The sequence below is a fragment of the Ictidomys tridecemlineatus genome, chromosome 10 (assembly GCF_052094955.1).
Source record: "Ictidomys tridecemlineatus isolate mIctTri1 chromosome 10, mIctTri1.hap1, whole genome shotgun sequence".
In the NCBI taxonomy this organism is placed as follows: domain Eukaryota; kingdom Metazoa; phylum Chordata; class Mammalia; order Rodentia; family Sciuridae; genus Ictidomys; species Ictidomys tridecemlineatus.
Genome location: NC_135486.1, coordinates 103,428,968 through 103,573,146, shown reverse-complemented (window position 1 = coordinate 103,573,146; position 144,179 = coordinate 103,428,968). Strand labels below are relative to the sequence as shown.

The 144,179-nt window shown below is 42.2% G+C and overlaps 2 long non-coding RNA genes and 1 pseudogene across 2 annotated transcripts; all 3 read left to right on the top strand.

The window, feature by feature from the left end:
- The first annotated feature begins 14,479 nt into the window (after positions 1-14,479).
- On the top strand, positions 14,480-18,106 carry LOC120887587 (uncharacterized). Its single transcript, XR_005730898.2, has 2 exons — positions 14,480-15,472; positions 17,896-18,106. It is a non-coding gene; the product is annotated as an uncharacterized LOC120887587 (long non-coding RNA).
- Positions 18,107-51,813: 33,707 nt separating this feature from the next.
- Positions 51,814-124,903, top strand: LOC144367051 (uncharacterized). Its single transcript, XR_013426259.1, has 2 exons — positions 51,814-52,069; positions 124,728-124,903. It is a non-coding gene; the product is annotated as an uncharacterized LOC144367051 (long non-coding RNA).
- On the top strand, positions 113,546-114,526 carry LOC101969074 (Y-box-binding protein 3 pseudogene; annotated as a pseudogene).
- Positions 124,904-144,179: the final 19,276 nt, after the last annotated feature.

Genomic DNA, 144,179 nt, shown 5'->3' with positions numbered 1-144,179 from the left:
CTATTAAAAGCAAGCTGGAACCCACACAGTGAGGAAATGGCACCCCTGGCAGGAGGCACCCAACCTACTTAATGCACTGGCCCCCACCCTGGGCTCTCACCCTGGGCATCCCTCTGGGAGGTGTGGGACAGACACTCTCTCTCTGTCCAGTCGGACATGGGCAGAACTGATGTTTTGGGGTTGGTTGGTTGGTTGTTTTTTGTGGTACTGGGGACTGAATCCAGGGGTACTTACCAATAAGCCACATCCCCAGCCTTTTTAAATTTTTTTTTTTTTTAAATTTTGAGACAGGGCCTTGCTAAGTTGCTTAGGGTCTCATTAAATTGCTGAGGCTGGCTTTGAATTCATGATCCTCCTGCCTCAACCTCCCCAATTGCAGAAATTATAGGTGTGCCACTGTGCCCAGACTGACTTGAGATTTTTATCCCCAAGAGCCCCCCTTAGATCTTTCTCCCAGGGCTTCTCTGAGGCAGGGGTGGCTCAAGCCCATCTCCCTTTGGAATAAGTTTTATATACTGTTTCATTTGCTTTTTGAATTCTGAGAACCTGAAAATAAAATTGAGCAAACATGAAAACAAAGCTTCTGGGGAGTTGCCAAGGGTGTGGGCTGAGCTGCCCTAACTGAGTCAGACCTTGGATGCCAGGACATCCCTGTAGCTCTGTGGGATCCTGAACCCCTTAGGGTCCCTGCACTTGGGAAATCCCAGCCGTGACTATGGATGGGCTTGGCCCAACCCTGAGACGCATGTGAGCTTCCTCCAAGTAGACACTGGTTGGAAGGGCAGCTTGATGCCCAGCACCTTCTCCCAATATGAAAAGCCCTGTGCTGCTAGAGATTGGACCTGCTTCTGGACAGTCCAAGGCCACAGCCAGCCTGGCATCCCCTGGCTCTACCCTCTGCAGCAGCTGCCCCGTGGTCAGGGCTTGGTTGGTACTGCTGGCTGAGCCCCTCCACTCATCACTGCCAATTCAGGACCAACCAGAGGAAGTGACACTCTCCCAGAGCCTGGCACACAGGGTGACTGCCTGGCTCAGTGCCTCCTTGTTTCCTTTGCTAGCCACAGCCAGCTCTGCCCTCCCACTGCAGAGCTCCCCAGTGCCCTAGGGGGTGCTGACCCTGAGCTATAGCAGCCTCCAAACAAAAAGCCTCCATCTAGGTTCACTTGGGCCTTCGTTCACTGCCCAGGGCCCCAAATACCTGGCCGAAAAGGATGAAGGGTGCCTGTTTAGATTTGACAAAGCACTCAGAAGTGCACTCAACCAGGACAAAGCCAATCCTCTTCTGTTTGCCTTTTTTCACGGGATGTCCTGAGACTGCAGTCTAGGCGAAGCTCATAGTACGAGGTGTGAGGGCTAGAGTGCCCACTGTCCTTGTGAACAAATGAAATTTGGCTACAGAGTGTGCTGAAGGTGCAAACCTGGTAGGAAGATTGTCAGAACCATAGGAAGCTCATTTTAAAACTGTAAGTTATTATGAGTGACCAAACAAAAACAGAACCATTCTCACACGGTACTTATCGGAACACGGATGTAATTTTGGCCAAGCCTCAGCACCTCCCACTGAGTTCACCCAAACACTGCACCCTGCAGACAGTCCTTGGCCTCCTTCAGCTGTGTGTGTATGTGTGTGTGTGTGTATGTGTGTGTCTGTGTCTGTGTGTGTGTGTGTGTGTGTGTGTGTGTGTGTGTGTAGGGGATGTGTCCTCCACAGCTCACTTCTGATGATGGCAACTCCTCATAGGCCTGGGGAAAGAGGCTGCTAAAACTGTACCTTTCTCCGGGTCTTTCTCTGCCACGAAGGGGCAGCGAGGGCACAACTCTCCGTAGAGCTTCAGGGGTACTTCAGGGCTGGGAGAGAGCAATAGCACACTAATGTTGACCTGAGACCACTTCTGGGTCCCCACTTGTGGCTGCCTGTGCACTTGGATGCTCCAGCTGAGGGGGGAGTCCCAGTCCAGCAGGAGCTGCAAGACAGATCCTCAGGAGCAGGGGCTGTGAACAGAGGGGGCCCCTCCCCAGAGGCTCCAGCTAAACCCATGCTGCTCAGAGACCCAGCCTCTGCTCCAGTGCAGCAGCAGCCCCAAGGAAGGGGCTGTGAGCCCTGCCCCCACTACCTTATTAGTGACTGGGTAAGGTGGGCCTTTTAGGCTGCCCAACGTGAGACGTGGAAAAGATGGGGTCAGTTTTTTAGTCACAGGGTTTGGAATGAGCAAATCCCCATCACTAGGGGACTGAGGCAAAGTCCTCATGCAGAGCACAAGTTTTCACAGAGCTGGGACAGCCACATGTGGGGAACCCTTTTGTCACCCTACTGTGAGACTGGTTGGCAGAGGTGGGCTGGCATGATGTGGTCGTCCTGTCTCTGTCCCTGTAGCTCCTCAAGGACCCACCAGGATCCCATACATCCATGTACCCACCTAGGGCAGGTCCCATGGACCCCCAGGTGATGCCAGGTGTTCTCAGTACCAGACTATAGGTGTCCCATGGGGATGCTGAGGCATTTACCAGATGTCAGGTGGTGACAGCTCCTGGTCTCTAGTGAGCCCGGTGCTTGGATGTGGACAGGGAAGGGTGAAGCTGCTCCAGAGCAGACCTCCTTGCCCGGCTGAGTGCCTGGCCCTTCTCCAACTCCCATCTCCCTCTGGCCCCTTTGGTACTCTCTTCCTCATTGTTTCCTTGGGAAGCACGTGGCACTTGCTCCTTCCCTATCTCCATTATTGAAATGGTCCCACCCCCAGTGTGCAGATGCCATGCTCCAGAACAAACCTGCTACAGCTGCTTGGCATCCCAGCCTCCTGTCTCCCAGAGCCAGCCTGAGGGGGCCCTGTGGGCTCCTGGGGAAACCAGCAGTGGGACAAACCCTGTGGGTGATAGGCACATAATGGAGCAGCCCATAGGGGGCAGCCCATAGGTGGCCCCCCATTTGAACCTGCCCTCTGTGAGTGAGGCAGAGATGGGTCAGAGGCATGGCACACTTGCTTATGGCCAGAAGCAATATTTGGTCCTCTCTGCAGCTCCTCAGAGGAGTGGATCCTGTCTGGGGTATGAGGGAGAGTCTGACTATGGACTAAAGCTTCAGATGACCCTAGTCTGCTAGAGTCTTGAAGTTGAGAATTCCCCACAAACGAACCTCAGTCGGAGAAACCTGCCGTCACCATGTACCTGAAAAGGAAGCAATTTCCTCTAGAAGATCCACTTTTTAAGACCATGTGTTATGCTCGAAAAAAACTGATAATATGTTATGCTCGAATTCGGGACTCCCCAAAGACCACCAGAGACCAAGATCGATGTAAGCAGCAAAGAGGTGTTTATTGCGAGCTAGCTCGGTCCTCCGAGCGCACAGCAACTGGTGATGCTGAGAGGCCCCGAGCCCAGGGTTTGCAGCAGTCTTATACACTCTTTGGAGAAGGCAGGGACTTCACATACATCATAGCATCTCTTAGTGAATCATCACACACCGCGAGAAAATCATAAAACAACTCTAAAACATGATTAGCACAGTCACTGGTGGGAACAAGTTGGGTAGGGCTGATGGGTTAGTACAAGAGGGGGATTTGTTTGAACTGATTGGTTTAGGCCACGAGGGGAATATGTGCTGAACTACATGGTTTCCCAACATGTTATCAACCACCATAAACTACTGGGAGGGTCATCTGGCATCCCAGGTATTTCCCTGTCTCATGCTGATTGGTGGCTGCTAGGGGGTTGCTATGGGTCCCCACCTAGTCTGACTGAGTCAGAGGCACCTGGGCACCTGGGCAGCAGATCTCTCCTGTTATTTGTAGATAAACAACTCATTAGGGTGGGTATGTGCCTGGGAGTGCTCTGTGGGTCTTTCCAAGGACAAGGGTCATGCCCCCTTCCTTGGACAGGCTTTGCTCTGAGGTAGAGGCTGTTTTTTCACATGGATTTATCAGAGGCTAATGAAGAACTAACTTCTCAATTTATGGATCAAACTCTTCACTGATCGCAGTTTCACTCTGGGGACCCAGGTCTTCCGGAAAGGGCTGTCCAGAGTCAGAAAGACATTGTCAACCTCAAGGTTAGGGACACATGTTTGCCAGGAAAGCCCCGCATTGGTATTGCAGCAGCATCTGCTCAGAGGATGCAGGGGACCTGCACACTTGAATTTTTGCAGATGGATCCACCTTCCAGAAGGACCAGACTAGAAACAGGGGCAGATGTGTCATTCTGTAGATGCACCCCTGGTGTGATGTGCACCCCTGCACCCCAAGAAGCTTGCTTTTCTATCACATGGGCTGGATGGGAATAAAACAAGAAGCCCAGGGAGTACAGCCCCCACTCCCAATGCTAACAGGAGGGGTTCTGCTCCCGCAGCAGGGGCCAGCTCCCATCATGGGCGGGTCTAGGGCCACTGCTGCTGCTGCAGAGCAGAGGTCTCCACCAGTGTTTCTCCTTCAGCATTGACGTGGAAATTCCCTCTGACCTTTCTCCAGGGTATAAGCTGAGCTTCCGCACAGGAGGCCAACGAAAAGGCAACTGAGAGAGATGTCCCTGTGCCAGTGCCCATTAGGAGTACCCACACGATTCCAAAGTGCGCTCTGCTCTGTGTTTAAGCTCTTTGTTGCCTTGCTCACTACAATTTCTTCTTCATCAATCTGTAAGTGGGGACCAGAAGCTTCTTATTTTTTACTTTGCAGATAAAATGTTGTTCAGTGGTCCTTGCCTGGCAGTGGCCCAGTTCCATCTGCCCTGCATGTCCTTGGTGGGAGGTGCTGGTCTCACCTCTGGAATGCTCATTCCCAAGTCCCCCGCAAGGAGTCGTTCAAGCCCAACGTGGATGTGAACACATGAAGGACCACATGTTCAGGCCCCTGCGTCTTCAAAGCAGCTGGGGCCACAGGGACCTGAGTGTGACACCAGGGCTTGCCCACCAAGGTCCAGCAGGTCCTGGAACAGCCCTTGATCTGAGAAAGCAGGCTGAGGCCCTCCCATGCACAAATTCATCTGTTATCCTGGGTAGAGGGCAGCTGCTGCTCTGGGGGGGATGGGATGTACCCTTTTCTTACTCCGCAGGCTTCAGGCACCTGAGAAGGTCCAATCAGCTCCCGGCCCCAGGGGGTCACTGGCTCTGGGAGGACTGAGCCTCGAACAATGGTGCAGCCTGGTTGCTACTCTCAGAGCCAGCAGGAGGGGAACTCTGAGCGGGCAGGAGGGGAGGGAGGCCCTGCTAACTGCTTGGCTCTGCACATCCACCTGTCTTTGTAAGCCAATCTTTATTATGCCTTAACTTTTGTCTGGCTTAGTTTCGCTTTGGTTTTTATTGCTTTGGAACCAAAAGAATCTCTGGAATCTGGAGCTTTGATGGGCAAGGTGACTTACCCAAGGTCACCAGAGAGGGGCAGGCACCCCGCCCCCACCCCCACCCCCCAGGAACTCCAGCAGTCCTGATCACTCATCTAATGCTTTTTGCTCTCCAATGGGTTCACAGAGGGGCTTGTTATGCAGATTGCAGGGCCTGCCAGCAGGGATTCCAAGCAGTAGGTTTGGGCAGGAAGGACTCCTGTCCTCTGCTCACCGCACCTCCATTTCTTGTGTGCCTTTTTGTATTGGGCACTGGGAAGCTTATGGGCATTTAAGTGGTCCACGCTGGCAGCTGAATAAGAACCCAGGAGAAAGGTTCATTCTGCAGGAATTTCCTCAGGCTGCATTAGCTTTCTTTCTCTCTTTTCCCCTCCCTTAGACCCCTCCACTCTGTTCCTTGTTTAGTAACTTGGGCATCTCTGTAGGGGCTTTCAAGGGGCCAGTTTGGGGTGAGGAGGGCACCAGCACTGACTAGCACGATTCTGTGTATACCTGGAAGTGGGCAGTTCTGATGATGGAGACTTTGCCATTTGAACTCTTTCTGTAGAAAAGTGAAACAAATAGCCATTAATAATAAATCATTAAAAGATAATTGTCATTGGCTGGCGTGGTGGCGCATGCCTCTAATCCCAGTGGCTCAGGAGGCTGAGATAGGAGGATTGCGAGTTCAAAGCCAGCCTCAGCAAAACCAAGGCGCTAAGCAACTCAGTGACACCCCTGTCTCTAAATAAAAAGTACAAAATAGGGTTGGGGATGGGGCTCAGTGGGGTTGAGTGAGCCCGAGTTCAATCGTAAGTACTCCCCCTAAAATAAATAAATAAACAAACAAACAAACAATAAATAAATAAATAAAAGTTAATTGTCTCCAAATCTGCTGGATAACACAGAATGACCACAGTGCTTCACGAATGACATAGCTTCATACAGAACTTCAGAACTCTCAGTTTGTGGGGATTTTAAAGACACAGACCGGTTTGGTGGGTGGCCTCAGAAGGAAGAGGTCAGCCACTGACCTCATGGAGTACCCACCTCCCGGACATGCCCAGCTCTGCTCTGCCCAGCAACCTTTGATGAGCTGACTTCTCCCCCTCATCCCTCCAACTGCCGCCACAGCAGCCCTGTCCCCCAGCCTGTACCTTCCAGAAATGTTCAGCTGCCCTTCAAGTCAGCCTTCCCTGCTCGGTTGGTTTGATCTGGCCTGTCTGGCCTTTTTTTTCCTTCAGAACCTCTCAGCATGGGGTTCCCACAGTACTCAGCCTTTGGACCCCTCCTCCTCCCACGGCCTCTTCCGCTCTGCAGCCGCGACAGGGCGCAACTTCTTCATTTAGCACCAGAGAAGCCTCTCATGATCCCTGGCTCGGCCCACTGCCTGTGCTGTCTCCTCTGGGTTATGCAATGCCCCGTGGTCCTCTGAAATCCGTCCCCAGGTCCCCAGCCTGTTCTGCAGCTTCCCCTCTGCAGGGAAGAGTGACTTCACTTTTTCCAGACCCCTCTTTCTGATGACTCACATCACTCTGTCTGAGGCACACCAACCCGCTCTCTGCCTCCAAGTTTCTTATCTGGGCAGAGCCCCTGTCTTCCTTGCTTTCTACCTCCTCTGCCCTTGCCCTGGTCTGTCTCCATCCCAGCAGGCCACTTCTCTCAGGGAAAAAGCCAAAGGAAAGAAGTTTGTGAAATGGCAAAATCTTGTGACAAAGATTCAGATGCCAGGTGCATCTTCCACTCCTCCTTTCTCTTTAGTGATGGATCTCCTGGCTTTCCGGTGGGCATACACAGTCACCTGAATTACAGACATGTTTCTCGGCCCTGACAGTTGCCAAGGTGGGCAACTAAGTTATGGATGATGACCCACAATAAGCAGGAATGTTGTACAAGAGTTTCTGAAACCTCCTTTCAAGCTGGGGAGTGGCCAGATGTGAGAGCTGGAGTTCCAGCAGCCACTTTGCAAGGAAGAGTTGGGGCCATGATTGGGAAGGGAGGAATGGAGGGATAGAGCTGTGTGTTTCCCACTGTGGTGCCAGCCTCAGCTTCCTGTACCAGAAGGCAATGCTCTGTGTTGTTTTAACCACTGCTATTTTGGGTTTCTGTTTGTGCGGATGAACTAATCATAAGGAATACTGAACCACACTGGCCAGCTTGCTGGATTACAAGGCAGTTTCTCCTCAGCATAATGACCTACTGCCTGCAGCAGCATCTGTTTATGTCCATCCCGTGGTGGCATCTCCATTCCCAGGCTGCTCCATCAGGACTGCGATGACTCCCACCCACACTGGCACACTCAGGAGCAGCTCTGGCATGCCCTGTAAACACATGGCGTCTGTCTCTGGTTCTTAGAATCATCCCAATCCCACTGACCTGAGAGAGGGCATAATTATTCTCACCTTATGAGTAATGCAATTCAACACCTGGCTATCACCTGGGGGTGTCTGGGAAGCTGCAGTCTGCACTCACCTACTTCCAGCTCTTCCAGGTCACCTATCATGCAGGGAGGGATGCAGAGGCTTCAGGGATGCCTGGAAGAGGGAGAGGTGGCTGCCTCCTGGCTGGGTCTGTGGGAGGCCCCCTCAATGCAGCAGCATGTGGTGCTTGTTTCCCAGCAGCCTCCTGAGGAGGGTTTGTGGGCCAGTGGGGGGTGGCTGCATGTAGTCACCCATGGGGGTCACTATTGTGCATCTAGCACTATATGACCTGGCTTTGGCTGTGGCCACCGGAGCCCAAGTCTGTGTGATGTTAGTACCCACCTAGGGACACATTTGACATTAATGAGGCCCTGAGCTGCATGAGGGAGAGCTCCACCCAGGCCAGATGGGAGCTGGTGGGCGTCAAATGCCACAGCATTGGCCCAGTCTGGCCACCAGCCTTGTTCTGCAAATGCAGCAGGGCTCCCAATGATAGAAAGCCCTGCATGAAAGGCAGGTCCAGTAGGTCCCAAAGTACTGGCCCCAGGATGCCAGGGAGAAAGCAAAGTGGCTAAGAGAACCTGGGCTCTGAGGCCAACTTACAGCCCAGGGCTTGGCTCTCTGGTTGACTTTATGGCACAGGGTTGGGCTCTCAGGCTGACCTAATGCACAGGGGCACCTCTCAAGCTGACCTAACAGACAATTGTCCAGTTCTGTGTCCAAGTAGCTAAGTAGCTGACCGTGACCCATGATCAACTGCTCACTGAGAGTTAGGCTTTGTTGGAGTTCACAGGCTGGTCTATCGTCATCTGTCACAGTGATAGCTTCAGATAGATAGGTTGCAAGTATCTGGTCCTGGAAACACCACCCCCCCCCCAGTAATGTTTATTTTTTTCTTTAAAAATCAGGAAAAAAGAAAAAAGAAAAAAAGCAATGCTGAGAGCAGCATCACCATGTGGGTCCTGGAGAGCTGGAAGGAAATATGCTTGGTCACACTGACAGGACTTGAAGGGTGGCCCACTTCAAAGAAAGAACAAGACTGAAATTATTACAAAATTAAAAGTAACAAATATATATTTTGAAAAAAAAATACAACAACAACAACAATCAGAAAGCTGTCCCCTCCTTTCTTGTAGTGACTGCAGCTGGCAGTGGGGCCTTCTGGGTCAATCAGAGAGGAGGCTGCCCTCATCCTGTTTCTGGCTTCCCCACAGACCCTCATCTGCAGTCACCCATCTGGTGTCCCTAGGCAGGGCCTGCCAAGTACAAACACAGGCCTCCATCCAGAAGCAAATCACTCTTGCACCTTAAGGTTCAAGTTCTCACCTCTGCGAAGGGGGCCTCTGAGGGAGGGGACTGCCTGGACCTGGTATGTGCAGGGGAGGCCACTGTGCCTGTGTCCTGGGTAGGGTCAGGCTTCTGCCACTCTCAGGAGTGCCTGGAGCCAGGCTCCCAGCTCCAACAGGCCTGCAGTTCCAGCAATTCGTCAATCCATTGCAGTGTTGAGTGGCTTTCGGCTCTGAGAGTGCTCTGTGGGCCAGGAGAGGGGCAGGTACAGGCAGGGAGGGCAGCAGTCACAGAGGTGAGGCCTGGAGAATCAGCAGGATGAAGACAGGTCTGGAGCAGTACCAGAGACTGCTGGAAAGGAGACACGGTGTGATTGTCTCCTTGCGACCTCAGTCGTTCAACTTTCTGAGGTGTCAAAAGCAGGGAGTGAGGCTGATTTCTTCCAATATCAATGAGCCTTCCTGAAAGAAGAGCCCAGAACAGGCCCAGAGCAGTAATGAGGATACTAGTGACAGACCCTTCTCATCACTCCTCATCAGCACTGAAGCTGGGTCCAAAAAGCCAAGTAGATGGCAGTAGATGGCAGTCACCTCTCCCTGTTTCCAGGGGCTTCTGGAGTATGGAGCAACCCGGAAGGAGGGAGCTGTTGGAGCCCTTCATGAACCAAAGCCAATGCCCTGTACCTGCCAGGAGAGCAGGTCCTCTCTTCCCAGGCAAGGAGGGTTTAGTCTGTGGGGTTTTAGTTTGAGAAGGTTCAAATACACTTAAGCCTCAGTTTTTACTTGAAAAGAGCACAGCTGCAAGCCTCTAGCTGTAGGTGCAGGGACTTTTCCCAATTCAAAGACCTCTTTTTTTTTTTTAATGTTTATTTTTTAGGTGTAGATGGACACAACACAATGCCTTTATTTTTATGTGGTGCTGAGGATCGAATCCAGTCCAGCCCATGCTAGGGGAGTGCTCTACCGCTGAGCCACAATCCCAGCCCCTCAAAGACTTCTTAGTGTGTTAAGTTCCCAGTTTAACCCAGGAACCAGGCAGGTGGCTGAAAAGCCCAGGACTCCACCCCTGCCCCCTATAATGTCTCTTCAAGATGGACCAGAGAGTTCAAACTCACTTTAACACAATCCTGGGAAAGATAAGGCACTCAGTTACGAGAAAATCAGTCTCTCAGTTACAAAAAAATCAGTCTCTTAGTGACACCTGCACATCTCAAGGGCAGGCATTTGGAGACTTGACCACCCAGAAAAACTATTGACTCTGATGTCCAGAAAATGCCACTTGGTGCATCAGCAAAAGACCTCCCCTGAGGCAAAAGGATGCCAAGTGACCTGGGTGGTGATTTGATAGGGAAGGTGGATCTCACTTGGTGTGCACCTGGCCAGGGTGGTTAGTTGACTGCTGAGGACAGAATCTTCTGTCCAAGTGCCAGTTTTGGCCCAAAGCTTCAGAAACAAAGTCACTCAATGTGCAGTTTTCGGGTTAATTGTACTTTTAAAATAAGAGGCTTGGTTTTATCAATGGCTTCCTGGTTGCCTCTGTGTATGTAAATGATGCCTGGCTGTCTCCAGGGTATGTTGTGTGACCTGCAAGACCGTCAGTGCCTCAGCCCTCTGGGTCTTTGCAGGTGCTGACCTGCCTGCAGGGCTTCTGGGAGGGTCCAATCTTCTAGGTGACATCTAAGCTCAATAATTTGTCACAATTATGAAGAGTTAAACACAACCACTGAAAATCCCCCCAACTTTGTAAATCAGGGTGTATCATGAATTCAAGAAATCTCCTTAGAAACCAATTGGATGAATAATTAATAGCTGAATTTTGCATAACTGCAGATACAAAAACTGCCAGTTTTGGGCATAATATGGAATAAAGATTTACCCATGGGGTAAAAATAGTCCATGGATATACTGTGCTGGTAAACATTTAGCAGCAGAATCTCAGGGACAAAATGTATGTATGCAAGTCCCTTTTTTATAAGTTCCATATAACCAGCTGATTCTTCTTATGTTTCCTGCAGACTCCTGAATCTGTTGGGAGCCCTGGCTGTTTGCAGGATGGGTGGTTCCCCCAAACACTGGGAGTTGTACTCACTTACCAGTTTCATAAATGGGTAACACAGAGACAAAACAGAAAGGGAAATTGGCCAGGTGTCTTCTTTGGTGAATTGTGGTCCCATAGACTTGGAATCTGCCAGAGATTTGCTCTGGCACTTCTGACCCCAGAATTGTAAGAAGTAGACTTCTGTTGTTTATAAGTCCAAGGCATTTTGTTACAGCAGCCCAAACAGACTGATACACTTTTATCAGAAAGATTAAAACAAGAGCAATTATAAACCGCCAGAAATAAAAATGTCTTAGTATAAATATAAAAAAAAATCCTAAATGTGCCATGACTTCTGAGAAATAACAGAGTATTTACAAAAACAAAAACCTCTTGCTGGGTATGTCTCTTCAGATGGCTGTGGGGAGACGCTTGCTGTCCTGGCAGAGGGCGTGGCCTGTTGCACATTCTTCTTACAAATGTGGACTGATGGAGATGGCTACAGGGCCACAGTCATAGCTTATCAGCTATACAAAATGAAAATAATCATCTGATGGGATTTGGAAGGAGGGAGGGGAGTGAGCTCCCATTATAGAGCAGGGACCATCAGAAAAACTCAGAAATGGATACAACAAGAAACAGAGATAGGCATGTTGATTTTAAGTTACAAAGGACAGCAATAGACAAATTGCTGTACCCCTAGCACTGAAGCCACTGGACATGTGAGGGGAAGACAGCCGAGTCCCCATCTCTTGGGCTGCATCAGTGCAGATGACTGCACATTTCTGTCTGCTCACCCCTCTGTGGTTCTCTCTTCCCTGGTGGTATACTTCTCATTTATTGGTCTCCTATTTCCCAAGACCCTCTTATGATGAGGCACGGTAAAATAGCATTTCTTTATTAAAATCCATTTATCCCAAAGCTTTTAGGCAGTGTTATAAATATTGGTTTAAAACATTAGCTAGGGATTATTGATAAAATATAAAGTAGAAAATGTTTCCCAAGGAGGTTTCATCTAAAAATACACTGGTTTCCACTCTCACCTTGTCTTAGTGGAGCTCAGAGGAGGGGACTCTGGAACCTGTGTCAAGACGAAGGTCATTTTCTTGTGTCCCTTCTACAGTATTCCCAGGAATTATTCAATAGGTTTTTAAAAAATCTGTAAGACAGTGTGCAGTTGTCTAAAAATAAATAAGCCTATAAGCAGCCTTCCCAGCTGGGAAAAACTATGCATAAATAATTCAGATAAGTTGGTTCTGAAGGTGTGCTGCCCACTGGGCACCTGGGGCCCTGGCCATTGGGTGGATATTGAAAAGCTGTGCTGAAGGATTCTGTGGATGTCCTGTCTGTGTGTTGCCCCCTTACCCTTTGAGAGGCTGCCGACTCCCCAGAACAGTGAGTGGTTGAGGAAGCAGGAGTCCTTCTGCCCAGGGCCATTGAGTTACAGATGACAGATAGGCTATGTCACTGTCACATGACCTTGATTTCATTCTCTATTTTCGACAGTGGAAATTCCATAACAACATTGTCAAATACTCCAGTATTGTAATTGATTCTAATTGGCCAATAAAATCTTAGTGTACTATAAATCTTGATTAGCCAAAACCGCTGTGGCTATAATTGCCAATTATTAAGAGAGATGGGCCAAGTAGAAATATAATAAAAACCCAAATTATAATACACATTCCAGTAGCATTCTGGGTTTGGTACATATCTAGATTGGTCAAACATTGCCCACCCTATAGTGCAGGATGAGTTTAAATGTCCCCAACCTCTTCTCCTGGGCCCAGCCTGTTCATTCTCATTTTAAACACTGGGCTATTGGCTTGGCCATGATTCCTTGACCTGTATTTGCTGTCATTCATGAATATCTCACTCCTGCCCCATGAAAGGTTGCAGACTCCCTGTTTGGGTAACAAGTGGGTCAGGACTCTTCTGTGTCTTCCCAACCAGTTCTTGACCTTGGCCGGTTCAGTCCAGGTTCAGCAGGAATCCTGCTGGGCCAGTCTCCTGAACATCTTGCACCCCTAACATCTGATCCAATGCCTCACCCACCTGCATTAAACCCTGTTTACCAGAACCCCCATATTTCCTGTCAGTGACCCCCACTACAGCTATAACCTCTTACTGCAGGAGCCACTGCGGCTCTGCTTGAGGAATATCAGCGTCACCATCTTCAACAGCATCTGAGTATTTTTATTTTCTTAACAGAGATTTCCTTAATAGGATCCCCCTCCCACTGCCCATGCACCCTAAATCTCAAGAAATACAATGAGTGAGGACTAGGCTGTTGGGGGAGGGGTTTGGGAGATTTGGACAGTTCCAGGTAATCTCCTAAACTCACCTGCTACCAAAGCCCTGTGGCCTTCTCTAGTCTCTCCATGAGGAAGTCTCTGCCTGTCCTTCTCTGGCTCTGCCTCCCACCCAGCCTAGCCTCTAGACGGTGACAAATGTGTCAAGATACTGACCCCTTGGCCTGGGAGCAGGGCCACAGGGGTAAATTCCCATGTACCCCAGCTTACTTTGTGCACTTTCCTCTGCCACCAGCCCAACAGCTGGGTTGAAGCCCCCAGGACCTGTGTCCCTATCTGCAAGTGCACAGGACCCCTTAGGGCCCTTCTGTTGTGACCCTGCCAGTGAGCTGTCCTCTGGTAACTGCTGCATCCTTCAGGAAACTCTTCCCCTCCTCCCTGCCTCTCCCCAATTTTTCCCCTTACCATATCATGTTCCCTCACCCTTGACCTTCTGCATCCCTTCTCCCAGATCCCCAGAGCCCTGCACAGTTCAGTCTGGGAGGCATTCAACCTGGACTTGTAGGACATCCCTTGTCACCCTGGACCCCAGTCATCCTGAACAGCTCTGGCTCAGGCTGGCACCCTGACAACCCAAACAGCGCAGGCGGGCAGGGTTTGCTGTTCATGGCTTTTGCACTGCACGAACAATGGGTGCTGCCAGGTCCAGAAAGGGAGGGGAGTGAAAAGGTTAAAGTGCTTGAGGACATAGGGGGACTCGGAGCATTTATTTATTTGTGGCATTGGGGATTTAACCCAGGGACATCTTACCACTTAACCACACAGTTCCACCCATTTTTATTATTATTGGTTTTTATTTGGAGACAGGGTCTCGCTGAGTTGCTTAGGGCTTCAATAAGTTGCTGAGGCTGGCCTTGACCTTGTGACCTCCTGTTTCAGCCTCTGAGTTCCTGGGATTACAGATGAGTGCCTGGCTCCGGGTATTTATTTTAAAACGTAATTTAATGGCTTCCGTGTGAAAGGCGAGAACCGTGCAGAACACAAAGGACCCAACCCCACTGCACCATATCCTTGGGTGTAACACGCTGCGGTCCCCACACACGAAGAGAAGTGAGCCCAGGGCAGTGTAGAGAGCGGTGGTGCGGCCCCTGCGCACGCGCAGAGCAATGTGGTCCGAGAGGCGGGCGCGGAGGCTCCAGCGCAAGCGCAGAGGAGTGGGTGGGCGCTCCAGCGCAGTTAACTGTCGGCTCCGGCAAGGCGGGCGAGCTGTGAGTCCTGCACCCTCCTCTGGTGCACAGCGCACCTCTCTCGGCTGCCGGTTCCTGTTTTGTTTTGGTGCTGCCGCCCAGGCGCGCGCTGCAGCCCTCCTGGCCAAGTCTTGGATGATGAACGTCGAGCCTCCCCCCCCCCCCAGGCTTCTGCTTTCATCCCACCGGTATCTTAGAGGGTGGTGGTCAGTCTGGAGTTCCTGTACCTTTTAGGGACGTGAAGAGGTTGTTGTGGGACTGCAGAAAACCCAGCTACTCCGAGCTCAGACTTCCAGATAACTGGTGCACATGACCCTTGATCTCTCAAACTGGGGAAAGTCACCATGTCTCAAGGACTGTCTCATAGACATAGTATTTTTACATTTCTCTGGGGCCCATGGGTGAGAATTTGGGAAAAGGAAGCTTGGTGTAGGAAAGAGAGGAGGGGGCTGGCGCGATACCTGCTCCTGCAGCTGGCCTGGGACGGGATAGGACTACAGGTCCTGTGAGCACTGACCACAGGTCAGCATCCACATGACTGAGCTATGGTCACTGGGCCCCTTTGGCTCATACTGAACTTTTGTGCAAAATAAAGCCCTGGCCTGGATGAATGGGCAGAACCCAAGTGTCACAGCAGGCAGGGCGGGGTAAGCAGGGAAGAGCCTCCTCTGGCCTCAAGGGTAGACTCTTGTAGGGTGCTTATGACAGAACAGGCTGACTTTTCCCTTTGGCAGCTTGTATTTTAGGGGCGACTCAGTAAGTGAATTAAACAGATTCACGTTGTCATCTCAGATCCTGCTAGACACACTAGGAAGAAAGCAAGAAATTGAAGAGTGAGCCACTTACACACACAGGTCAGGGAGAGGCTTGAAGACAGGCTGAGGCTGTAGCTACAAGCAAAGCTGCAAACCAGCTTCACACAGTGGTAGGTGTTAACATTTTAATCTCATTTTGATTTGAGTTTATCCTGTTTTTTTTTTCCTTTCATTTTCTGACGTTTGTAGGGCTTTGAGCATGTTTCTGGGGTGGGTTGGGGAGATCAGAATCTGCTGCACCATATATATCTTTGGTGCAGCAGAACTATATATATATATACATATCTCTCTGTGTGTGTATAGAAATATATATATTTCTTGGCTGGCTTCTTCTCACTTCTACCCTACAGTCTCCCACCTACGAGGCGGCCTTGCCCAACAGCTTCTCACCTCTCAAGCCAACAGGCTACCAGGTGGGAATGTAGCAGCTGAGGAGCTCCATGTTCCTTCAAGAACTTGATGAAATTCTCAAACCAAACTCTCAAAGAGTCAGTTCAAATAGGGTGGGCAGAGAAGTAGGTGGTATGGGAACACAGGGAGAAATGTTCTGGAGTGTACTGTTTGGAAAAGATGCCAGGTGACCCTTCCCAGGTGAAGGAGGAGGTGACAGTGGCTTTCAGATAATGGGCCCCAGGCTTCTGTTCCCTGCTGCCCTCTGCCCTCTGATCTTGGGATTTCTCTAGGGAAGGCTGGGACCACCTGCAGATGGTGGAGGCCTGCATGTCTGGAAAAGGAAACGAGACTGGCCCTGGTCACTAGGTGTAGGCTGCAAGATGCTGTAGTTGAGAGCCCTGTATTGGACATTGACTGGAAGAGTCTACTCTTCCAGTAGCACATCCCTGGAGGTCCTGTGGAAATTCTGGGGATGTTGACACCTATGGGTCCAGGAAGCCCCTCCTCTGGAAGCAGCAGCTGGAGGAGCAGAGAAATCGTTGCTTTCTCTGCCTCAGGGTTCTGAAGGTTGGGCAATTTCTCTATTTTGGGCAATTCTCCAGGATATTTACACAGTCTGTACTTCAGCTACAATTCTAACCAGAGAAACCCTTACTCTAGAGCAAATTTTAAAGCAACTTAATTTGCTCTTACCTTGATGTCCCATATCTTTTATCTTGGCTTTCCCAAAACCATCTTGCCTTTACCTTGAGACTGACATGTGACTGGCTTGCACAAAGTTCCTGTCCACAGGAAAAATGACAGGTGGCATGGACAGGTCTGGGAGCAGACATACCTGCCTCTCATTTGATTACATCTTGACCAATGGAATCCACAGGAGAAGCATGTGGCTAGCCAGCCTGACTGGCTTGTGTTGAGCTCTTGGAGACCCAAACTTTGCAAGTTGGTGTATACATAAGAACACAACAGAGGTATCACTTCTAGCATTCTGCCACAGTTTCCAGTCTCTGAATAACACTTTCAGGTACATAAGGTTGGGTGGTTGCAAGGTTGGAAGGGATGATGGCTACAGAGTTGCCTCTCATCTGCCTCTGTTTGCAAGGTAGGGACGCACCTGTGTGGTACCTTTTGGTGTGGTACCTTTTGGTGTGGTAATGAGGTAGAAGGACTTGGTTAAAGACACAGGTTAAAGTCAACCAAGGGAAAGGCTCTTAGGGCAGAACATGACAGGGTTCCATCAGGGAACTTCTGGTTGTCCTCTCTGTGGATGGCACCACTTTACCAGCATCAGTGTACAACAGGAGTCTTGCTGTCTAGCACCTATGTTGGGGCACCAGCTTGCCCCAGCCCTTCTGGAGGTGGAGCTGAACCTTTGGCACTCACAGCCACACCCTGAGTCATGTGTTAGATTTCCTGGTGTGGTCCAGAGGCCCAGGCAGACACCGTGCTCCAGGATGGCATCCAAGGGCTGAGCCGTCACCACTTTGGGCAGGTTCTTTACTCACACAGGAATGCTTTCTTTTTTTCTTTCAAAAATGGAATCACACAGTGTACTTTGTCTTGTAATTTATATTAAAAAACAAAACAAATCTGGATATCTTGGTCTGTGGGAGGTATTTTCTTTCTTCATCATCTTTATGAATTCATAGCATGACAGTGTACAAGGCATGACATTATTTACTTTGGTCCATCCAGTTCCTACCCTCACTCTTGGATTCTTACTCTGGTCACTGGTGAGCAGCTTTCTGGGAGTGGAATCTGGAGACTGGAGTGTGGAAGTGGGTTGCACCTCATCTGGTGGAGATCCTGGTGTGAGGGTTGGTGCCAGGGTGACATGAAAGTTGGTGCAAGAATGACATGAGTATCTAGGGGTGGTGGCACATGCTTGCAATTCTAGTGGCTTGGGAGGCTGAGGTAGGAAAATCACAAGCCATGGTGTCCAGAGGTGCCATGTTTGGCACCTAGACCAAGCAGAGGTGTGGGGTCAGCTGACCCAGATCAGGCAGAAGTTGCAGCCTGAATGTCACTATCTGCTGTTGCACTCACTCAGTGTGACCCCCAGCATCTAGGCAAGGACCAGTTGGGGTGGTTTCTCCCTAGTCGTTGCCATATAGGCTCAGAGTCTGCTCTCATTCCTTAGATCTCAGCCCTCTTAAGGCACAGGCTGGTGGCTGGAGGGATCTTGGCCAACGGAAAGAGGCTGGCAGAAATTTGCCTGCCCTCCTATCATCTCCACGAAAGGCAGTGGCCTCCTGAAACCCTTCACGAGCCTCCATCTAGCTGTTTATTTATAGTCTGTGGCCAGCTCAGAAGAATAAAACAAAGCAAAATAAAAATAAGCCATCACTGTGTTTATTCTCCTTTCTTGCCTTTCCACTGCCCTTCCTCTTGCTCCCACTTCCCTGAAATTGCAGCCCCAGCCTCCCTACAGAGCATTTGTTTTGGGAACACTCACCAAGCCCTAGCAGTGGGATGTACATCCAGCATTACACGTGGAAAAGTTAACAAGCTTAGTGCGTGACATAGTGGAGGACTTGGGCAGCAGATGGAGCAGCCCCGTGGGCTCACGGGCATGTGTTGCCACCCACTGCAGGGGCACAGTACTGGGATGATCACCTGTTTGCTGGTTTGTGCAGAGAAGAGAGCATGTGCACTTGACTTCATAACATTTTTCCCATGTGTCTGAAAGTCCTTGGAGAAAAGGCACAGTGGGGGCTCCACCAAGACATTTACAATTCCGCATTCAGCTCCAGTCCTGTGGGCAGATCTAGGCCTTCAGGGGACAACCCCTGGCAATTGGATGTCTGACAGGAAGGAAAACCTTTAACCAAGGTGGTGGCCATGGGGTGGACCTGCCCAGAAATGGTTCCCTGGGGGGTGGGGTTCTGGGACTTTGCCACCTGGGCCAGGGAGCAGTGCCCTGCTAGGGTCTCGTGTGGCTTGTCTCTGTTTAGATGAAACCAAAGATGAATCTCTGGGCCTCCATCATCCTGAGATGAGCAAGAGCTGGCTGCTCAGAGCTCTCCCTTCTTTGAGCAGAGAACCCTCCCCACTGGCTGTGGAGCCAAGTTTGGTCACCTGAGTGGAGGAAACTTGTACCAGAGTTTCACCTGAGTGTCAGACCCTACAGAGACAGAGTTTGGGGCTCAGTTGTTCTTAAGGCTCCCTCTGCTATGGGGAGTTGGTTTTCTGTTGCCAAAAACACAGTATCAGAGGCTGAGTGAGTTTTCACAAAAAAGTGGTTTAATTTGGCTTATTATGATTCTGGAGGTCCAAGGTTGAGGGGTGTATGGTGACCGCATCCTTGTGAGCAGAGTCCAAAGTGGGCCAGGGCATCACATGACAAGAGGCAGGATGTGTGTGTGTGTGTTCTCATGTATGTGTGTACATGTGTGTCCACATATAGCTGCACACAGGTGTGCCTGGATGCACATGTGCATGCATACATATATATGCTATCATGTATGTGCACGTGTGCCCCCATGCATGTGTACTTGTGTGTCCTCACATATGTGTATGCATGTGTGTATTTGTCTGTGGGTGCACATGTGTGTCTTCTGGTCTCTCCCTCTTCATAGTCCACCAGGATTCAGTCATGGGGGTTCTACCTGATGACCTTCCTGAATTCTAACCACCTCCTAAAGGCCCACCTCCAAATAGTTAAACTGAGTTTCTACCTTGTCACACCTCATAGTGGGGATTAGATTTGATCACAGGGATTCTGGAGACACTCAGATGACATCTAAGCCACGGCAGAGTCACTGCCTCGTGGTGTTCCATGCTGTTCCCTCCCCTTCCTGTTCAAACACTTGAAATTTTAAAAATATATAAAGAACCAACAAAAAGGATACCAGCTAGCCCGCAGCACAGGAAGCAGGGACACTGGTGAGTAATCACTGAAGCCACAGGGTGTTTCCAGAGCCAGCACAGAGCAGAGGCCAGAGCGGGTCCAGAGCCAGGAGGGGAGGCTCTTGCCCACTCCACAGAGGCCTGGGGTCACCCGGGGATGCTGTCTGGGCGAGTTTTATGAGGCTGTCATGGTGGGTCCTTTTACAGCTTGCTGCACCCTGCAGGGACCAAGATCCCAGGACTTACACCATGGCTGGTCCTTGAGGGTGTGAACAAAGCTTCCTAGGGTACAAAGCCTGGGACAAGGAAGGAGGTGGCTGTGGTGTATGTGACTGGAAGGTCACAAGGCCACTCAACTAGGAGGCCAGGCAGGGAGGCAGGGGCTTGCCCTCAACCCAGAGAGCCTCCCTAACAAAAAGCCTGTTCAGCACTGGCACTGTGCTGGGATCCTGCACATCCGCCAACCTCCTAATGTGGAACTAGGGGTGCTGTATCAGCTGCCACCCCTTATTGTGACAAGGACAGCCATTGCTTTGCTGTTGGCCAACCCCAGGTGGGGCTTGTGTGATGCACATGCCTGACCCCACCTCTGGCCACCGCAGCATGACAAGAAAGGCAGTCCACTTGCTTTTATCCCTAATGCAGTGCTGTCCTTTGCTCTGACTGGAGGAGCTCCCGGCACATTCTACGTGATTAGCTAATTTTAAAACTGTGGCAGGCAAAGGGAAGAGCATAATTAACATGGCTACAATTGGATCCAGTTAAGGCCATATTCTGAAAATGGACCACCAGACTTGCTATTTCTCGCAGGGAGTCCACAGCTGCAGTCCCTGCCTAGCGGGGGTTCTCAGCGCTGTCCCTTTGTCTGTAGCGTGCTGAGGCTAGGAGTGACACTGACACATAGTAGAGTTGAGAAAATTGAGAAATTGTCTGGTGACTCACCCAAGGGCCTTGGAAACTCTCCAGCGAGTTCCACTTCCTCCCCTCCTCCCTAGTCTAGACGCAGCAGCAGCGTAGGTGGATCTCACTTTCCCTCCGCTTGGAGAGGCAGTGGGCAGGGGCTCCTGCCTGTTGGGGCTCCCGCCTGCAGTTTTGGGGAGAAGGTATCCACTATCCCTTTGAGCTGCTAGCTGGGCCTCATGGGACTTCCGAGAATATGGTTCTTAATTCCCTTCAGACACCATGGAATTTCTGCTCTGCTCTCCCCTTTCTGGCAGCTAAGGAGTCCTTGACCTCTGCTGACTTTGTCCTTTACTCACTGTGGCAATGATCCATAGACCTTAATGATTTATTAACAACTAGATGAAGCACAGGCATGTGTGATGTTCCTGCTTACCAGGCAGTGCTGGGTCCCAGCTCCACCATCTTCTGGGTCTCCGCCCTGGGCCAGGGTGGGGACCCATAGGACCTGTACTCTGCAGATGAACACCTGGAAGTTCCAGGGCTCAGGGAACAGAGGTGACGCCAGTGCTTCCACAACCTCCAACACCCAGCATCTGTACTTGCTCACTGATTCTTGTCTTTACCTTCTCCATTTTCCTTGCATCTATTTATCTACACAGCTTTCTGGAACTCCAGTTTATAGACCACACATTTCACCCTGTGGAGCTCACGTTTCAGTGGCTTTGTGTCCTGAGTTGTGTGACCACACGACTGTTTCAGGGCACTGGTCACCACCAAGAGAAGCCTCAGAGTTGGGCAGAGGGTGCCTAGGGAGACCAATCCTGTTGGCTCCCAAAGAGCTTTGCTGTCCGTTGGATTTGTGCCACATCCTTGGGTCCACCAAGCTCTTATCACGTACTTACCCACCTAAGTTGGAGGTTTCCACAAGTAGGCATTTGAGGACAAGAGTGTGGGATTGGGCCCTTTCTGAAGTGGCCTTGCTGCTTCCATGCAGCACGTGATGCCTCCATAATGCACTCTGATCCAGGGATGTTCAGAGTCAAATTGGTAGGAAAATAGTTTTCAAAGTCTGAAGGAAGGTGAAAGAAACTTAATTGTTTCAAAAATCCCATCTCTGAAATCCCTGCAAATTAGTACAACTTTAAAAGAGAGGAGGTGGTGAGGGTTGGGGGAGACAGCAGCCAGTTAGTGAGAGAAATGGTGGAAAATGTGAGGTCAGAGGGGGCAAACTCCCCCCAGCTTCCCTGGTGCCTGTCAGTGTTGGGGGTCACAGTCTCCCCAGCCTCTACTCTTAGCATGAGGAAGCTGTTCCCAATTTCAAATGGGAGGGAGGGCCCTAAACTCTGCTTCACTGCCTCTTGTGCCTTTGCTCAGGCTCAGAGGAAACACTGAGAAATCCAGGCCTGTGGTGGTCACTGATAATGCAGCGGTCCCTGGAGTGAAGAAGAAAAAGAACCTGCTGAAGCCCACTCTCCTGAGACCAGGAAGTCCACCAGACCCTGAACAGGTAGATAGATGCCACCTGCCTCGGTCACAATCAGCCTGATCCTTGGGTAGAGCAAAGCACAGCTGAGGCCCCAGGGACAGCCACGGGTTACTCATGCCATTGAGAGACTCACCCCAGATGGTGATGGTTTGAGGTTCTCTGGGGGAGGAGGATATTCATAAGTATGAGCAGGTAGAATAGAAAAGACCTCCCCGGTGACACGCCATCTCCTTCTGGACAGTGACTGGAAGTTGTTTCCCTCCTTGGCAGGGCCTCAGGGTGGAATGGACGCTCAGAGCATTCCTTTCTTGGGATTGGTCTTTATCCTGGCAAACGGCCCAGTTCTTGCGTGTCTGGTGGTGACCAGGTGTCCCCCTCCAGGGCCCCCATTCTTACTGGCAGCTGCCTCTATTGCTCTTATTCGATCTGTGTCCAGTAGATTCCTACAAGGTGGGCCTTTCTCTAAGAGATCCCAGACTGGTAAGGGCTCAGGTGTGTGACCAGGTGAGACACAGAGGTGGCAGCGTAGCAAAGCTTACGACATGACTGAGGCAGTTTGTTGCCCACACGGATCTAGAGTGAAGAGGGCGGCATGCCTCACAGGGGGAAGTCTCTGGACACAAGTCTCAGCCAGTAGAGGGGACCTGGGAGAGCAGCCTTTACTGGGGTCCGGAGCATCATCCACAAAGATTCCTGTAAGCAGTTGTATCTAATTGGTGAGTTCAGAGCGATCAGGCAGAGGTACTCTGGAATCTTGCTGCCACTGAGGTCCCTGGTATAGCCAGCCCAGCAGGTGATCCCAGCTAAGCCATTGGAGGGTCCACCAGGACTGACTGACCACGACTCCTGGAATGAGGAAGTTTGATTTGTGCTCAGACCCAGTGCGAGGCCACGGGAAATGTAAAACATTCACCAAGACGTGGCAACCCTGCTAATGGGGAGCCTCTGGGGGAGGTGGCAGACTGAGAACACATTAAAGTCTGGGGGTGTGAAATTGCTGCACACAAATAATCTGCCAACAGCTGCCTCGAATAACCTTTCTGTTGGAGATTGTGCTGGGTTGTCATTCAAGATTTCATGGCTGTTCTCTGGCTGGCTCCATGTGGCTTACAGCTTTGTAGAAAAGCAACAGTTGCCTTTTACAAAGGACAGATGGCTTTCATCACACCTCCGTGTGAACCTGGGCCTTGCCTGTGGGAACCCAGGTGGTCCTGGGCAGAGCTGCTCCTCTGACCTGAATGGAGAACCTGTCCTCACCCTAATTCTCCTGCTGATCCAGTGGCCATCACGGGAGCCATTGCTGAGCCCCAGGGTCCACAGCCCTGATGCAGGCTAGCCTCAGGGGGACTATGCTGGCCTTGTCCTGCCTGTGCTGGCTCCACAGGCTCCTACCGGCATGTTCAAACCTCGCTCTCCAGGTCAGGGTTTGCCTTTTATTTTCTAAGTCCCCAAATCAAGCCCTGAAAGTTAGGGATGAAAGCTCTAAATCTTGCTCTGGACATCTCCAGCTGCACAGGCTGGCAGGACTGGCCCCAGATGCCCTCCTACAGAAATGGCTGCTTGTCTGCTGTGGCTCACACCACTGGGGCTCAGGTCAGCCCCAGCCCTGAGCTGACCATCTTACAGGTTTACAAATAAAGGGTTTATCTTTTAATTTTGAATTTTGGCCAAAACAAAAGTTCCTTGTTTTTAGAATAGGCTCTGCTCTGCTCAGAAAATTTAAGAAAGATGGGTACAAGACAGCCTGGACTATTTGGGTGACATTGAAATAATTCAAGAAAAGGAGGCAGGGGAGGGTCTGACCAGGATGATCACCCAGGCCAGTCCCAGGGACAGGATGACCCACAGAAGAGAGGCTAGCAGAGCCTCCTCAGGCATCAGCTGTTGCATGGCAGTAGGGGCAGCCCAGGGTGACCCCAGGGTGGAGAGGATTGTGGGGTTCAGGGGTCAGGGAGATGGGAGAGGTCATAGAGGTGGGGTGTGTTTTGTGGAGGTTGGCTGTGGGTCATGGAGAGGGGAAGGGTCATAGAGATGGGGAGGGGTCAGGGAGGTAGGTGGGGGTTTGGGGAGACCTGTAGGACTGTGTCTGTGGAGGGAAGGTGTGAGTCACACCCTCAAGGGAACATAGTTCTGTGGGTGAGGCCCACAGACTGGCAGTGAGGTGAATTGTTGGGTACCTAGTGTACTCTGGTAGGTGCTGGGGAGGAGGGGCTCTAGTCTGGTGTTGTTCCCCAGTGCTTGTGAGTTATGTGTGCAGAGAGGGTCTCCTTAGTCACCCAGCCTGAGCCTCTGCAGGACTCTATTTGCATGACACCTCTCCCTGTTATAGTTTAGATATAAGGTATCCCCCCAAAACTCATATATGAGACAATACAAGAAAGTTCAAAGGTGAAATGACTGGGTTATGAGAGCTTTAATCAAATCAGTGCATTAATCCACTTGAATGGGTTAACTGGGTGGTAACTGTGGCCAGGTAGGGTATGATTGGAGGAGCTAGGTCATTGTGGGCATGCCTTTGAGGTATATAAATTTTTTTGTAGTGAGGAGTCTCTCTTTCTCTCTACTTCTTGATTGTCTTGCCCTGATTTTTGCTTTCCTCTTCCACGATGCCATGATGCTCTGCCTCATCTTGGGTCTAGATCAATGGAATCAGCTGTCTATGGACTGAGACCTCTAAAATTGTGAGCCCCGAATAAACTTTTCCTCTAAAATAGTTTTTGTCAGGTCTTTTGGTCACAGGAGCAAACAAGCTGACTAAAACATTGTCCCTTAGGGCACAGCCTGTGACAGGTCACTGCCCCCTTAGAGGACCTAACTTTGGTCCATACCGGCGCTAAGGTTCCTACAACACTATCTGGGGGCTTAATTTTCTCAGGAGATCTCCAATGGATCCCGGAGGGGATCCCTAGACAGGATGCAGGTGCTGGGTTCCCTTTATGAAGTCCTTTCACCAATCTCTTAGATGACTTGAGCAGTGCTTTGACACATCCCGGGAAAAGTGCAGCTGCTTTCTTTCCTGGCCTGTGTTCTCCTTCTGTCTCACATCTGGTTTCCACCTTCAGTGCAAATGTCTTGGTGGAATCTAGGAGGTCTGTCGACAGGTGCAAGCAGGAGCAAATGTTGGAAAGAGAGTCACTTCCAGGTAGAAGGAAGGGTGTGTTGGAGCATCTATGTGAGTTGCACAGGTGCACACACACGTGTTGTGTTCATGTATGCAAGAGTGTCTGTGTAAACTTGTGTGTGCATGTGTTAAGTGCACAGGTTTGTCTGTAAAAGTATATGAGTGCATTCATGTGAGTGTGTATATGTAAGTGTGTGCAATATGAGCACAGATGTGCATGTGTGTGCACATGTATGTGCATATGTGTGGGGATGGGTGATCTATAGATCTGGGTGCAGGGGAGTGCATGCATGTGCACGTGTGGGGTGGGATGGGGTCATCTTCAGGTTCTGGGGATCAGGAGAGTGTGTGCATATGTGTGGGTGATTTGTCTGCAGGGCCTGGAGGGCAGGGAAGTGCATGCGTGTGAATGTGTGTGCATTTGTGTGTGCATGGGTGGGGTGGGACATCTGCAGGTCTTGGGAGCAGGAGAGAATGCAGCTGGGGCAGAGGGTGTCCTCATCACATCCCACAGCAGGTGCTGGGACCTCGTGATTCTGCACCTGGCAGGATCCACCTGTGTTTTGAGCCCTATGAAGAGCTCACTCTATTCCAAGGCCTTAGAATAAATTTCCCCTTATTTCTGCAGAACCTAAGGTGCTGAGGGCAGCTTGTTCTTTTCGATGTAGTTCAGACAAGTGCTGTACCTTGCTCATGTGTGATTCTGGTTAGGTGTGGCTTCTACTCGATGGCTGTGTGGAGAGTGTAGGAGCCAGCTGCAGTGCAGGGTGGGTAGGGGGCTTCACACTGGTGCAGCACACACTTGTGTGTGTAGACAGAGCAAGGCCCAGGAGGGAGGTTTCAGCCACTGTTTTCATCCAACAATAGTCACTTCTTGTTCATCTATGAGATACTGGGCATTTGTTCAGGAGCCCAGGAGACACCGAGCCTGTGATCTCTGAGACTTTTGTTGTGCCAGGGAGATGGACAATAAGCAACATAAACCAGGCATTGGTGGTGGGAAACCACAGAGGGCATTGGTTGTGAGACAGCATCTCCAGAAGATGGGGTGGTTCACTAGTCTCTCTGAGGCTGATACTGGAGCTGAGAACTGAATGTCCAGAAAATTGGGGAGAAAAATGGTTCTCAGAACAGCATGGGCAGCATCCAACAGAGTAGAGCCACCTGGGGAGGAAAGAAAGCAGTGTAGCTTGGTATGCCATGTAGGTCTGGGCAGGCTGAGTTCTAAACAGGGAAGCAGGAGTGTGAAGCAAGGGGATTGATGTCCACAGGGCCCCCTCCCTGTCCGGAGCAGATTTTCAGGTGGAAGCTAGGGAGCTAGAGTGGGAGGCCCAGCTCAGAACAGGAGGAGGAGCCAAAAGGGCCCACTGATGCTCATGATGGTGGGGGTGTGCAGGAAAGAGCTCTGGGCTGAGCCCCTCAAGGATTCCTCAAGATCTGGGAGACAAGGATGGCATGCTCTGCAGGAACTGGCTGTTGCTCTAGGTCCTGTGGTGTGTATGTCCTCTGTTGTTCACAGAACTAGCTGTTGAGGGGGCATCCCATGAAGGCACCTACCTGTCACCTGCATGCCTTCCAGGTCTCAGTGACATGGCTGCTCAGAAGATTCCAGTAGAGAATACATCATCCTTCCTCCCTCTCTGCTTGCTCCATTCTTGTGTGTGCTCAACATCTAAGCACTATCTGTGTCCTGGCACTAACTAGGTGTTGCTAATGTGAGTGCAAATCCACCTGTGTGCAACAGTCCAGTGAGAGAGAGCAGCTGGGAAGGAACTTGGCTGTCATTTGGCTCTTACAGGGTAAAAGACTGGGGGTGTGAGATCATGTCCCAGGCACTGGTCTTCTTCCTGCACTGTTGGAGTGAGGCAAGGTGGGCTGGCAGGTCCCTGGGCTCTGGGCAGGGTGGGCACTGCCCTGTGGCTCTTTCTGGAAGTGACTGATTAAAAATGGAACCTGGCATGGTTGTAGTGGACCTTTTTAGCACTGAGCTTTGTTCTACAGGGGGACCTGCCAGTAGTCATTCAATGAATTAGGAATGAGTGATTGTAGATGCTCCTTTCTCAGTCTCAGAGATAGGAAACATCTAGAATGACTGTCAGACAAGGGCCAGACAGACTGGAAGGGCAGGAGCAGACTCCTCAACACTGTGTGCCCCAGCCAGGAAGCTGTGTCTTCAAGGAGAGGTTGGACTTTGATGTCACCTACCCAGCAGCCATGTGTGGGATGGGGGTGAGATGTGGAGTGGCTTCAGCCTGCTGTTCCATCGGTAAAAGGGACAGGGACATCTGCCCACAAGCTGATGTCCTGGCATCTACATCATGACGGCATCTGAACTGGCGGGGCTGGAAAGAGTTACCACTCAGCCCCACTCACCTCCCCCCTGCCCCCACAGTTAGGGTAGACCATTGGACAACTGCATGTGGTGTTGTGTGTAGGGTGGGGAACAACATTGTCAACTTTCCACAGACAGTGAGGATGCATTCAGGGCTTGCATTGGGATAGGAAGGGGGCAGCAGGGTCTACACCCAGCCTGTATGCCCCCTCCCTGGCCCAATTCCAGTGGCACTGATGGTCTATTTCTTTCCTGTCCTTCAGTGGCTCTGCTCCAGGGGCTCAGGCTGAACCCCAAGGGAAGGCCATGAATGGCTTGAGAAGGAGAACCCAGCCCCCAGGCCACTGACCCCAATCTGCTGATGGGTTCAGGAATGCATCCCTAAAATACTGGAAATGAAGAAATATATGAACTATAGGCAGAGATCTCTCCCCACCCTGGTGTCTGACCTCAGGTGACAGGAGTGCTCAGGAGGGCAGGAACACCAGTCAAGGAGAGGTTGGACTTTGAAGACAGGAACAAAGGCATCTGCATACATTGCCTACAGGGTCCCTGTTTACAGCTCTTGCCCCTTGCACCTCTCCAGTACTCCCCCGGCCTACAGCACCCTGCCCTCTGCTGCATCCAAGCCTGGCGTGCCAAAGCCCCAGCTGTGGAAGCTCAAGACAGGGCTCCTGGTGTCCTGGCATTTTAGGACCCTGCCTCCCCTTCCCTGTGACCACTGTTAGCATCTCATCCTCTCAGATGGGTCAGTCCAGGGGCCTAGGAAAGGGCAGCCCTGCAGTGTCTGGGAGCTCTCTCCCAAGCAGTAAGATCCCTGGGATGCTGGACAAGGAGAGTGGTGGCCACTGCTCAGCAGGAAACCCAAGTGGAGGAGGGTTGCAAGACTGACCCCAGAGGCCATAGGAGTTCAGCAGAGATGGCAGCTAGGAGATGAGCCTGGCATTGGGAAGGAGCTGAGGGCAGACAGGGCAAAGCAGGAGAGAAGAAGGCTTGCTTTGTTTTTTCCGGGGGACAATGAAAGAAGGAAGGGAGAGGGCCGATGGAGAAAAGTAGGTGGTGAGGGGAGAATAGGAAGCCTAAAGGGAGTGGCTGGCCACATGTCTTTCCCCCCTGCCCCATCTGTGTCTCCCCATCTCTCCTTCTGTCTCTGTCTCTGTCTGCCTGTCTCTCCCCTGTCCCTCGGTTTCTTAGTCTCTCTTTTCTCTCTGCCTCAATCTCTCCTTTTCTTTCTGTCTCCCTCCTATCCTCTCTCTCTGCCCCACTCTGCTCCCCACCCCTTTCATTCTCTTTCTGGTGGATAGTCCCCATCTCTCATCTGGTGACCGCATGGCTGTTCAGGGTTCTTCCCTGCTGCAGCCAAGCCCTCTTGAACACAACATCCTGTTTCTTTTGTTCTTCCCCATGAAGCCACCATGACCTTTGTTGGAGACGATGCACACATTTCTTCCAAGTTGACTCAAAGGGTGCAGGGTTCATGCTCAAGGCAGTTCTAAAACTGGATGGGTAATTGCTGGTTCTGTTTCCTGCAATGATTTTGAAAGATCATGCCACAAATCACTCCCCCGCAGAAAACAACTACACATCTGTACATAATGCAGAAAAGAGCCCCCTGAGAGCACTGGGAAGTGCATGTAGCAGCCCCAGGTCCTGTGGGCCCACCCCTGGGAGAAGGGAGTTGCTGAGGTACATTTGAGCTCCTGAGGCTCTTAGCTTAGGGCTTTGCAGCGGGGGGCATGCAGGAGGGATCTGGGCCTTCCAGGGAACCACAGCCTTTAAGGCTGGAGGGTAGGAAGCCGAAACTGGGGAAGGTGTGGTCACCACAGTGGGAGCTTCCAGAAGGAAGAAGGGAAGGAGAGTCTTCAAATTGCACACCCATCCTCTCACTGGTCCTGGACCACATCCGCCGGAACTGTGGGCAGCCTGACATGACAGGGGATTTGAGCCCGGCCTGGAGCTGGCCCAGAGCAGGTTTGTAGCTGGAGTGCAGCCAAGACTGTACTTCCACCCCAGGGGAAACATCAGCAGTGAGTACAAAGCCGGAATCCAGAAGCTCCACAATACCACAGTCGTCAGACCCAGTACTCAACTCACAGTTACTCAACATGCAAAAAGCTGACTAAGGGGAGCATGCTCTTAAGAGGATACCAACGGAGACAGATCCCATGACTGCCCAGATGTTGCAACCAGAAGTTAAGAATTTCACGTCTGTATTGAAACTGGGTTATTAGGTGCAGAGATATTTAGTGTCACTGTCTTGACTACCTGGCCCCTTACATGGAGCTGTCAAATGAGTTTCTTTATGCCTAGTCGTACTCAGTGCTCTGTGATCTACCATATGGAATCCTCCTGTAGCCACTCTAGATTTCCTTCACTAGTGCTAACATCTCTTTCAATCCATTTACTTGTAATTCATTCTCAAATTGATATTGAAAAGGAGGTATAGACAGCATTTATTTGGATCTTAATGCTTAGCCAACCTGACTGTTGGCTTTGAATTAGATCATGAATTAGGCCAGTGGTTTACGCATTTTCATCTAATACTATTACTGATAATGGTTGAGTTCAATTTACCATCTTGTTTTTTGGTGTTTATTTGTCCAACTACCTGGAGTGTCCCTGTTCCTGAGTCTGTCTTCATTTAGATTATTTGAGTTATTTTATCAAACAATTTAATTACATTGATTGGCACATATGGGTTTACATGTGCACGCATTCACACCTCAGAATCCATAGTATGCAGATTTAACTAATTACAGTCATTCTTTAAGTAATATCACATAATTTCATGACAGTTCATGAGCATATGATAGAACATTTCCATTCCCACCCCTGACTTTGTGTCACCTCTGGCAAGGAATTAACATATGTATGTGACAGGCATATATAGCATTGCTCTCCAAACTATTGCTTGAATAAGGTTTCAATATGGAATCATTTTTTTTTTGGCATGGATGAATTTAAATTCTCTTAATGCTGGTAGCTGGGATGATGAATTCATGTTATAACTTTAACTTATCTGTGTACTGTATATGGTATAGTTGTGCTAGGGCATTGGTTTCTAAAAGAATAAGGAAACACAAAAATGAATTATGAGAAAAGGGGCTGATGGAAAGATGTTTACAGGTGAGGGCAGTGGTAAAGGCTGCATTTGGCACATGTAGTACCTCTTCAGAAAGTCCTAGGACAATGGGTCAAATATCAACTGACCTAACCCTAAACCTAGGCTTTACCCTAAATCAATGCCTAGCCCAAATCCTAATCTTAAAGCTAAACTGGCACCTGAGCTATTGTTCATCTTCCACTTTTTCTCTCCCTGGAGGATCGTAACAGAGCAGGTAGTTAAGTTCTCCAATCTCGTTCTTTTTCAGATTTGTTTTGGCTGTTCAAACTATGTTGTTCACCCAAACAGATTTTAGAATCAGCACTTTAATCTGTACCAAAAATGTGTTGGAAGTCTAATTGTGATTGTGTTTGATCTAAAGATCAATTTGGAACTGTGAGTGGGAGGAGGGAATCTGCAGAGGACGGAACTTTCTGGGGGGCGTTGAAGATCCCATGTCTAGATGGGATGGATGGCCCCCCACTTGTGCCTTGAAGATATTGCCAGATCCTCATGCAGGAGCCCTGGACTTGAGGGGGCCACAATCCCTTCTCAAACTTCTGACGTGTCTCAGGACAAAATCTCATCATCTACTCACATGGATGGGATCGCTGGACATGACCTTGTGAGGGTGGCATGGTGTAGCCATGTGCCTGCGCACAGAGGAGCCTCATGAGTTCATTTGAGTCTGGGGCATGGCAGGGAATCACAAGTTGCAAGGAGGGAGGTGTTGCTGAAAACAGCCGGGCTGGGTTGGCTTCTCACTGCTGGGGCTGGTGTTTCTCACCTGGGAAGAGTAGAGGTCTGGCTCATAGGAATGCCTCGTGCCTTCCCTATCTCCACAGGAGCACCAATGATGTATGGTTCTTGGCCAAGGCACCTGCAGTGAGGCGCCTGGGGCAGGTGTTGTCACAGTGGTGGGTCATGCTGCGCCTGTCTCACTTGCCTGCTCTGGTGGTCCAAGCTGGATGGACGTGCCCCTGGTTCCCAGTTGTGGCCCCAATGTGCCATTTCTTCCACTGAAATTTGATTTTACTGAGAGCTGAGATCACAGGAGAGAGTAATTGTTTAGATACATGGCTGTGTCAGGTTAATTTAAAATCAGCTTTGAGTCAAAGTACTTCAAAAATTTCATAAACTATACTTTTTTTTTTTTTTTGGTACCAGGGATTGAACTCAGGGGCCCTCAACCACTGAGCCGCATCCCCCCCAGCACTATTTTGTATTTTATTTAGAGACAGGGTCTCACTGAGTTTCTTAGTGCCTTGCTTTTATGGAGACTGGCTTTGAACTAGCAGTCCTCCTGTCTCAGCCTCCTGAGCTGCTGGGATTATAGGTGTTCATCGATCGCTTTGCCTGGCTAAACTATTCTTAACTAGCAGTTTCAATACTTGTTCTGCACGATACTCAGCCATACAATCCCTTCTTGGATTCTGTGCATGGTGGTCACTTCCTGGGTGTCCTTGCCATGGTGAGCTGTGCTTGGGTCTCTTGTGCAAGTGTATGCATGCCACATATGTGCATGCCCATGTGTGTGTACCCATGTGTGTATGTGTGTGTGCATGTACAGGAGAAGGTGCTGTCCCCTGTGTGAGAAATAGAAAGTCTGGTGGTCCATATTCAGAAAACAGTAGTTGGCCTTAAATGCAAAATTACTTGGGGTGTAGAAAAAGCAGCAGGAGGGGAGAGCAGAGTGGAGAGTTACAAGGGGGTAATACTGAGGTGTGGAACAGGAGGTGAGAGGGAGGAGCCTGCCTGACCAACAAAGATTAACTGCAGTATATTCCATGATGCACTCAAGCCAAGAAGGCCTTCCCACCCCAAGAGAGCAAAGGAAAGTGGGGACAACTAAAGGTGCATGCCTTTAAATAACCCAACAGGAGAAGGTAAAACCTAGGTGATGTTCAGGAAGATTGTGCCCCCCCCCATAGTGCTCAGCCAATGACCCCTCCTGCCTCAAAGAAGGAATTTAAATAATTAAATAATTTCCATGTGGCACATTCATGAGTTGGAGGATTCACCCATTGCTGTTGGGGATGACCTACTGTTGGTATCAAGGGGTGGCACAGAAGGACTTACTCCCCAGGTTTCCTGAGTGCTAATGAGAAGACACATCTCAATGCAGTTTGTCCCTTTCCTCATCCACCGGTTCAGTCTATCTGAGGAATTTCCAGGGCCATTCTCTGTGTTGTTCGAGGGGGAACTTTCTGAGGGACAAACAGTGCTGGCTTATTTCATGAACCACCCCTCCAGATCCTGCAGCAGATCAGAGATCACCCACCCACAGACAAGAGGGCAACCAGGGAGGTGAGTGACTCCTCTCTCAGCCACTCCATGCCGTCTGTCTGTTGCCAGGGCATCTGTCCTGGCTGCAGCTGTCCACTGTGCATTGTGTCCCTGGTCCTCTGTGAGGCATGCCCAGGTGAAGCTCCCTGCCACTGGCTCTGCTCATGCTACCCTCTCCAAAAAGACCTCCCATTGTCCCTTGACCCCCTTCAATCTTGTCTTGGGGGGTTGGAGCCCGGAGACCGCTCTGAGTTGTGGTGTGTCCTGATCCATGGTGCATTCCTTTAAATAACCCAACAGGAGAAGGTAAAACCTAGGTGTTGAGTGGTGAACCTTGCCCACTCCCCATCAGCTTCTCCACTTGTGCTAAGTGACAAGAAGAGGAGTCTTGTGGGGCTGGTTGTCCTGGAGAGCAAGTAGGCAGGGTTCCACAAGGCAGAGGTGACTGATTTTCCAGGGCGTGGGTCAGTGAGTGGGGTGGGTCCAGCTTTTCCTTCCTGTGGGCAGCAGAGGTACCCACTTGCTTGGCTGAAGACTAGAGCAGTGCCCAGTGGCTAGCTGGTCTCTGCAGTGGGTGCTGCACCATGTCCTCAAGGGTGTGTGTGGAGAGGCTGGTGGGTTCTGAGCAGCAGAGGGCCCCTCCTGCTGGGACTTTCCCATGAGCTTACAGTCAGCCTGCGGGGTTTGCAGGGAGCCCTGCCAGCTTCTCCATCCCCACACAACTTTGGTTGGAGTTACCAGGTTCTACGAAGACAAACAGCGGACCCTTGGGGCTGCGAGGTTTGCAGTGACACTCAGGGGTGAGGGTGGCAGGCTCTGCCGAGTTCCTCTCTTCACCATCTCTTCTTCTCCCTAAGGTTCCAAAGGACACCAAATCCCAGGGATGTCTGAGTCCACGGTGGCCCTCTCTTCTCTAATGGAGCACCAGGGTCCAGGCATCTCCAGCATCTGAGATTCACAGGCTCAGTGCAGCAGGCAAGAGGGACCTGGAAAATGAGCGGACTGTGTATGACCACTTTGGCCACAGAAGCATGGAGAGGGCCGGACTCAGCAGTGCAAGCTTACTTTCCTACAAAAAGAAACCAAGGGCTTTCTCAGGGCCATCCCTGCCCCAAAATAGGGACCCAGAGGGCATCTGGTCTTGGCCTTCCAAGAGCCCGAGGAGAAGTAGCCTGTTCAAGCAATAGCATGGAGGCCCTGACCATAGGCCTCGTCCATTCAACTGGTGTCATTCAGAGATGCACGCAGGAGGATTTCATCTCAAATGCATTCAAGTATCTCTTTACCCCTTTCTCTGCCACCCATATTTTTTCTGGAGTACTGAGGGGGAGACCAGAGGGTAGTACAGTCAGTATGCACCACATGGACACAGGAATGCAGTGATACCTCAGTTGGCAAGAGCCTGGTACCCTCTCCCTTGGCCTGCATCCAGTAAACCCAGCAGGTGGCTGTGATCTCAACCTAGGTTCTGTGGCTCTATGTGGTCCTCACTCTCCTTCCCTTCACCACCCAGAGAGGATGGCTCCATGCGAAATTCAGTGTCTCTAAAGATCAAGCACACAGTACATATATAATACAAAGATGGGTTCCATGTTTTCAAACATGGTTATCATTTTGTGGTAGTTATGTTATTTGTTACATTTAAACTTTTTTTTTTAGATTTGCTAAAAATCACAAAATTTCATTAATTTTAAGCATCCCCTTCAGTGGAGATGAGTATGTTCACAAGGCCACATAATGAATCTCCAGCACTTTCTCTCATCTTGCAAAACTGAAGCTCTGCCCATCAAGGACTGATCCCCTCCCAGCCTTGTTACCCATGGCTTCACCTTTTGTCACTATGAACTTCCTGTGATAGATCAAGAAGGGTGGTGTTTGTATTTTTGTGACAAGCTTATCTCATTTAGCCTAGTGTCCTCAAGTTTCATCCATGTAATAGCATGTGTCAAAAATTTCACTTGTAAGGCTAAAGAATATTGTGTTGTGTGTGTGCATCCCATTTCTTAAAATCCATTCATCCATCCACAGACATTTAGATTACTTCTACTTCTTGGCTAATGTGTGAACACTTCTGTACAAAACATGGGTCTGCAAATAACTCTTCAAGATCCTGTCTTCAATTCTTTGGATATATACCCCAGAATGCTGCATTATACTGAAGTGAAATGAAATTTTCATTTCTGAAATGATATTTTTTCATTTCTGAAAAAAACATGACATTGTTTTTCATAGCAATAGAGTCTGCACCCTTTTATATTCTCACCAACAGTGCCAAGGGTTCCAATTTTTACACATTCTTAACACCATTCTCCCTCCCTTGTTTTTTCTCTCCCCCTCCTTTTTCCTTCTCTTTTATTTCCTTCCCTTCTTTCTTTACCTCACTCAGTCTTTCTTTTTATTGGTGGCCATCCTAATGGTTGTGAGTTGCTATCTTGTGGTTTTGATTGACATTTCTTTAATTATCAGTGATGTGAAACATCTTTTTAAGTGCTTGCTGCCCATTTCTACCTCCTTTGGAGAAATGTCTGTTCAAGTCTTTTGCCTACTTTTAATCAAGCTATTTATCTTTTTGTTGTAGAGTTGTAGTTCTTTATAAATTCCAGAGATTAATTCCTCACCAGATTATATATGCAAATATTTTCTTTGATTCTATAGGTCATCTCACTCTGGATCACTTACCCTGTTGAGCAGAAGTTTTTAAGTTTGATGTTGCCTACTTGTCTATTTTTAGTTTTGCTGCCCAGGCTTTTGGTGTCATATCAAAGTAATCATTGACAAGCCGAAGTTCTGAAGATTTTCTCGTAGGTGTTCTTCCATCAGTTTTATAGTTTTAGGTCCTATGCTCAGGTCTTCTGCTCCACTTGAGCTAATTGCTGCATTGGTGTAAGGTGAGGTGCACTTCCCTCCTTCAGTGGACATGCAGTTTCCTGACATCATTTGTGGAAGAGACTGTCCCTCTCTGCTATGAGGTCTTGGTGACCTTGAAGCAGGCTGATTGGCATGTGCACTAGGATTTTCTTCTGGGGTCTCTATTGCCCTCCCTTGCTTTCTCTCTGTCTTTATGTCAGTTTGGATCACTGCAGCTTTGTAATATTCTTCCTTTTTAAGGTGGCTTCTTCCTTGAAAGTTCATATGGATTTTAGGTTTGTGTTTCTATTTCTGCAAAGAAGGCTACTGGGAGTTTGATAAAGATTACATTGAGTCTGCAGATGGCTTTGTAGTGTGGACAGGTGAACAAAATTAAGCTTTCCAATCCATGAACAGAGGATGTCTTTCTATTTATTTATGCTTTCTTTAATTTCTTTCAGCAATCTTTTATTTTAAAGAGAGAGAGAGAGAATCTTTTTCTTTTTTCTTTTCTTTTTTTTTTTTTTGTAGATGGACACAACACAATGCCTTTATTTTTATGTGGTGCTGAGAATCGATCCCGGGTCCCACCCGTGCTAGGAGAGTGCTCTACCGCTGAGCCATAATCCCAACCCAGCAATCTTTTTTTTTTTTTTGGATTATTTATTTATTTATTTGGTACTGGATATTGAACCCAGGGGCACTTAACCACTGAGCCACATCCCCAGTCCATTTTTATATTTTTATTTAAAGACAAGGTCTTGCTGAGTTGCTTGGAGCCTCACTAAGTTGCTGAAGCTGGCTTTGAACTCGAGATCCTCCTACTTACAGCCTCCAGTGCTGCTGGAATTACAGGCATAGGCCAACACACCTGGCTATTTTTTAAATTTTAAATTTTGTTTTCATTGCGTGTAAGGCTCTTTTGTTTCCTTGGTTAGATTTATTCCAAAGAACTTTATTCTTTTTGATGCTACTGCACATGAATTGCTTTCTTAATTCCCCTTTTCAGATTATTAGTGTATAGAAATAGAATTGATTTTTATGTATTGATTTTTGTATCTTGCTGTTACTTTGCTGAGTTTGTGACTTCTAACATGTTTTGTTTTAATCCTGAGGGTTCTTTACTATAAGATCATATCATCTGAGAACCAAGGTAATTTTACCTTTTCCTTTCTAATTTATATGCCCCGCCCCCGTAATTGCTCTGGTACAGTTTCTGGTATCATATTGAATAGCGTTTGCAAGTGTGGACATTGGTTCCCTTTTCTGATTTTAGAGGAAAAGCTCTCCATCTTTCACTATTGAATATGATGCCCGCTGGGACCTTTTGATTTTTCACCTTGTTTGTATGGAGGTAATTTCTTTTCATTCCTACCTTGTTAAGTGGCTTTCCCCCTCCACTTTTATTTATTTATTTATTTATTTTTATATTATGAAAGGGTGTTGAATTTTGTCAAGTGTTTTTTTCTTTTTTCTTTTTTGCATAACCATGTGGTTTGGTGCTTCATCATGGTACTGTAATACATTACCTTGGTTGATTTTCAGATGTTGAACTTCCGTTCTACTAATAAACACGACTTAGCCATGTTGTGTACTATTTTTAATGTGCCATTGAATTCTATTTGCTAGTATTTTTTAAAAGAATTTTTACATCAATATTCCTTAGTGAAATTGGTCTCTGGCTTTCTTTTCCTTTTTGATATTGATGTCAGGGTAATGTTGGAAGTAAAGCCTCCTTGGTTTTTCAGAAGAATTTGAGGAGGATAGTTATTGAAATCTTTAAATGTTTTGTAGAGTTTTTCCAGTGAGGCCATTTGGTCCTGGCTTTTCAGTTTTGGGAGGTTTTTGATTACTGATTCAATATCCTTACGATGTATAGGTCTTTTCAAAAAAATTCTTTAATTGACTTTATTTTTTTTAAATACACAACAACAGAATATATTATGATTCTTATTACACATATAGAGCAGAATTTTTAATATCTTTGTATAAAGTATGTTCACACCAATTCATGTCTTTATACATGTACTTGGTTTTTTTTGCATTACAATTCTTATAACACATATATACCACAATTTTTCATATCCCTGTTTGTATATAAAGCAGGTTGACAGCCAATTCATGTCTTCATACATGTACTTTGGATAATGATGTCCATCACATTCCACCATTCTTGCTACTCCCCTGCCCTTTCCCTCCCTCCCCTCTTCTCCTCTAGAATTTATCTATTCCTCCCATGTTCCCATGATTCAGTTTTGATAGGCTGCATGCTTCTAGGAATTCATCCATTTCTTCTAGATTACATAATTTGTGTATAACTGTTTATGGTGTTCTTTTGTAATCTTTTTAAAAAAATTTCTGAGGCATTGGTTATAATGTTTTCTCTTTCATTTTTGATTTTAGTTTATTCATCTCTTTTTTCTTAATCTAAGTGTTTTTCAATTTTGTTGATATTTTCAAAAAGTCCACTCTTAGTTTCATTGATTTTTTTCCCTATCATTTTTCTCTCTTCTCCTTTTAAAAATCTGCACTTATTCTTTATTGTTTCCTTTCTTCTGATAAATTTGGGTGTAGTTTTTTTCTTCTTTTTCTAGTTCCTTTAGGTATAAAGTTAGGTTATTCATTTGAGATCCATCTTATTATTCAACAAAATGTTTCCTTCCTAGTATTGTTTTTGCTGCTTTAAGTATATTGTGCTTTTTGTTTTAGGTTATCTCAAAACATTTCTAGTTTCTCTTGTGATATCTTCTTTGACCTATTGGTTGTTCAAGAGCGTGTTTAACTTCCACACATTAGTGAATTTTCTAATTCTCTTTCTGCTATTGATGCCTGGTTTCATTTAACTCTGGTCAGATAAGAAGCTTTACTTAATTTCAGTCTTAAATTTGTTAATGTTTAGTGTCCTAATGTGTCTATCCTGGAGAATGTTCCCTGTGACTTCTGTAGGTGCCCTCTTTTGCTATTGGCTCCAAGTATGAATATTCATGGTATGTCTGCTAGGTCCATTGAGACTATAGTGTTGATTGAACCTTCTGTTTCCTTACTGGTCTTCTGCCTGATTTTTCTATGCACTATTGAAAGTGGGTATTGAAGCCTCTTATAAGTACTACACTTCCCTCTATTTCTCTCTTCAGTTCTGTCAATGTTTGCTTTTATATTTGGATCTCTGGTGGTAGGTGCATATGTATTTATAATGTTCAAGTCTTCAACCTTCTTTGTGTCTCATGACAGCTTTTGAAAGTCTATTTAGTCTGCTGTAAGTTGGGCTAGCCCTACTATTTTTTGGCTGTCATTTGCATGGCATATATTTCCTCATCATTTTACTTTTTTTTTCTTTTATTGATTTTATTTATTTATTTTTTAAAATACATGACAGCAGTGGAATGCATTACAATTCTTATTACACATATAGAGCACGATTTTTGTATCTCTTTTTACAAAGTATGTTCACCGCAATTTATGCCTTTATACATGTACTTTGTTTTTTTTTGCATTACAATTCTTAATACACATATACCATGATTTTTCATATATCTGTTTGTATATAAATTATGTTGACATCCAGTTCAAGTCTTCATACATGTACTTTGTATAATGAAGTCCATCACATTCCACCATCCTTGCTAATCTCCTGCCCCCTCCCACCCCTCTTCTCTATCTAGAATTAATCTAATCCTCCCATGCTCTCCCTCCCTACCCCACTATGAGATAGTCTCCTGAACAGACATTTCTCAGAAGAGGATACACAATCAATAAACAAATATATGAAAAAATGCTCATCATCTCTAGCAATCAGAGAAATGCAAATAAAAACTACTCTAAGATATCATCTCACCCCAGTCAGAATGGCAGCTACTATGAAAACAAACAACAATAAGTGTTGGCAAGGATGTGGGGAAAAATGTACACTCATACATTGCTGATGGGACTGCAAATTGGTGCAGCCAAATTGGAAAGCAGTACGGAGATTCCTTGGAAACCTGGGAATGGAATCACCATTTGACCCAGCTATTCCTCTCCTTGGACTGTACCCAAAGGGCTTAAAAACAGCATACTACAGGGACACAGCCATATCAATGTTTATAGCGGCACAATACACAATAGCTAAACTGTGGAGCCAACCTAGATGTCCTTCAGTGGATGAATGGATAAAAAAAAATGTGGCATATCTACACAATGGAATTTTACTCAGCAATAAAAAAAGAACAAAATCATGGCATTTGCAGGTAAATGGATGGCGTTGGAGAAGATAATGCTAAGTGAAGTTAGCCAATCCCCAAAATACAAATGCAGAATGTTTTCTCTGATCATTTTATTTTTAACCTAGGATATTCTTAGATCTAAAGTGAGTCTCTTGCAGACAGCATGTGACTGGATCATGGAACAAAGATTTATAATTATTTATGTTAATTTTAGCTCTTAAATTTTATCCATAATTAAAAATGGTTTATGTGTTATCATTGCAACATTACAGGATTCTATATTCATCTACATATTTACCTTTAGCAGAGAGATTTACTTTTTCATATGGTTTTGGTTTTCCTTAGTCTCTATTCACTTAAACCTTAAGTACTTCTTTAGCACTTCTAATAGGACAGACCTAGTGGTGAGGAAATCCCAGAGCTTTTATTTATCTCAGTAAGTTTTAATTTCTGCTTCATTTTTAAGACAGTTTTACTGGATATAGTATTTTTGGTTGACAGTTGTATTCCTTCAGCATTTTGAATATATCCTGCCACATCTCTCTACAAGGATTCTGCTGAAAAATCCTCTGACCATCTCATGGAGCTCCCTTGTCCATGAGGAGTTGCATAACTTGTCCTGCTTTCAAGATTTTCTTTGTCTTTGACACCTGCAACTAAATTATGTCTCATTGTAGATTCTTTTTTTTTGGATTTAGAAATTGTATGTTCAGTTCTTTGCTCAAATTTGGGAAGTTTTCAGTTATTATTTCTTCCCCCAATCCTTTCTCTCTCCATTCTGAAACTCCCACAGTGTGTATACTGGTGCCTGAAGGTTTCTCACAAATCCCTTAGGCTTTCTTCATTTTCATTCCTTTTCCTTTTTGCTCCTCTTGATAACTTAAAATGATCTTTCTTTCTTTTATCATTGTCTGCTGTTGAACTCCTTAAGCGATGTTTTTTTAAATTACTGTGTTCTATGAAAAATAGAAAAAGATCAAAAGAAAAATAATCTAGAAAGAATAGAATGTCTGTTTTAAAAATAGTTTTCCCTATTTTATATACTTCTTATTTTGCTTGTGAATTATTTTCCTGAATTAACTTAGCTGTTGGCTGTCTTTTAGCTCCTTCACCATCTTTAAAATGGCTATTTTGTCAGAGAAATCATAGATCTGTTTCTTTAAGGTCCTTTATGGATATTTGGCTTGTTTCCTTGATGGTTTCATGTTTCCTGTTACTTTTGTTTGTCTTGTGTGTGACATTTATTGAGATCTGGACATTTCAAATAAATAGTCACCTTTGACATGGAATGATTTCATATCAATAAGCCCTATTAAGAGATTCTGAGGACCTCTCAAATCTTTTCTGAGGATACATTTTTCTCTGGGCTTGTATATGTCATTTCCCCATTAAATGTTCATCCCTGTTTCTTTTTCCTTATTCTTTTAAAAAAAGGTACCTGGGATTGGACTCAGGGGCACTTGGCCACCAAGCCACATCCCCAGCCCTATTTTGTATTTTATTTAGAGACAGGGTATCACCAAGTTGCTTAGTGCCTTGCTGTTGCTGAGGCTGGCTTTAAACTCGTGATTCTCCTGCCTCAGCCTCCAAAGCCATTGAGATTATAGGCGTGCGTCCATCCCTGTTTCTTAAGGAGCTGTAATCCTGGTTTTCTCTGGTGTCTGCCTGTAACACTGCAGTCTGTGTGGTGCCATGACAAGCCATGGTATTTGCCTTTGTTCTCAGCGTCCCCCAACCCGATATCCAAACTATACTAGTCCTCATCAGTGCTCTGGATTAGATGCAACAGACACCAGTCCAGTGGACAGACCCCCACAGAGGCAGAGCATCAGATGCATATTCTTTTTTTCTCATCCCTCTTGACAAAGAAGAGGAAAATTGTGTTCTTCTTTTTTTTTCTTTATTGTGGTTTGCTGTGCTAGGGAAGAGGGGCAGGGACACAAGTATACAAAATACAATAACTTTTCCTACTTTCTTTTGACTTTTCTCTTACGTGGGATGCTGCACCCTCTTAATTGGATCCTGAAACTGTAACAAAGCCTATTTAGCCTTTATGGAATCTATATGGAATAAGGATTTGGGGCTCCCTAGTCCACCATCTTGCTTATGTTGTTCTACCCATTTCATTTTTGGACTAGGTTGATTTATAAATTAGAGCCCATTCATTGTAATATTCCAGTTAATTAGGAAGTATCATGATTTATATATCTATTCTATGGGTGAACCCACACTGATGGGGTCAGGTTCTTATTTTTTGCCACACTTTGGGGTGCGAGAGAGTAATGTTCACATAACAAGACCATCCAGACATTGCAAGGCAGACAGACGAACTCCAAGTCACACAGCAAATGAATGACACCAAAAGATGGGGTCCAAGGCAGCCATTCTTCCCACTTTCAAGTCCCTGGGTTCTCAGGAACCCAGAGCCCAGCCACTGTGGTTCCTCCAGGAATGTGCAAGGAGAAATAGCCTCCGGACCAGGTGAGAATTGACGCGGGTTCAGAAGTACTGCTTTCTCTCAAAAGGCTGGATAAGATTGTGCTTGCTTCGGCCACCTGACCTCACTCCTGTGTGTAAGTGTCTGTGCCTGTTTTTCCATCAGTAATAAATGAATTCTGTCTTTTAAGGCATCTTATTAATCTGCCCAATCTAGTTGTGAGAACCCTGAAAGCATATGTTCATGCCAAGATGCTCAGAGAGCTGTGATAATGCGGGGAGTCTCCACTCGACTGTCCAGGCTCCCAGCTGAGTCTGAGGGGTGCAGGGCCCACAGCATTGCACTCATGAGGTATCAGGCCAATGCTTGGCCTAGACAATAAGCAGGAGTGAGGCCACAGGAGATCACAGTGTTGGCCACTTCCAGCTGTGCCCAGGGCAGGCGTGAGAAGACTCTCTCTCTGGAACCGTGCCCACAGTGTGCTGGTTACTTGAGACATGTTCTGCTCTAAAAGTCCCAGGTTATTGGGTACTAGAAATCCATATGTGCTTTTGGTAACCTGTTCCCTTTTACTATTACATTTTAAGTTTGAAAAATACCTCAAATGAAAATGGTGCCTATGTGGCTCGTCAAGTTCCAAGAACTAAGCTGATGTGGATTTTCTGCTCCTCCTAGAGGATTAGGAGAGGGCCTTGCCTCCCCTCAAAGGACAAGGATCTGAGTGAAGGCTTTGCCTTTTCTTCCTCTTTCCATCCACAAATGTCAACATCAAATTACCCAAAGAATTACTACCCAGAGGTGGCTGACAATATCTTGGCATTTGTCCTGGCTTTAAGGAAACCAGTCCCAAACCTTGGCATGCACTGGGCCATGAAGCAAATGGGCATCATGACGATTGACTGAACATTAGCATCTGTAGATGAAGAGAGCAGACTGAGTGGGCCTACCTGCTGCCAGCATTTCTACACTCAACTAAAATGCAGTTGTTGATGTACGTGAAGAAATAAACCCACAGATAAAGGAAATGGGGTTCCAGAGAGGCAGCAGTCACCAGTGGACTAGAGATTTTAGAAATGGACATGCTCATTGCAGAAGACAGAGTGTAGAGGCCCCATGCAGAACATTCAGGGAGTCGTCTCTCTTTGAGAAGAGATACCGAGTGGGGTTTTGGGTGCATCTGCCCCTCCAGACGTGAGCAGGGCCTTGTGAGACCTGGTGTGCCTGTTTGAACATAGATACCTACTCTCAGGGGTGAGTGCCCAGCCTGTTCTCAGGATTACTTAGTCCAAAGGAGTGCAAAGCCATTACATTGTTCTCTTCCAGATTTTATAGATTATGAAAAAACCCATTCACACAGGTTCTAAGGGCCACACAGACTGCATGCTCTGATTTCAGGGCAAACAATCCAATCTCAAGACTCAAGGCCTTGACAGGTGCAAATTCCAACTACCCAAGCAGGCTTCCTTGCTGACCTGGTGGGGTGTCTAGCCAGGGCCTTCTCTTGGAGCTGTTTAATCCCAGCTCTGACCATTGGAGGGTCCTGCTGGATGGCCAGAGACCTTCCCTGCCCTGGGGTCTGCCAATGAGAAGATCCTAAATACAATTAATTACCCTTTTGTACAAACTAATCTCCTTATTCCAGCACTTTCTGTCTGCATTAATGAAAGATCAGCGTTGGAAATGCTGTTTTTTTTTTTTTAATGACTTCCATTATGCACCCTCTTGGTTGCAGCTCAGTTGGGTTTATCACGGTGGGGAAGCACCTGCCTCTGGGCTGTGCAGATAAACCACGTTCTCCCTCTCTTCATCCAGCAGTGAGCTGGGCAGGCAAAGGAATTAAAATGCACAACTTAATTGGATTTTCATAGTGTCCTGCTGGCTAACAGAGCTTCCCTGGCTTTATTATTATACTCAAATGCCAGGTTTAACTCCAAGAGTGTGGCTTGGAGGTGGAAAGCATTTGCAGCAAACAGTTCATTAAGAGGTACATCCAGCCTTGAACCTCCTCTGAGTGTGGAGTGGAGCTCTTTGGGGCTGGGGTTTGGAGGTGGTTCTACTAAGAACTGAGTGAATACATGGGATTATTCTGTGGGCCAAGACTGGCCTTGGACCTTCCTCCTCTCCATATTGTTCATTTTGGGGATTCAGAGTGGTGAGAAATCATGGTACCTGGGGTTTGTGTCTGACTATCTGCATGGCTACCATGTGTGGCAGGAGATTCTTTTGTTCCACCCAGGAGAGGATAGAAAGTTAGGAGACCAGGGAGATCAGGATATCCTGGCTAGAAGTGGTGGACATGGACTTCAACCTGAGGCTGATTGACCGCTGGGATCTGAGTCCTGAGACAGGCAGGCCTTGGGAGTTAATGATTGAATGGACTAGTTAGTGCCCGTGTTTGGGATCTTCCACCTAACATGGTAGTCAGGGTAGGCTGAGTGGGGCCTGGACCATGAGACTGTCCTGGGACAGCAGCAGGGGCCCTTCAAGGGTGAAAGCAGAGAAGTCAATCAGTTGCACTCACTGGTGGATGTCTGACCCCGCTGGAGCCTGGAGCAGGTGAGGGAGACCACACCTGTATGAGATAGGTGTTCCAGCCTGGAACTCCCTCTCCTGCTCTTAAAACAGAGAAGGTTCTGGACCCAAATTCAAGGGTGCACTTCCTCAGAACTGAACTTGGGCTTGGGAGATGGATTCTGCCGCCAAAGGGAACAAGTACTCTGGGAGCAGATGTTCTATGTCCCCTTGCCATCTGCATCTGATCTCTGTTTGGAATATGGGTAGGTCTCCATATACTCATGGGAAGGAGTCTTGTGGGGCCTGGAGCTGCACATGCTCACTTTGACAATGTCGACTCAGCCCATCTCACACACACCCATGCCCCACCACATCCACGTAGATGTGCACACACAAGCACGCAGACACATGCACACAGAAATATATACATGCACATACCCATGTGTGCATGCACATATTAATATCCTCCCGGGCACAAAGCTCAGACACACACACATATTCACACACTCCACATACATGTGCATGCACAGACACAAACACATACATGTAAACCACATATACATTCAACACCCATATGCACACACACACACACACACACATGCTCACCCATGCACACACACACACACACATCCTTATACATGTGCACACAGAGACACATGTATACAGGTGTATATACTCAGATACACGCATGCACAGACACACACTCATGCCCACCCAGATTCAAAAACTCAGATGTGTATACACAGGCACATGTAGACACTTAGATGTACACACACAGATATATACAGACAACCATGATGCACACAGACATATAAGAATTTAGTCATAAGACACAAGCTCACACACACACATGAACACAGACAGACACACAGGCACATGCAGAGGCACAAAAGCACTTGTGCAAGTCCGTGCTTCCCCTTTGGCTGGGTGCTCCAGCTGTCTGCTAAGCCTTCTCAATGTAAGGACAACAGAAAAACCCTGAATCCAGTGTCACTGACACAGCTGAGTGTGCAGTGTGCACACTCACAGCTCAACGCTTGTTCCTCAAAGCAGAGCAGCAGACTAGAGTCCATGCCATGCTGAATCAATTCTGGGAATTCCACAGATTCCAGACATATGGCCTCCAAGGGTGGGCCTCGGGCTGCAGCCACTGCCTTCTGGATGCCCTTTTCTCCTGTGGGTTCTCTTCCCACAGGAACAGGACAGTCCTGGGCATGGCAGATGGTTTCCATGTGGAAGAGAATGAGCCCTTGTCCCTTGTAACACATCAGGTCATACTGATGGGTGGAGGACTCTCAGGAGAGGCTTCCCTAAATGCTTGGCCTGGGAGATGCAGGACGACCTGTGGCCTTAGGGTAGGCAGGCTTCCTACCCACACTACAATAATGCTAACTATGGAACAGAAGGTGGGAGAAATCTGGATCAAGGCCCAAGGAGGCCTGGTCCCCTTCTCCATGCCTTTCTCCTGTCTCTACTGCCCTTCCCAGGAAGTCCTCCAATTGGAGACTGGCAGGTGGGTGAGTCAGGCTCTGGTCTGTGTTGTGGGTGTCTGTGCTCCTGCCTGGGGGTGGCAGGACAAGAGGAAGTGGCCTGTGAGTCAGAGGCCCCTGTGGGACACTGACCTCCCTGTGTCACCAAAGAAGCCTGAACAGGGAAGGGAAAATGGGACTATGGTTTCTGGTCCTGTGAGAGAGTGGACGCAGAGATACATAGAGACACACAGACACACCTGCTCAAACTCACTTAGGCATACAGATGCAGACACAGGCCCTCTGCTTATGGACCACACCTCTGGGTGGGTTGGCAGAACAGCCACTGCACAACTGTTCTGCTACCAGCCATGCTGAACCTGCAGCTGACTACCTTTCTGGGTCTGTGACCTCTTAGATGTGGGAAGGAGGGTCCCCTGGAAGTTCCTCCATGGCTTGCTGACCACGAGGCATGGCTTCAAATCCTAAAATGCCATGTGAGGACCCTCTAAAAACCCCACTTAAGAATCAGAAGTGGATAGGATATAGGCCAAGGAGTGTTTGCAGAGTCTGGGGATGAGAGAAGCCAGTACAGGAGAGGCAGGGAGGTGGGTGCCCAAGACAGGATGGGGGAGCAACCTGGGAAAGGCACAGCTGGTGCTGCAGAAGTGGGAGCTGTCTGATGGGGGTTGCTTTAAGGCAACAGGAGGCCTGGAGGGATTTTGTAAGATAGACATTCTGTTAGCACAGATGGAGGACTGATTACAGAACATCAGTGTCCCTCACTGAGCTGCTCTCTTGCCTACAGCCTGGAGGCCAGGGTAGAATCAAGGTCCCAAGGACTCTGCAGTCAATGACATGTGTGAAGTCTGTAAATATGATACCTTACATGGAAAGAGGCACTTTGTGAATGTGAATTGAGGCTGAGGATAGGGAATTGACCTTGGATTACTGAGGTGGGCCAGAGTCCACCTGACCAAAGAGGAAGTAATTGGAATTATTTAGCCCTGAATGTCAAAGATGGAGAACATGGCTGGGAATCAGGCCTTTCTTGTTCTGCCTCACAGACCCCAGTGCCTTTGGCTACCACCAATTCTTCTCCCCATCCTGGTAATCTTATGCCCCCAGGCTGGGGTGTCTCCTCCTGGATGGCTGATTCATGCCTGGCAGGGGCCTCCCAGGGGGTGCAGAGACCCATACTGAGAGCTACCTTCCAATCATTGGGGGAAAATTGGTGGCAATTAATGAGGAGAACTCCCAGGTAGCACATGACTCTGAGCTCTGGGGGACAGGGAAGGTACCTGAATCATGACTGTCTCTGCAAAGCAGCTAGAGGGACTTTGAAAATGTATGTGGGCTGCAGTGGCCCCTGCTGGTGCCTCTCAAGGGGCAGCACCACAATGGGCATCCTCTGACCTTTTCTGGGGACACTATCCTCCCCCAGGCCCACTAAAACTCTGTCCCAGGCAAGCCTCATGCAAGGCCTCTGATGGGAACATGCTAAATCATGGACAGACTCTTGGAAGACCCTTCTTCTTTGGGAAACAACACATCAGTGGAAATCAGGGATGAAGGGATCTTTGCTCCTGGTTTCTAAAAGCTTAGGCCTGGCAGGTAAAGTTGGGCACAGACTGGGCAGCGTGTGAGTGGTGGCAAGGGCTGCTTCAGACCCTGCCTGTCCGCCACGGGCTTCCTTCCTGCAGGCCAGTGGGTACCACAGGACATGGTGCTGTGTGTGTCCTAAGACACCAATGCCCCCCACACATGCTTCTGTCACATAGACCTGAATTCACATATAGGCACACACAGGATACATAGGCATGTGTTTATAACTGCCATGTGCTGACAGACATGTTCACACATGCAGATGCACACAGATGAGTGCGGGGATTTCTGGCTGGGACAGGAGGGTGGCAAATGCTTCCGTCCTATGGATTCCGATGGTGCCCAGTACAGCCAGGCTGTGAAGTTAAGAAATGTCCCTCAGGCTTTACGACTTTGCTCAGAACGTGATTGGGCTGACTGTCACAGGGCGAAGGTCACTAAGGCAGAACAGGGCTTACCCTTTTGTATTGGGCTGACTTGGGCAGATGGGGCTCCAGCCCTTGGACTGGCAGGCCCACCCAAGGCTTCATGAGGGCATGGGGTCATTTCCTTGTGATAGTTACTCATGGGCCTTGTGGGAGGATACCATAGTCAAGCATGGCCTGGCACAGTCAAGGCATGGCCTGAAGTCCAGAGTGGGGGTCTAGAGTCCATTCACCGGCATGTGATTCTCCATGTATGTTCCCTACACATTCCGTGGGTGTTGACTGATGCCATTTGGTGTTTCATAATTGCTAAAAGGACACCAGGAAGGTGGTGTCTGTGGCCCTCAGGACAGTGCCCACAGGCTCCTTGGCCTCAGTCAAAGGGTCTCTGAGCATTACCAAGGAGTTCTAGGTCTTCTAGATTTGGTTTGCTTGAGAGTCTGCATAAGTTCAGAGTTCATTTCATGGAGGTATCTTGTTGAGTGCAAGAGTGGCAACTGGGAATCTCAAGTGGCCATCTCTGCAGGAAACCAAGGGCTCACTCTGCCCTTCACCCTTGCTGAGTCTTGCATTTGGAGTAGGCACCTGTTTCCTTGTTTTTCTGGGCCCAGAGAGATTCCCCTAGTCCCAACCACCAGTGCCTGCCGACACCATTCCTTTTCCAGATCCTTCGGGTCTGGACCCTGACTGTGAGTGGGGTGGCAAGGATGGGAAAGGGTCTCCACTTGTTACTCCAGTCACTAATGGGTCTAGACAGACTCCTTCTCATCACATGCCCAGGAGACAATATCCAAATATCCATTGCTCCCCAGCTCTGCAGACAACACCCTTGGCCTGGCTATACGGTGGTGAAAGAGAGTCACACCATAGTCTCCAGAGCTGTGGGGACAGCCAGGGCCATCCTTAGGGCAAGGCTACCAGCTCTCTCCCCCACCTACCCGGAGCTCAAATATCAGGGACATGTCATGTCCTCTGCTGTTGTTCTGTGAACAGTGATGTCAGAATCTTAAGAATGAAGTGGACATTTATTGACCTCTTACATATAAACTCTGAACAGCTGCCATCCCTCTGGTTTTCAGATTCAGTGTTGCCAGTGGAGAGCTGGTGCCATTCAGGGACCTTGCCATGTGGAGGCTACAGAGCTAGGATACCCAATGGGGTAAGCCTGGCTCCCAGCCTCTGGGCTTCACCACTTGACTCAGTTTCATGGTCCCTGGGGATGCTGACTGACTCAAGAGTCCAGCTCTGTTGGAAGGGAGCCATCTGCTGGCAGCTGTGCCATAGGAAGGCAAGGAGTGACCGCTTGGTCAAGGAAGGTAGAACCCTCTGACCTTTTGCCTGCCCGGTGCAATGCAAGCTGGTGGGTTTGAGAGCTACTTCTAGTGCTTGAGTGTTCTGAAGGCAGCCGCCCCTTGCATCTCAGAAGTAGGCAGACTGGCTTTGCTAAATAAAAACTTCTCCATACAAGGTGATGGCTTGACTGAGGCCTGTTCTCTTCGTTTCCTCAGAGGACTGTCTGGCCCCTTGCCATGGCATAAATTATGTCCCCACAATTCTCCATCATAAAACGAAGTCATTTACTGCAAGCTATTCATGATCATTCTGATCATGGGGTCTTCATGTGTACCCAGAGCCCCAGTGCCTGGAGTAACTTCTGCAGATGGGGGAGGCTTGGCAAATCATTCTGAACATTGTGAATGTAAATACCTAGGAAGGAGTGAAGAAATGGAGACACCTTTCACACCCTCTACTATCCCTTGTCTCCCTTAAAAACAACCCAGAAGAAATGAGAGGAGGGCCTTGACTTTCTTTTATCCCTTTCCCAGGGAGAAGATCAGCAGATGCTTCTGTCTGCAGGAGTTTGTGGTCCACACTAACTCTTATGATGCCTCCAGGGACCCACCTCATCCTGACTCCAGAACCAGGTATGGTAGCTATTGGGGACTGGTTATCTCTACACCAGAAGCTGCAGCTCTTACTTGCTCATATTGTAGAGATTTTTTTTGTAAATATAAATATAACTAGCTCAGCAAAAATAAAGAACTTGTTCCTAAGACGGCAGCAGGGTCATCTGGAAAGACTGAGCTGCTAGAGGCAGGAGCTGCCAGGGTTTCCATACCATGGTCTCCAGCCTGGGCTCCTGCTCTCCCTAAGGGCATAGAAGCAAAGCCACTTTGCCTGGCCTCAGGACAGGCTGGATACCCTCAGGTTCTGAGTAGCATAGCTTCCCCAGAGCAGCTGCTCTGGAACTCTTGGGGTGACAGCTGGTGACTACAGAAACAATGTACCACACACACAGCTGCAGAGGGGCCATTCCTGGTGGACGTGCTGCCCACCACTTCCCCCTCTGCCTTATCAACATGGCAAGTTTCTCTTGGACATTGTCCAGGCCCAGGCCTGTGTGGCTGGGGACACAGAATACTGGTAGAAAAGCAAGTACATGAGCTCCTACAGGGGAGAGGCCTGCATCATGGAGGAGGCAAAATCTGGGCACAACCAGTCAGGTGCCTGCTGACCAAAGCCCTCCCCAGAGCAGTTCCACACAAGCCAGGGAGCTTCAGTGGCTCCAAGGACTAGCCCAGAACATGGAGAGCCTGTGAGCATGCATGTAAGGTGTGTGTATGTGTGTGTGTGTGTGTGTGTGTGTGAAATGTGAGGTATGCATGTGCATCCATGGTTGGGTATGTTCTGTGTGGCTGTGTGATCGAGTGTGCCAATGCTGCACACTCACTCTGTAGGACCCTGGAGGGTCAACATTGAGGTCTAATTCCAGACTGGCCATGTACCTCTCATCCTCTGTGAAAATGACTCAACCCAAGACTCCAGGGGGCTGTGGGGTGGGGGCAAAGCCTCATGTGATGAATGCCACTCAGCAGAGCTTCTATCCCTCTAGGCCACTTCTAAATTGGACTGAAAGCTATAAATTCAGCCCTGTGTTTTCTCTTGCCCTGGGTCCTCATCAATCAGTTGGTCCATAGCAGTGTTTCTCTGAGAGCATGGCCCGGTTGGAGCTGGCTGGTGAGCGCATGTGCCACACACCTCTGCACCTGCTCCACCCTCTTCCCTGTGCCCTGCCTTCTCCCTGCAGATGCTTTTGAGCCCAGCCTGGGCCCCAGCCTCCCTCTTAGACTGCATTTGCTTGGCCAGCATATTCCGCTTTCTCCTCTTGTCAGACTTTGAAAGTACTTATGCAAAATTAAGCCCTAGACAGCTCCTGGTCTGAAGGTACTGTCCAGCCTTCAGCCATAGTAGCCCTTGCTCTCTCCCCTTCTATGCATGAGTCCATGGGGAAGCTAGCTTCTTCCTATGCAGAGAGATGAAAAGCAGGAGAGCTCATTCCAGGCTCACTTGCCTCCTGGAGGCTGTGCCTAGCACATGCGTGAGGGGCAAACCCAGCTTCGGTCTTGGGCAGCACTTACATGGTTGCTGCAGAGGCTTTGCCTGAGCCTGAGAGGTAGGAATGTGTGTGGGCAGTTCCCAGCTGCCACTCTCAGGCTCTCCGGTAGGGTGGGTCCCCAGTCACACACGGGACACAAGGTGGAGCCAGGCCTTCCTGGGGTGCACATCTGGGATAAAGGCCCAGGGACCTTGCGAGCCTCCCAGCTTCCCCTTCAGCTCCTGCAGAATGACCTTCAGGCTCTGGCAGATGATCTCCTGGGCTTGGGACCTTGAGCTGCCCTCCTGTGGGTCTGTGATGGGTGTTTGCAGGGTGCCGAGTGGGCATAGAAATCACAGGTATGTGGGTTTGTTTTATCCTTGAGGAGTCCAGGGTTGCTACATTGGCCATAGCAGTGTCCCTGAGCCCAGAACAGAGCTGTCAGCTCTCATCCAGGACCTCACATGTGTGAGTGGTGGTTCACATGCCAAGACCCTAGTGGAGACCTCTCTTCTCCACTTTCTTCAAACTCTCAGCTGTCCCATCTCGGGCTGTGCCTTAAAAATGATCTCTTAGTGGTTTGGGTGCTTTCTAGGTGTGAGTAACTGTATGTCTGATCAGCATAGACTTGGCAGGTGGAGGACAGGCTGGGCCAGCTGCCCAGCTCTGCCAGGCTTGGCCTCCTTGCCTCCCATGATAGCAGAGAAGGGGGCATGTTGGAGTGGGGACTCCCCTGTTCTTTTTTTACATGGATAATGGTTGTTACAGATGTTGCCTCCTTTCTCAGTTCCTGGGGCAGGGGAGCTGAGTGCTCATCTTGGGCCGACCATCAGGGCTGAGTGCACCTGGTGTGTAGGGGGGATTATAAGTGTCCCACGCTGCCCATTGCAAACTGCTGATTCTGGCCAAGCTGAGAGGCTTGAGGACGCCTGATGGGAAACTGGGCACAGGTGAAGTCTGCTGAGACCAATAACATTTCTTGGGGGTAGCTTCAGGATTTTCCTTCCTGCTCCCATGTGTGGGGCACCACTGCCCAGTATTTTCTGTGAACTGGGTTCTCAAAATGGTACGAAGCAGACTTCCCAGCTCACCAAGGAGCTGCCAGACATGAAGGGCGTCTTCAGCCTTCCTCTGGCTACACATACTTAGGCCCCCAGGCCCATCTCCCCATGTCTGAGACTGCACCCTGGCAGCTTCAGGGAGGGTTCTCCCATAAAGCAGATGCTCTGTTTCCTGCTAGGATAGAGAGGTGAGGTGAGGTGAGGAGTCCTGTCCCTAGAGACATCACAGGCCTCTGCCATACTCACTCTGATCCTTTGAAAATGGAATTGCCTGGACCTACCTCACAGCGACAGAGGGGGGTGAGAAGATCCTTCCAAGTGTTCAGCGCCCTGCAGCTCCCAAGAAACTCCTGTCAGTCTGAGAGTGGCTGCCCCACAATCATACTTGTGCTTAGCCTGTGTCAAGAGCATCATGATCCCCCTGGCCCCTGCTGCCCTGGCATCTGACATCCCCTGCTCTCCTTGGCCACCTGGTGCCCTGCAGTCCTGTGCTCTCAGTCTTCTGCACCTTCTGTGTGCAGCCCATGGGATCCTCACTCCCCTTAGTTGATCTGTATCTTTATCACATTCCTTATAAGTCGGAGGATTCATTTGCCATGTGTCTTGCCCCCTAGAACATGCACTATGGGAGAGCATTGCTGGCTGCCTGGGCTAGGGTTACATCTGCTCCCTGGGAGATCATAGACGTGTGGCAGACAAGCAGGTGAACAGACTGCTTGGTCATGGCTACGGTCTTGTCTGGGAAGACCTCTGCCCCATTGGAGAGGAGTTCCACTTCCTCTCACCTGGGGCAGGAGTTGGGGTTGCTGCCTCAGAGCCATGCTGGGGACTCTGGTGTCACCTGTGTATGTCACCAGACATTTCTCCTGAACCACTGCTGTCCTAAAGTGAGGTGCAGTCTTGTGGGACTCGTGGCAGAAACCCAGGCAGAGGCTCTCCAGGAAAGAGGAAAACATACTCCCTTCCTAAGAATTCTGGGGGTATTAGAATTTTATTAGCTTTTAATTAGACTCCAATTTAAAGCAAACTAATGAAATCACTCTTTGAAAAGCACTCTTTTTAAAAATTTTTATTTATATGACAGTGGAATGCATTACAATTCTTATTGCACATATAGAGCACAATTTTTCATATCTCTGGTTGTATACGAATTATATTCACACCAATTCGTGTCTTTATACATGTACTTTGGATAATAATGATCATCACAATCCACCATCATTTCTAACCCCATGCCCCCTCCCTTCCCCTCCCACCCCTCTACCCTATCTAGAGTTTGTCTATTCCTCCCATGCTCCCTCTCCCTATCCCACTATGAATCAACTTCTTTATATCAAAGAAACCATTCTGTATTTGTTTTTTGGGGATTGGCTAACTTCACTTAGCATTATCTTCTCTAACTCCATCTGTTTACCTGCAAAGGCCATGATTTTATTCTCTTTTATTGGTGAATAATATTCCATTGTGTATCTATGCCACATTTTTTTTTTATCCATTCATCTATTGAAGGGCACCTAGGTTGGCTCCATAGTCTAGCTATCGTGAATTGTAAAAAGCACTCTTTAATATATTTTTTTCTGGGTGTTTATTTCCATAAATTATGGAACTCAGCTCAGGAACTCATTTCCAAGGAGCAGACCTCATGGAGGAGCTGAAAACCTCTGCACAGTTGCCCTCAGAACTGTGGTTCCTGGCCCAGTTGATCCATGTCACCCGAAGCCCTTCATCCTGTGTCTTGTCCTGGGTGAAAATAGTCCTCAGCATCCTATGGCCAGACTGTATGGATGTGCAGTAAAGGCCTGGGGGTGGAGGACAGAGGGACCCTGTGTGTGCAGAGCCTGGAGGGAATGATCTCACCTGCTTCTATGAGTTGATTTAGAGTGAAAACTCTGTGTGGGGAGCTTAACCAGCTGTTTTGGAGTTCAGGACTGACCCACAGTGCCTTAGCGATGCAGATGAATAGACAGAGCAAATTTAGTTTTGTAGTTCCTGCTACCAAACAGTCTGCAGTGGACCAATCAATACCTGGACCCCTGACTTGAATGGAGATGACATTTAGGTTTTTGAGAGTCTTGGCTGCTGTTTTCCTTCCAGGTGTGACTGCCACAAAGGTTTCCATACCTGTCTTGGGCCTCCCGCAGAGCTTTGGGTCAGGTGGTGTCCCCAAGAGACAAAAACCCAAACAAAAGCAGGTGTGTCCAGCATGGTCATGCTGCCTCCACGTACTGTTTGGTTTTATGTGCATTAGTTTCACCTGCTAATCATCCTCTCTGGTGACAAACTAAAGGCTAACGCCTGCTTCCTTGGAGCCAGGCTGGGCTGACCAAGTTACAGGGCATCTCCCTGTTTCTCTGGTGCTGCTTTATCAAACCACGTTGGACTTAGAGACTTAAAACAACACAGGCTCACTCCCTTTTGATGCTGGAAGTCAAGGTCCAGGATGCACTCCATGGAGTCAGAACGAAGGTATCAGCAGGGCTGGCTCTTTTGGACCTGCTGGGCTCAGTCCTGGCCTCTTTGGGCTTCTGAATGCTGCAGGTTGTTGTCTTCAAAGCTGCTTCTCTGCTCCTGTTGTCCCCTCACCTCTTCTTTGCGCATCTTGCCTCCTTTGTAAAAACACCCACTTGGATAAGCACAGTGATCCCAAGCCTCAGGGTACTTATCTTAACCACATCCATAAAGGGCTTCTTGCATGCAAAGTGATACGCACCCAGGTTCTTCGATGGCGGACACTTTTGGAGGCCCAAATTTATCTGACCATGCCCATATCTGGTGGGAATGCACCTTGGTATAATTCCTCTTCCTTGGACACAGGCTGGAGCCTGAGCCAAATGTCACTGCCTGGAGCAGGAACCCTCTTGCCCCCAAACTGCTGGCCTGAGCACAGTGCCTGTGTGCTCAGAAAATGGGAAAGCTGGTCAGTGTGGCTGGATGAGGCTCTTGGGGCTGAAATGAAGGCTTAGCTGGGCTCAGAGTAGAACTGTTGGCCATCCTGCTAGGGAAGAGAAGTGAGGCAGGGATGGGAGGCCTGCCCAAGCCAGCAGAGGCACGGTGCCTTGGGCAGCTGACCCAAGCTGTTCTCTGATGCAGTGGGTCCAGGATAGGGTAGAGGCTTTGCCTTGCCCTTTCCTATATCTAGTTCCTTTCCCACCCATATCCTCTCTTGGTGAGAATGGGCTAGAGCAGCAGCTGTCCAGGTAGCTGGCTTTGAGGTTTTCCAGGTGTACTCTTGGTGGGCACTTCCCAGCAGGGCTGCAGCCCTGGGAGTCTGCAGCCATGAGGGGCTTCCCAGTGGATGTAGCCATAGGCTGCTTCCATCCTACAGGCTCCCAGAGGGTGTCCCCCTACTTCCAAGAGAGCTGCACATAAGCAGGGACTTCTCTCTGGACCACACACTTGGGATCCCAGCCTCCCATAGCCCTGGCTTCAGCCAGAGTCCTTTGTTCTCCACATGGGGTTCTGTGCCCCAAGATTCCTGGGGATGCCAATTCCTGCTCCTGGAATGGAGTCCTTCTTATGCACCCTCCTGCAATCCACACCCACAAGCCGAGTGTCAGTGGCAAGGGAGCACCAAGACACTGGCTCCTCAGAAGTGGGCTTAGCAGGACATATGAAGAGGACAGAATGGCCAGAGAGGCCAGGGAAAAGGAACAGAGCAGAGAGGGAGTTCCTGGAAAGAAGCACGACTGACTCACTCTCCAATGACCCTGGAAGGCCCTGTGATTCTCCAGAAGGTCCAGCTCACCTGGGCATGGCAGATACTTCCTAATTTTTGTCCAGTGACCTGAAAGTTTGCATCATTAATCTAGCCAGGCCAGTCCGTATATGGAAACTTGCAGAAGGGCCAGAACATGTGCTTATTACTTTTAAGGCTGGAGAGTTCTGTCATGCCTCTCCACTCTCTGACTCTTCTCTGCTTATTCTCCAGGAGAGGGATCTGTGGTTCCTGAGACCAATTAGCAGTGATTTGCATGGTGGCCGGATGTGTCCAGTCTGGTTAGAGCAGTTAGGGAGGGATGGGAGCCTGATACTGAGTCAAAGGGCCACTTGCTCAGCCTGGGCTTGGCTTCAACTCATGACAAGGACCTCTAAGTGTATCTGGCCAATGGCTAGTCACAGAGTCTGCACCTCTGCTTCCTGAGGGACCCATAGTGGAAGGGTCTGCATAGAAATTCCCCAGGACTCTGCTCACTGCCCTTCCTGAAGGGTCTTTCATGGAGGCTCGGGTGCCATGTGAAACCTTAAAAGGGCCCTTTTGTGTATAGCTTTGGAAAGAAATGACAGCATTCCTTGACTAGACATGGGACTTTAACATCTTCCCTTGCTAAACAAAACAGAGCCTGGTAGAGCTCTTCCCTGGGTTGATACAACTTGTCATTGGTGAGACAGGCCATCAACACTGGGGTAGGGTCAGGGAGATAAAGGGGAAGAGCATCACTTTGTACAAAGGCAAAATAAGATAGAGCCCTTGCAGATGGCTCCTGGCATTTACCTTGCCTAGTCTCATGTCAGCCGCCACAGTCAATCTTCTGAACAGCAAGACTTAAAGAGAGTCTTTTGATTCTTCATTAAAAGAGTTGTCATAGAAAAATTTAATGGGAAAGTAGTTTTAAACCACCCATATCAAGAAGGAGTCTCCAGGGCTTGGGTGAGTGTGTGTTCTGCTTTTTAATTCTGTTCATTAGCAGGTTCTGCAGAGGCTGACTTTGAAAGCACTGGGATCCCGGAGGGGGAGAAGAGGAGGTGGGGAGGGGAGGAGTGAGAAGAGGGAGAGGAAGAGGAGGAAGGAGAAGAGGAGAGGGATGTGGAGGAGGGAGAGGAAGTGAAGAAAGGGAGGAGAAAGGGAGGAGAGGGGAGACAGTAGGAGAGAGAAGAGGATGGTGTAGGGGAGGAGAAAGGGGGGAGGGGAGGAGGTCAGAAGGAGGATGGGGAGGGGAATGATAGAAGGAGGATGGGGTAAGGGAGGTGGGTGAGATGGTGGCAGGCCAGGTGAGATGCTGGACCCAGGGCTGGCTTGGCCTGTCCTCTGCCTTAGAACTTGGTCTCCTGGCCTGTGAAGTGAGAAGGTAACCAAGCATCTGGCACACTCTCTGTCCAGATGTGCTCACTCCCTGATGAGGATCACTAAGATGGAGAAATGCTATGAATTTAAGAAACTTCCAAACTGCCTCCTAAGTGGTTACCTCACAGTGTCTCTTCCCAGCATATGTGAACACCCAGAGGCACCACAGAGCTCACTTTCGTGTGATGGCCATTGGGCCGGGCGGGAGTGTTCTGCTGGGATTCCCTGCAAAATTGTTTTGGTCCCTTGCTGAAAGTCACTTGGGGGTCTGTTTGTCCTTTCTGGACTTGACGCTTCTCCAGTGCATCTATCTGGGGTTTCTGGTCAGACCTGCCTTGAACTTGGCAGCTTCACTTCACAACCAGTTTTGGCAAATGCCTCAGCTTTTCACCTGGAGGCTGTATCTGTTGTTAGGTCTTCGCTGAATCTCTAAGTTATTTTGTCAATTTATGGAAAGAAGTCTGCTGGGATTTCATTGACTGACTACATCAATTTGAGTCCTCCATCTAAGATATTTCTCTTTATTGTGATTTTTCTCAGCAATGTTTTATAGCTTTAGATATAGACTTTTTTTTGCAGATTTTGTTAAATTTATCCCCCAATTTTTGATATTATTGTAAATTGTATTTTCAAGTTCACTTTATATATATATATATGTGTGTGTGTATACATATATATGTATATGAAATTTATATATATGTGTATATGTGTGTATACTCATATAAATGTGTGTATATACACCTATACATATATACAGGTATATACTTTTTTGTGTGTCATTCCTTCCTCCCTATATTTGTACCTTCTTCCTTTCCCATGTCTCTTTGCACTGGCTGGAACCCCCAGTCCAATGTTGAAGAGGTGAAATTGGAAACTAATCTTTCCCTCTCTCCCCACTTAGGAGAATTCAGTCTTTCACCATTTGTTTTAATGTGAGCTGTAGGAGAGAAGCCCGCTCTGTACTGCTCACCACTCAGTAGCATGAAGCACACACTGGTCCTCATCTGAAGCCACAGAACCAGTTGAGTGACTCCAGAGTGGCAAGAACAATGAGTCCATGAATGCATCGGTGATACCATGTGCTGTGAGAGGAGAAAGCAGCTTCCTGGACCCAGAGTCCAAGCCAGTGCCTGCTATAAGCTCTAACAGGGTGTCCAGAGAGCCTATCAATTGCCTCCCTCTGTCACTTTTCCACTTTATGATCCACTGAGACTAGGTGATGCCTTTCCTTAGTAAGACTATACAGTGAAGCATTTCCATAGGGCAATGATGGGCCAGAAGACTGGGCTGTGTGGGGAGGTGAATGATTCCTCATCTCACATTCAGCCTCCTGACTTGCAGTCTGCACTTGGCAGGAAAGCTGGCTGAGCTAACCTTTGATATGGTGGATGGAACAAGGTTCTTGGTTCACATACAGATCCACATGGCTGCATGGGGAGCCCAAGCCAGGCCTGGCTGGATACCCATTCTGAATGATGTGGGTGAGGCCCACATGCCTTCTGCATCCTTCCCTCTCTTTACCTTCCAACCCTTCAATCCCTCAATCCCTCAATTCCACTACTCCCATCATTAACTGGCTTGAGGAGACATATAGGGTGGAGCCTTCTGTTCCCTTGGATAACGGCTTGGAGCTCTGTTTGTGAGATCTTCATGATCATAGAAGAAAACAAATTTTTCAGCTTGTGGCTGGCTTGGGCACAGCCTTTGAGGGATTCCAGAAACCTCAAATCCATTTCATCTCAAGCCAAGTTAGGGGTCTTCTTACATTTGGTGGTTCTCCTCCAGACTCAAAAAAAAAATGAAAGCATTTGGAAACTGTAAACTTTGAAGATGCAGAAGAGCAAAAGGCACAGATGGGCTGTGTCATGTCCAAGTCACAGTCCAGGAGCATAAACATGAATGCAGAAAGGCAGGAGAAACCACGGATGGGGCTTCTTTTATCCCATGGAAGCTGGAAGCTGGCTTCCTGGAAGATCATTTCTCTCTCCCTTTGTGCCACTTGAGTGACCCAAGCTGAAGTCTCAGATGAATAAATGATTGACTGAGGCTTGACTGTCAAGCCTGACCAGGAAATAAGCATAAACAGGGTGCTTGTGTGGACACTGGTGCTTTGCATATGTGGGAAAAATTGACTTCCAGATGCCTCCAGGCCTTGCTCATCGCGCACAGTGCTCTGTTGGGAGAAGAGCACTCATCTCATGGGAGGGTTTTAGGCAGCACTGTTGATCACATGTGGAGCTCCTTGTGCAGTTTTGCTGAGAGGTCAGCAGAAGCAAATCCTTTCTGCTCATTACTGGTTTTGCAGAGCATCTCTGGATTAGAGATTACAGGAATGCTAATAGAGCCGTCTCTATCTGAAATTCTGCAGGACGGTTTCCTGGATACTGACCTTCTCCTAGCTGGAGGACAGGGGCCTTCTGGAAACAGTGTTGCTGATGACTTCTGCAAGGGCCATGTGATTTCTGAGATGCAGAACCAACCTTGGAGCCTGGTAGGGTAGGGCAGGGGTGGGTAGCCTTGAAAACTTGGTGACAGCAATGTCTGTGGAGGGTTGGGGTGTGTACTGACCTTCAGGTGAGCTCAGACAGGACATTTTTTTCTGGAGTGTGTACCACCTGAGGAGGAAGGAGAGTGTTATGTGGGGTGCCTATCCACAGGAAGTGAGGGCTTCTAGCTCCCCCTGCAGGGTAGCTGGAAGTCCCTTTTGACAGGTAGATGTTCTAGGTTCATGTGACTTGTCCTCTCAGGACATGGGTAAAATGGTAAACACAATGACAGTGGCTACTGGTGCTGGGTAGGATTTGTGTACTCAGTGCTCAGCTTAGCTGCACTGGGGTTGGGAAGCTGACTTGTCTTGGGTGTCGAGAGAGTAGGATGCCCTGTGGCTGTCCCCCCGACAGCAGCTACAGAGGTTAGGAGGGTCTCTGGACATCAGAGGCCCAGGGGAAGGAGAGGTCAGCATGGGCTAGGAGAGAGAGGTTGATCACTAGCCTTAGGAGCAGGCTGAGGAGCTCATCCTGAGCACCAGGATGCCCCACTGTCCTCAGTGTAGGTCTAATGTGTTGTCATAAGAAGTAACCCTCACAGGGTCGTCTCCTTGTTTAAATAAATTTAAGGTGGGATGATGAGAACTGAGGTAACTGGGGAGCACTCCACAAATGTGGCACATGGATGGAGAAGGAAAGACATGAGAGAACCAGCTGCCAGAGAAACAGGCAGAACCCCGAGGCACAGAAGCACCTTCACCCAGCTCTCAGTGGCCCCGTGGAGGGGTGAATACAGACCCGACTTGCTCTGACCATGAGGTGGGGAAGCCATGATCACTGAGCAGTTGTAGAGACTCAGGAGTCAGGGGCCACTGGAGGGGCTTCAGGACAGGACGTGAGTCTGTCTCTGGCTCTGACTTGATCCTTCTGCTGACCACACAGTGTCCCAGCCCCAGATGTCCCTCCACCCCTGCAGACCCTGATCTTTCACCTGCCATGGCTTTCTTTAGCCCCTCTGACCAAAATCTGCACACTTGGCCTTCCTTTCTACCACTTCTTTTCCCATGTGGCCCTCTGACCTGTACTTCCTCCCCATGGGTGGGGGATATCTTTTTCCTGGATTTCTTGTAAGAGGTTTTGTTGGGGGATTTTCTCTTTAGGGTTTTTTTTTTCCCTGAATGAGTCCTACATCTTCCCTGTCTCCTTCCAAGTCAAGGGGACATACCAGGGGCTGGGTTTTCCTTCTCTCCTGGCCGGGTGTTGACTGTGAGTGTGTCAGTGCAGTGCAGAGATGTATCCAGGCTCAGGGTAAATGCTTTCAAGCACCTTCCCACTTACACAGGCTCTGGGTTCCCACTACTCAAGGATCCTCAGTGTCTCACGACCTCATGGGCTGCATGTCTTCACCCTGATGGCTTGGTTCCCATGGCTGCTTCCCCTTGCAGGCTAGACTGTTCCTCACAACTGTTCTGTCTGGTTACCTCTTGGCTGTGCAGGAGGATCCTATGTCAGTGAAGTTTCCCAAGCTTATTCTCACTTGGGCTCCAAGGGCAGCGAGGCCATCAACAGCTCTGCCCTTGAAACTTTTTGAGCTCTGGCTTCTTACAGCTAGAATGAAGTGTAAAACACCACTATCTCCTGGGTTGCCACCAGGTGAAACTAGGTAGTGCCACAAGCCCTGGACCTCATCAGGCTGGAGACACTTTCTATTGCCACCCTTGTTTCTGATGGTGCTTTCCCTCTTGTAGGTGGGTGTCCCAGGCCCCTATATCCTGACCCTTCCCCACCAGAATCCTTTCAGCTTTTAGAAGCCGGTGATCGTGACTTCTTGCAATGAGTCCCTGTCACAGTATACGAATTCAACCTATTGTGCCGTAACTCAAATCGACAACACATCCCAACCTTCCTGGATGTTAGCCTCCAAAACTATAGCTTCATGGAGCACAGCTCCAGCCTTGCTACATGTGGGCCTAGGAAGCCACTCAGGCTTTTCAGTCACCCAAAGTCACTTGCTGAGTGGGCTGTTTAGGCTTCCCCAGAGAAACAGAACTGGTGGAGTGTATAGAGGGAGCCCACAGGGGATATCTGATGGGAATTGGCTCATGGGATTACGGAGGATGGACCATCCTGTGGTATGCTGTCTATATGCTGGAGAGCCAGGAAAGCTGGTGGTCTGACTCACTGGAGTTCAAAGGCCTGGGAAAAACGTACATTGGCATGAGTCCTAGAGGCTGAGGGCAGGACAGGGTGGCTGGCCCCTCTATAAGGGAGAGAGTTACCCTTTTGCCTTTTTATCCTACCCAACCCTCAGCAGATTGCATGGTGCCCACCCACATCAGGGAAGATGAATGGGTCATTTTTTACTTAGCCCACTGGTTTAATACTGATCTCTTTGGAAACATGATCAGGTCACAGTCAGAGATGATGTTCTGTCAGCTACCTTGATGTCCCTTAGCTCAGTTAAGCTGACATATATATCTGTCACTCCTGGCAGTGTGCTAGGGCCTGGGGATACAAAGGTAAGGCAGGCAGTGGCTTCCAGGCCTCAAGTCTGCTGTCCTGCCCAGGAGACGGACATCAGCAGAGGTTCAAAGATTTCAAAGGTAACAAATGGTATAGGGTGTTGGCAGCAAGTGCCCACCGGAGAGACCTTTCCTCACTGCAGATTGACCTGAGTCCTAAGGTAAATTCAAAGGAAAACTGCAGAATTGTGGATGATGATTCTCAGCTCCACCCATGTGGCCATGGGGCCACATTAGCTCCAAATAGGGAAGAAATAGGCTGAGTGTCAAGGAAATGAGGTCATCTGGAATGTGATTTCAAGTTTCTTTAGGGAATCATGAAAACCCACATTGAAAAACTCAGATTTTCCTTAAAGAGGACAGACACTGCAAACCACAGGATAGTAAAGAGCTCTGTCACAGAGAGGAATGTATAGGGCAGAAAGGTGCAGCAGGGTGTTTCTCTGGGAAGGAAGTTACAGCACTGGAGAGCAAAGTCAGAGTCGAGGGCCCTCTCTGCAACACATCATAGCTTCAAGGTGGCCTTGGTTAAGGAGCACCTTGGAGAGCCCAGAGCCCACATCCCACAGGAGTGTCACATACCCATAAGCCCTTGATCCCCCATCCTCCTGGGAGGTTCCCCCCAGACTCTCCATCCGCTGGTGAGCTCTGGTTGAAACTTGAATCTGTTAGCTCTTCCCAATGATGTCATATCCAGGAAGTATAAGAACCTACACTGTATCACACAGTCTAAGAAGTTTGACAACAGGCTTGTGTCAGAATTTGGCAGCATGGCAGAGAAGTGCCTGTGGAGAAGAGGGGCCTTTGAGAGGGAAGTGGGTCTGGCTACTGAACCTGGGAGGTCACAGCCCCACGCTCAGTTTCTGGTTACACCTGAAGCCTCTGTGCCTTGTCTTCCCTAGTGAGCATTCCGGCTGAGTGCTACCCATAACACTGCTGGCCCGTGATGGTCAAGACACATCCTATGCCCAGGTACAGTGCTGCAGGGTTCAGGGGCAGGTATGGGAGGCAGCTGCCCCAGTGTCTAAGGAAGTAAGTCTTGGCAAACACCACACATCTGGTAACCCCTGCAGGAAGGTAGTCATGCTGGCATTTGGCCATGACAATACAAAATACCCTGTTTTTCCAATCACCTCTTCTGTTTCTTCAAATCAGAATTGCAGGGCTGACTAACTTCCGTGATTGTCACTAGGTCAGAGCACAGTGAGGATCTCAACTGCCAGGGTGGTGCTCTAGGAAGGGTAGGGGCTCTTAGAGATCAGGCAAGGGACAGAGCACTGACAATCTTGCTAATTAATTCAGGAAACAGTTATGAGTGCATGCAGACTGAACTTCATGAGGGAGACAGACTATGAGCAGCTAAATCGTGACAGTAGGTGGTAGATGTGGTCATAATAAGGTTTTTATAAAAAAGTAAAACAGAAAAGAGGGATGGGAATGTGGAGGACAGGAAGAAAGTCCCACTGTACGCAGGAAGGCCTTGCTGAAGAGCTGAGCAACACAGAGCGAGGGCCAGTGAGGAGGCCCCTGACCAGTAGTGGGGGAGGCAGAGTAGCCACAGGAGACAAGCTGTGGACAGTGGAGCTGGAGAGGAGCAGACAGGCCAGGCAGAGCCCTGCCAGCCCCTTGGCAGAGGACAGATGCCTTGTGTGGGCTGCAGACAGATGTTAGTATTCTTTTGCAAGTTTTAGCAGAGCAAGTTTGGCAAATATTTGGGCAACAGATCCAAGCTCAGGTCTGCTGAACAGAAGTGTGACCTGAGTTACCAAGACAGAGTCAGACAAAGCCTCCCAAACTAGATGGGGCTCTGGGCCCAGGAGTGGGGAGGGGGATTCACTTCATGGCCCTAGCTGAGAACATAGACCCTGGTCTTCCTCACAGCAACTGTGGCTATTGTCCCCTCCCTGGAAGGACCTAATAAGACTTTTCAGGAGTTACTCAATCTGGTTCTGAACTGACATTAATCCCTCTGACTCCAAATGCTTGGGTGGTCGTCCAGTAAGGTTAGGGGACTTGGAGGTCAGCAGAGGTACAGGGTTTTACTCAGGTCATCTCACAGTGGCCCAAGTCATTGCTCAGACCCACCTTGTGATTTTTTTCAACAATTCCTAAATTAATGGAAATTGACTCTGGCAACTGGAAGAACTGTTACATTGATTCTCTGGTCTACAGAGGAAGGGCCACTACTTACAAAAGGGCAAGGAAAGCCACTAGAACTTTGCCTGCCTGTGAAAATAGCAAACTGAATGTGACCCTGCAATCCTGGGGGCCACAATGATTGCCGCCACTATCCAGGGCTACAGGAGGGGTTCCCACTAAACATGCCTGAGAGGATTTTGCAGAGGAGAGATGGCCCTCAGAGCCAGAAGGATGCTGTAGAACTAATCAGGGGTGGAGAGGGGAAATTCAGCAGCCCATGCAGCTAGGGGTGGTTTGGTTATAAGAGAAATCAGCAGAACCTTGGAACTAGACTATGTCAGGTGTCACTCCTCAGAAGGGAGGGGTGTGGTACCTGGGCTGCCACAGGTGTTGTTCCTCAGTGGGAAGAGTCTTGGCTCTTGGTTTTGGTTTAGAAATTCCCAGGAAGGCTTGTGATTGACTATGTGTCACCAACTGTCCTTGGAGAGGGGGATGTTTACTTGAGTCACTGTTGTGGGCATGGGGTGAGATAAGGGATGGGTGCTAGACTATAGCTTTGTTGAACAGTAAATGCAAAAATGAAGAATCAAGTTCTGTATGATTTTAGAGCCTTCTTAGCCACTTTGCACATTAATGACCTGCTAAAAGAAACTTACAGGTCCTTAACTGACTGCCAGTGATCCTGTAAGCCCTTGCACGTGCTGTATTGGAGCAGCAGAGTCAGGACACGCAGGCTGTACCAAGAATCAGGCCCTCCCGGAAGAAGCCTCCCCCACAGTCCATGCACTGCTGATTTTTCTCCTGATGCTAATTCTGCCTCCAGCGTGGCTAGCCCAGCCTTAGTGCTGAGGGATTCATGAGTGTGGGCTTTGGAAAGAATGCCAGTCAGCCTCCTGCACTAGATAGGAGAGGAGGTTAAGGCCATTATAGGTAGGGAAGTACCCAAGGACCAAGGTCCTGGGACCTCCGCTGCTGAGTCCTTGGTTCTACCTGAGAAATGGGGTGAGAGGAGAGCCCCTCCACAAGACCATTCTGTGATCTGTCTCTGGAAGTAGCCCTGGGATTGTTTCTCCCTCCTTCCCTGATCTAGTTTGTGAAAAGTTGTATGCCAAAAATCTAGGAACTGGCTGGAGGTCCAAGATTAGTCCAAAGGAGAGCAGCACTAGTTCAGGTCCTCAGAAGGGTGGATGTCTGCAGGGGTCAAGGCCTCATGCCAAATTGCCCTACAGAAACTTCTGTTCATGGCAGGCATGCCCTGGAGAGACTGTTTTGCTTCTCCTGGGTGGGGTCCTATGTTGTGTCCCATATTTTCATCTCAATACCCCTAAGCGATAACTAGAAGACTCCATGTGGCCAAGAGAGGCCACCTGGTAAACATGTGCTTTGCTGGGTTCCTAGGTAGGGACAAAAGTAACCTTGTTTGTGTGCAGTTGTCACATGGTCATGGGTGGGGCAGGCCAGCTTGCATGTCTCTGGGGGACACTTCTGCACAGGAACACGGGTTGACAACCCTGATCTTTTGTTGGCTGTGTTATTCCACCTTGATGCAATCCAAGTGTCTGTCGCATGTGGTTAGACATTATCAGGTAAGGGGAGAGCTGATGCTGGTTATGAGCTAGTATGAGCTGATCATTAGGGTTACTCTTTTTTCCCTGTTTCTCCAGTTTTTCTAATTTTACTACTGACTGGAAAAACTTCATGAAAAACCTGGTTACCATGGGTCATCACAACCTCTGATTATCAACAGAAGGTCATCAGAAGGCCACTGTCCCTCCAGAAGGCAGCTCTGATCTCACCTTGCAGAAAGCCCCTGCCTTTCATTCCAGACCCCACCTCACTCCTGGGCTCATTCTCCTACACCCAGCCTGCTCCCTTATGACCCTTCTTCCTCATGTAACTGCATCTGTATTTGGGAATTATACTGAAGTAGGACCTTAAGGGCAGGGGTGTACCTGGGCTTTGCTCTCTGAAGTCCCCAAGACAAATCATCTGGCATACAGTAAAGATTTGGCCACTGTATTTGGTGGAGTGGACATTGCTGAAACTCCAGTGGTGAGTTGGGAAGACCCTAACCCTAACATATCCATGTCTTGCTCTTCAAACCCCATAAGTGTGTTGCTTTACATGGTAGAGAGGGTGTAGGGAGCAGATGGGAGAAGGCTGCTCCTCAGATGACCTCCAGACAGGGAGGTGACCCTGGATTATTCAGGCTGGAAAAGCAAGACCACAGAACCTCCCCTGGAGCTTCTGTCCCTGCCCTGGGCTTTTTGGCTTCTGTGGGCCATGTGGGCCTTTTGACTTCTGAAAGTGTGCAATGAGCTTCTGCTGTTTTAAGCCACTAAGTGTGTGGTAACTTGTCCCGGAAGCAAAGACTGAAAATGGATACAAACGGTGACATTACAGGGCTTGGAGCTGCTTCCCCATGAAGCATCATGCCCCACGCTCAGCCCATAGTACTCGAGGGACCCCAGAAAATGTGGATTTTGGTGTTTCTCTCAAAGTTAGAAGAAAATGTGATAATGAATCTCAAATAAATCCAACTTGGATGGTTTCTTCTTTGTACAGCACAGTCAGATGTTACAAGTTATTATCTTTCTAGTGCAGGTTTAATATTTAATGATGTTTTTCTCAGATCATAAGTGTGTTTTCCACTAAGATTTAATAAGAGAGCTATTGTCACTACACCATTTTAAAATAACAGATTTACCTCTTTTAAACCTGACTTCAAAAATGGGTGTGGTTACTAAAAGTGGTATGGAATTATAAAGAAAACTAAATAACTGTACCCCTAAAATGTAATTTTTTATGATAATTCTGAATCATAAATATCAAGATCCATTTTTACTGGAACATATAATAAAAGGGAGAAGATTTGAATCACTCCACCTTCATATTTATAAGCCACTGTTAAAAATTATGGTAATAGATGGACTGGGATTGTGGCTCAAGTGGTAGAGTGCTCACCTAGCATATGTGAGGCACTGGGTTCAATTCTCAGCACCAAAAAAATAAAATAAAATAAAGATATGATATCCACCTGAAACTAAAAAATAAGTATTTAAAAAAATTATGGTAATAGAGTGACATGACAACAAAGAATCTCTTAAAATGATCTGGGCATCTTAATTAGAGGTGAATGACCATATGACACATAGTGAGAATTCAGTAATGGCCTCTTCAGATGACAGGGACATGTTTAATATATGTGTGCACAGAGAAGTGCTTGGTCCATCCCTGTTCCAGAAATGCTCAAAGCAGGGGGTAAATGGCCACATAATTAGGAAATGATAACCATAAGCTACCTCACCTTCCATATGAATAATATAAACATGAGATATAAGAAACAAATTGTCTGTTGCCTTTATAAGACACATAGATAATATTCCTGATTTGGTTGTAGCAAGTTAAAATTGCCCAGTTGCAGATTTTCACCAGCCTCTATTCTGTAAACAGGAAATGTTCAAGGGGCTAACCAACCCTGGGTACAGTGCTGAGACACTAACTTCTCTCTACCTGCAGTTTACTGAGGGGAAAACAAGAACATAAGCCTGGCCTTGTTAATATCAACTCAAAAGCAATAGAGTGAGCTGGACATAATCAACTGTAAAAGACCAGGACCAAATCTAGTTTACTGTAAGCTTTTAGTTAACACATCCAAACACCAAATACTGGGTTCTATCCTGGTTTTATGACATGACCCTGCCCATGATTCTGAGCAGAATGGGATCTTCGGGAAAAGATAAAATACTATGAACATGTTACTCAATGTACATCAGTCATGGGGTACAGCTCCAGCTTCCCAGAGCTCAGTCATCACTTAGATGCTTTATCTCCTGAAATATACGAGAGACATTCTATGGGGAATAGGGAGAAACACTAAACAACTTGATGCATTTCTGCCTCAGTATCACTGGAACATAATGTTCTCAAATTATAGGGATTTTGTTTTATAGACCTTTTTATCTCAAGCACATCAAACATTGCTTCATATGTATGACAAACACATTAAGAATGATAGAATGAATATTGCCAGATTATGAGCCTCAGAGATATCTTGGGGCCTTTCCTTGAACTAGTTGTTTAAGGAAGGAGGAAAAAACAACATTTAGTGTGGTTTACTGCCAGATCTTAATATGTTGTACTACTTTGCTAAACTGTACGTGAAAAGGAGTTTTCAGCTCTAAAAGATTGTCTTTTGCTTTTCCCACCATAATCCAGACCTCCAATATCTCCTGTTTTATTGTGATATAGGAACTGGAGCAAATGTTCTACATGCAGAAATTAGTGGAGAGTTGGCCTAGATCTACACGTACTTCAAAAAAACAGAAGATATAACGCTTCAAAGAATGTTTTCTAATTTCTCTACTGCATATTTCCAATGACAATAATGGTTTAAAAATTTTTATTTTTATCTGTCGAAGGATTTCCCATGAAATAGTTAGGAAATATTTTTTTCATCAGATCTCCATGATCATGGGTCTGAGTAATGACTCAAGGAAATGATGAAGAGAAGATAAATACAATTCAAAGGTAATTATTCTAATTGGCAATTCTCAAAAATACTTCTAGAATATTTACATTTTATAAACAAGTCTATTAAAATGATGAAAACGGTTAAAGTTATATCCATGTTAGAACAGTTTAAAAATATTTTGCCGATGGATCAAAGACATTGAAATTAGACCAGAAACTATGAAATGCCTAGAAGACAATGTAGAACCAACACTCCAGCTTTTAGGCTCAGGCAATGACTTTCTCAGTAGGACTCCTGAAGCTCAGGAAATAATGACAAGCCATAGCAGATTTTTTTTTTTTTTATGAAACAACTTTTCCCTTTAAGGAGGCTAATAAGCAGGACTGACTCACATCACAGACTGATAAGAAAACAGTTGTTTAAACACACGTCCTAAGAACTTTGGAATCAGATGAGCCAAAGTTAAATTCTCAGTCCCATCTCTTGCCAGATATATAACTTCCTCATCTAAAAATGGAGGTGATGATGATGAAGCTGTTGTTTGAAATTGTGCTACTACAATATCTGACCGTTATGAAGGGGTTTGGAGATATCACTTCCCTTTGGTCCCAACATTTCTCCTCCCTTTTATTCTCAGTTATCAGGGCAAGAAACACAACCAGTTTGCAGTATATCTCAATGCAGGCAAAAGCTCTAGCAAACTCTTTTTTTAAAAATTTTTATGTTTTTTTAATATTTATTTTTTTAGTTTTCATTGGACACAACATCTTTATTTGTATGTGGTGCTTAGGATCGAACCTGGGCCACACGCATGCCAGGTGAGCGCGCTACCACTTGAGCCACATCCCCAGCCCCTCTAGCAAACTCTTTTCTCTTCCTTATGTACCTCCAGTTTGGGAGAATAGTAGAAAGCAATGAATGGATATCAACTAGTCAGGAAAAACACATCTTCTTTTTGGCTACCTCTACATTTTCTTTATCATATACCCAAGCTGCCCTTTTCTTGAGTAGTACTTTTCATATGTCTTGATTTATTGACACTTTATACAGTTTACTAGCAAAGTATATTTTTTCACCCCAAACACTCCATGGATAATACTTGAAATTATCCTAATTTTGAAGACAAAGTCACTGGTATAAATTGTTAGTGTTAAGCCAAGGCTCAAACTAGAACTTTACTCCATTGATTAAAAAATTTACTTCTACACCCAAACTGCTCTTAAAAACAGCATATTTTTTTTTTAGGGGAAACTTTTGTAGATTTTTTTAAATACACAAAAATCATACTTTTGTATACTTTTAAGATATAATTATTTCTCTAAGTTTTTGTGAATTTTGTTAAAATCAGGATTCATATATGAAATGTGCTTTGTAAACAGGTTAAATGAAAGGTGACACTTTCATCTTTTCCTTTTTCATAGGCTTACCTGCTTATACAATTTATGATTAGAAATTGCTTATTGGATATTTGGGGAAGAAATTATTTTCCTCTTGGGAGAAGCTGTAGTAAGATAGGACATAAAAGAGAACGTCCCTGAGAGTAAATATTTACTTGTGTTTATTGATTTAAGAAAATCTTACCCCCAAGATAGCCCATTTCCTTGTGAACTGAAATGAATCATTTATACTCCAACAGGTATTTTTTTCTGCTGTATTAATAGTTAGAAACATTGTGATTATTTCATTCTTGAGAGTGGGAACTTGAACACTGTACATAAACAGAGCACTGAACTAAGTGTAGTTTGAAGACAACACAGAATATATTTGTGGTAAGTAAAAATGCTTATCATAGTTTGATTTTTTGACAGATATCTCTAGCTTCCAACTGAATAACTCCTCCTATGATAGCTTGGAAAATAGGATGATGTAGAATGGTCAGTGTAGCAGAAACAAGGATTTTATCTTAACCTTCAATCACTGTGACCTTGGCCAGCTTCAGCTGGAAAATTTTTTAACCCTGAATGGTTTTGACTTAGATCACTCTAAACATGAAGACATTCAAATGAAAGAACCTCTTGAATCTAAGCTGGTGAATATTTCAATAAAGTACAGAAAGATCACACAGGGGAGAGATAAGCCAGGGCTCCATCTGGCATTTGTAGACCCAGCTACCTGTCCACAGCTGTGGCAGATGCTCCAGAAACTTTGTGGCCCGTACCACTGATGTTCAGGAACCAACACTGACTCCTTAAACTCAAAACTTTCCTACATTAAGGAATTTTAGCAGAAAAAGTTATGTAAGTGTAGTTGTAATGCTATGCTATCTCAAAATGATGAAGGTTATCTGAAGAAGAATTAAACCCTGAAGGAAATGAGTAAGACATGTTTAGTTACAGGCACTATGTCAACAAGGAAAATACCATTTAAATCAGATCATTAAGAATAAAAGCTTGTGGCTGGGATTGTGGCTCAGTGGTAGAGCGCTTGCCTAGCTTGTGTGAGGCACTGGCTTCGATTCTCAGCACCACATATAAATAAATAAAATAAAGATCCATTGACAACTAAAAAATAAAATAAAAAAAGCTTGTCTGGTAATGAAGGAAATTGACCTTTCACTAAATCCAAGCCAGTGACCATTTCTGTGGTATCTTATAGTCATATGCTTTACCAGTATCCTTCCTAGAACTAACCCTTCCATGCAGATTTATCTGGATATTCCTTGCCAAACACAGCAGATACTCTCAAGAGTTCAAAGACACATTGGTGCTGCTCAAAGCCCACTTCAGGTGACCAAGACTGCACACTGAGCTATCTCAGGAGCACTCATTCAAAGAAACAATATAAAACCAGTTGTGAAGCTGGTCTCTTATGTAAAGAGGAAGATTGTCTCCAATGGCCTAAGTCTTAGCAAATTGAGGGAATAAAATTTATTTTATCCCATCAGAATAAAATAGAGTTTAGGCATGGGGATTGAGATGGGCAAAAGTAGTGACATGAATCAAAGCACTGAGGTTTTACCCTGAAACAAAATATTTGCCCAAGACCTGGCTATTCTAACTTATCTTTGTCAGGCTCATTAGTGAACTCCAAGGACAATGCTTCATCTCAGATTTCTGAACACTGTGTGTTCATATCCACTGACATATCCTCTACAGTGGATTGTATTTTTCAAGGTCAAAGTAAAAGGGAAGAGTTTTTCTGACTTTAGCAATTCTAACCTCATTTCTGGAATATCCAGTTCCTTAACAGGGCAGGTCAGCAGCCACCAGATTATATAAAAAAGTATACTATAGAGTGGCATTCACAAATGCATTCTGTAACTTTTTTACCCCAGCACATGATTGAGAAATGGTGTGACCAGTTTGCAAAACTGGGCTCTCAAAAAGAGCACAAAGGCAGCCAGACAAAGGGAAAAAAAATAGTTCCGTAACAGTTTTCTTAGTCAATTCCACATACTTCTGGTGTTCCTAAAGCCAACTCACAGCAAGAGAGACAGAAAGATATGCTCCTAAAGGGGGCTGAAGGACTTAGAGCTGTACAGCTCCATGGTGAAGCTATTAGCTTTGTCAGGACTCAGAGAAACACTGTAGCTCTCCATTCAGGCTATTTGGAAGCAGATTCAAACTTTATATGAAATCCCACCGGAGAGGAGAATGGGGAAAGAAGGGTTCCTCTGGTCCTGTGCCTTGGGGATGAGCCTTATCATCCAGCTCTGTAATTATAAAAAATGTGCACAGCCCAGATGCGGTGCCTGAAGTAGTGTGTAATGATGGGTACAGACATTAACCAAAGTTATTTTGCTGTAATAAGAATTGAATGTCTACAAGAACAGAAACTGGGCTAACAACAATATACAGACAGTATTATGACCCCTTTGTGGAAGGTATCTGAGACAGGTAACATAAGGATAATTATTGCAAATACTGGGACAATTAAACAATTGTTTTGAGACTACTTGGCAAAACATAAATACTAAAGATTTTATCACCTAATATCTGATAAGCCTTTCCTTATTAAATCATGAGATTTGTCTTGTCCTGGAATTTTAAGGATACACAAAGAGGGCTAGGGAAACATGTACAGACACTTGTCAACAAGTCTGTGAGGTCAGTGTTCTGAAAAACCCAGGATATCATAAATAAAGAATCAGAGCCCGAGAGCAAAGGGAATGGTACCAAAAATCTCTTCACATTGCATGGAGTGTTTAATAAGCAGACCAGAAAAAGGCCAATAGTCAAAGAATTAAGAAGAAAAACTTGTGTGGAAGTGAAATAAAGCATATAAAATCTTTCCTTGAATTTGAGCTAGTGTGCTCTAAGCAATTTCTTGTAGGTGAATAGCTGAAATGAAGGGAGATGTACATCAATTTTTAGTACTATCCTTTCCAACTGACTGTCAAGTTCTGAGAATTTATTCCTAGGTGAAATGCAATGTATAAAATAAACTAATGGGGTCTTAGGCATCTAAAAACCATTAGTTTTTTTTTGGGGGGGCAAGAATATAGAAAAAAGTAAATTATAATGATTAGAGCAAACAGGGCCATGTCCCCAACAGATAGGTAACAACCTATAGTTAATACTAAAATGTCTTAGAGAAAACATTATATTTTTATCCTATAACCCCAAATACAATCTTTTCTGTAGCATCTTATATCTTCACAGGATTACTGTAGGAACCAGTCCAGTGATGTTGTTAGAGTGGAGAAAACTTGAGTGGTACAAGAGCCGTGAAGGCCATGTATATTGGTTATTTTTTTTTGTTGTTGTTGTTGATTTGGTTTTCCAAGTAGTGTCGAATTGCTTTTCAAAGCCTCCAAAAAACAGACCTGGAGGAGAAAGATGAAAATTATTTTAGTCAGCTTTTTTTTTTCCCCTGCTGTGACAAAAACAATTATAAAGGAGGAAAAATTTATTTGGGGGCTCATGGTTTCAGATGTCTTAGTCCAGAGATGACTAACTCCCTTGCTGTGGGCCCAAGATGAGGCAGAGTATCATAGCGGAAGGACGGGGAAGAGGAAAGAAGCTCAGAACATGATAATAAGGAAGGGGAGAGAGGGAAAAGGAGAGGGAGAGGGAGAGACAGACACAGACTGATAAGGTCGGCTCTTCAGGGACAAAATATATACCCCAATGGGACACCCCAGTGACTCACTTCTGTCAGCCACGCCCTTCCTGTCTACCGTTACCACCTGGTTAATTTCTATCAGTGGATTAATGGACCGACTAGGTCAAACCTTTCATCACCCAGTCACTGCACCTCTAAACCCTCTTGCATTGTCTCATATATGAGCTTTTAAGGGACATCCCATATCTAAATTATAACAGAAGTGTTTGCTCATTTTAGTGCCCTTTCCAAAGACACCTGTGTACTAGGAACACACCCCAGATATGTGACTTTTACTACTAAGAAAGTGACCTCCTGATAGCAGTCACTAGCTTCCCGCTGGGAAAAAGACTACAACAGTCTTTTCTCAGTTACACAAATACTGTTACCTATCCATGAGCAAAGTATGACATCTATTGGCTGAAGTGCTTCTCTTCAGCCATGCCTCTCACGTTCAACTCAGCAAGGGAAAATATTACTTATAAATAATAATTTCCATAATGTTTTTAGATTGGCAGGTTATGAGAAGCCACAGAATACAATACTCAACTAAATGGCTGCCTATTTTCTCAGATGGTCTTTGGCTTTGGACTTTCTTACTTTCTGATTTTTTTTTTCCATAGTTTTGTCCCAAAGGACTTCTGAACTGTAGATGATTTAGATCCCATTAGTTTATTGTATATGCATGGACCTTTCTCCTCTGTCTGTTCTTAAAGCTTATGCCAGTATATCTCTTCACCTAGGAATAAATTATTAGGGTTTTCTAACTGGTGTGGATGAATAACACCAAAAATTAATGTGCATCATCCTTCATTTTAACTACTAATTTGTAAGAAATAAAACAGGGCCCATATGATCACTTTTAGCCCACTATCAAATAGACCTTTCTTCTACAAACTAGCTTATTCTAATTTTTTAAAAATCAATTTCCAGGAAACTGTCATATCAGATGTTCTTCCTTCATCCCAAAGTTGCGAGATAAATTTATAAGTTACGAAACAGTATTCCCTTAAGACAGAAGTTATTTATTTATTTAAAGTATTTATTTTTTAGTTTTTTAGGTGGACACAATATCTTTATTTCATTTTTATGTGGTGCTGAGAATTGAACCCAGTGCCTCACACATGCTAGGTGAGCGCACTATTACTTGAGTCACATCCCCAGCCCAAGACAGAAGTTATTTTAATGTTGGCTATGGGTGCTACCTGTCTCTGGGAGACATGACCCTGTTTGCTTTAATCATTATAATTAACTTTTAGACTTTTTATCCAAAGTGTCTTCATGAATTGGCCATCTCAGTTGTGAAGTAGATTCATTTTAGAGCCAGCCACTTTTCCATATTATGTCACAGAATTGTCCATATGCATCTTTTGTGGTATAATATATAAAGTCATTGGGGACACCCTTTACCTTTAGGGCATACTACTGTCAGAACTTCATGCTGTGAATGAAGCTGTTATGACTTGGAGTGTCTTTCTGAAAGAAATTATTCTCTACTTTCCGAAAATAAGAATTCTAACCTTTTTTTCTTTCATCTTGCCATGTAGAAAAATAATCTACCAAATTTGAACCATATAAAATTATTGCTAATCTTCTTTAAGAAGTATTCCCATACTCTGTCTTCTCTTAGATACACTTATGAAGCTTTATGTGAATAGTTTGATGATATTGCTGTAAAGTACTATATGGTATGATTTAAAGACAGACTACAGGTAATTTTATTTTATTTCAGCAGTCAATAATATATTAATCTGATGCATTAAAATCCTTCAAGTTTGTATGATATAGATTGTAATGAATGCTATGTAATAAATGTGTATTTTCATACTTGCAGAAACTGCTGCTAACTTTTAAAGTTGCTTGGTTTTCAAGGACTGATATAATAGGTATAAACTTCATGCTGTCTGTTACAATAAAATGCCATTCTGCAGGATAAGAATCCCACCACAAGAGCAATATTTACTGTGGTGAGTTGTTTTGGCCAATTTGTCTTGCATTGGGAATTTCATAGAGTATAGTTTATGTCAAATTGTAGCTTTCAGCATTTAGTCAAAAGTCACAGTCTTTCTAGAAAAAAGGTAGAGTTTGCTCTATAATACTTTTTTTTCTGTGTGTTTTAATAGGTTATTTTGTTCTCTAATGCTTAAAATCATTTTCCTTTATTTGTTTTATTAATTTTAAAATTTGTTTTAATTAGTTATACATGACAGTAGAATGCATTTATGCACTTTGACATATCATACATAGATGGATATAATTTATTATTTTTCTGAGTGTACATGTTCCAGAATCATATTGGTCATGTAGTCACATAAATACGTAAAGTAATAATGTCTGTTTCATTCTACTGTCTTTCCCACATCCTCTTCCCTTCCCTTCTTCCACTTCCCTCTACCTAATCTAAGGTAATGCTATTCTTCTCTAGTGCTCCCCGCCTTATTATGAATTAGCATATTAAAGAAAACATTTGGCCTTTGGCTTTTTGGCTTATTTTGTTTAGGATGATATTCTCCAACTCCATCCATTAACTGGCAAATGCCATAATTTCACTCTTCTTTAAAGCTGAGTAATAGTCCATTGAGTATATATACCACATTTTCTTTATCCATTCATCTATTGAAGGACACCTAGGTTGGTTTTATAGTTTAGCTATTGTGAATTGAGCTGTTGTAAACATTAACATGGCTGCATTACTGTAGTACACTGATTTTAAGTTCTTTTGGTATAAACTGAGGTGTTCTATAATTCTTTAAAGCCTTTTTAAAAAAAGAATTATCTTTTATTCAGTGTTTTTCACTGAATTCCTAGAATAATATATAGTGTATGCTCTTTTTTTAAGAGAGAGAGAGAGAGAGAGAGAGAGAGAGAGAGAGAGAGAGAGAGAGAGAATTTTTTTAAATATTTATTTTTTAGTTTTTGGCGGACAAAACATCTTTGTATGTGGTACTGAGGATCCAACCCGGGCTGCACGCATGCCAGGCCAGGGAGCTACCACTTGAGCCACACCCCCAGCCCCTAGGGTATGCTCTTAATAGCAAAAAAATTGTGAGTTCAATTTAATTGTATGAGGTTTTTCTCATGATTTGCGTTTCAATAATTCTCATCATAGTACCCAGGGTCTTGATAAGTTGATCAGGGCCTTGCTAAGTTCTGAGGCTGGCTTTGAACTCACGATCTTACCAACAGCCTCCAGAGTCACTGGGATTACAGGTGAAAAGAGCTCATTTTGATGCAAAGAAAAATTCACCCAGGTGAGGGGCTCTGTTCACCTGGGAACTCCAGGACAACCATTGTTTCAGCATTTTTAAGGGCATGTGTCTATTTTACAAAACCAATTCCATTTCCTTACAACACCTAGGGCATCCTTTTTTTTTTAAAATCAACTCTTTTTAGTTATATGTGACAGTAGAATTCATTATGATATAATTATACAAGCATGGAATATATCTTATTCTAGTTAGGACTCCATTCTTATGGATGTACATGATGGTGTGATTCACTATGGTGTATTCATATAAGTTCATAGGAAAATTCTTTCAGATTCATTTCACTGTCTTTTCTTTTCCTATCATCCTCCCTTCTTTTTATCCCACTTTGTCTATTCTAATAAATATCTATTCTTCTCCTCTTGCCCCTTATTGTGGGTTAGCTTCCATATATCAGTGAAAATATTTGACCTTTGGTTTTGGGGGACTGTCTTATTTCACTTAGTATGATAGTCTCCAGATCCATCCATTTATTGGCAAATGTCATAAAGTCATTCTTCTTTATGGATGAATAATACTCCTTTGGGCACATATATCTTATTATTTTTATCCATTCATCTGTTGAAGGGCATCTAATTGGTCCCATATTGTGAACTGAGCTGACATAAACATTGATGTAGCTGCATCACTATAGTACGCTGATTTTAAATCTTTTGGATATAAACTGAGGAGTGAGATAACTGGGTCAAATTGGGGTTACATTCCAAGTTTTCTGAGGAATCTCCATACTGATTTCTAGAGTGGTTACACCAATTTGTAGTCCTATCAACAATGTTTAAGTGTAGCTTTTACCCCACATCCTTTTCAACATTTATCGTTACTTGTATTCTTGGTAATTGCCATTCTGATTGGAGTGAGATGAACTCTGTGTAGTTTTAATTTTAATTTTTCTAATTGCTAGAGATGTTAAATATTCTTCACTTGTTTGTTGATCATTCATACTTATTCTTCTGGGAAGTATCTGTTTATTTCTTTTGCTCATTTATTGATTACATTATTAAATTTTTTTTTGCTGTTAAGTTTCTTGAGTTATTTATGTATCCTGGAAATGAACACTCTAGGTAGCAAAGATTTTCTCCCATCTGTAGGCTCTCTTTTTACATTCTTGATTGTTTCCTTTGCTGTGAAGAAGCTTTTTAGTTTTATGGCATCCTATTTATTGATTTCTTTTTGCATTTTAGGGGTCTTGTTAAGGAGGAAATCTATAAGAAAGTATGAAGTTAAAGAGTTACTTTAAATGAAACATGGCTATAAATTATGTTTCATATGTGATTTCTGATTTTAACAAGAATGCAATAAAGCCTGATAAAATTTCTATCTTTAAAGTATACAAAGTAGACTTTGTATTCATTTAAAAAGTATCTGAAAGTTGGTGAGGGAGACAAGATGGGAGATTGGTAGGAAGTGGCTTCTCTCACAGCTCTGATACAGTTTCAAGCAGTGTGAAAACTGATTCTCTGTGTGAACATTTATACATTTACATATACATATTTGTTTACTGCTTTCTCATTTATAACATTTATTGAAGGTAGTTATTTTTTCTTACTCTGTTTTATGAGCATGAGGATTTTTGATTAGTAAATTTTGAATTTTTGATTTTGTATTGACTGTATTACAACTCTCTTTCCCTTTGTTTCTAATTGTCTCTTTTCTCTTGTTAAAAGCCAAACTCTATTGTTCTCTATTTTACTATTTCTTTAATTCTTTTACTTCTGTTTTTCTCCTCATCCTTCATAAACAAGACATCCTACATCTCCTGTTCATCTGTCTTATTTACCTCTTAAAACTATAATCCTTTTTCTACCCCACATCTCTTCTTCTTTCCTCATAAAGAATTCTATGCTTAACTTATTCTAAGACTAATTAGTTTCTAAAATGTCAGACCCCACCGCTAATGCTATAGTAACAAATAATACAGTGGAAGTCATCAATAACACCCATTGTTTGATTTTATGACAGATAAAATTCATAATTACTGACTGTATTATTGATAGAAATTGATGAGTCTACCATTTCTGTTTACTGTGTCAACTTTGTAACTGTCAAAATAGGAATGGACTATTTAATTTAGTGATATATATTGTATGCATAGTTGGTTGCAATTATTTGCCTGTCCTCTAATCTGTGAAGCATTGAAAAACTATCCGATCATTAAAAAGCTCCTAGAATGGAATTTCTACTGCTTCATATCCATTTGAATAGATGGGTAGACATATAAGCAACATGAAATAACAAGGGGACAAACCATCCTAAACAAACCAGAATGACTCAATAGCAGAATCCACCAAGACTGCAGAGGAAAAAATGTCAGAGAAGTAATTTAGAAAGTTTACACTTAAACTCATCCAAAAGATAAAAGATTATATAAGGAGTTAAATCAGAGACAAGATACAAGAAGTGAAAAAGCACTTCAATAAGAAAATAAAAATTCTGAATAAGAATCAGTTGGAAATTCTTGAAGTGAAGGAACCAATAAACCAAATTAAAAATTCATTGAAAAGCATCACCAATAGACTAGACCATTTGGAAGACAGATTTTCAAGCAATGAAGACAAAAAACATAATCCTGAATGTAAAATTGATCATGGAGAAAAGATGTTAAAAAATCATGAACAGAATTTTCAAGAAATATGGAATAATATAAAAAAGCCAAATAGAAGATTAACAGAGTTCAATGAAGGCTCTGAAGTATAAACCAAAGGAATACACAATCTTTTCAGTGAAATAATAACAGAAAAATTTTCAAATCTTAAGAATGAAGTGGAAAATCAAATACAAAAAGCATACAGGATTCCAAATATACAAAATTACAACAGACACACTCCTAAGCACATTATTATGAAAATGCCTAACATACAGAATAAGGATATAATTTTTAAAGTGACTAGAAAAAAATGACTAATCACATTGAGAGGTACAACATTCCAGATCTCAGTTTATTTTTCAACCCAGACCCCAAAATCTAGGAGGTCTTGGATTAATATATACCAAACTCTCTGAAATAAAATTTATACCAACCAAGAATACCATATTCAGTAAAATTAAGCTTCAGATTTGAAGATGAGGCATAAACCTTCCACAATAAACAAATTAAAAGAATTCCTAACAAGAAGGCTAGCATTACAACACATGATCAATAAAATAGTTCATGAAGAAGAAATGGAGAATACAAATGAAAACCAGCAGAAGGTGAAAATACACTAGAAGAAAGTGAGGGGAAAGGGAAAAATAATACAAGGGGGAGGAATGAATTACAGTAGTGGGGGTAGAGAGAGAAGAGGGGAGGGGAGGGGAGGGGAGTGGGGATAGTAGAGGATAGGAAAGGCAGCAGAATACAACAGACATGAATATATCAATATGTAAATCAATGGAAGTGTCACTGATGTGATTCTGCAAGCTGTATACGGGGTAAAATGGGAGTTCATAACCCACTTGAATCAAAATGTGAAGTATGATATATCAAGAACTATGTAATCTTTTGAACAACCAACAATAAAAATAAATAAATAAATAAATAAATAAAAAAGAAAATACACTAGAAGAATAGTATATTAAAGGAGAATGTAATTCAACTTAAAAACTAGAAATAAACCAAAATGGCAGGAAATAAAATCATCTCTCAATAATAACACTGAATGTTCATGGACTCAACTCTTCAATCAAAAGACATAGGCTGGCAAATTGGATTAAAAATAAGACCTAACAATATGCTGTCTCCAAGATTCTCACCTCATAGACAAAGACATACACAGACCATAGGTGACAGGATGGGAGAAAACATATCATTCATAAACAAGCAGGGGTTTTAATTTTCATATCTGATACAGTGGACTTTGAGGCAAAGTTAATCAGAAGAGATAAAAAGGACATTTCATACTGCTTAAAGGAGTCATAAAAAAACAAGAAATTACAGATGTAAATATCTATGCCCCAAACAATGTAACATCTATGTACATCAAACAAACCCTTCTCAATATCAAGAATCAAATAGACCACAATGCAATAATATTAGGTGATGTTAACATGCCTCTCACATCACTAGACAGATTATGCAAACAAAAACTAAATAAAGAAGCTACAGAACTAAAAAATACAATTAATAACTTTGACTTAATGAACATATATAATATTTAATTCACCAGTGATCAAATATACTTTATCCTCAGCTGCACATGGAACATTTTCAAAATAGACCATATTTTAGGACACAAAGCAACTCTTAGCAAATACAAAAAAAAAATAGAGATAATACCCTTCATTATATCAAATCTTAGTGGAATAAAATTATAAATCAATGATAAGATAAAAAATAGAAATTACTCAAACACATAGAGACTAAATAATTTATTACTGAATGATTAACGGATAGCAAAAGAAGTCAGGGATGAAATAAAAAATACTTACAGGTAAATGAGAATAATGATAAAACATGAAAATCTCTGTGGCACTATGAAGATGGTTCTAAGAGGAACATTCATAGAATTGAGATCATAGATTAACAAAATAGAAAGATACCAAATAAATAACCTAATGTTAAATCTCAAGGCCCTAGGAAAAGAAAAACAAATCAACACCAAATCAGTAGATGACAGGAAATAATTAAAATCAGAGCCAAAATCAATGAAATTGAGATTTAAAAAATGTAAAAAGCCAATGAGTCAAAAAGCTGATTCTTAAAAAAAATCATCAAGATTGATAAACCTTAAGCCAAATTGAGAGGAAGAGAAAAAGGCAAATTATTAAAATCTGTGATGAAAATGGAAATATCCTCATTCCAGCCAGAATGACAGCTATTATGAAGACAAACGACAACAAGTGTTGGCAAGGATGTGGGGAAAAATACAGTCATACATTGTTGGTGGACTGCAAATTGGTGCAGCCAATTTAGAAAGCAGTATGGAGATTCCTTGGAAAACTGGGTATGGAACCATCATTTGACCCAGCTATTCCTCTCTTCAGACTATACCCAAAGGACTTAAAAACAGCATACTACAGGGATACAGCCATATCAATGTTTATAGCAAGATGAATGGATAAAAAATATGGCATATGTACACAATGGAATTTTACTCATCATTAAAAAAGAACAAAATCATGGCATTTGCAGGTAAATGGATGGTGCTGGAGAAGATAATGCTAAGTGAAGCCAGCCAATCCCCCCAAAAACCAAATACCGAATATTTTCTCTGATATAAGGAGGTTGACTCATAGTGGGATTGGGAGGGAGAGCATGGGAGGAAAAGATGAACTCTAGATAGGGCAGAGGGGTGGGAGGGAAAGGGAGGGGGCAGGGGATTAACAAGGATGGTGGAATGTGATGGACATCATTATACAAAGTACATGTATGAAGACTTGAATTGGGTGTTAACATACTTTATACAAAAATTGTGGTATATATGTGTATTAAGAATTGTAATGCAAAACTAAAAAGAATAGCGTTACCTTAGATTAGATAGAGGGAAGTGAAAGGAGGGGAAGGCAGGGGATTTGGGGATAAGAAAGATAGTAGATTGATTTCTCACAATAGGCTCACTACTCAGGCTAGTGGTAGGGAGTGGCAGAGCCAGCGGACCCTGGGGAGCATAGCAATAATAAAAGAAGCCAAGTATATCTCTCTCAAGAAAAAAAAGAAAGATAGTAGATTGAAAGAGACATTATTACTTTATATGTATATGCTACTGTATGACTAATGTGATTCTATAATCTGTACAATCAGAAAAATGAGAAATTATACCCCATCTATATATAACACATCAAAGTATATAAGTGCATTCTACTGTCATGTATAACTAATTAAGACAAATAAAAAATTAAAAAAAGAAAATGGAAATACTATCACAGACACTACTGAAATCCAGAGGCTAATCAGAAGCTATTTTGAAAATATATACTCCAATAAGCTAGAAAATCTTGAACACATTGATAAATTCCTAGGAATATATGACTTACCCTAACAGAACCAGGAGGATATAGAAAATTTAAACACATCAATTTCAATACATGAGATTGAAGAAGCCATTAAAAGCCTACCAACTAAGAAAAGTCCAGGACCAGAAGGATTTTCAGACAAGTTCTACCAAATCCCTAAAGAAGAACTAATACCAATCCTCCTCAGCTTAGTCCATGAAATAGAAAAGGAGGAGAACTCTTTCAAACTCTTTCTACTGTTACCCTGATACCAAAACTGAACAAAGACATATCAAGGGAAGAAAACTTCAATATCCTACATGAACATAGATACAAAAATTCTCAAAAAATGCTGCAAAATCACATACAAAAATACATTTAAAAGATAGTGCACCATGACCAAGTGCATTGTATCCCAAGGATGCAAAATTGGTTCAACATGCGGAAATCAATAAATGTAATAATCTCATCACTATACCATAATTTTTCATATCTCTGTTTGTATGTAAAGTATGTTGACACCCAATTCTTGTCTTCACACATGTACTTTGGATAATGATTGTGGTATATATGTGTAATAAGAATTGTAATGCATTCTGCTGTCATTGTTTTAATTAATAAAAATGTTGAAAACATATCCATATATACACAAGGAAAAAATCACATCAATAGACTTAAAGATAAAAATCACATGATTATCTCATAGATGCAGATGAAGCATTTGTCAAAATATAGCATCAACTTATAATTAAGCACTAGGAAAAATAGAGATAAAAAGATCATACCTCAAATCGTTAAAGCTATATGTGAAAAACCAAGGCTGACATAATTCTAAATGGAGAAAAACTAAAAGCATTCCTTTTAAAAACAGGAAGAAGACAGTGATGTTCATTTTCACCACTTCTATTCAACATAATCCTCAAATCTCTAGCCACAGCTATTAGGCAAAAGAATGAAATAAAAAGACTACAAATAGGGAAAAAATAGCTCAAACTATCTGTATTTGCCAATGACATGATTCTGTATTTAGAAGACCCAAAAACTCCACCAGAAAATTTCTAGAACTCATAAATGAATTCAGTAAATTAGCAGGATACAAAAACTCACAAATGAATTGCACTTCTATACTCCAATGATGAATCAGCTAAAAGAGAAATTAAGAAAGCCATTCATTCACAATAGCCTCAAAAAAAAAAAAAACAAAAACAAAAACAAAAAAACCTACTTTGGAATTAATCTAACAAAAGAGATGAAAGGCTTCTACAATGAAAATTACAGAATGGTAAATAAAGAAATTGAAGAATTCCTTAGAAGATAGATAGGCAGAATTAATATTGTCAAAATGGTGATACTAAGAAAAGTGCTATACAGAGTCAATGCAAAATCCCATCAAAATTCCAATGACAATCTTCATGGAAATAGAAAAAGCAGTCATAACATTTATTTGAAAAAATAAGAGGCCCAGAGTAACCAAAGCAATCCTTAGTGAGAAAAGTGAAGCAAGAGGTATAACAATACCAGACCTAAAATTATATTGTAGAGTTACAGTAACTAAAACAGTATGGCATTGGCACCAAAAAGACAAGAAGATCAATGAAACAGAATAGAAGACACAGAGACAAACCCACAAAAATACATACTAGACAAAGGTATTAATAACATACATTGGAGAAAAGGTAGTCTTTTCAACAAACAGGTGCTGGGAAAACTGGAAATTCATATGTAGTAGAATGAAATTTAACCCCTATCTTTTATCCTGCAGAAATCTCAGTTAAAGGAGGATCAAGGACCTAGGTAGTACCAGACACCCTGCATAACTAGAAAAAAAGGAGGTTCAACACTCCAGCATATCAGCTCAGGAACTGATTTCCTTCATAAGAAGTCTAAAGCACAAGAAGTCAAATCAATGATTAATAAATGAACTGGCATCAAACTAAAAAGCTTCTTCATAGCAAAAAAAAAAAATTGTGAAGAGAGAGCCTACAGAATGAGAGAAAATCTTGGTTGCCACGTCCAGCTAACGGGAACCGAGTCCGGCGAGAGACGTCGAGGTTAAAAAATAAAAAAAAAAAAAATCACAGGACACCAAGGTTCTTCATCCAGGAGGAGGCATGTGCGCGCTTTATTGCCAAATTTGTTCTCCTTAAATATCTTTTGTAACAGGGGAAATGACTCAAAGGCGAGGAGGGAAAAGTAATAACTGTGTCCTTGGGTTACCGTCATGTCCCCTTTCAGGAGGCTCAAACAGGTCAAGCTGTTCCGAGAGACACATATGCTCGAGGCAGATAAACTGGAAACCACAAGCCTGTATCACGGCCTTGTGTGCTGGCCACCTGCATCACGGCCTTGTGAGCTGGCCACATTGACATGCAGAACAAAGAACTGGGGGCTGAGCCCCCGGGGGCCAGGGAAGGCCTGCTACCAGCATTGGTAACTTGCACCTCAGATAGAGCATTAATTTCCAGTATATATAAAGAACTCAAAAACTTAAAACAACAAACAAACAAATATACAAAACCCAAATGACCCAATCAAGTGGGGCAAAGGAAATGAACAGACACTTTTTTCCAGAGGAGAAATATGAATGACCTGCAAATATATGAAAAAATGTTCAACATCTCTAGCAATTAGAGAAATACTAATTAAAACTTTACTGAGATTTTATCTCATTTCAGTCAGAAGAGCAATTATCAGGAATAAAAGTAACAGTAAATATTGGAGAGAATGTGGGAAAAAAGCTACACTCATACTTTGCTGATTGGAGTGTAAATTGGTGCAACCACTCTGGAAAGTAGTATGGAGATTCTTCAAAAAACTTGAAATGGAACCATCATTTGACCCAGTCATCCCACTCCTTGTTACATACCCAAAGGATTTAAAAATCAGCATACTGTAGTGATGCAGCTACATCAATATTAATAGTAGCTCAATTTATAATAGCTAAACTATGGGACCAACCTAGATGCCCTCTGATAGATATAAACATTGAAATGTGGTATATATACATAATGGAGTATTACTCAACTCTAAAGAAGAATGACTTTATGGTATTTGCCAGCAAATGGATGGATCTGGAGAGTATGATACTAAAAAAACTAAATACTAAATAAATAAAATACTAAATAAATAAAATACTAAAAAAACAAAGGTTGAATTTTTTTCTCTGATATGTGGAAGCTAACCCATCATAGTGGGGTTGTGAGGAGGTGCTGAGGGCCATTGCCAAGTAGGAATGACACATTGAAATTTCCTTGCCAGCGTACCCCATGTTAAATGGACTTGCCTTGGACATTGCATGTGTCTTTGAGAAAGGTGACCCTGCTCAAGGACCAGGATGGATCCAGGATTAGGGTGTATCCTGCAGGTTTTAGGAAGTATCCGGGTTTAAGACAATTTGGGTTTAGGGCGTTCCCGGTTTAAGACAAGTTTAGGGCATTCCCGGTTTAAGATAATCCCGGTTTAGGGAAGTTGCAGGTTGAAGGTTATTCCTGCTGGGAGTAGGGCGTTCCTGCTGCCTGAGTTCCCGTTGAGTTCTCGTGGAATTCAGAAAGTTTTTGGGATGAGAATTGTGCGGGCGGAATGTGAATTTCCCCAGAACGTGTGTGATGGCCGGTGTGAGTTTGGGAATAAAGAATTGCTGTTTGAATCTACAAGGTATGAGTGATTCTGTGCCCAGCCAAGACTGCGGCAAGGGGGAAGAATAGAGTGCAGTAGATTAGATAATAGGAAATGGAGGGAATGGATGAGGGATAGGCAAAGGAAAGACAGTGGAATGTATTCAAAATAATTCTCTCTGTTTTTAATATATGAGTAGATGTCAATGGGTGGGACCTGCAGTCCCTCTCTGATTGTCTTCCTTCAATCATTCTTGGTAGTTTGAGGCTTTTGTCTCTTCAATACTTTTTACTGGAGTAATGTTGGGGCTAATACTGGGTTAGATTATGTGTAGAGTGAGATTCTCTGTTGCTTGGTTGAGATGTGCATATTTCTAAGCTTCAGGATCTCTATTCTTTGATCTTGAAGTTTCTCAATATTTTTCTGGCCCTCTTTGAGGGAATGGGATCCAGAAGTAGTTCTAATATCAGCAACAAATGTGCAACTCTGTTAGATGTCTGGTGTTAGATATCAACTCTGTTAGATATCAACTCTGATAGATGTCTGGTGTCTATTTTGATATCTGTAACACTAATTGCCACCTATATAGAAATGGTGGGGTCAGTATTTAATAAAGTACCAACAATAAAAACTCTGCTTTTGACAGCAGGTATCTACTATGTCATCCATTATATCAATAGTCACTAGAACTTGAAAGAGGTAGAAAATAGTCTAATGGTTAATTTGATTTTTCTCTCTTCTATATTTTGTGTTAATGTGTAGCTGAAGATTGAGTGTTATTAATTTGTTTGTAGAGCAAGGTACACTGTCTTTTGGTTGAGTTTAGTTCAGCAGCAGAGTCTCTACCTTGAAAACTTGTAGTATCTCCATACATTCCCAACACCTTACAGAAAAGGGAAAAATTAACAGTAGTAACAATCAATGCAAACAATATGTAATATTAAAATAAATATCCAGTTCCTACTATGACATTTACAACATTAATTACCACAAAAACAGGAATGGTGTGGTCAGCAATTGTGAGGGGTCAGCAATTGTAGGCAGTTAAAAAAAAAGAACTAGATCTAACAGCAGGTGTCAAATATGCCATCCATTGCAGTAATAACTACATCAGCAGTTTTATTATTTTATTATTGTGAGGGCAGGAGTTATATAAACCAATTAGTTCTAAAAGATGGTAAAATACAATTAATTAGGAGATAAGGAAACATGCTAGGAAGGTAGAAAAGATTTTATAATTGCAAAATGTGAACAGAGAGAATGGAGAAGGGATGTTCTAGGTGATGATTATAATGAAGAAGAAGATAAAACAGGAGAAGGAAATAAAGGGTGAGAAGAAAAGAGAACAATAGAATTTGGCCCTTAGCAGAAGAAAAGTCAGAAAGAGGAACAAACAACAAACTACAAAATAAAACCAAAATATCACCCCCAGAAGACAAGGCAAGGAAAAAGAACTATGATAAAAACATTCTAAAAATGAGAAAAATAAAAACAAATATGTATGTGCATCATGTCCCTGAATCAATAGCATAGCAATTATTCAGAAGGGGGAGGGGGAAGGGAGGGGAGGGGAGGGGTAGAGGGGAAGAGGAGGAGGGGAGGGAGAATTCTTAAAGAAAAATGAAGAATCACCCCCACTGAAGTGGTCGAAGTGGTTTACCGGAATGGATGGTCACTGACCACACCCAACGGTCTTTCTTTCTGTTTCTTCTCCCACTATTTACTAGAGAGCAAATGCTGGGGGTTGTTAACCCCTTCCTGTTTTGGTGTTGCTCTCTGAGTTGCCGGTTGGAGCGGCCTATAAATGAAGTTGTTTGAAATAAGTCTCAGCTTCTCTTCTTGCCAGTATAATGTGGGATATATTAGGAAGTACTGTTAGTTGGAGTTTTATTCATACCGAGCAAATCAATAAATTCTGAGGATAAAGCTTCTGCAGAGTTCTATGTGGGGAGTTCCAGAAGTTGGAGCTTAGATTTCTAATCAGGCCCCAGGGGCTCTGTTGGGTGTTGTCTGCTCTGGAGAAATTAGATCAACACATCCCTTAGGGTCTAGCAGTGGCTGATCTCTGATGGGAGTCTGTATCTCAGGAGCCTCCCAAGTATTCTCCTCAAAGTGAAGAAATTTCTCATTGAATCTTGGTTTGAATTTCATCAGAGCTTTAGAATATGTCCAATATTCTTTGGCTTTGGATGCCTCCGGATGTCCTGTGGCAGAGGAGCCACTCCCTAGTTGCTATGGAGTTCCCACCAGCCAGTTCTCATTTGTCAACCCAGAGGTTTGAGGCTGCTTGTTCAGAGGGTGTGATGGAAAACTTTTATTTCTTCATCAATTTTGAAGGATAGCTTTTTTTGGACATATCAATCTGGCTGACATTTTTTTCTTTTAGAGCTTGGAATACGCTTTTAGAATTTTGTTTATTCTAATTTGTTATATATGACAGCAGAGTACATTTCAATTCATAGTATGCATATAGAGCACAATTTTTCATGTTTCTGGTTGTACACAAAGTAGAGTCACACCATTCATATCTTCATACATGTACTTGGGGTAAGTATGTCTACCTCATTCCACCATCTTTCCTATACCCTTGCCCCCTCCCTTCCCCTCCCTCCCCTTTGCCCCATCTAAAGCTCTCCATTTCTCCCATGTTCACCCCCCACCATTCCCATTATGGATCAGCATCCACATATCAGAGAAAACACTTGTCATTTTTTTTTTGTGATTGACTTACTTCACTTAGTATAATATTCTCCAACTCTATCTATTTACCTGAAAATAAATGATTTTATTCTCTTTTAATGTTGAGTAATATTCCATTATGTATATATATACCACAGTTTCTTTATCCATTCATCTACTGAAAGGCATATAGATTGGTTTCATAATCTAGCTATTGTGAATTGTGCTGCTATAAACATTGATGTGGCTGCATTAATATAATATGCTGTTTTTAAGTTCTTTGGGTATAAATGGAGGAGTGGGATAGCTAGGCCAAATGGTAGTTTCATTCCAAGTTTTCCAAGGAATCTCCATACTGCTTTCCATATTGGTTGCACCAATTTGCAGTCCCGCCAGCAATGTATAGTGTGACTTTTCCTTCACATCCTCTTCAACACTTACTGTCATTTGTCTTCTTAATAGTTGCCATTCTGACTGGAGTGAGATGAAATCTGTAATTGCTAGAGATGTTGAACACTTTTTTCATATATTTATTGATTGATTGTATATCACCCTCTGAGAAGTGTCTGTTCAGTTCCCTTGGTCCATTTATTTATTGTTTTTGTTCTTATGGTGTTAAGATTTTTGAGTTTTTAAAATATATCCTAGAGATTAGTGCTCTGTCTGTTGTGTGTGTGGTAAAAATATGCTCCCATGCTATAAGCTTTCTATTCACCTCACTGATTGTTTCTTTTGCAGAGAAGAAGCTTTTTAATTTGATTCCATCCCATTTATTGATTCTTGATTTTATTTCCTTGCTATAGGGGTCTTATTAAGGAAGTTGGGGCCTAATATGACATGATGAAGGTTTGGGCTTATTTTTTATTCTATTAGGTGAAGGGTCTCTGGTTTAATCTCTAGATCCTTGATCCACTTTGAGTTGAGTTTTGTGTATGGTGAAAGATGGAGGCTTAATTTAATTATGTTTCATATGGATTTCCATTTTCCCAGCACTTATGTTGAAGAGGCTATCCTTTCTCCAGTATATTTTTGGCACTTTTGTCTAATATGAGATAACTGTATTTGTATGGGTTTTTTTTCTGTGTTTTCTATGCTGGACCATTGGTCAATGAATCTATTTTGGTGCCAATACCATGCTGTTTTTGGTACTATTGCTCTGTAGTGTAGTTTAAGGTCTTATATAGTGATGCCAGCTGCTTCACTCTTCTGCTAAGCCTATCTTTGGCTATTCTGGGTCTCTTATTTCTCCAGATGATTTTCATGATTGTTTTTTCTATTTCTATGAGGAATGTTATTGGGATTTTTATTGGAATTGCATTAAATCTGTATAGTGCTTTTGGTAGTATGATCATTTTGGCAATATTAATTCTGCCCATCCAAGAACAAGGGAGATCTTTCCATTTTCTAGGGTCTTCTTTAATTTCTTTCTTTAGCATACTGTAATTTTCTTTGTAGAGTTCTTTCATCTCTTTCATTAAGTTGATTCCCAAGTATTTTATGTTTTTGAGGCTATTGTAAATGGGGTAGTTGTCTTAGTTTCTCTTTCAGAGGATTTGTCACTGATGTACATAAATGCCTTTGATTTTATGACCTGCTACTTTGCTGAATTCATTTATTAGTTCTAGAAGTTTTCTGGTGGAATTTTTTGGGTCTTCTAGGTATAGAATCATATATTGGCAAATAGTGATAACTTGAGTTTTTCTTTTCTTATCAGTATCCTTTTTAATTTGTTTTATCTGTCTAATTGCTCTGGCTAGTGTTTAAAAAACTATGTTAAATAGAAGTGGTGAAAGAAGGCATCCTTTCTTGTTCCAGGTTTTAGAGTAAATGCCTTTAATTTTTCTCTATTTAGAATGATGTTGCCCTTGGGCTTAGCATAGATAGCTTTTACAATGTTGAGTTATGTTCCTATTATCCCTAGTTTTTCTAGTGTTTTGAACATAGGTTGGTGCTGTATTTTGTGGAATGCATTTTCCTGCATCTATTGAGATGATCATATGATTCTTTAAGTCTATTTATGTGATGAATTATATTTATTGATTTCCGTATGTTGAACCAAACTTCCATCCCTGGGATGAACCCCTACTTGATTGTGGTGCACTATCTTTTTGATATGTTTTTGTATTCAATTTGTCAGAATTGAATACAAAATTCAGAATATTATTGAGAATTTTTTTGCATCAATGTTCATCAGAGATATTAGTCTGAGGTTTTTTTTCTTTGATGTGTCTGTCTGATTTTGGAATCAGGGTGATATTGGCCTCACAGAATAAATTTGGAAGTGTTCTCTCTTTTTTTTATTTCATGGAATAATTTGATAAGTATTGGTATTCTTCTTTGAGGGTCTTGTAGAACTCAGCAATGTATCCATGTGGTCCTGGGCTTTTCTTGGTTGGTAGGCTTCTAATGGTGTCTTCTATTTCCTCGATTGAAATTAATCTGTTTAATTTGTGTATATCATCCTGATTCAGTTTTGGCAAATCATATGACTCAAGAAATTTGCTGATGCCTTTGATACTTTCTATTTTATTGGAATACAAGTTTTCAAAATAATTTCCAATTATCTTCTGTGTTTTTATAGTGTCCATTGTGATATTTCATTTTTCATCATAAATGTTAGCAATTTGAGTTTTCTCTCTCTTTTATTTGTTAGCATGGCTAAGGGTTTATAAATTTCGTTTACCTTTTTAAAGAACCAACTTTTTTTTGGTTTCAATTTTATTTATTTCAGTTCTGATTTTAATTATTTCTTGTGTTCTACTGCTTTTGGTGTTGATTTGTTCTTCTTTCTCTAGGGCTTTTAGATTAAATGTTAGGTCATTTATTTGTTGACTTTTTCTTCTTTTAAGAGATGAACTCCATGCAATGAATTTTCATCTTAGTACTGCCTTCATAGTGTCCCAGAGATTTAGACATGTTGTATCAGTGTTCTTATTTACCTGTAAGAATTTTTAAATCTCCTCTTTGCTGTCTTTTGCAACCCATTGTTCATTCAGTAGCATATTATTTAGTCTCCAGGTGTTGGAGTAGCTTCTAGTTTTTATTTTATCATTGATTTGAAATTTCATTCCCTTATGATCTGATAGAATGCAGGGTAGAATCTCTATTTTTCATATTTGCTAAGAGTTGCTTTGTGGCATAATATATGATCTATTTTAGAGGAGAGTCCATGTGCTGCTGAGAAAAAAGTGTATTCACTTTCTTTTGATTGGTGTGCTTATGCCATTATTGAGACTTGACTTGTATTCCTGGTCATATTTGTTTATTTTTGGTATTTAACTTGACTTGGTTTGTCCTTTGATTAGTATTTTATTTAGTGTAACACTTTCCTTTGCTGATTTTTATTGTTGTTTCCTTCTCATGGAATATTTTGCTCAGGATGTTCTTTAATACAGGCTTTCTACTTGTAAATTCTTTAAACTTTTGTTTATCATGGGAGGTTTTTATTTTGTTCTGTGTACTAGACATTTTAATTCGATATTACAATATGTCTTGGAGTGGATCTTTTTGATCTTCTCATTTTAGGTTTTGAAAACTCCTGTACTTGTATGCAAAACTCATTCCAAAGGTTTAGAATTTTTTTCTGATATTATTTCACTAAAAATGTTATGCATGTTCTTAACAAACATATGTTCTTCTACACTAAAATGAGCTAAACTGTTGGTATTAAAGAAGGGGAGTTGCTATTATACTATATAGGGCACAAAGTCAAAGAGAAAGATGAAGCAGAATAAAAAGAGAAAGACAAGAAAATGAGATAAAATATTCAGGAAAAGAAAGGGAGACAGAATATAAAATAATGAGTAGACAAAAAAGAGGGTAGAAGTATAGGAAATAGTAAAAGAAAAGATGCAATGAGTAGATCCAGTTAATATGATACTTCTGATAACAATGACAAATAAGCAGCCCCCACTAAAATTAAAAAACAAAATAGCCCATACAGACAAAAAAACCCAAGAAAATAAAGAACAAAGCAGAACAAAAAATAAGTTAAAAATATAAACAGAAAGAATAAACCTAAAACAAAAACCTAAATAACAAATCAGAAAAAACCCTCCATAGAACCCAAAAGGCATAGCACAAACACACTAAAACAAAACAAAAACCAGAGAGAAGGGGAAAGAGAGTAGACTGGAGAGAAAATAGGAAGGAGAGAGAAACAAGGGACAGATTATAATAAAAATGAGGAACAGCATAACCATCTCTAATTAACACATTATAACATTGCAGACGAAAAGTGATTAATAATGGATTAAAGAATAATTTCCAACACTGTGAGGGAATCTATTTATACACAAAGTTATAAAAGTGAAATAAGAAAGGCTAATGTTAATAAGTCACAAGTTATTCATTGCTGATGTTTCTGAGATGGAGTGAGTCCTTAGTGTGACTCCACAGTCAGAATTACACCTGATATTTGGAGGTATAGTAAATATTCAAGCCTCCAAAGCATAATCTCTGAGTGTCTCTGCATGTTGCCACAGAAACAGTAATGTCCCTATCAGAAATATGTTTATTATTTGATTTTATAAATCATATTTCTACTTCAAATGCTTCACTACAATCAAGTTTTTTTTTTTGTCTTCTATGTCAATCTCCACCTGCCTGCTTATGGCATGATATTATGTGACTTCCGAGTGTCTTCAGCCTTGTTGCCTGCACTTTCCCAGGCTGGAGGCCTGCATGGGCTCTCTCTCATCCAGCTAGGAGGTCCATGGAACAGGGTAGAGGAGAATGTGGCTGCAGAGTCACTAATAAGACCTCCAGAGACCAAATTGGTAGCAGGTCTGATTTTATTGCATAATTACCATGTATACATACTTGGGTGGTAGCTAAGCAGATTATAGGCAGCCACCAATACAATTTCTTGTGAACTGTCCTTATAACAACTCATCGAGGATCTGGCCATGGAGCAAGTGCAGGGACTGCAACACTTGGCCTCATGCCCAGGGCTGTGCCTATGGGGTAAGCGGTTTGCTGCTCATGTGCCTAGCATGAGGGGAATGGTTTGCCACTCAGATGCCCTTAACATATGCCATGTATACAGTATTCCATGCATTTGTCTCCACGGAGGACTGGCTTTTTATTCTGAGTAGAATATCTCGTCTCAGTAGCTAACTGCAAATAACATCTTCTTCCCTTCTTGGGAGTGGTTCTGCTGAGACTGAGAGACTTACATCATTAGATCTCCTTAGCTGCTGTGGGTGCCCCACCCTTCTCCTGAAGAGGGGGTCAGGGGTTCAGGTAGGTACTCTCAAAGACATTAAGGGGTAAATCCCAGTGGGCACTAAGGGCTTGCCTGTGCCCCCAGTGTTAACAACAGTTATCTTTCAGTCATCCTTATTCCTATTCCTACTTAGACAACATGGCACCAAAAGCCCCATGTAGCTACAGTATAGTACTTTACACTTCTTTGGGGCTTCAGTATAAATCTGAGAATCTCCAGAGCTTTATTTCCACTTTCACTTTGGTGGTTGTCTTGGTGTGGGTATAACTTTTAATCTCTGCTCTTGCAGCAGGTGTCCTGTGATAGGTGGTTATGAAAGTCCTGCACTGTGAATTGCTGTGAGTGCAGTGGTTGGCATGTATCCATGCCATCTAATGAATAGGAGCTGTCTCTCCACTCTTCTCCTGCATAACCAATATGGCTGTGAAGATTCCATGAGAAATTTCCCTGCTCATGCTCTGGACACTAAACTGTGGCAGACTGTGGCTAGTGTGCATGGGACCATGTGGCACTCAACCACACATTTCTAGAGTTCTGCCTTGAGCACACCAGTGAGTTTCAGTCCAGAGCTCCCAGAAGGATTATTCCACAAACTTATCCCAGATTGATTGTTAGAACGGGAGCCTGCTTTTCATGTGACTGAGAAAGAAAAAAAATGAGTCAAAGAAAAAAAATGAGTCAAAGAAAAAAGAAAAAGAGGAGGGAGACTCAACATGGTGGTAGGCGGGTAGGCAGCGCTTTCAGTACCTCCTCAGCCACGGGGACAGAGAGACACATCAGAACATTTGGATTCTACCTGCTGAGAAACTCCCAGCAAAATTCCGCTGAAGTGAGACCTAGGTGGGGAATTTGGGATTATTGGAGGTGACAACTTGACCCGGATGGGTGAATCTCAGCCACCCTGCATGGAGGTCCGGGCCACCACCACCTGGCGACCGGGGCAGAAGGAGGCGTTTCAGCACTGCCAAATACTGTGTGTGGCGTAGAGACCCTTTGAAGTGGTTGCTAACCAAGCCTTCATGAAACAGCGGACCAGAACTGAAAGTGAGTCTGGGACAGACCAGAGAGAGGCCAGACCCACCCCTCCCATTGGACACTCCAGCAAGGAGTCTGGGGCCCGCCATAGCAGGGAGCTGACATCACCAGAGTTCGGCGGATTGGATCCCTTCCCAGCGAAATCGCTTTAACAGGTGTGTGACTCCCATCCTCACCAGATGCATACAGCTGGGAAACCTCAAAAATCTTGCCCCAGAGCTCTGTGGGCATGACTGTAGGGGCTGAGGGAAGCAGAGGGGACTCTCGACCCTCAACTCCCCCTACCACCAGTCGCAACACCCAATGCCTTAGCCGCCAGTTCCTGGGGACGTGTCCACCAAAGGGGTCCAGACAAATTAAACTGATGGTTCCCAGATCACCAGCTCCACAACCTTGGGGTCTGGATGAATGACAAACAGAGAGAGTGCTCAGTCATTTGGAAAATAGGGCACTCAGGGGGGCTCCAAGTGTAACTAGATCTGTGGAGATCGCCTCCGGTGAGTGGGGCCTGGCTGGCTGGCAGGAGGAAGGGGGGTGGGGCTGGAGAAGAGAAAAGGCTCTGGACCAACAGGATTGGAGAGACACCCAGTTGGGGAAGAGGAGCTGGCTTACAGGGATTGCTGCTGGCACATAGAGGGCAGAAGCTCGGCTCGAAGGGCACAGCTCCACCTACTGGAAGAGAATAAAATAGAACTCTAAGTCTTCATTTATCATTTTTTCTTTTCCTTTTTCAATTTTTATTGTTCTCTCCATTCAGCTTTATTCTACCTATTTTTCTCTCCCTCTTTCTTTTTAAAGACTCCTTCCTTCCCTTTCCCCCTAACTTTCATTCCAAGCATTACGACATTCATTACATGCAATTTTCTAAATGCAAATAGGTGAATGTTCCGAGGCTGTCTATAGGGCTCCTAAGTACCTAGCTATTACCAAATACTCTGATCCATTCGCCTGTTAATATCCCCCTTCAGTAGAGCAATCTTCCAAAGTAGCCAGGACATACTAACCTTCATACCATCATAGCACCCAACTTAAACATAAAATCCTAAGACCAAATAACAGATCACTATATGTCTACAGAATCCACAAGCCTTTTATGAATCAAATGAATCAGCTTTAAATTACAATAAAGCCCAACATCTCTAGACATAGTCTCCCACCACAAAGGAGAGACCACAGAGATATACAAAACCAAAACAAATTTATAGGAGAAAACAGAAACACAGCAGTTAAACAGAGTTGGAAAGTAACATGAACACCATGAAAAAACAAGGGATAAAAGAATTACAAACAATGCAAGAAAACTTAATTTACAGGAGAATCTAGAGGCATCAGAAAAATGGACAGAGAAAGAACTCAAGGCATACCTGACTCAGATGGAATGGAATCTTAAAGAAGTAATTAGACAGCAAGTCTAAACAATGAAAGAACTTTGAAAATGAATTTCATAAGCAGATTAAAGAAGCAAAAAATGAACTCTACCAGGAGATAGAGATTTAAAAAAAAATCAAACAGTAATCCTAGAAATGCAGGAAACCATAAACTAAATCAAAAACTCAAATGAGAATATTACAAATAGACTAGATCAAATAGAAGTCAGAAATCAGATAATGAAGACAAAGTTTATCAACTCAAAAAGAGTATAGTCAATGCAGAAAGGCTGGTAAGAAACCACAAACAAAACATCCAAGAGATATGGGATGTCATAAAAAATAATATAAGAGTCATTGGGATAGTGGAAGGTATAGAGATCAAAACCAAAGGAATGAGCAATCTGTCGAATGAAATAATTTTAGAAAACTTTCCAGACATGAAAGATGGAATGGATTGCCATTCATTGCCAAATCCTGGAAGCCTACAGGACCCTAAACATACAAAAATGTAATAGACCAACTCCAAGACACATTATTATGAGGATATCCAATATATAGAACAAGGAGAGAATATTAAAAGCTACAAGAGAAAGGAGGCAGATTACATTTAGGGGTAAACCAATTAGGTTAATGGCTGATTTTTCATCACAGACGTTGAAAGTGAGAAGATCCTGGAACAACATATTTCATACGCTGAAAAATGGATTCCAACCAAGAATATTGTATCCAGCAAAATTAAGCTTCAGGTTTGACAATGAAATTAAAATATTTTACGATAAACAAAAGTTAAAAGAATTTGCTGCCAGAAAACCAGCACTGAAAAGCATTTTGAGCAAAACACTACAAGAAGAGGAAATGAAAAACAGCACCCAAAACCAACAGTGGGAGGTAACTCAGTAAAGGGGGGGGGAAATAACCAAAGAGGAAAAACAAGCCAAATAAAAATAAATAAATAAATAAATAAATAAATAAACATGACTGGAAGTACAAGCAATATATCAATAGTAACCCTAAATGTTAATGGCTAAACTCATCAATCAAGCGACATAGGCTAGTAACTTGGATTAAAAAAACAGACCCAACAATATGCTGCCTTCAGGTGACTCATATGATAGGAAAAGACATACACAGGCTGAAGGTGAAAGGTTGGGAAAAATCATACCACTCACATGGTCCTCGGAAGCAAGCAGGAGTGGCCATACTCATATTGAATAAAATCAACTTCAAACCTAAGTTAATCAAAAGGGATAAAGAAGGACACTATATACTGTTAAAAAGAGCCATTCACCAAAAAGACATAACAATTATCAATAAGTATGCACCAAATAATGGTGCTGCAACTTTCATAAAACAAACTCTTCTCAAGTTCAAGAATCAAATAGACCACAACACAATAGTTATAGGTGACTTCAACACACCGCTTTTACCATTGGACAGATCCTCCAAACAAAAGTTGAATAAAGAAACTATAGAACTCAATTACATAATCAATAACCTAGACTTAACCGACATATATAGAATATATCAACCATCATCAAGTGGATATATGTTCTTCTCAGCAGCACATGGATCCTTCTCAAAGATAGAGCATATATTATGTCATAGGGAAACCCTTAGTAAATATAAAGGTGTGAGGATATTACCATGCATCTTATCTGATCATAATGGAATGAAACTGGAAATCAATAATAAAAGAAGGAAGGAAAAATCCTGCATCACCTGGAAAATGAACAATATGTTACTGAATGATCAAAGGGTTACAGAAGACATAAAAGAGGAAATCAAAATATTCTTAGAGATAAATGAAAATACAGACACAACATATCAGAATCTATGGGACACAATGAAAGCAGTTTTAAGAGGGAAATTCATTGCCTGGAGTTCATTCCTCAAAAAAAGAAAAAACCAACAAATAAATGAGCTCACACTTCATCTCAAAACCCTAGAAAAGGAAGAGCAAAACAACAGCAAATGTAGCAGAAGGCAAGAAATAATTAAAACAGAGTGTAAATCAATGAAACTGAAACAAAAGAAACCATTGAAAAAATTGACAAAACTAAAAGTTGGTTCTTCGAAAAAATAAATAAGATTGACAGACCCTTAGCCACGCTAACAAAGAGAAGAAGAGAGAGAACTCAAATTACTAACATACGGGATGAAAAAGGCAATATCACAACAGACACTACAGAAATACAGAAGAAAATTAGAAATTATTTTGAAACCCTATATTCCAATAAAATAGAAGATAGTGAAGATATCGATAAAGTTCTTAAGTCATATGATTTACCCTTATTGAGGCAGGAAGATACACACAATTTAAACATACCAATAACAAAGGAGGAAATATAAAAAGCCATCAAAATACTACCAACCAAAAAAAGCCCTGGACCTTATGGGTATACAGTGGAGTTTTACAAAACCTTTAAAGAAGAATTAATACCAATACTTTTCAAGTTATTTCAGGAAATAGAAAAAGAAGGAGCTTTTCCAAATTCATTCTATGAGGCCAACATCACCCTGATCCTGAAACCAGACAAAGACACTTCAAAGAAAGAAAACTAGAGACCAATATCTCTAATGAACCTAGATGCAAAAATCCTCAATAAAATTCTGGTGAATCAGATAAAAAAACATATAAAAAATTGTGAATCATGATAAAGTAGGATTCATCCCTGGGATGCAAGGCTGGCTCAATATAAAGAAATCAATAAATGTTATTAACCACATCAATAGACTTAAGATAAGAGCCACATGATCATCTCAATAGATGCAGAAAAAGCATTCAACAAAGTACAGCATCCCTTTATGTTCAAAACACTAGAAAAACTAGGGATAACAGGAACTTACCTAAACATTGTAAAAGCTATCTATGCTAAGCCTCAGGCTAGCATCATTCTAAATGGAGAAAAACTGAAGGCATTCCCTCTAAAATCTGGAACAAGACAGGGATGCCCTCTATCAGCACTTCTATTCAATATAGTTCTTGAAATACTGGCCAGAGCAATTAGACAGACAAAAGAAATTAAAGGCATAAAAATAGGAAAAGAAGAACTTAAATTATCACTATTTGTGGATGACATTATTCTATACCTAGCAGACTCAAAAGGGTCTACAAAGAAACTACTAGAGCTAATAAATGAATTCAGCAAAGTGGCAGGTTATAAAATCAACATACATAAATCAAAGGCATTCCTGTATATAAGCGACAAATCCTCTGAAATGGAAAGGAGGACAACCACTCCATTCACAATATCCTCAAAAAAAAAAAAATACTTGAGAATCAACCTAACAAAAGAGGTGAAAGATTTGTACAATGAAAACTACAAAACCCTAAAGAGAGAAATAGAAGAAGATCTTAGAAGATGAAAAAATATACCCTGTTCATGGATAGGCAGAACTAACATAATCAAAATGGTGATTTTACCAAAAGTTCTCTATAGGTTTAATGCAATGCCAATCAAAATCCCAATGGCATTTCTTGTAGAAATAGATAAAGCAATCATGGAATTCATATGGAAAAATAAAAGACCCCAGAATAGCAAAAGCAATTCTAAGAAGTTAGAGTGAATCAGGCGGTATAGCGATACCAGACTTCAAACTATACTACAGAGCAATAGTAACAAAAACAGCATGGTACTGGTACCAAAACAGGCAGGTGGATCAATGGTACAGAATAGAGGACACAGAGTCCAATCCACAAAATTACAACTATCTTATTTTTGACAAAGGGGCTAAAAGCATGCAATGGAGGAAGGATAGCATCTTCAACAAATGGTGCTGGGAAAACTGGAAATCCATATGCAACAAAATGAATCTGAATCCTTTTCTCTCGCCATGCACAAACGTTAACTCAGAATGGTCAAGGAGGGTGATATCAAAACAGAGACTCGGCATCTGATAGAAGAAAAAGTTGGCTCCTATCTACATACTGTGGGGTCGGGCTCCAAATTCCTTAATAGGACACCCATAGCACAAGAGTTAAAAACAAGAATCAACACATAGGACTCACACAAACTAAAAAGTTTTTTTCTCAGCAAGAGAAACAATAAGAGAGGTAAATAGGGAGCCTACATCCTGGGAACAAATTTTTACTCCTCACACTTCAGATAGAGCCCTCTCAGAGGAAGACATACAAACAATCAACAAGTACATGAAAAAATGCTCACCATCTCTAGCAGTCAGAGAAATGCAAATCAAAACCACCCTAAGATACCATCTCACTCCAGTAAGATTGGCAGCCATTATTAAGTCAAACAACAATAAGTGCTGGCGAGGTTGTGGGGAAAAGTGTACACTTGTACATTGCTGGTGGGACTGCAAATTGGTGCAGCCAATTTGGAAAGCAGTATGGAGATTCCTGGGAAAGCTGGGAATGGAACCACCATTTGACCCAGCTATTCCCCTTCTCGGACTATTCCCTAAAGACCTTAAAAGAGCGTATTATAGGAATACTGCTACATCGATGTTCATAGCAGCACAATTCACAATAGTTAGACTGTGGAACCAACCTAGATGCCCCTCCATAGATGAATGGATAAAAAATGTGGCATTTATACACAGTGGAGTATTACTCAGCACTAAAAAATGACAAAATCATGGCCTTTGCAGGGAAATGGATGGCAGTAGAGCAAATTATGCTAAGTGAGTTAGCCAATCCCTAAAAAACAAATGTCAAATGTCTTCTTTGATATAAGGAGAGCAACTAAGAACAGAGCAGGAAGAAAGAGCACGATAAGAAGATTAACATTAAGCAGGAATGAGAGGTGGGAGGGAAAGAGAGAGAAGGGAAATTGCATGAAAATGGAAGGAGATCATCATCGTTATACAAAATTACATAAGAGGAAGTGAGGGGAAAGGGGAAAAACAAGGGAGAGAAATGAATTACAGTTGATGGGTTAGAGAGAGAGGATGGGAGGGGAAGGAAGGGGAGGGGCGATAGTAGAGGATAGGAAAGGCAGCAGAATACAACAGACACTAGTATGGCAGTATGTAAAAACATGGATGTGTAACTGATGTGATTCTGCAATCTGTATACGGGGAAAAAATGGGAGTTCATAACCCACTTGAATCAAATAATGAAATATGATATGTCAAGAGCTATGTAATGTTTTGAACAACAAATAATAAAAATTTAAAGCAAAACAAAACAAAACAAAAAAATAGGATATAAAGTTGGAAAACAAAAAAATGAGTGGAAATCTTTGGGCAGGCAAGAGCATGATGGTGTTTCATGGAGCCTGGTCCCAACTCTCAAAACTTCCAGCAGGAGGTTTGATATGCTCATGAGAAGTGCAGATATGCTCATGAGACACTCTGGTTTATTGCACTGTGCTTTCATATCCTTTCTTCTCAAATTGTGTGTTTGTCTGATTTTGCAGCCTATAATTCTTTCTCTTTTTTTTTGCAAACAAATTTTAATATAAGATATAAAAAACATATTGATTCACAGCATTTACAAAAATAATTCAAATAACATTGTAATTTTTTTTACAAAAAGAATTTCAATGAAAATATATATCAAATTATAGCAATCTTGTAGACCATATATCAGATGTTAAAGCTAATCCTCCAGTTTGGAAGCATCACTTGGCATACATATATGACATCATCTTTATATGGACAAGTTAAAAGTTACCAAAAGTTTTGCAAAGTGGGTAAGCAAGTCATCCACAATGGATTCTACTATGTACAAAAGACCAATTATTAAATTACAGACCCAGTTCAAGGTATTTTCTAAATACAAATATTAATGTCTATGAGATAACTAAAGGCAATAATGAAAAGTATGTTGTAGCTAGTTAAATTTACATATAATGTTTAAGCTTCTGGGTTGTTTTTTTCCCTTTCAAGATCAGCTAGAATTTTCCACTTAGTTTTTTCCCAAATCTTTTTAACTCTACTTGCATCACATCCTGAAAACAAATGGTGTTACAGAGAACAGTTTGTAGGTGAAGCATGTTATAAAGAAAACTTTGATAGCAGTTTAACCTAGAAGTTGTGTCCAACATCCCTGGCCTGTGGACTATTGAAAGGACATTTATGCACACTTTCTGTTTTTTATTAAATTATTTATTTATTTTAATTTGTTATACAGGATGGTAGAATGTAATTCATTTCATATTACACATATTACACAAAATATTTTCACACCACTTATGTCTTCATACATGTACTAAGGGTAATGATATCTAACTCATTCCACCATCATTCCTATCCCTTTGTCTCCTCTCTTCCTCTCCCTCCCTTTTACCCTATCTAAAATTCCTCCATTCTTCCCATGTTCACTTCCCATCACCATTATGAGTCAGTATCCTCATATCAAAGAAAACATTCAGCCTTTTTTTGGGGGGGGGATTTACTTACTTCACTTAGCATTATATTCTCCACTCCATCCATTTACCTGCAAATGCCATGATTTTATTCTCTTTTAATGCTGAGTAATGTTCCATTGTGTATATATACCAAAGTTTCCCTATCCATTCATCTACTGAAGGACATCTGGGTTGGTTCCTCAATTTAGCTATTGTGAATTGTGCTGCTATAAAAATTGATATGGCTGTGTCTCTGTTGCATGCTGTTTTAAAGTCCTTTGGGTGTAAACTGAGGAGGAGTAGAATAGTTTTGTCACATGGTGTTTCCATTCCAAATTTTCCAAGGAATCTCCATACTGTTTTCCAGATTGGCTGCACCAGTTGGCAGTCTTTTTAGGAACACTTTGCAATTTCTCTTCTTTTTTGCAATTATAACACAGAAATATTCCCCCAGCTCTGGGTAATCAGGCTCTTTTATTCCAACAAGGAAACTAGGTTGATCTGTATTCAGGAATATCAGCAATTTAGGCATGTAGAGATTTCTACTATTGTGAAGCAAATTTTGAATGAAAAACACTTTTGTTATGGGTCTAGGCAACAGCATTATAGAATGTGACATTAGTCATCAACTAGATTAAGTATAAAAAGTCTCATCACTTAGAAATGTTGTTGATGGTGATTATGTGTTTTCAACTACAGAATCAGATCTACCATTGGAGAGACAAAAATCAAATTTATTGAAAACAAATCAGATGGATAGTATCCCATGAAAACACTAGAAAATTTCTTTTCACCCTCTTTCTAGTTAGCAGGTCAAAGACAATGAATGTTCTCTCCTTAGGACTTTACAAATATTGTTAAAGATGGCTGAAGGGTTGTCATATATTTTAGGTATGATCAAAATTGAAAAGGCTGATAGTGACCCAATGCCATTTCAACTGTCTTTCATGGAGTTAGCAAATTCTGAAACACTCCTTAGTGTTACAACAAATGAAATTCATCAAAGTGTTGTCAACCAGTGAGGTCATCTAAACCAGATATTTATCTTTTAAAAGAAGTTTAAATTTATTTTAAAACTGGTACATAAAATCATAGAATTAGACATATTTACAGGGCAAAAATGGCCCTCTAAGGAGTCAGACAGGGAGAGGGAGACACATGCTGATTCCCAATGAAATTCACCACACAGGCAGAAGCATTTTTTTCCTTCTTTTTTTTTTTTACCCCCGCTCCAAGTGGGGACTTAAATCAAAAAAGAAGTTTGGAAAACAGAAAACAAGAATACCTGAGGCTTTGTTCTTTTCACAACCCAGGTATTTAGTAATAAGCCCAAGTTAGACATATAGATTTTCAAGAAGTCAAGGATATTAGCAGTTCTCAAAATCACCTCAGAATCAAAGTAGAATCTACCCAGAACAGATATTCGATCAAGTGATTATTATACTATGTAAAACTGACCGGGTGATAGAGTAATGGTAAAGAATACAATAAAAAAAATCAAAATATGCTAATCAAAACCCCTAACCCTCAAAATAAAGAGCATGTGGGAGTATGAAATATGGGTTCCACATTATGTACAACCACAAAATTGGATCCTAATTATAATAAATTATACTCCATATATGTATAATATGTCAAAATACATTCTACTGTCAAGTATATCTAAAAAGAACAAAAAAATTACTAAAAAATCAATTAAAAATGGATGGGGGCAATCCCAGGTCTTGAATTGACCATGACTTACTAGAAACTTGTGCTTACATTCATGATTTTCTGTGAGGGAGTCCATGGAGGTAGATGAGAGCTAGAAGTTAGAACTCAGCTGGGAAATACATTAGGACTGGTTACAAAATCCTAAAGCATTTCTTCATTGCCCATTGGTAAATACTAGCAAACAGAAGCCCTCTGAATGATTCTTTACTTGAAAGAGTCCTCACTGAAAATTTAACATAAGTGAATGTGTAGTTCTTGAAAATATTTATGATACAATTTTTTAAAGAACTCTAGATAGTAGTTTGCTCTTCTCCATTGAGAAGCCACATGCCTAGAGCTTTTGTAGACTATTGTTCTGTTTTTTACCCCCTAAGTCTCTTATTATTCTAAAAATGATTACTCCTGTGCTTTTGCTGAACATTGTTTATCTGGGTTGAAATGTAGCTCTGTCTCAATGTTCTGCTGCTCAATTATTGCTCCAATTCAAATGTGCAGCAGCAAATATAAATTGGCTACTACTCAATCACCATCTTTGGTATCCCCCATAAAAATTAATTTTAATTAGTGGGCTGAATATACTGTATGTGGCCTTGGTTCAATTATAACATATTATACCAGTGGAAAATTTGTGTAACTTTAAGCAATCTCCAAAGGGCATCTGGGGTGAAGACACAGTCCCTCCCCCAGTTCACTTCCCTCTATTCTGCTGGTCTTACTGTTATTTCCTTTTACTTTTTAGTAGTGTCTTATGGATATGCATGATGGTGAGATTCACTGTGGTATATTCATGTTTGTACACAGGAAATTTAAGTCATATGGATTCTGCTGTTCTTTCCTTCTCCCATCTCTTCTCCCTCCTCCCCACTCCCCTTCATCTATCTGGACCTACTGATCTATCTTGATGGAGTCTTCCCCTTTCCCTTTCTCTCTTTATCCAACCGACATCCATTTTGAACTAGCTTCTGCCAATCAGAGAAAACATTTGATATTTGGCTTTCTGAATCTACTAGCAAATAACATAATTTCATTCTTATTTATGGCTGAGTGATACTCCATGTTGTATATATACCACATTTTATTTATCCATTCATCTGTTGAAGGACACCTTGGTTGGTTCCATAGCTTGGCTATTGTGAATTGTGCTGTTATAAACATTAAAGTGGCTGTATCCCTATAGTATGATGATTTCAGATATTTTGGATATATACCAAGGAGTGGGATAGTGGGGTCATATGGCAGTCCATTCCTACTTTTTTTTTTTGAGAAACCTCCATATTACTTTCCAGATTGGTTGCAGTAATTTGCAGTCCCCCAACAATGTACCTTTTCCCTCTACATACTTGCCAGTCCTTATTATTAGCCAAATAGGTATTTCAGAAGGTCATAATTGGCTCTTGGAGCTGGTCTAACAGGCTAACAAAAGAAGTATGCACTCTTTAAAGAAGACATTTTATTACAAATATTATAAATACAGGCAACCCTCACTTTGCATGGGAAATAATGCAAATTAAAAGGGTAAATTCAGAATATGTTCAGAGATACAAGAATTTCAGTTAATTGTGTTACCATGCAGGTGAAGACAAATAAATAGATGAAATAGGCACCAGAAATTATTTTTATATGCTGTTTTCATAATGTAATGAAAATATAAAATAAGGCAGAAAAATGTCTCATAAATATGCTATCTAAAGCATTTCCATGACACTAGTACAATGTGTTTTACTTTAGGGAAATCTTGCAATAATTCAGAATACTCTCAACCAAAACCTGCAGATAGCCTTCTGAATAAATACAAGTGCCTCTTTATTTCCAAGAAGGAACAAAGGAATTCTGTCTTTTGGTGTGAACAAAATCTTTGGCCATTAAGACTTTCAGGTCCATTTTGGGAACTTGTGCTCTGTTCCATCAGCTACCGATATTAGGTCCTTTTCAAATCTCTGTCTCATTGGTGTCATTTTCACCTACAAGGTAAGTTTATGTTAGTACATTCTCCATTTTCTCATTTTGTAATTGATAAGAAATGTCAAATTATTATTTCCAAAAAAGAATATTATTGTCATCCAGAAAACATTATATATATATTTATATATATAATATTTATAATAAAATTATTTCTTTATACATATACACACATTCATGACTTTTTAAAAATTAGAATTAGCAACCTTGGGGAAACAAGGTAGTCCAACTCCTATTACTTATAATTACAGTATTACTGTATTATATTACACATAATAGAGACTTTCATTTCAGTGGAATGACCCTGAATATAGTTGACAGAGACAAGTTATGAAAAATTTTTGTACAAAAAGATTATTTGGTGTGGTCAGTGGAAAACAAGCATGTAGCATAGCATATGTTTAGGGTTATATAATTCTATGGAGACCCCAAGCATTTGAACTAGTTTTCAACTCATAAGCTGAAGATAACTGATAGTAGTATATCTAATTTTTTTAAGAGAGAGAGAGAATTTTTAAAATATATATATTTTAGTTTTTTCCGTGGACACAACATCTTTGTTTGTATATGGTGCTGAGGATCGAACCCGGGCGGCACGCATGCCAGGCGAGCGCGCTACTGCTTGAGCCACATCCCCAGCCCAGTATATCTAATTCTTGCCTGTAAAATTAAATTCTACCTGATAGAGAGAAAACTGATGAATTTTCAACACTTCCCTGGTAGGAAAAGTCATATTTGTATCTATTTGCAAACTCACTTTAGCATTTCTGATCAACTGTTGTAAGTTTTGGTACTTTGAAATATCCTTTGAAACATCTATGACATCTTACTGTTTTTTCATTAATTAGTGATTTAAATAAAACCTTTCATACGTTCAGTTTATATTTACCGGAGTGTTATAATTTTACTTTTTAAAAAAGTTATCTTTTAGCAGTCTATAGGATATAATGTTTTGGGCAATGGGAAACAAAGTAAAAAATTTGATGCTCTCTGAAAGTTTTACACCAAATTATAATCAAAGTGTATGCTGTATTTTGTTACACTCTCTTTGTTTCTGGTGTCTTTAACAACTGTACAATGTTATACTGATAAAAATGACTATCAATAGCAACATGTGGTTGAAAATATGCTCTAGAGAAAAAAAAACAACTAAAGCATGTTCAAATATATGATGTTAAAATTAATGAGGAGAGAGAGAGAGAGAGAGAGAGAGAGAGAGAGAGAGAGAGAGAGAGAGAGAATATTACTCTCTTGTTTGTGGACAATTCTTTCCTATTTTCTTGTAAGGTAGGAAATATTCAGGAATGTGGGCTATACTCATGCACAGCAATCTCCCTGCACCCTTTCATGACCAAACTGTGACTTTGTGACTCCCTTTATTCAGTGTCAATTCTCTAGGAAGTACCTGCCACTCTGGTGTTCTCCCACAACACCCTTCAAATACATTTAATAGCACTAATTATAGTTTATTGTAGATGCAATTCTCAATTCACCTTCAAAGCCGTGATTTCCCATAGGGGAGAAAATAAGTCATTCCTCTCTATGAGTTCAGTTGCTGAATGCAATATATAAACTTTAGATTGTGCCTACAGTATTAGCTAGTGGAATAATGAGTTTCAGATCCTATCAGATTCAGATGTACAGAAAGTATAAAATATTCAAGTATTCCATTTAAATGACAAGAGGGAGAAAAATAATAACAATGACAGAAGCAGCAAAACCTATTTTAAAACTAGTTCTCATGGATATGACTTTTCTAGTTGTCATAATTTTAATAGAAATCCTACAAGTACATATATTTTAGAAGCATTTTTTAGAATGGCCTATTATAATAATTACTTTTGAATTGTATTTATTTTCTCTTCATCATTTCCTTGACACATTACACAGTCCCAGTTATCAGAGATCGGATGAAAAACTTCCTGGAGTATTTTAATTGAAAATCCTTAAACAGATTTTAAAGAACCCCACAAATATTTGAAATCATTATTCTCATCAAAAATATGTGTTGGAGAATTTAGAAGAGATGTTTTGAAAAGTTAAGTCTTCTGTTCTTTGAAGTATATGGAGCTGTATGCTTACTCTCCACTGATTTGTGTACATAGAACATGTGCTTTCATTTTTTTTCCTAACAAAATATCATGGAATAATTGGTCTGCACTTGGATTGAAAAAATAAAAGAATATTCTATTTGTATACATTTTAGCAAACTAGTGCAAAATGATCTGGCAGTAAACTATCCCAAATCCTCTTTTTCCTTTAATAGGTAGTTCAAGGAAAGGCACCAAGACATCCGTGAGATTCATAATCTAGTAACTTTCAAACATTTCTGTAGGTATTTATTAAGCATGGGAGGCAATATTTAACATGTTTGGAAAAGAAAAGTGAGGTAAAATAAAATCTCTGTTATCCAAGAATATTATGTTCCAATGTCAGTGGGGCACAGCTCCATCAAAGCTTTCCCTGTATTTTCCAAAGAAGGGCTTTTACATATTACGGGGGTGGGGAAGCATTCTAGGTGATGTCTAGGTCCTGGGGAAATGGGGCAACATCTCCTTCCCAATGTTAAATAACATGTCCACAGTGTATTTTTCTTTCCTGGAGACCCCATTCTATTCAGAACACCAGCAATGAGGGTGTGGTAAAGCCAGATTATGACACAAGCAATATATAATCAGGGGTGTTTGCTGTTTGGCTTTTATTTACAAAAAGCTTAAAGTAAACTGAATTTATTACTGGTCCTAGTGAGTTGGTTTTGACCCCCTTCCCCCTTTCTCTGTTGCTGTTGGAATGGTATTAAAATGGTAAAGCTTATGATCTTATGCCTATTTTAGTAAGCTTCAAGCAGAGAGAACTCCATTTAGTATCTGAATACTGTACCCATTGTTGGCTATCCTCTTGCAAACTCCTGCTTACAACATGAAGACAAGGAAAACCTGCAATCGGTCAATTTTACTTTGCTAGAAAACCAAATCAATAACATTATGTATGTGCCCTTGTGGAAGGCAACATACAATGTGTTACTTGTATATCATGTTTATATTACTAATATGGAAGCAATGCTGACTTATTGCTATAGTTAGCTGATTGTGTGGTCACCTCCCGCTACTCCACCCACTTATGACCTTTGGCAGGGCAGGGGCAGACCTCACCTTCTTTGTGCACATCAATATTAAGCAAGAGTTCAGCCATAGAAGAGGGCATTATTGAACTGTGGGTCATATGATCAAAGATAAATGAGGGACTAGGGAAGGCCAACCAACAATTATTAGATACTCTGATAATTTTAGGAACTTCTTTGTAGTCATGTCACTCTATTTCCATTCTTTTTTTTAAAAGAGTGGCTAATAAGAAGGAAGAGGGAGTGGTTCATATTTGTGTTCCTTTATTTTATGATGTCTTCTAGGATGAAGGGAGCTTGGTACTTTGTTTCAGATATATTCTCACAAAAGTTAAATTTTGGAGGATACTGATATTGAGTTTTCATAATTTCAAAGAAGTTTTGGTTGCAGTACCCAAAGAAGCTTTAGTTGAAGCACCCACTTTAAAAGTCAAATTTAGAAAAAATAAAATGTTATTTAAAAATGGTGGAGTGACATTGGATTCCATTATAAATCTCAGTGCAAAACACACTTATGATTGTCTTGAAGATAAATGTCATTAAATCATAAGCCTATACTTCAAATGTAACAACTCATAACTTAACAATGAACTTTCCCAGAGCTGGAATAAGAAATTATGAAATACAACCACCATTACAGCTGAAAAAGGTGTGAGAGCTGCTCTGAATTACAAGTCATGCTTGCATAGTTTAACTAAAAGTTTCCTCCCATTCAGAACCAGATTCTGGGCCTTCAGAATTCTCCAATTCATTTGAGATGAGAAACCATGGATTAAATAGAGACTTTTCTTTGGAGATCTGAGGCATTAAAGTTATGGGTCTCCAAGAGATTTTGTCCAATTCTTATTTGAAGAGGCAAACTTAAATTAAAGCCAACATGGTATAAGTGAAAAATGAAAGGAAAAACATAAGTACCACTGAAAATAGTCTTTAAAACTAGATAATTATCAATGAAAATTTAGAAAAGCTTAAAATTTGGGCAAAATTATCCCCTTTCCTGAAGACACTTTAGATTAGTAAGGAGTAAAAAGGGATAATAAAACTTTGGTTGCATGGAACCCAATTTTAATAAGCTTTTCAATCATTTGGGTCATTTATTATTTTTATTATTATAGACACATAAGATTCCTGCAATATGAAACACAAGTTAGCCCTTCTAGAAAAATTACTCTTTGTAATAGCCTCAAACCAAATAATATTCAACAAGTGTGAACCTCTAAAGAACAGCATGGTAAACAAAATGTTCTAAAACATAGGTTTTAACTTCCTAAATTAAGAGATGGGAGAAAAATCCAATTATATGAAAGAAAGGAAAAATTTTATGTTTCATGTGTTCCGTTGACAAATATATATCTGGCTAAGAATACCATAGAGTATTGTATTCTAAGATTAAAACACAGTAAAAACTAGATTAGGCTCCCTCCAAACTTCTTGAATGATTTTACTGTATAAATCTACAGCAGGATTTGTTGAAGAACAGATATGACCCATTTACCAATAAACATCTGTTGTTTTCATAAAGTAATAAAATTGGTTCTAGAAGCAGCTAGAAAAGGGATATGCATGTTTTCATTAATTAGTTTTCTATGCTCCATGCCCTGGGAGGTAAGCTAGGTCCTTATATACCCTTGGCTTCAATACCTCCTAATCAAAAGATTAAACAATAAGAAAACAAATAACCCAATCAACAAATGGGCCAAGGACCTGAACAGACACTTCTCAGAGGAGGACATACAATCAATCAAGAAGTAAATGATAAATTCTCACCATCTCTAGCAGTCAGAGAAATGCAAATCAAAACCACCCTAAGATACCATCTCACTCCAGTAGGATTGGCAGCCATTATGAAGTCAAACAACAAGTGCTGGCGAGGATGTAGGGAATAGGGTACACTTGTACATTGCTGGTGGGACTGCAAATTGGTGTGGCAATTTGGAAAGCAGTATGGAGATTCCTGGGAAAGCTGGGAATGGACCACCATTTGACCCAGCTATTCCCCTTCTCGGACTATTCCCTAAAGACCTTAAAAGAGCATACTATAGGGATACTGCTACATCGATGTTCATAGCAGCACAATTCACAATAGCTAGACTGTGGAACCAACCTAGATGCCCTTCAATAGATGAATGGATAAAAAATGTGGCATTTATACACAATGGAGTATTACTCAGCACTAAAAATGACAAAATCATGGAATTTGCAGGGAAATGGATGGCATTAGAGCAGATTATGCTAAGCTAGCCAATCTCTAAAAAACAAATGCCAATGTCTTCTTTGATATAAGGAAAGCAACTAAGAACAGAGCAGGGAGGAAGAGCATGAGAAGAAGATTAACATTAAACAGGGACAAGAGGTGGGAGGGAAAGGGAGAGAGAAGGGAAATTGCGTGGAAATGGAAGGAGACCCTCATTGTTATACAAAATTACATATAAGAGGAAGTGAGGGGAAAGGGAAAAAAATAAGGGAGAGAAATGAATTACAGTAGATGGGGTAGAGAGAGAAGATGGGAGGGGAAGGAAGGGGAGGGGAGGGGGGATAGTAGAGGATAGGAAATACAGCAGAATACAACAGACACTAGTATGGCAGTATGTAAAAACATGGATGTGTAACTGATGTGATTCTGCAATGTGTATATGGGGTAAAAATGGGAGTTCATAACCCACTTAAATCAAATGTATGAAATATGATATGTCAAGAGCTATGTAATGTTTTGAACAACTAATAATAAAAATAAAAAATAAGAATAGGGACTTAAAAAATAAATAAATAAATGTATTATGTCCAACAACAACTAAAATAATAATAATAAAAAAAGAGCCTGGTGGATAGTAGTGTGCTTCACGCCATGACACCCGGGCCTTCAGCCATCTTTGCAGGAAATCCCTATGAGGACGCAGTCCCTGCTGTCACCAGCACTGCGGCCCCCACCTCTTCCACCACCATGTCTTCAGCCACTACTGGCCGTGTAGATGCTGAAAAAAAAATTCTTTCCTGAAAAGTCCTTGGTACTGTCAAATGGTTCAATGTCACAAATGGATATGGATTTATAAATTGAAATGACACCAAAGAAGATGTATTTGTCCATCAGACTGCAATCAAGAAGAATAACCCACCGAAATACTTGCATAGTGTAGGATATGGAGAAACTGTAGAGTTTGATGTGGTTGAAGGAGAAATGAGCTCCGAAGCATCCATGTGACTGGCCCATGGAAGGGAGTTGTTGTGCTACTTATCTGCACCTTTACAGATGAGGCTACTCTGGCCAATGCCTTGGACCTCCCCATAATTATGCTGGGGAGGATGAGGAAGAGGAAGTAAGAGGCAGCAGTGAAGGATTTGACCTTCTTTCCAGGATGTGCAGTTCTCTGCAGCCAGGAGTCAGCTGTGGCGCCCCAAGTACTGCCATCAGTATGGGAGATCCCGGTGGTTCCTGACTTACCACATGGGACAGAATTTTGACTGTCGCTCGTGGATCTTTCCTCATCTCCAAAGAATGCAGACTGGTGAGATTGGAGGGATGAAGAATGGAGTCCTCTAGGGAATACAGCTTCAGGGACCAGCTCATAGAAATCCAAGTTTTCGCCCAAGGTACCTTAGGGGACCTTCTTTCCCACCACTTGTGGCAGCTGTTGGAGAGGGCGAAGATGAAAACCAACAAGCATCCAATGCTCCAAACCAACTACCTGCTCCCTGTGGATACCTGTGTCCCTATAACTATAGGCATTGCCCTCCAAATGCTCCTTCACAGGATGGGAAAGAGACCAAGGCAAGTGAGACACCAAATGAGAGCCTTGTTCTGGCCACTGAGCAGAGTAGCGTTGACTGACATCCGGCTCCCCAGGCACCTTTAATACCAGCAGGGTGACCTAAAGAATTAATGACCATTCAAAAGTAAAACAAAAGGCACACCCACAACTTTACCAACACCAAAGAAATATCTAAGCAATAAAAGAGTAATCAAGATTTGGACATCAGAATATATACTGTAATTGTTCAAGAAACAATTGCAAAATGAAAATGTCAGAATATTTTCTCAGCATTTCCAGCAAGCTGCAATTCTGGAAACGTCTTCACAGAATACTAGAGAGCAACCTCCTCAGTTTCAGCAACCACTAAGTTTATATATATGTTTTTCCTGTGTCTGTCTGTTCTCTCTCTCTCTCTCTCTCTCTCTCTCTCTCTCTCTCTCTCTCTCTCTCTCTCTCTCTCTTTCTCTCCTTTGGTAATACAAATTGAAAGAAGAAATATGAACACCACATAGGGAGAACTCTAACCAAAGAAATCTAAAATATATAGTAAAAGCATTTGTTCCCTGCTTTTCTGTTCATTTTAGGTGCTGCTGGTAAACTTCTAAGTATCATGATTTAAAAGGAAATTTCTGGCTGGGGTTGTGGCTAAGTGGTAGAACTCTCACCTAGTACTCAGGCAGGCCCTGGGTTTGATCCTCAGCACCACATAAAAAAAATAAGCAAGTAAAATAAAGCTATTGTGTTCAACTACAATTAAAAATAATAATATATATTAAAAAATAAAAAAGGAAATTTTATACCTTTATTTTTTAATTGATTTTATTTTTTTAAATACACAACAGCAGAATGCATTACAATTTTTATTACACATATAGAGCACAATTTTTCATATCTTTGTATACAAAGTATGATCATGCCAATTCATGTCTTTATACATGTACTTTATTTTTTTGCACTACAATTCTTATTAAACACATATATCACAATTTTTCATATCTCTGGTTGTATATAAAGTATATTGATACCAATTCATGTCCTCATACATATACTTTGGATAATGATGTCCATCACATTCCACCATCCTTGCTAATCCCCTGCCCCTCCCTTTCCCTCTAACCCCTCTGCCCTATCTAGAATTCATCTATTCCTTCCATACTCCCCCTCCCTACTCCACTATGAGTCAGCCTCCTTATATCAGAGAAAACTTTCAGCATTTGTTATTTTGGGATTGGCTAACTTCAATTAGCATTAGCTTCTCCATTGCCATCCATTTACCTGCAAATGCCATGATTTTATTCTCTTTTATTGCTGAGTAAAATTCCATTGTGTGTATATGCCACTTTTTTTAATCCATTCATCCACTGAAGGGCAACTAGTTTGGCTCCACAGTTTAGCTATTGTGAATCGTGCTGCTATAAACATTGATGTGGCTGTGTCCCTGTAGTATGCTGCTTTTAAGTCCTTTGGGTATAGTCTGAGGAGAGAAATAGCTGGGTCAAAGGGTGGTTCTACTTCCAGATTTCCACGGAATCTCCATACTGCTTTCCATGTCGGCTGCACCACTTTTCAGTCCCACCAGCAATGTATGAATGTACCTTGTTTCCCAATTCTTGCCAACACTTATTGTTATTTGTATTCATAACAGATGCCATTCTGACTGGAGTGAGATGATAGCAGGAAGAGTAAAGCAGGTGGCATTGCTATACTAGACCTTAAACTATACTACAGAGCAATAGTAACAAAAACAGCATGGTACTGGCACCAAAACAGACTGGTAGACCAATGGTACAGAATAGAGGACACAGAGACTAACCCACAAAATTACAATTATCTTATTTAAGACAAAGGTGCCAAAAACATGCACTGGAGAAAAGATAGCATCTTCAACAAATAGTGCTGGGAAAATTGGAAATCAATATGCAACAAAATGAAATTAAACCCCTATCTCTCACCATGCACAAAACTTAACTCAAAATGGATCAAGGACCTAGGAATTAAACCAGAGACTCTGTGTCTAAATGAAGAAAAAGTAGGCCTTAATCTTCATCATGTGTAGGATTAGGCCCCAACTTCCTTAATAAGACTCCTATAGTGCAAGAATTAAATCCAAGAATCAATAAATGGGATGGAATCAAACTATAAAGTTTCTTGTCAGCAAAAGAAACAATCTGTGAGGTGAACAGAGAGCCTACATCCTGGGAGCAAATTTTTACCCCTCACACATCAGATAGAGCACTAATCTCTAGGGTATATAAAGAACTCAAAAAGCTAAGCACCAAAACAAAATAAAACAAAGCAAACAAACAAAACCAAATAACCCAATCATGCCTTTATTTCTAGGATGAGGGAAGGATAACATTTTTGCTTTCTTTCTGAAAATGTGCAATATGAATTTCCTCAAAAAACAAATTTTTACCCTTCAATGAAGACAACAAAAGAAAGACTTATCAAGACAGGTTTGGCAAATTGTTAATCTCACAATCACAAATATCTTATAAAGACAATCCAAAGAGCAATCCTGGCTTAGAAGATGTTGTCAGCATGGGCAATTTTCCCAGATTAGTGTAAGAACCATATCAATAGTCCCAGTTTACAATAAACCTTCTTTTATGTGTCTTCCAACCTGAGCCAAAGAGAGAATGAGATTGTTAAAAACTGGTATAATTCCCTTGACCTTATTCTTATAATTTCCACTTTATAGTATTTTTGTTACAATGGCTGGAAAAATGAAAATGCCTATGAATATCCATTATTAACAGTATTGCAGCCTTTGATTTTTTAAAATAAATTACAATATAAGGAAGATTAATGTTTGGGTTATTATTCCAGACATTTTTGGGATACCAACAGACTGTTATGTGATTTTTGGTGTTAAGTTTTAAAAGGTGAAAAAAATGTGTCTTATTGGAACTAAAGCAACTTAAAGTAAAAACTGTTTCATGCAGGGGAAGAAGGTGAGAAAATGGGAAAAAGAAGAAAGAAGCATTGGGGATTGAAATGGAATAAATTATGTTCTATGCATGTGTGATTATGTAAAAATGAACCCCACTATTATGAATGAATATAATGCACTAATTAAAACATTAGAAATAAATGACAATAAAAAGTACTTTACTACCAATATGTTTTTCCAGTTTTAAAGAGGAATCTAGCCTTGTAAAAAAAAACCTGAAGAATAAATTAGACCACAATTAAGTAGTCATAAAAGAATATCAATTCAAGATGATGCATTAGAGAAAAACTGCATTTCTAATTTCTCCATGTCTTGGGATATGAGAAGCAGAGTACTGCTCCTCAGCAAGGTGGGTAAAAGAGGGATTTTACTAAAATTCAGTATTCAATAGTCAAAAGAGTGTCTTAGAGACTTGGAAATTTGGGTGCATTAAACAAAGGACAAGAAAGAGTATTTGGGCCAAGCTGGTTGCAGCCATAGCAGTGGTAGCAGTGCTGGTTCACCACAGAGAAGTGGGAAAATGCATAGAAACATGATGGAAAGATCTGGAATGGAAAATTCTATAGATCAGGAGAGTAGCCTGAACTTAGTTGATTCAGAGGTTGAACAGCAAACTGGTGTTTGATAAGTGTTCCATATTTCTCAGCTGGCAAATGGAGATCTGAGGTGTGTTATGGTTTATATATGAACTATAGCCCCCAAAATTTCATATGTAAGAAAATGCAAAAAAAATTAGATGTGAAATGATTGGTTTATGAATGCTTTAAATGATTCTGTGCATTAATTCACTGATATAGATTAACTGGGCTATCACTGTAGGCAGGTAGGGAGCTGTTGGAGGAGTCATTAGGGGCAAGCAAGCTCTCTCTGCTTCCTGGTTTCCATGTCCTAAGTTGTTTTCTTCCAACATGCATTTCTGCCATGATGTTCTGACTAATTTTGAGTTATGGAGAGTTATGGAGTTGGTTGACTAAGAACTGAACCTCTAAAGGGGTGAGCTCCCTTGCATTGTTTTTGTCAAATCTTTTGGTCAAAGTGATAAACAAGTTGGTTAAAACAGAAATTGGCACTGAGAAGTGGGGTCATAGGGGCTAAAACTAAATTAAATATGTGGCCAATATCCTTGATGAACATAGATGCAAAAATTAGGAAAATACTGGAAAATTGCATAAAAACACATTAAAAAGATAGTGCACCATGAACAAGTAGATTTAATCCCAGGAATGCAAGGTCAGTTCAACATATGGAATCAGTCAATGTAATTCACCACATAAATAGACTTAAAGACAAAAATCACATGATTATCTCAATAGATGTAGAAAAATCATTTGACAAAATACACTATGTTTATAACACTAGAAAAATAGGGTTAGAAAAAAATATACCTCAACATTGTAAAGGCTATTTACAACAAACACAAGGGAAACATTATTCTAAATGGAGAAACAATTTAAAGTATTCTCTCTAAAAACAGGAACAAGACAGGGATGCCCACTTTCATCACTCCTTCTTTTATATGTAGTCTTCTCTTACCAAAATACCCTACAGTGATCTATATTGAGAAACTCTCATAGATATGCTATCTATAGTCTTTTTGGTAATTTTGTCTGTATTTGCTGAAAGAACGGATGTCCAGGAGTGGGCCCTGGGATACCAGTCTTAGCTAAGCCATTATTAGTTGGGTCCTGATCATCAGTTTGGTTTTTTTCTCTTTTATTCTTTGCACTTAAGTACAGCTGGAGTTTGAAAAGAATTAATTTGTGTGTGAAGTAAAGTGTGCTCTCTTTAGGCAGAGTTTATGTCAACAGAAGAGGATTACCCTGTGAATTTGGAGCATCCCCATAGCTTTTCAGTACCTCACAGAAAAGGGGAAAACAAAAAAAACAGCAACAATTCATGCAAACAATATATAGCATTAAAATAAATACCTGGTGTCTACTATGACTCTACAACACTAATTTTCACAGTTTATGTGACTACCTATTACAGTGGTGCTATAGGGTACATCACAGCATCAGTTGCATTATTCAAAGCCTTCCCGGAGCTGCAATTTACCAGAAGTGAAAGCCAAGTACTTGACTGATAATATAGGGCCTGGGCCATCTGGATATGACCAGTATTTCACTTCTGACCACTACTTTTAATTCTGCTTCTGAGGTCCTCTATATCCTAACACGTTTTTCTACAGCATTCACTTAAGAGACCATTCTGTTTAAAATTGCAGCTCCTCACTCCCAAGTCCCAATACTTTCACCCCACCACTCCGCTTTCTGAATAGTGTTTATTACTAAGATACACCTACTTTCATGTATTTCCTATTTTCCTCCTCTTTCCACCCAAAATTAAGCTGCAAGAAAAGTAATTGATGTGTTTTGTTCTGTTCTTGCTGAGCACCTAATTGATGTTTATCAAATAAATGTCAATGTTTCTCTGTGCCTTTCTTCCTTCCTGTTCCAAGTTCAACACCCTTTACTGATCAAAAGTCTTTATCCTTCCAAGTGTGAAAAAGAGAAGACAGACACTTGAACTACCAGTACCTATGACACACACTAAGGGGCTCAGAGAGAAAAAACAAATAAAAAATCAACTAACCAACAACAAAAAATGTTCAAATCAGAGACAAATAATGTTGCCAGGGCCTCTTTACCTGCACCGCAGCTTCCTGTTTGAGATGTTTAGAACTTTGTTTCCTTTTTTCTATTTGTTTTAAGTGTTCCACATGTCTTGAGCAGGGTGAAGAACCCATTCTCTATTCTCCAATGTTTCAGTAATGAGTATTTAATGGCTAACTTCTATGTTCTGCACAGGGTGTTATTCCACATGCTCTCTGGCTTAGTGGCAAACAGACATCATCAGGGAATCTCAATGCATTATAATATGAAATAATTTAACTAAAATGAAATTATTATATAATTCCTTCATAGGGGCATTTAATTCCAGTTGGAATTTTGGAGAAGATTTCCAAATGGCATCTTGAAAATAACCAAGTTAGTTTGATCAAGAAGCAACAGCAAGGAATTCCAGTCAGAGGTCACGCTAAGCCAAAGTAGAGTTATAAGGTCACATAAAACATCCAGGAAAGAGCAAATGGTTTTGTATTACTAGAACATCAGACATGAGGCGTAGCCTCTTCTACAGGCTACATGAAAAGGTCATCCCTTTATTGGTGGAAAATCATTTGATAGAAATTGTGTTCAGAATGATCAAGCTATTGAAAATGTCTCTAATCAAGGCTTAATAAAGATTTAGAAGACCTTTTGAGGGAAAATTTAGAGAGATTATTTAAAAGTTTATAAGAGAGAGAGAAATACCTGAGTATTTTCTTAAGATGACAAGAGAAGATACAGACCCTTCAGAAATACATGTAACCAAGAGGCCAACTGAGAATGAGACATTTACCCTAGTGGGGCTAGGTGATATTGTCTATGACCACATACAATGTTTCTACCATTAGTGATTGAGCTCTAAGTATAGAGAATATCTTAGCAGGCAAATCAATTTTCAGGTTCCTTGAAAATAAAATTCATCAAAGAAAACACACACTGATATTTCAGAATCTTCTAAAAAACTGTAGTAAATAGGGCTCAACTGAATCACTTCTCAGGGATTCTCTATGTGTGTGTGTGTGTGTGTGTGTGTGTGTGTGTGTGTGTGTGTGTGGCACATTGGAAGCCTACTATATTTAATATGTTTGTTTTATTCACCTGTTATATATAAAAAAGTAAAATTATTGAAGCACCACAGAAAAAATGTAAAATATAGTGATTTCACCTCTCTCTCTCTCTCTCTCTCTCTCTCTCTCTCTCTCTCTCTCTCTCACACACACACACACACACACACACACACACACACACACACACCATTGAGTTCCAGGGCTGAGAATGTAGTCCAACAATACAGTATGTACTTAGCATCTACTTCAATCCAAGCACTGCAAAAAATTAAAGTAAAATAAAGTTTTATGTGATTACAGTGTGGCTGTGAGGGCCTAACTAATTTTGTCTGAGATTCATTGAAAAGCAAAAGGAAGGCTTGGTATGGCAGCACATGCATATAATCCTAGATAAGAGGGATGCTGAGGCAGGGGGATCATAAGCTATAGTCTTGAATCAGCAACAAATCAAGACGTTTGTCAAAATAAAAAATAATAATTTAAAATGGACTGTGTTTTTAGCTCAGTAGTAGAGCAATTCTCTAATATGCATGTTGCTCTATGTTCAACCCTTGGTCACACACACACACACAAATATTTATATTTAGAGAGAGAGAGAGAGAGAGAGAGAGAGAGAGAGAGAACACACAGCAACAACAATGACAAAACAACAACAAAACAGACCCAAAGGAGTCCCAGTCTCTCTCAGAAAAAAAGCCTGACAACAGTGTTCTTACTTATTTGACATAGGATGCTACTCTGAAATAGTGGCTTCTGTCAGTCTCCCATATTCTTCCCCCCCCCCCCGTCCCAGTTAGGGCATGATCTCTATTGCCAGTCCTTATGTGACCCTTGAGATGATCTCTAAGTCTCAAGAACCTGATCCTAAAAGTTCTTGGATACCTGCCTCTCCCCTTTTCCAATATAGCTTCATCAGGTGGCTAAATTTAAAAATTCTCCCAAGACTAATGAATACCGCCAATATGTTCTTCTCTGCCAATTACTCAGTGCCAGTGTCTTCCTCGGCATGAAAGAGCCCTTGCAAGAGAAGGATCTAATAAGCATTCTGCAAAGCAGATAACACAGAGAGGAAAGGGTAGGATCAGGTAAGGAGGGGGTGCAGGCAGAGAATCAGACTGGAGGCCTGAGGCCACTGGACTGACGACAATCACACAAGAAGACATGACAGGGAGAGGAATGTCATAGAGGAAATGGAATAAAATCAGTCTTGGCAGTAAATATGGGTAGGACAGAAAAAGATTCTTCTTCATTTCTACCCTGATGGACAATGGTTTAAAAGAAACACATTACTAGTGATGCACTTCTAATATTTATTAATAATTAGACCAAACATGCTTGGCAGTTTTGAGTGAGGCGGTAAGTGTACAGTATACTAAAACTTGGGAAGGGGTGAATTCTTTTCAGATCAAGATTTAAAAAAATGAAAGTATTGGAATATCTCACACAGATGGTTTGGCTCTTTCTTTGACCTCTAAAAACCTTTTGAAAACACTTAAAATATTTTTCATAAGGATTCTACATGGGAATTTGTTTTGAAATATTATAAGGAACTATGTGATTTGAAAAGAACTGGCATTACCCTAAAAAGTAAAATATCTCTATCTCTATCATATCTATCTATCTATCTATCTATCTATCTATCTATCTATCTACCTATCATCTATCTATCTATTTATTTTCATTGTCACCCAAGAGTACTTCCCTTTCTTTTACTTTTTATTGGAAGTGTCATTTTTTTTCTTTGTTTATTGGTCTAATTCAGTCCCAAGTACCTCCCCTTTCCTTTCCCTCCCACCAACCCTCCACCCCTCCACCCGACTCTACTGATCTGTCTGCAATTTACAACCCCCCCACAAATTAATTTCTTTTGGATGTACACAATGGTAAGATTTACTGTTATATTCATATAGGTTCATAGGAAAGTTATGTCAGAATCATTCCACTGTCGTTCCTTTTTCCATCCCTTCCCCCTTCCTTTTATTCCCCTTTGTCTACTCCACTAAACGTCTTTTTTTATACCCCCCCATTGTGGATTTGTTTTCACATGTCAGAGAAAACATTAGACCTCTGGTACTTAAGAAGCCAGTGAATGATTTCTAGCCCACTTCTAAATAATACACAGATGCATTTTTTTTTATTTGCTCCATTTTTCAGTCATTTTAGCATGGAAAATTTTGAAATCATTTTTACTTTTTGAGGATTTAATTTGTGTTTATCAGTAGAAAATTTCTCAAACATTAAGTGGTATAATGATTTTTATAGTTAAAGTGTTTACACATAACATCTTTTAACTTAATTACAAAACTTTGTCCAGTGGATACTATTACACAGTAAAGAGAGTAATTCAGGCTGAGACACTGGTTATAATTATCTCTATATACAGAAAAGCAACCTGTGGCCCAGTGGAGTTAAGTACCTCAGAATGAAAATTTGGGGCTGGGGTTGTGGCTCAGTGGCAGAATGCTTGACTAGCATGTGTGAGGCACTGGGTTTGATTCTCAGCATTGTATATCAACAAATAAAATAAAGATTCATTGACAACTAAAAATATTTTTTTTTAAATGGAAATTTTATGAGAAGTCACCACCAGTACCCAAGTAGTCTTGAATATTTTTTAAGATAGAGGCTCTCATACACACTGATCATGTAACAAAGATGGAATTTATGAATGAGGGAGCCATAAGCATTTCAAAGTTAGTTGGAAGGACACGACAAAATGATACACACAGATTCTATGTGGAAAAAATACTTTAAGAATAATGAAGCACATTGGAATACTATGTTTACAAAACTGAATGATATTCTCTAAAGCAAGAAAACCATAACTCTTAAAGTTACATTTTATATTAAATAGAAAATATATGCAACTTTTAAATCTTTTCTAACAACACAACTCCAGAGACTTTGGTTACAAATCAGTACCAGTAGTAAGTCAAAGTTATCTTCCTCTGTAGCAGGGATCAGCTATTTTATTTTGTATGGGGCCATATAAAAAATATCTAAAAATTGTTTCTTTAAAATGTATCCAACAATATCATGGTATTATGAAAATAACTACATGAGTATAATTGTGTTCACTTTAGTTTTATTACATATGAATGTCTATGTTTAAGTGATGTATAAATAAATTATGACAGCAAAAGAGTTTATGTTAAAATACTATAAGGTACTTCTGTAGTATCCTATCTGGTACATAGAGAAAGTAATGTGTTACTAACTAGGGGGTATATAGCAGATTATTTTCATTTTTATAAAACTTATGCTTGGGCACTTATCTAATTATTAACTGAGATCCTACCAATGGTTATGCATTCTTTTCTAGGTCTATCAATTCAAAAGTCAGTGTCTTTTTCTGGTCTGTCTCTCCCAAATTTCTGGGAACTCTGTAAGACAAATGTACTGTAAGTTCACCCACTTATGAAATTTACATTGTACATTGTTAGAACATTAATAACTGATTAAGGACAGGGCTACACAGTATTTTAAAACACCTGTAATTTACAGGATTATTTTTAATGCTATTTTCTGGATTAGATAATAGAGGCCACATCAGCCTAAGGATACTGAGAATGACCAATTTGATATTTTTCTTACATAACACTCCATACTCACCCCTCAACATGTTTTTTCTTCTCTTTTTTTTTTTCCTAAGGAGGAGATGGCCACCAAAAAAAAAAAAAGAAAGAAAGAAAGAAAGAAAGAAAGAAAAGAAAGAAAAAAAGGAGCTTGGAACACCTATTATGCATCTCTTGCTTTTGAGATGGCCAAGATTCTCTTTTGAATATGTGTTCCTTGTTTTTATTAAATAAATCTCTGTGCCTCTACTGACACATGCTGGAATTTTTTTCTATCACATATGTACATTTTTTTTCTATCATATATGTACACTTATACTGAGTAAGGTCCCCTTTTCTATGAGAACAATGTGAGATACTGTTACATTGAAAAGTTTATTTTTTTTTGTATGAATGAAAAAATAAAAGAGAAAAAAGAGCCAATAAAACTTCTTTGAGAGAAAAAATATTTTCAAAGGATCTCTTATACAAAAGATTCCAGCAGCTGCACAATTCAACATGGGCTAAAAAATAGTATAACTTATCATGAAGATAATTCGTCCTGGAGATAAAATCAAGTTCATTTTTAAATCAGCAAGAAAACAGAAATTATGTAAAGAATTACCCCCTCAAAAAAAGGTACAGATTGTATGAAGGGATCCAGGGTCACCATCAAACCATTGGGCTTTTTAAAAATTAACAACAATAAAAATAATAATATTTAAAATAACATGTATGATATTGATATTGCAACTCAGTGAAAAAGAAATACACAATAGGATAATTCTTTAATTTTCTAAGATAATATACAATGTTATATAGAGATTACATACAATATTGAGTTTTCATAAAAATGAAGAGTAACAAAAAGGACCACTATTACAGTGAAATTTGTTCCACGAATACTCTTCAATGCAATACTAAAGAAATATGAAGGGAAAAAGTCAATAAAATGATCATATGCTGCTATAATGAGGGCTTAAGAAATTCAAGAGAATCAACAAACAAATAAAAATAACAGTTTGTTTAGGCAGCATAGCAGACACAGTGCTATTTCTTAAAAGGTACAAAAAAGTACCACAGTGCTATTTCTTAAAAGGTACAAAAAAGATTCCCTTTGTCAGCCCCTTAGTATGTAAAAGAAGATCAACAGAATGTGGGAGAACATACTACTTCAAAGCTTGGCTTACAAAAAAATCTATCATTCATGAAACTCCATAGAAAATTTAGAGGTCTTCTGTTTTTACAGGACTTGATGTGAAATCTAGGGCCTCATGTACGGGAAGAACATGTTCTTCTGAGCTCCTCCTTCAACCCAAGGTCTAATCTTTAAATTGATTGTGTTATAAGATAGAACCAATAATCCTCAGTAAACAGAAGAGGACCACCTACAAAACTGAGTAAGAAATAAATTTGTTTTTCTTTTTAGCAATAGGATCTGTCTAGAACTAACTACTCTGAGTGAGCCAGGCTGTCACTCATGAGACATAGACTGCCAGCAGCATATTTTTTCTTACTTATTGCATTCCAATTAGAAAAAGGGAGAAAGAGAAAGGGAAAGAATTTTGTTTTTTCTTGTCAGTTACAATTTACAAGAGAATGTGTTTTGACATTATACATACGTGGAATATAACTTATTCTAATTAGGATCCCATTCTTGCATTTGTACATGATGTGGAGTTTCACTGATTATACATTCATATATGAACATAGAAAAATTAGGTCCTATTCATTCTATTGTGTTGTTCCTATTAGGAATTTTATTCTAAACAGAAAATGTTTTAAAAAAGAACAATAGATGAATAATTTTGAGATCATATTTTAGAAATACCTAAAAAAACCACTTTTATGAATTCACAGACTAGAGATGTAGTTCAATGTTAGAGTGTTTGCCTAGCATGCACAAGGCTCTGATTTCACAGCATAGAAAAAACAAAAATTCAAACAAAAACAGGTTATAGTTGTCTCCAAATCAACTTATACATTCAGTGGAATTTCCCATTTAAGTATTTCAAAATTCAAAATTGCAAAACTCTGGGAAAAAGTGAGCATGGGCACTATCAGATAATATTACTATAAATTGATTGTGATAAATAATAAGGTCATGAAAACAAGTAGACAGAAAAAAATTGAATAAAATAATATATCCCACAAATACAAAGTTTTAGCATATGTTTAAAGGGTTATTCTTTGTGAATACCAATAAATTAGTGAAAGAATGGTGGTGGAAAAATGTAAAGGAGAGTTGAGAGCTGGATGTGGTGGCCCATGTTTGTAATCCCAGATACTCCAGTGGCTGGGCCACGAGCATCTCAAGTACTAGATTAGTCTAAAAAGTTAGCAAAACCTGGTCTCAAAGGGACTAGGGATGTGGCATGCCACTGGGCTTAATCTGTAGTACCAACATTAATCTACTAAATAAATCTGGATGTATGGATTTACTTGAGCAAAGGAAAGCCAAGGTGAAAAATAATGTCTGAGGTAACCAATGATAATAGTGGGGGGAAAACCAGAAATTCAGAGGATTAGATAAAGGGGAATGAAAAGAAGGGAGAGGGATAAGTGTTGGGGTTTAAGTGTGCAGAGTTTAGCTCCCTCAGGCCTGACATGTTGCAAGAGCTGTGGCTGTGATTTAGGTCAGCTGAAGCAAGCCTCAGCTAGGAGGAGGGAAAGTTCTCTTTCCCTTATCGCAATTCACAAGTTCTACATGGTTTGGCCAAGAGGAAGAAACTTCCTGCATACTGGACCTGGGAACAGTACATTCTAACGAAACAAATACATCCTCAGGGGATTAGATAATGTCTACAAAGAACTTTAAGAGGGTACTTATCAAAAAGAACAGGAACAATTTGAATCTAGCTCAGTGTACCCGCTGAGGCATGATATTTGGGCAATGTGGGTGAAATGTTACTGAAGAATTGCTTGCTTTGTTAGAAGAAGAATACAAAAGGAACTTGCAAATAAACCTCAGCATGCAGTTGCAATTGCTGCCTTGGCTCTGCATCCCCTGTGTCCTGGTGATTTCGCGACCCTTACTCAGGGACCCGAATGCACTAGACGTTCACAAGTGGCGCCCGAAACAGGGACCCTGCTGGATTGACAGGAAGGGTAAGTTCTTTTTCTTTATATTATAGGGTGATGGGACAATCTTCATCTTCTCCTTTTTTATGTATTCTTAGGCATTCACTTGCTGTCTATGGTATTATTATTTCTCATTCTGATATAGAGATGTGTCTTGAGGTGGTCAGGGAATGGAATCCCTGGTTCTCGGAGGAAGGATCTATGGATGTAGATAATTGGAAACGGGTCCATCATAATGTTGAAAAGGCCATGAGGCAAGGCGAAAAAATTCCGATTCGGTTTTGGTCTATCTGGTCTATTTTATATACAATGTTTAAAGCTATGGAGGAAGAAAGGTTGATTGGCAATTTGCAAAAGGAACTAGCTCCTTCTATTCTACATCTCCCTCTGGATATTAGTGAAAAGGAGGAGGTAGTAAAAGATACGCAACAATTGACTCATAATTCTTCACAAAATTCTGCTGATTTAATTGGTAATGTGACAGAAAAGAAAACGAAAGTAAAAACGACGATTGATGATTGTTCCGTCTCGAAGCAATTCAAACTCGTTATGGAGGAGGTCCTAAGGACGTCTCAATAAATTAGAAGCTAAAGTGGACCCTAGGCCTTTATCCGGAACCAGGCCCTCTGCCCCTCCGGCTACCAATCCTTTTTTGGCAGCTTCTTTAAAGGCTGTCCAGGAAATGGACTCAGAGCCTTCTAATGATAAGAACGAAACTCCTTTCTTTGCTTTTCCTATAATCAGGCCTGATCCAGCTAATGGAATGGCGCAGCCACCTCGGCATGAGGGGATTGATATTGATCATATTGGCAGATTTAAAAAGGCAGTGACAATGTACGGACCTCAGTCCCATTATGTAAAAGAATTGCTTAATGCTTTTTCTACGCATTACAATAATTTTGCTCCTGAGGATTGGAAGATTGTGGGCCGTGCTCTTTTATGGGAACCTAAATATCTTCAATGGCACATATGGTTTTTAGAAGGATGTGCCACTAAGGCTAGAGAAAATGGTAACAGTCAAAACCCTTTTATTTGTGCCATAGGATATCCTATATTATCTGGTACTGGTATGTATGATGACATTCAACATCAAATTAATATTCCTCCTGAGATTCATGAACAATTGAAGGAAAAACGCCTCATTGAGTAAATATGTGTAAGCTTGTGCTAGAGTGGGAGGAATTGAACATCAAAGTTTCTATTTTTACTGTAGCCATGGCTGAAGCCCTTAAACCCAATAAATCAAAAACTTCTTTCAGTTGTGGAAAAACAGGTCATTTTATTTTTTTTGCCTTTCTTTTTTTTATTGTTGGTTGTTCAAAACATTACATAGTTCTTGATATATCATATTTCACATTTTGATTCAAGTGGGTTATGAACTCCCATTTTACCCCGTATACAGCTTGCAGAATCACATCAGTGACACTTCCATTGATTTACATATTGATATACTCATGTCTGTTGTATTCTGCTGCCTTTCCTATCCTCTACTATCCCCCCTCCCCTCCCCTCCCCTCCCCTCATCTCTCTCTACCCCCACTACTGTAATTCATTCCTCCCCCTTGTATTATTTTTCCCTTTCCCCTCACTTCCTCTTGTATGTAATTTTGTATAACCCTGAGGGTCTCCTTCCATTTCCATGCAATTTCCCTTCTCTCTCCCTTTCCCTCCCTCCTCTCCTCCTTGTTTAATGTTGGTCTTCTTCTTGTGCTCTTCTTCCCTATTCTGTTCTTAGTTACTGTCCTTATATCAAAGAAAACATTTGGCATTTGTTTCTTAGGGCTTGGCTAGCTTCACTTAGCATAATCTGCTCTAATGCCATCCATTTCCCCCCAAATTCTATGATTTTGTCATTTTTTAATGCAGAGTAATACTCCATTGTGTATAAATGCCACATTTTTTTTATCCATTCGTCTATTGAAGGGCATCTAGGTTGGTTCCACAGTCTTGCTATTGTGAATTGTGCTGCTATGAACATCGATGTAGCAGTGTCCCTGTAGCATGCTCTTTTTAGGTCTTTAGGGAATAGACCGAGAAGGGGGACAGCTGGGTCAAATGGTGGTTCCATTCCCAGCTTTCCAAGAAATCTCCATACTGCTTTCCAAATTGGCTGCACCAATTTGCAGTCCCAGCAACAATGTACAAATGTACCCTTTTCCCCACATCCTCGCCAGCACTTATTGTTGTTTGACTTCATAATGGCTGCCAATCTTACTGGAGTGAGATGGTATCTTAGGGTGGTTTTGATTTGCATTTCTCTGACTGCTGGAGATGGTGAGCATTTTTTCATGTACTTGTTGATTGATTGTATGTCCTCCTCTGAGAAGTGTCTGTTCAAGTCCTTGGCCCATTTGTTGATTGGGTTATTTGTTATCTTATTGTCTAATTTTCTGAGTTCTTTATATACTCTGGATATTAGGGCTCTATCTGAAGTGTGAGGAGTAAAGATTTCTTCCCATGATGTAGGCTCCCTATTTACCTCTCTTATTGTTTCTTTTGCTGAGAAAAAACTTTTTAGTTTGATTAAGTCCAATTTGTTGATTCTAGATATTAACTCTTGTGCTATGGGTGTCCTACTGAGGAATTTGGAGCCCGACCCCACAGCATGTAGGTCGTAGCCAACTTTCTCTTCTATCAGATGCCGTGTCTCTGATTTGATATCAAGCTCCTTGATCCATTTTGAGTTAACTTTTGTGCATGGCGAGAGAAAGTGATTCAGTTTCATTTTGTTGCATATGGATTTCCAGTTTTCCCAGCACCATTTGTTGAAGATGCTATCCTTCTTCCATTGCATGCTTTTAGCCCCTTTATCAAATATAAGAAAGTTGTAGTTTTGTGGGTTGGTTTCTGTGTCCTCTATTCTGTACCATTGGTCCACCCGCCTGTTTTGGTACCAGTACCATGCTGTTTTTGTTACTATTGCTCTGTAGTATAGTTTGAAATCTGGTATCGCTATACCACCTGATTCACACTTCCCGCTTAGTATTGTTTTTGCTATTCTGGGTCTTTTATTCTTCCATATGAATTTCATGATTGCTTTCTCTATTTCTACAAGAAATGCCGTTGGGATTTTGATTTGCATTGCATTAAATCTATAGAGAAATTTTGGTAATATAGCCATTTTGATGATGTTAGTTCTGCCTATCCATGAACAGGGTATATTTTTCCATCTTCTAAGGTCTTCTTCAATTTTTCTCTTTAGGGTTCTGTAGTTTTCATTGTATAAGTCTTTCACCTCTTTTGTTAGGTTGATTCCCAAGTATTTTATTCTTTTTGAGGATATAGTGAACGGAGTGGTTGTCCTCGTTTCCATTTCAGAGGATTTGTCGCTGATATACAGGAATGCCTTTGATTTATGCGTGTTGATTTTATAACCTGCCACTTTGCTGAATTCATTTATTAGCTCTAATAGTTTCTTTGTAGACCCTTTTGGGTCTGCTAGGTATAGAATCATGTCATCTGCAAATAGTGATAATTTAAGTTCTTCTTTTCCTATTTTTATGCCTTTAATTTCTTTCATCTAATTGCTCTGACCAGTGTTTCGAGAACTATGTTGAACAGAAGTGGTGAGAGAGGGCATCCTTGTCTTGTTCCAGATTTTAGAGGGAATGCCTTCAATTTTTCTCCATTCAGAATGATGCTAGCCTGAGGCTTAGCATAAATTGCTTTTACAATGTTGAGGTAAGATCCTATTATCCCTAGTAAGATCCTATTATCCCTAGTTTTTCGAGAGTTTTGAACATAAAGGGATGCTGTACTTTGTCGAATGCTTTTTTCGCATCTATCGAGATGATCATATGGTTCTTATTTTTAAGTCTATTGATGTGGTGAATAACATTTATTGATTCCCGTATATTGAACCAGCCTTGCATACCAGGGATGAATCCTACTTGATCATGGTGCACAATTTTTTTGATATGTTTTTGTATCCGATTCGCCAGAATTTTATTGAGGATTTTTGCATTTAGGTTCATTAGAGATATTGGTCTGTGGTTTTCTTTCTTTGAAGTGTCTTTGTCTGGTTTCAGAATCAGGGTGATGTTGGCCTCGGAGAATGAATTTGGAAGTTCTCCCTCTTTTTCTGTTTCCTGAAATAGCTTGAAAAGTATTGGTATTAGTTCCTCTTTAAAGGTTTTGTAAAACTCTGCTGTATACTCATCCGGTCCTGGGCTTTTCTTAGATGGTAATCTTTTTATGGTTTCTTCTATTTCCTCAATTGATATTGGTCTGTTTAGGTTGTTTATATCCTCCTGACTCAATCTGGGCAGATTATATGACTTAAGAAATTTATCAATGCCTTCACTATTTTCTATTTTATTGGAGTATAAGGATTCAAAATAATTTCTGATTATCTTCTGTATTTCTGAAGTGTCTGTTGTGATCTTGCCTTTTTCATCCCGTATGCTAGTAATTTGAGTTCTCTCTCTTCTTCTTTTCGCTAGCATGGCTAAGGGTCTGTCAATTTTATTTATTTTTTCAAAGAACCAACTTTTCGTTTTGTCAATTTTTTCAATTGTTTCTTTTGTTTCGATTTCATTAATTTCAGCTCTGATTTTAATTATTTCTTGCCTTCTACTTCTTTTGCTGTTGTTTTGCTCTTCTTTTTCTAGGATTTTGAGATGAAGTATGAGATCATTTATTTGTTGGTTTTTTCTTTTTTTTAAGGAATGAACTCCAAGCAATGAATTTTCCTCTTAGAACTGCTTTCAATGTGTCCCATAGATTCCGATATGTTGTGTCTGTGTTTTCATTTAACTCTAAGAATTTTTTAATTTCCTCCTTGATGTCTTCTAAAACCCATTGATCATTCAGTAACCTATTGTTCATTCTCCAAGTGATGCATGATTTTTCCTTCCTTCTTTTATCATTGATTTTCAGTTTCATTCCATTATGTTCAGATAAGATGCATGGTATTATCTCTGCTCCTTTATATTGTCTAAGAGTTGCCCTGTGACATAATATATGATCTATTTTTGAGAAGGATCCATGTGCTGCTGAGAAAAAAGTGTAGCTGCTTGATGTTGGGTGGTATATTCTATATATGTCAATTAAGTCTAGGTTGTTAATTGTGTTATTGAGTTCTATAGTTTCCTTATTCAACTTTTGTTTGGAAGATCTCTCCATTGGTGAGAGGTGTGTTGAAGTCTCACATGATTATTGTATGGTGGTCTATTAGACTCTTGAACTTGAGAAGAGTTTGCTTGATGAACATAGCAGCACCGTTGTTTGGGGCATATATATTTATGATTGTTATGTCTTGTTGGTGTATGGTTCCCTTGAGCAGTATGTAGTGTCCTTCTTTATCCCTTTTGATTAACTTTGGCTTGAAATCTATTTTATTTGATATGAGTATGGACAGTCCTGCTTGTTTCCGCAGTCCATATGAGTGATACGATTTTTCCCAACCTTTCACCTTCAGTCTATGTATATCTTTTCCTATCAAATGCGTCTCCTATAGGCAGCATATTGTTGGGTCTTGTTTTGTGATCCATTCAACTAGCCTGTGTCTCTTAATTGGTGAGTTTAAGCCATTAACATTTAGGGTTATTATTGAGATATGGTTTGTTCTTCCAGCCATATTTGTTTATTAATGCTACTAAACCTGATTTGTTTTCCTCTTTGATTATTTTCCCCCCTTTACTGTCCTACCTCCCACTGTTGGTTTTCATTGTTGTTTTCCATTTCCTCTTCCTGTAGTGTTTTGCCAAGGATTTTTTGAAGAGATGGTTTCCTAGCTGAAAATTCTTTTTAATTTTGTTTATCATGGAATGTTTTAATTTCATCTTCCATCCTGAAGCTTAATTTCGCCGGATACACGATTCTTGGTTGGAACCCATTTTCTTTTAGCATTTGAAATATGTTATTCCAGGATCTTCTAGCTTTTAGAGTCTGTGTTGAGAGATCAGCTGATATCCTGATTGGTTTACCCCTAAATGTAATCTGCTTCCTTTCTCTTGTAGCTTTTAAAATTCTCTCCTTACTCTGTATGTTGGACATCTTCATTATAATGTGTCTAGGTGTGGATCTCTTATGATTTTGCACATTTGGCATCCTGCAGGCTTCTAGGATTTGGGATTCTGTCTCATTCTTCAAGTCTAGGAAGTTTTCTCGTATTATTTCACTGAATAGATTGTTTATTCCTTTGGTTTGGAGCTCTGTGCCTTCCTGTATCCCAATGACTCTTAAGTTTGGTCTTTTGATATTATCCCATATTTCTTGGATGTTCTGCTCATGGTTTCTTAGCAGACTTGCTGAGCTGTCTATGTTCTTTTCAAGTTGAAATACTCTGTCTTCATTGTCTGATGTTCTATCTTCTAAGTGATCCACTCTGCTGGTAGTATTCTCAATTGAGTTTTTAAGTTGGTTTATTGCTTCCTGCATTTCTAGGATTTCTATTTGTTTGTTTTTTATTTCCTCTATCTCCCTGTGAAATTGATCTTTTACTTCCTGGATTTGTTTATGTAGTTCCTTGTCAATGTGATCTTTCATTGTCTGATTTTGCTGTCTCATGTCTTCCTTGAGACTCCAGATTATCTGTAGCATGTATATCCTGACCTCTCTATCTGACATTCCATCTGTTGCAGCTATTACCTCTTCTAAAGTTGAGTTGACCTGCATTGCCTGTGGTCCTTTGTTTCCTTGTCTTTTCATACTGCTGGCGTTTCTTTCTGCTTGGTGAAACTGTTGTGTTTTTGAAATTTTCCCTCTATTTATTTATATTGCTCTTATATAGTTGAAAAATCTCCCTTGCAGGGCAGTTAGTGGCTGTGATCCTCCTCCAATTAGTGTGATCCGTCTACCACGCTGGCGGGCCCTAGGTCTGCTCTGCTGGCCGGTCGAAGGTCCGCCTACCCAGCAGGCGCGAGGGGCACCTCTGTCACTCCGCAGGTTGCTGGGCCTAACCTCCTGATGGGTCTCAGGTCCGCCTACCTTGCAGGTGCGGGGGGAGGGGGCGGCTCCACCCCTCAGCATGCTGCTGGGCCTGATCTGCCGGTGGTCACAGTCCCGCCTTCCTTGCAGGCAGTGGCGGAGGGGACGGGCCTGCCCCTCAGCAGGCTGCTGGACCTGTCCTGCTGGTGGGTCACAGGTCTGCGTTCCCTGCAGGCGTGTGTGGTAGCTCTGTCACTCGGCAGGTTGCTGGGCCTGACCTGCCCGTGGGTCGCTGGTTTGCCTACCTTGCAGGCACTGGGGGAGGGGCCGGCTCCACCCTTCAGCAGGCCGCAGGGCCTGATCTGCCAGTGGTCACAGTCCCGCCTACCTTGCAGGCACTGGGGGAGGGGACGGGCCTGCCCCTCAGCAGGCCGCTGGACCTGTCCTGCTGGTGGGTCGCAGGTCCGCGTTCCCTGCAGGCGCGTGTGGCAGCTCTGTCACTCGGCAGGTTGCTGGGCCTCAACAGGTCATTTTAAAAGGAATTGTAAAAAATAAAATAAAATATATAAATAAATTTTATAATACTTTCTAATTACCGACCGGTCATTGTTTTTAGGACTCTTGCTTTTTCCTAGATTCTGTATTTTTTGAGCTCATAAATTTGATCCTACAGACCTAAGTTAATGTTTTCCTGATCAGTTCTATTTTTGATCAACTGTGAAATATTTAAATATTACAATGGAAATTTCACCTAAAATAGCTACAAGGCCTTTATTGTGTTATGTATGCACATTTGTATTATATGTTGTATGTCTATTTGTGCGTATGTCCATATATCATGTACATGATATAAAGATTGATATATATGTAAAGAGCGCTCATAAAAATTTAAAAAATGGATATAAATATTTTTAATTCACTGATTTAAATGACCTTAAACTTTAAAGGTTCCAGAAATGTTAGAAATAAATTAATGGTTTTCAAATGACTCAGTCTATGGCATTTTGTCATGATATCCTGATAAGACTCATCTACCCTATCTATCCTTCCAAAAATTTCAGCTCCCATTATATAACTTAATACCTCTGAATACTTCCAGATTCCTTCCCAAAGTATAAAGCCGTGTACCTGCCTTTCCACAGGAGTGTGAACTTGATGTGCACAGGGAATCTCCTTGCAGCATCTGACTACTAAGAATATTGACATGCAAAAAGTAGCTACTTACCTACATGAGTGAAAAAGATGAATGTAGGGGCACATATCTGTATTACCAGGTATTAAGGAGGCTGCAAGAGGAAGATCACTGAAGCTCAGGAGTCTAAAGCCAGCTTGGAAAATCATGGTAAAAACCTATCTCAGATATGCATGTGTGCCAGGTTCAGTGGGACACACCTGCAATCCCAGGGGCACAGGAGGCTGAGGCAGGGGGATTGGGAGTTCAAAGCCAGCCTCAGCATCACAGTGAGGCACTAAACAACTTAGTGAGACTGTCTCTAACAAAAATACAAAAAAGGGTGAGAGATAGAAGTTTAATTTCATTTTGCTACATATGTATTTCTAATTTTGCCAGTACCATGTGTTGCATAGGCTATCTTTTCTCCAGTGTATGTTTTTGGCACCTTAGTCTAGTATGTTTGTTTTTGTGTCCTGTATACTGTACCACTGGTCTACAAGTCTATTTTGTTGCCAATAACACACTGTTTTTGTTACAATAGCTTTGTAGTATAGTTTAAATTCCTGTATTGTGATGCCTCCTGCTTTACTTTTCTTGCTAAGGATTGCTTTAGCTATTCTGGGTCTCTTATTTTTCCAAATAAATTTTATGATTACTTTTTCTATTTCTATGAAAATCATCGGGATTTTAATAGGGATTGCATTAAGTCTGTATAACGCTTTTGGTAGTATGGCCACTTTAAAAATATTAATTCTGCCTATCCAGGAACATGGGAGATCTTTCCATCTTCTGAGGTTTTCTTCAATTTCTTTTGTTAGTGTTCTGTATTTTCCATTGTAGAGGTCTTTCACCTCTTTTGCTAGATTGATTCCCAGGTATTTTAATTTTTTTGAGGCTATTGTAAAATTTTCCTAATTTTTCTTTCAGTGGATTCCTCTCTGATGTATATAAATGCATTTGATTTATGGGTGTTGATTTTATAACCTGCTACTTTGCTGAATTTATTTACCAATTCTAGAAGTTTTCTTGTGGGATTTTTTTGATCTTCCAGATGTAGAATCATGACATCAGCAAATAGTGATAGTTTGAGTTATTCTTTACCTATTGTGTACCTTTAATTATCTTTCCTCTATTTGTTCTGGTTAGAGTTTCAAGGATGATGCTGAATAGAAGTGGTGAAAGAAGACATCCCAAAAATCAACTCAAAGTGGATCAAAGACTTAGGCACTAGAACAGAGATCCTGCACCTAATAGAATAAAAAGTAGGCCCAAATCTTCACCATGTCAGCCTAGGATCTGACTTTCTTAACAAGACTCTTAAAGTACAAGAAGTAAAATCAAGAACAAATTAATGGGATGGATTCAAATTTAAAAGCTTCTTCTTAGCAAAGGAAACAATCAATAATGTGAGGAGAGAGCCTACAGACTGGGAGAAAATCTTTACCACATGCACCTCTGACAAAAAATTAATCTCTAGGATCTAAAAGAACTCCAAAAACCTTAAAACTCAAAAAATAAATAACCCAATCAATATATGGGCTAGAGAACTGAACAGATACTTTACAGAAGAAGAAATACAATTGATCAACAAATATATGAAAAAGTGTTCAATATCTCTAGCAATTAGAGAAAGACAAATCAAAACTACAACAAGATTTCATCTCACCCCTGTCAGAATGGCAATCATTAAGAATATAGCAACAATAAATGTTGGCAAGGATATGGAGAAAAAGGTATACTCATACATTGCTGGTGGGACAGCAAACTGGCACAACTACTATGGAAAGCAGTATGGAGATTCCTCAGAAAACTGGGAATGGTACCACCACTTAACTCAGCTATCCCATTCCTCAGTTTATACTCAAAGGATGTAAAATTAGCATACTACAGTAATGCAGCCACGTCAATGTTTATAGCAGCTCAATTCACAAATACCTAAACTATGGAACCAACCTAGGTGTCCTTCAATAGATGAATGGATAAAAAAATTCAATGGAATATGATTCAGTTTTAAAGGAGAATGAAATTATGGAATTTGCTGATAAATGGGTGGAGCTGGAGACTATCATGCTAAGCAAAATGAGCCAATCTCAAAATACCGTAGGTCAAATGTTTTCTCTAATACGTGGATGCTAATTCACAATAAGGCAGGGGGCACTAGAGAAGAATAGTGTTACCTTAGATTAGGTAGAGGGAAGAGAATGGAGGGGAATGGAGAGTAGATGTGGGAATAGGAAAGATAGTAGACATTATTTCTTTATGTATATATGTGACTGCATGAGCAATGTGATTCTATAACATGTACACTCAGAAAAATGATAAATTGTATCCCATCTATGTATATCAAGATACATAAATGCATTCTACTGTCATGTATAACTAATTAAAACCAATACAAAATTTAAAAAATACAAAAAAGGACTGGGAATGTGGCTCAATGTTAAGTACCTCTAAGTTCAATCCCTGGGTCAAAAAAATAAATTAAAAAATGCATGCTTGGAAGATCTAGAAAATGTACATACTGCAGACCTGTGACAAAATAACAAGGTAGAAATAGCAAAGCCAGTAGGAAAATGAGAAGGCATCACAGAACATGTGAAGGGCTCATTAAATACTCAAGGCAATAATGCACAGGTTAACCTGGAGAAGAAACAAAAGGATAAAAGAAATCCCAGACACTCAGTCCTTTTAATAGAAAGCCACTGGAAGAATGGCAGAATATGTGAATAAATTCAAGAAAGTCTCAGGATTTGAGAACCAACAAGGTGGATGTGGGAGTACCATGGGAAAGGCCAGAAAAAGGAAGTCAGAAATAGAAAAAGTATTATGAGAAAGGCCATAAATAGAAAAAAAAAAGATCAGAGCAAGGGTATAAGACATTTAAATTTAAAATCCTAAGAAGATTAAATAAAAATAAATTTACTAAAAACTTCCAGTTACAGGTACAAAACTGTTGAGAGCCACAGCCGAAGGGGCCCCAGCAAACTTCCAGCTGCCAGCATACTTCCAGCTGCCAGATGATGATTGGCTCACAGCGGCCCCAGCAAACTTCTAGCTGCCAGCTGATTGGCTCCTCTGCGGTGATGCTCATTGGGCTGTTTCCCTGCCCTTTCAGACTATGGAGCTGCTCACTGGGAGACTTTTTTTGGCTCCACCCAAGCAGCCCAGCCAATCGGCTTCAAGAGCAGGAGGAGTGGGGGGGTTGAGAGGCTTGTGGGAAGCCGGTGGTGGCAGTTGGGCTCTGAGGGGAATTCCTGAAGAGCTTGTGTGGTGTGGCGTGTGTGTTCTAAAAATAAAGTTCGTTTCTGCTTGATAAGTGGCTCGTGAATTGTGCCCAGCCAGACTGTGGCACAAAACACCATATAATACAGTTATTATTGCTAGCTGTTAATTCCTTAACCAAAATGATAAATTTCCTTTAGTTACTAATGGCACGAAATATGGGTCCCAGATGCAGCCCAGATTTGTCTTTAGAGGCACAGAATTGTGGCAATAACCAACTCAGTGTTTCCAATAACGAAAGAAATAGATCTTAGGCTCCTGGAGTGCAAAAGACTGGGTTTTCTTCAATAATCTATGATTGAACAGAACTTGGCTCCAAATTAATGGGAGAATGGGGAAGCATGTAGATGGATGATGGAAGGCTACTTGAGCTTGCCTCTGTGATGTAATTTTCAAAGCTAAGACTAAGAGGCTTTTCAACATAAATGAGATAGACAATGTGGCAAGAAAACTGAAAATTCCCTCTGCAATAATCTAGTCAGATACATTCCTAATCACTTTATAAACATCTAAATAGAAGTTTAAACTACATCTAATGTGCATCAATCAGAAAACATAACCAGCATGTAATCATTTGAAAATAATTATCAACATGAAAAGTTTCCTGAAACCTGTTTTCTTACAGGTTTTCAAGCAAAGAAATTAAAATTAAAATGCCTTTGTATTACAAGAAAAATATTTAGTTTTGGCAAAGGAAATAGTCTAGAAACCAGACACCTTATTTCTATAATGTCAAGTAAAACAGGTAAATGGTTGTGCACAGCTGCTCCCTACTTGTAACTAGCAGATGTGCCATGGTCGGTCACATTGTGCTTATCTACAGATACCCGAAATCTATTAAAATTTGAATGAGGGAAGGAAATGTTGTTCAGTGGTACACCACTTGACTAACATGTGCAAGGGCCTGGGTTCAATCCCTAGAACTCAAAAAAATTTATTTTTGATGTGTGAAGTGTAGAAGAGTATTACTAGATTAACAAGTGACCCTGAGCGAGTCAAACACATCCCAGTATAGATTTCAAAATTTTTGAACAATAAGGAAAAATCATAAGTTTCATGAGAGTCAAGCACCTTCTGGTGCCAGGAAGAAAAAGCCTTGTGCAAATGTAAGAAAGGCAGATGCAGACAACTGGAATAGATAAGGTGACAGCCCAACAGCACTCAAAGAGGTAAATATGAAAATAAAACAGCCCTGGCTGATAGGTAACAGAGATGGTTGATGGGTACTTGTGGTTAAGGGACTAATTCTATTAAGTGGGTCCACTCTTTTGACACCACCTTCTTTTAAAAAGCAATTTACCTTCTGTCCTGCCTGGCTTAGCCAATAGGATATGTTACTTCTCTCAGCAAACAACTTATTATCTGCAGGAGAAATGCAGGCCCAAATGGCTGATAAAAAGAATATAAAGTTATCTTGAAGGAGGAGATTTTTGACCCTTAAATAGATGATAATCTAGAACTCAGGGAAATAGGATAATTCTTCTTAACCATGATAAATGTAAGAACAAGTTCCAATTAGGATTGGTTTGCATGGGGCCAAAGTTACCCTAAAGTTACCTTGGACATTTATTATACTCAATGAGAACTTAAAAGCCTGATGTCATCTTGCTTTCAAGCAAAAGTCAATAGGTGAAATTGAATGGATCTTTGCAAATTTCTTTGGGACTCCCAATAAAATGAGCATACAGGAGGGGTACATCATCTTTCTCCCTTCTGAGGACCTACTGTCTCTCATGAGAGTGTCCTCTTTCCTATTTGCTATCCATTTCCATAAACTTTGCTATTATTTTAGTAAGCACCATGTCTTGTCTGGAGTCCTGTCAAGCAAGAACACAAGAATTGGAGGTGGCAACCTCAACATCTGCCTCCACTTACTCTCCCAAAGACAGTCTCCTTTTCAAAACACCTACCCCTGATTCTTACCTTTCACTTTAGAGAGGAGGAAACTAGTTGAAGGAATTTACATGGCAAATTAATGATAGGTCAAACCAGACTGTTTCAGGACTCCTGTCCAATGTCTTGTCACATGCCAGGCCTTCTCTGGCAAGAGGTAAAACAAATGTTAGCAGATATCATTACCCATCTGCCAACACTGCAAAAATGAATCTAATAATTATCATATTTATATGCAATTTAATGTGCAGTTGCCATAGCCCTTAAAATCCCTCACGTGAAACTTTCTTCTACTTGCTATTGCCCTCATTTACCCTTTGCTAAAATCTTTCCCTCCTACAAGCAAAGTTCTTATCATTCAATTCAACATCTGGGGTCAAAAAGTAGGATGTCCTGCCTCCTTAAAATTGTCACACTCTAAATGTCATATTTTCTCTCCTGAAATGTGGTAACAAGTGGGATCCACAACCCCCAGGGTGTAGGCCAAAAAGAAAGGTTAAGGCTGGAGAAACCACTTGTAAAATTACGTGGCAGTCTTTGTAGGAGGGTAGAAAACAACAATGGAAAGAACATCCTCTCAATTCTGCCACCTCTCTGCATGACCATGAATCCCCTAAATTCTGATGCGCCCTACTGGGGTTAGGGAAATGGGAACAATACTAAGTATGTGCAGACATAGCGTGTCTGAGAGAATAGCAATAGCACACCTGGCCCCACAGGGACACCACCTACTTTACACAGCATGGGCAGAATCTTGGTGCATGCTCCTGTGATGGGGAAGGGAAGCATTCAGGTGCCCTTTATGGGCATAAGTAGCTCACATTCCCTGTCCTTGAGGTGCCTGGTGAATGTGGGCCAGGAGTCTGGGCTTGAGCAAGTATGTAGGAGGTACTGGTAAGTGTGTGAAGGGGTTGTACCACTGGGAAGCTCAGGAAGAGCTTGCAGTTGTGGTGGCCCATAGGCTACATTTGGGGGAATGGAAGCCTAATTCTCAACTGGCCACAACTCATTGCATCATCATTCTGCCAGCAAGCCTCCATGCTCCACCAGCAGCTGCTGCCCCACCTCAAATCCCCTGAATACCTATGTACCTGCAAGATAGTGACAGGGAAGTTTTGAAGGAAATGGGGATTCAAGGAGTTACTAGCCTGTGTAGGCATTTACTCTACCTCTACCTATCTACTCTACCTCTATCCATCTTGACCCTTCACATGTTCCTTCCCCATTGGAAGGGCTTCTACATTGTCCTAGGGAGTACTTTCTAATCATCTCCAGCTGCATGCTTGCACAAGATATCCATTTCCTCTTTCTTTTATTCTTTTCCACTTTGGAGAAATTGCTGCAGCTTCTCAAATTTTCCAACATGCATTTTCCTGGGGATTCATCCAGAATTCAGGTTGTTTATACTGGAGTCTTCCCTGAAGGTTGCCCTCTTTTTACTGTGCTGGACTCTGAGCTCTGCCACTGTTACTAAACAGTTTGTGGTGCTTTAAAATGATTTCACCACTTTTCCAATTAAGCTATCCCATTTCTAAACTTCCTAAGATGTCCTCAATACATTATGCAGACATGGCAATATAGAACATAGCTCTCAAACTTCAGTTCCCTGGAAACTTCTAATATAGTGAATTTGGAGTATATCCTGGGATTTTATATTTCTAAAATGTGCCCAGATGGAGTACTATTGCCAGTGAGTGGATTGTGCATATGTAAACACTTGATGCTCAGTCTTTAGCACACAGCAGATGTGCCTTGAGGGCTTCATTAAGACACACTGAGTGGGCCCCTCCTACATAGGTTCTGAGGCTGGAATTCAGAGTGAATCTCCAGAAGTTGCCTTTCCAGCAAGCTACCCAGTGATACTGATGCTGGTTTATTGGTTTGTGGACCACATTTGTAGGCCATTGGTTAAACTGTGAGCACATGACTAAATTGATACAAGAAAAATAAGCAAGCCTAGAAAAACTGGTGTGAAATCACAGAACTCTGCTATGACCCTACCCCTATTCCAGGCCTAATTAAATGTCCCTCTCTATATATCAACACCTCAGACAAGGATTTGCTTTATCTCCCTCTGGAAATGTCCATATTCTTCCTTAAATGTACCTGCATTTCAAAATAGATCTCTCCAAATCTCTGAAAAGACAAATGATGTTATTCTTTTCTGTCATGCACACCAAAAATCCCACTTTTTCTGAGTTGATGTTCCTCTGTCTCTAAAATCTCCTCCCATTACATATACCTCATATACCAAGAGTAAGACTTCAGCATTGAAATTGTTTTTTATATTTTGGGTTCTGGTACCACATATATCAATGGGGAGAAGGTATGATTTTTTTCAAATAGGCAAAAAACAAAACAAAAAACAAATGAAAATACAAGTTTGGTGGCACATGTCTGAAGGTTAGGCATTTGAGAGGCTGATCCAGGAGACTCTCCTGTTTCAAGCCAGTCTTGGCATATCAGCAATACCCTGCCTCAAAACTAAACATATGAATAAATAAGGGAGATGTGTTCAGGGAAGATGGCAGCGAATGGAGTGCATCACCCCTATGTACCGCGTCACTGCATGGGTGAATGACGAGTTAGAACAGCCAAAAGCTATCTTGTTAGGAATTTCCAGCAAAATTGAGGTGCACCGAAACCTAGAGGAAGATTTCCATCGCCCGAGGATGGGTTACTGGGGCTCAACCGTGAGTGATTTGTCTGCCCGGAGATTCAAGCTGCTTATTCACCAGCTCGTCCCGCTGCTAGAGACTGCGGTGCACGCTAGGAAATGGCATCCATAGAAACGGTGACCTAGCAATGCAGAGAAACGGTACTGCTGATTCTGCAGGCTCCTGCCAGCTGTGCCCTCACTGTGCTCCATGATGAATTCTGGGTTTGAGACGGGGAAGGAAGCGGTCCAATTTTGTCCTCCACACCGGTCAGACCACCAAGGAAGCCAGCGGCCACCATCTCGGAGAGTTGACGTCACCATCGCCAGTTTTCCACTGATCACAGCTCAGTGACATTTAGCCCATCTCCCATACAGCGGGGAAATCATATAAAATCCTTCCCCAGCTTTCCAGGGGCATGATTAACAGAGTGAGCGTGAGTAGAGACGTGGGGGAAAGGTAAAGGCACCTGACCTCCAACTCCTCCCTCCCACCAGCGGCGAATCGAAACCTGTTTCGCCAGCTCTCGGAGGAGGGGCTAGCAGAGGGAATCAAAACAATAAGGTGCCGGTTCCCAAAAGCTGCGCTCCACA